The sequence below is a fragment of the Rhea pennata genome, chromosome 3, assembly GCF_028389875.1.
Source record: "Rhea pennata isolate bPtePen1 chromosome 3, bPtePen1.pri, whole genome shotgun sequence".
In the NCBI taxonomy this organism is placed as follows: Eukaryota; Metazoa; Chordata; class Aves; order Rheiformes; family Rheidae; genus Rhea; species Rhea pennata.
This window is the reverse complement of record NC_084665.1, coordinates 17,867,706-17,989,601: the sequence shown is the minus strand read 5'-3', so window position 1 is coordinate 17,989,601 and position 121,896 is coordinate 17,867,706. Positions and strand designations below refer to the sequence as shown.

Here is a 121,896-nt window from a genome sequence, read left to right as displayed (position 1 = left end):
GGCGGCGCCGCGGCCCGCAGTGGCGCCGGGGCTTGGGGCGCGGAGGGGACGCGGGTGCCAGAGCGGGCGCGGGCGGCGGGGCGCAGCGCAGCGCAGAGCGAGCCGCCGCTCTGCGACCAGCGAGCGCACACGGCGCCGCCCGCCGCCCGCGGCCGCTGAGGGGGCGCGCGCGCGGGAGGCGGGTCGGGGGGAGGGTAACGGTGCCGGGGCGGCACCTGCGCCGCGCAGGCGCGGGGCGGTGAGGGGGGCGGCGCGGCGGGGCGCGGCGCGGCGGGAGGGCGGGGCGCGCGCGCACGCGCGGGGGCGGTGTGTTTGGCGCGCGCTGGCGGCGTTTCCCGCCTTGGCCATGTCGCGGCAGAGCACCTTGCTCCGCTTCTTCCCCAAGGCCCCCGCGGCCTCCGCCGCCGCCCCGGCCCCGGCCCCGGCGCCGTCCGTGGCCGACACACGCCGCCGGGCCTCGGGCGAGCAGAACGGGCGCGATGCGGCCGCGAGCTGCGCTGGCGCGGCAGGCAGACCCGCGACGCGGCGCAAGGAGGCGGCGGAGAAAGGCGGAGGGGACGGAGCGGCCGCCCAGGCCCCCGGGTAACCGGCGGGGCCGGGAGCGCGGGCGGCGGCGGCGGCAGGGGCCGGGACGGGAGCGGGCGGGGGGGCGCGGGGAGGCCACTGCCGGCGGTGGCAGCTGACGGGATGTGGCGGTGCCGGTGTCCCGCCTTGCTGCCGCGGCGGCGGTGACCGCGCGAGGAGCCCGTTTTCGGGAGTTGTGTTTTGATTTTTTTTTTTTTTGGTTGTTTGGTTTTTTTTTTTTTTGGGGGGGGGGATGCTCTAGTTTGTAGCCGTGTCGCTGTTGCTGCTGTCCGGATTTTTTTACGGTTCAGGGCAAGGTGCTCGTTAGCTAAATCCGCGGGAAATGCGCGTGTCCTCCCTTTTCTCCTTGCTGGAGCTCCAGTGCGTAACTCGGTAACGCAGCGGGCTTGGGATAACGGCAGTCCGGAGCGGAGGTCTGGGGGGATAGGTAGTGCTGCGGTGGGAAAGCGGCCCTCCTCAGAGAGAGGGAATAACTGTTTGTTTTAGTTTTTATCGTTTCGAAGTACGTTTTCTGTGTTGCATGTGATTTTTCTTCTCTGGCTTGTAGAATCAGTAGCAAAATCCAGATTCTCCACTAACTGAATGTTGCTGTTTGCTTGGGTACAAGCTGTAAGAAAATCTCCATTTATCGGCACTAGATTATGGCTGTGTTGGTATCTTGCAGAAGATGAGAGAGCTGCCAAAAGCTCAGCCATGTGCTTTGCAATAACGATAGTTTATGTTGGCAGGTTTGTTTTGTTTTGAGGGGGAGGAGATGGTAGGTTAAGGGGGTTTTTTTGAAAGCCACACAGTTTCCTTTAGATTCCACTGCCTGTGGGAAAGTTTGTCTTAGTTATGAGGGCTGATCACTCATAATATATGGTCTACTATCTTTCTCTTTTAGCTAAAATATCTAGTTGGGCTCAGTTACTCTCTCCCCTTCCTGAGAAATCCAGTAAGAGTTTGATTACACGTGGAATATAAACCTCTGTCGTTACAAGGGTTCACCAGAACTTGGGGGAGCAAACCAGAAAAGTAGTTTTAAAAGAAGACTTAATGATTCTAGGAAAAGACCATATAATTCAGGTCATACCACTTAAGAGCATTCAAGACCTTTGGTGGGCAAGCTGCTCAGAAGCAGCATGCAGTTGAATTTGTGAGGAGATTAGTAGACTGAGGCTATTTAAAATGTTGAATGTTACTTAAATAATACATGTGTTGCTTTTGCAGTGTGTCCTGTGATTTTTCACCTGGTGACTTAGTTTGGGCCAAGATGGAAGGTTACCCTTGGTGGCCATGTCTCGTATACAACCACCCAACTGAAGGAACAATAGTCAGAGGAAAAGGGAAATCTGCTCGTATCCATGTACAGTTTTTTGATGACAGTCCCACAAGGGGCTGGGTCAGTATTAAATACATGAAGCCATATAAAGGTAAGAAATCTGAATGAAATATTTAGAAAGGAAAGTATGCCACTTGTTTTGGAAGCATGAGTAAGGAATGTAGGATATAATATTCTCCATAGCAAATAAGCAGCAAAACCAAGGTTAGTCCTGAGCTAGAAGGCACGTTTCCTACTTTGTAAGTTGGAGAAAACAAGTTACAGGTGTACAGGTTACAGGTATGTTCATGTTATTCAGTTCTTTGAACACAAAACACCAAGTGCTCTGTTTGTTAGATTAAAATGCAAAATTAGAAATTGCTTATTTTTAAGTTTTTTTTTCCTTTTTTCCTCCCATATATATACAGACAATCTAAAACAATAATCCAGTATCTCAGATATTATCCCTGAAAATACTGAGAATGTCAAGCTCAGTTTTTAAGCAGGTATTTGAGAATTGCAATTTATTCAGAATCAAAAGATTAGACACAGGATGTTGTTTAGTAACTGAAAATAGTTGGACTGTGGTGTTACTTTTTTTGAATAGCTGAAGTACGGTTTTGTTAGTAAAAATGTATAATTTGAGTGTTGGGATAGGAGTAGTAGGTGCAAACCAGAGTTGGTGTTTGCCTTATTGGAGAGATCACTTGTCTAATGTAAAATTAAAGAAAAGAAATAAAACAGCATTTTGCATAATAATCTTATTTTAGTAACAATTATAATGTTTTTCCTTTGTTTTATTTTTCTACTATTGCTGAAATCTTTAAATCATTGATGTGTATGTCTTTGTTTGCCAAACATATACTTCAGGTATAATACAGTGGTTTTGGTAGACTGTAGGATTTGCATGTCAGCTTAGTGAGACAATTTTGGATTTCAACACCTTCTTGCCTTTTAAGAGTAAGGATTCCTTCTAATATGATTTCAGAGTTATCCTTTGTGGGGAGAGGGAGGAAGGGAAGGTGTTTTTGTTTATTAAACATAAGTGTATTGTGCTTTAAAGCCGCAGTTAAATTAAAATGACAATATTAGTGCCATAGTATTAGCATAATTTAATATGAATTTGTCCATAGATTCTATATATCCTTCCTGAAGGTTTTTTATAAGAATGAAATATATTTTTAGCAGTTTATAGTTTATACCCAAAAGCAAATATAGGTAAGGAGACAAGAACTGTTTACCAAAAGAAAATCACAGAAAAATAAGAAATGTTTGAGATATTTAAGAAACATTGGTCTGTCTACAAGATGTGTGATTAATGCAAAACAGAGTAAAAATATTTAAAATACATTCTTTGCTTTTAAATAAATATTTAAAAATACATTTACATAAAATAAAAATGTTGGAGTCTCTTTGGATAAAAGTGGATAAGTGGAAAAGTTTCATGTATTCTTTTATTGTTTGTTACTGTGAATAAATACAGCACAGGGCTATACAGTCAGACCTGCAAGATACACAGTGTTATGTATAGGTTAGCTGTCAATATGCAGCTGTTGCATACCAGTGTGTGCAGTTCAACTATGTGGTGAGATTCCTTCCTGTCGCTATTAAACTGTCAATATTAAATGCAAAATATTTTTAGATTATTGTCTCACTGTATTTGCAAAACATTAAAATGGAGATTTGATTTGTTACTGTCTTGCATTTGTGTTGTAGAAGCAACTACTTTTAATTCTATAGTTTGCTACTGCAACCTCAAAGAAAGTAAGACCAGAAAGAATTTTGTTTGGCCTATTTCTGAAATATTTGGCCCTACTACAAATTAACAACTTGTTGTCTACTGTTAACTTAGAGTTGAAGCTTAAGCCTATGAAATGATTCACAAGAACAGGCCTAAGGGCCTATTCAAGAAGATCGTATTTTCATTTGCAGACTGCTAAACCTGTAAGAGCAATAGGAATCATTCTGCCACATCTGTGTTAGTATCTCTCCCTTCTTTTTCTCCCTGCAGCCGAGTATATAATATGTTATACCATTTATTTGTCAAGCATAGCATTAAGATGAATCTCAGCCTCTTTGATGATTCTTTCTAGAAATCAATCTGTAGGTTGGTTGTCCGTGTTTTTGTCTCTATTAACAGGCAGCAGGAGGAAGAACTATGGTGGAGAAGGGATATTAGAGAGGAAGAGGAAATGGTGGGGCTGTCAGTTGTAGGCTTTGCTTGATACCCTGCCAGATCAGGGTAAATTGACAGCATGACTGATGAGCAACTGATGTTTGAAGGTGAAGGCTAGTAGGTCAGTATTGGTCTTGGAAGCTGTGCTGCACTTACAGGAGCAGGTTAAAATGGCCAAGAGAGCTTCAGCCTAGAGGTATATGTTACCACAGAATGGTTGAGGTTGGAAGGGACCTCTGGAGATCACCTAGTCCAAGTCCTCTGCTCAAGCAGGGTCATCTAGAGCATGTTGCACAGGATTGTGTTTGGACAGGTTTAAGTACCTCTGGAGAAGGAGACTGCACCAGCTCTCTGGGCAACCTCTTCCAGTGCTCTGTCACCCTCACAGGAAAGAAGTTCTTCTTTATGTTCAGGTGGAAGTTCCTGTGGTTCAGTTTGTGCCCATTGCCTCTTGTCCTGTTGCTTGGCACAACTGAAAAAAGTCCAGCCCCATTCTCTCAATACCCTCCCTTAAGGTATTTGTGCACATTGATAAGATATCCCTCTCAGTCTTTTCTCCAGGCGAAACAGGCCCAGCTCTTGCAGCCTTCCCTCATAGGGCAGATGCTCCATCCCTCTGATCATCTTCGTAGCCCTACACTGGACTCTATCCAGCAGCTCCATGTCTCTCTTGTACTGGGGAGCCCAGAACTGGATGTAGTACTCAAGATGAGGTCTGAGTAGAGCGGCAGGATCACCTCCCTTGACCTACTGGCAACGCTCTTCCTAATGCACCCCAGGAGACTGTTGGCCTTCCTGGCCACAAGGATGCGTTGCTGGCTCATGGCTAACTTGTCCACCAGGACTATCAGGTCCTTCTCTGCAGAGCTGCTTTCCAGCAAGTCAACCCCCAGCTTGTACTGGTGGATGAGGTTATTCCTCCCTAGATGTAGGACCCTGCACTTGTCCTTGTTGAACCTCATGAGGTTCCTCTCTGCCCAACTCTCCAGCCTGTCCAGGTCTCTCTGAATGGCAGCACAGCCCTCTGGTGTATCAGGCTCTCCTCCCAGCTTGAGATCATCAGGAAACTTGCTGAGGAGACACTCTGTCCCTTTGTCCAGGTCATTGATGAATAAGCTGAATGAGACTGGACCCAGTACTGAGCCCTGGGAGACTCCACTAGCTACAGACCTCCAGCTAGACTCTGCACCACTGATAACGACCCTCTGAGCTCTGCCTTTTGGCCAGTTCTCAATCCACTTCACTGGCCGCTCGTCTAACCCCCGCTTCCTGAGCTTATCTAGGAGGATGTTATGGGAGACAGTGTCAGAAGCCTTGCTGAAGTCAAGGTACACAACGTCCACTGCTCTCCCCTGGTCTTCCCACCCAGTGACTCCATCACAGATGGCTATCAGATTGGTTAAGCATGATTTCCCCCTGGTGAATCCATGCTGACTACTCCTGATCACCTTCTTTTCGTCCATATGCTTGGAGATGACATCCAGAATGAGCTGTTCCATCACCTTTCCAGGGATGGAGGTGAGGCTGGCTGGTCTGTAATTTCCTGGGTCCGCCTTCTTGCCCTTTTCGAAGACTGGAGTGACATTGGCTTTTTTCCAGTCCTCAGGCACCTCTCGTGTTCTCTGTGACCTTTGAAAGATGATGGAGAGCAGCCTGGCAACAACATCCACCAGCTCCCTCGGCACTTGTGGGTGCATTCCATCGGGGCCCGTGCATTTGTGGACCTCAAGTTTGCCTAAAAGGTCTCTAACCTGATCCTCCCCAACCAAAGGAGAGTCTTCCTTTCTCCAGGTTTTCTCTCTTGTCTCCAGGCTCTGGGATTCTGGAGGGCTGCCCTTAGCAGCAAAGACTGACGCAAAGAAGGTATCCAGTAATGCTGGCTTCTCTGTATCCCTCATCACCAGGGCCCCTACCCCATTCAGCCACGGGCCCACATTTTCCCTAGTCTTCCTCTTGCTACTGATGTGTTTGAAGAAGCCCTTCTTATTGACCTTTACATCTCTTGCCAGATTTAATTCCAAACAGGCCTCAGCCTTCCTCATCACATCCCTGCATACTCTGACCACGTTTTTATAATCCTCCCAAGTGGCCTGTCCCCTCTTCCACATTCTCTGTACTTTCTTTCTTCTGCTGCACTTCTGCCAGGAGCACCTTGCTCATCTGTGCAGGTCGCCTGCCCCCCTTGCTGGACTTTTTCCTCCTTGGGATGTACCAATCTTGAGCTTAGCAGAAGGGATGCTTGAATATTAACCAGCATTCCTGGATCCCCCTTCTGTCTAGGGCCTTAACCCATGGGATTGCTCCAAGGAGTTCCCCAAAGAGGCCAAAGTCCGCTCTCCTGAAGTCCAGGGTTGCGATCCTTCTTATTGCTTTATTTCTTTCATGCAGGTACTGAACTCCTCCATCTCGTGATCACTGCAGCTAAGGCTGCTCCCAGCCTTCATGTCTCCAACCGGTCTGTCTTTGATGGTTAGTACAGTGTCCAGCAGGACCCCCCTCCTCATTGCCTCCTCCACCACCTGTGTCACAAAGTTATCGTTGATGCTCTGCAGGAGCTGCCTGGACTGTTTGTGCCTTGCTGTGTTGTCCTTCCAGCAGATATCAGGGTGGTTGAAGTCACCCATAAGAACCAGGGCCTGTGATTGTGAGGCTGCTTCCAGCTGTCTGTAGAAGGCCTCATCGACTTCCTCTTCCTGGTCAGGTGGCCTGTAGCAGACACTCACAACAGTGCCCCCCATATTAGTCTACCTTTTAATAAGCTCTCGGCTAACTCTTCATCCACCCCTAGGCAGAGCTCAGTATATTCTAGTTGCTTTCTTCCATAAAGAGCAACTCTACCACCTTGCCTGCCTGGACTGTCTTTCCTAAAAAAAGAAATGAAGAAAAAGAGAAAGCACGTAACAGTCCATGACAGCATTCCAGTCGGGTGGGCTATCCCCACCATGTCTCTGTAACTGCAATGAGATCCAACCCTGCAACAGCACACAGATTCCAGTTCCTCCTGTTCGTTCCCCATGCTATGTGCATAGTTGTAGAGGCATTTCGCGAGGTAGTTGTGCATGCAGGTTTCCCAGTAGGGGTGCAAGAGGATCCCCCACAGCTATGTCTCATATGCACTTCCCTGGTTGCATGCGCCTGCTAGAGGCATCCCAACTTGAGCCTTGTCTGTTGACTCCCCTGTTTTTATAACTCTCCCTTTCCCCCATCCATCCTAGTTTAAAGCCCTCTTTACCACGCTGGCCAACCTGTCAGTAAAGACACGTGTGCTCTGCTTAGTGAGGTGGATCTCATCTCTCCCCGTCAGTTGTTGACCTTCAGACAGGGTCCTGGCATCATAGAAGCCAAAACCCTGCTGCCAACGCCAGCGGCACAGCCAGTTGTTAACTTGGAAAATCCATCTACTAATATGGATGATGGATGCCCATGAGCTTGAGGATAACTTTGTGCTGAAACTTGATTGTCATTGTTAAAACAGCCATGTGATCTCAGTCAGGTCTTTTGCACTTCCAGTATAAAATACCACTTTTCAATAATAATTATAGTAAGAGAGAATGTTTAGAGCTTAGCTTAGAAGTATTTAGATGCTCTAATGAGTTGTCGTAATAGAAGCAATTCAAGTGTTTATATACTAGGTAGACATTTCATTTGTGGGTGTTTAGACTTTCTCTAGTGATAGTTTTTCAGGCTTGATGAGTCAGTATATTAAATTGATGTGATTGGACTGACTGGTCGTTTGGAAAGTTAGATAATTATAGTCTGAATACACTTATTTAAGAATAAAGGATGAATGCGAACTAAAGGACTGGCTAAACTCTAGGCTAACTTCAGTTTCTGATGAACTATTTGTGATTTTACAGGTTCATCAGGTAGGGAGGCACTGAAGGGAGGTATGTTTTATAGTACAAAGCCTGAAATTAGAAGAGCAATGATGCTAGCGGATGATGCAATGAGTAAAGGTAAAACTAAGCGGCTTGAGCTGGCAGTTTGCAATGAACCTTCAGACACTGAGGAGGAGGAGGAGGAGGAGGAAGAAATGGAGGTAAATTGTTTTTCTTTCTTACTATCATTTTCAGAAATAGTGAAAGAGTGTAAAAGTGTAAAAGCTATCTCTTGAAGCTAAGCAAGGAATATTCTCTGGCATAGTAAACACTGCCCATCTGCTCTTTATTAAGCTCATGCATGCATATATCCTCTGGTCTTTTCTGTGCTACCTCTGTGTTGTCAGGTAATATGCTGGTATCCCATCTTTTCTAGTAGGAAAGGTGAAGTCCAGTACCTCTTCATACCTCTGGTACCTGTTTAAAAGACTGGCTTCAGAGAAGTTACTTAACTTCTCTAAAGGTATTATCCCTCTTAATTGATCACTCACCAGCAGGCCTGTTGACCCATTTTTTTGCTCATGAAGTGCTTTTTTTCTGGTACATCTCTTTATCTTCTCTATCTACTGTTCATATTCCAAGTTCCCCTAGCTTGGCTCTGAAGTTTTCATTTGTAATAATGTAGAAATTCCTTTTTGAGGGCTCATTTTAAGGCATTAGATTGGATTTTGGAGGCAGGTCTCCCCTCGTGAAGTAGCACTGAATACAAATTCTTGTACTGTTTGTTCCTTTTGTTGGGTAATTAAAAGGAGGGGTTTTTTTATTATTATTATCAGTATTGTGAATGATTCAATTAGTATCTCGGTACCAGTACATGTATTGGAATAAACTTCTTAAGAAGGGAGTGGTATGTGGAAACTGCTGATGGGATAGTGATTTGCACTACCTCCTCTGTCAGCCTAACTCACCTGTTTTCTCCAGCCATGACATTGCCACCAGGGCCAGCTGTCACTCTAAGCATCATAAATTGGCAGCAACAGTGTGGTGGACATAAGCACTTCTTACTCCCTTCACTCCTTCACTCTTCCAGCACAGGCATGGGAATTCTTAAAATCACAGGTTGAAAATGCTAAGAGTGCAGTTTTCTTTCTTTCTACTAGACAAGCATGATCTTCTTGAGGGTAACTGTAAGTTTGTAGTCTTTATTGTCCTGTTTGTAGATGGACCTCAGAATAAGGAACACTGCCAAAGCCCTCTCATGCTAGCACTGAAAGTTTGCCGTGACTGGTCATGTTTCTGACAAAGGGCAGTAGGAAAAGGTTTAAAATACAGAGTTGGCTTACAGAAACATTTCTCCTTTGTGCTGAATTTCATATAGCGTATACCTGCTTGAATGTTTTCTTCATCAGCATCACTTAGGCAAGTTATGAATGATGCAGTGAAGAATACAAAGAACGGTAATTACACCACTGGCAGGCAGCAATTAACTGTTCAGAAAAAGACTAAATTTTGTAAAGATAAATTGAGTTGGTTGTGATTCTCCTGTCTTCTGCTTTAAGCATCATAGTTACTGCACTATACTGAATTTTCAGGCTTCTTTTTGCAATTATGATATTTTGCTTTTATCTTGTAGCCAGAATTTTTAATATGTTAAATAATTTATTTTCCAGGAGATGAGTGAAAGTGCATCAGGCAACAGTGATGATTGCAATAGCGAGGAGGATGTGAAGACCAATAAACGAGTAGTGAATACTGGGAGAAGCGCTGTAAAAGCCAAAAGAAGAAGAGTTTTGGATTCTGACAGTGATCAGGATGGTTCTGATGTAGAGTTCAAGCCTGATGTGAAAGAAACAACAAGCAGTGAGGAAGCTAGTAGTGGGGTGGATGAAAATGAATCTACTGACACAGAGATGGACACAGAGAGCATTGCAGAAAGTCCCATTAAAGTCCCTTCTAAGCGAAAGAGAAAAGATGCAAGCAAGCCTGCTAAAAGGAATAGCTTAGGAAACGGATGTTCTGAAACACCCAAAAGAGCAGCAGTAGTTTCTTTAGAAGCTAAATCTAAGCTAACATCTTTCGCAGCACCTGAAAGTTTTGAATCAAATGCTTGCAGTGGAGGAACTGGTGGCTTTGCAGTATGGGAACATGAAAAGCTTGACTGGCTGCAGGAAGGGAAAAGGAAAGATGCACGCAGGAGAAGACAAGGTGATCCTGATTACGATCCGTGTACTCTTTATGTACCTGAGGACTATCTTAACAAGTGTACACCAGGAATGCGGAGGTGGTGGCAGCTGAAAAGTCAAAACTTTGATGCTGTGATTTTTTACAAAGTTGGAAAATTCTATGAGTTGTATCATATGGATGCAGTCACTGCTGTGAATGAATTGGGCCTGATATTCATGAAAGGCACTTGGGCCCATTCAGGTTTTCCAGAAACTGCGTTTGGCAGATTTTCAGATGTTCTAGTACAGAAGGGCTACAAGGTAGCCCGCGTTGAGCAAACAGAAACCCCTGAAATGATGGAAGCACGCTGTAAATCAATGGCTCACCCAACAAAATTTGACAAGGTTGTACGCCGAGAAATATGTAGAATTATTACTAAAGGGACTCAGACTTACAGTGTTCTGGATTGTGATCCATCTGAGAACCATAACAAATACCTTCTGTGCATTAAAGAAAAAGAAGACTCCTCTGGACATCGTGTATATGGGGTTTGTTTTGTTGACACGTCAGTAGGGAAGTTTTACATAGGCCAGTTCTCAGATGACCGGCACTGTTCGAGGTTTAGAACTTTAGTAGCACATTACACTCCTGTGCAGGTACTGTTTGAGAAAGGCAACCTTTCTGTGGACACACAGAAGATACTGAAAGGCTCGCTTGTTTCTTGCATTCAGGAAGGGTTGATCTCTGGTTCACAGTTCTGGAATGCATCTAAAACACTAAAAGTTCTTCTTGAGGAAGAATATTTCAAGGAGAAACAGAACTCTGATAATGGATGTTCTCTGCCCTCTGTAATCAAATTTATGACTTCAGAGAGTGATTCACTGGGATTAACTCCTGGTGAGAATAGTGAATTAGCTCTGTCAGCTCTTGGGGGATGTATCTTCTATCTCAAAAGATGTTTGATTGATCAGGAGCTGTTATCATTGGGAAACTTTGAGGAGTATGTGCCTGTGGATATTGATATTGCAAAAACTACAAGTTGGAGTAGTTTCTTTGCCAAAACTGACCAACGGATGGTGCTGGATGGAGTCACCCTAATGAACTTGGAAGTCCTGCAGAATGGAACTAATGGAACCACAGAAGGTACTTTGTTGGAAAGGATTGACTCATGTTGCACACCATTTGGAAAGCGGCTCCTGAAACAGTGGCTCTGTGCTCCTCTCTGTAATCCTAAATCCATCAATGATCGTTTAGATGCTGTTGAAGACCTTTTGGCAGTGCCTGATAAAGTGTCTGAAGTCAGTGAGCACCTGAAGAAACTTCCTGACCTCGAAAGACTACTCAGCAAAATTCACGGTATTGGATCACCACTTAAAAGTCAGAACCATCCTGACAGCAGGGCCATCTTTTATGAAGAAGTCAAGTACAGCAAAAAAAAGATTGCTGATTTTTTGTCTACGTTGGAGGGGTTTAAAGTAATGAATGAAATTGTAGATACCATGGAAGAAGTTGCCAGTGACTTCAAATCTAGAGTACTCAAGCAGCTAGTCACCCACAAAGCCAGAAATCCGGAGGGCCGTTTTCCAGACTTAAATGCAGAACTTAAGAGGTGGGATACTGCTTTTGATCATAACCAGGCTCGAAAGACAGGAGTGATTACTCCAAAGACAGGCTTTGACCCCGAATATGATAAAGCACTACAGGATATTAAAGCTGTAGAGGAAGATCTTCATGAGTATCTAGATAAACAACGCAAACTGCTTGGATTCAAATCCATGATGTACTGGGGGGCAGGCAAAAATCGATACCAAATAGAAATACCAGAAAGTGCGATATCACGTAATTTGCCTGAGGAATATGAGTTGAAGTCAACCAGGAAGGGATATAAACGTTACTGGACGAAGGAGATTGAGAAGATGCTGGCTGCCATGGTTAATGCTGAAGAAAGGAGAGATGCAGCACTAAAAGACTGTATGAGGCGTTTGTTTTACAACTTTGATAAAAATAACAAAGACTGGCAGACAGCAGTAGAATGCATTGCTGTGTTAGGTAAGGGGTTTTCCTTTAGTTTTGACCACTAGTAAAAATACTTTTACACAGTAAATGGTGAAATCTGCTCAGTACAAGCAGAAGAGGCTCATGTCAAGCTTTTAATTTGTAGTTTAAAGCCTCTGGGTGTAATAGTAATAGTGTTACTGTTAAAATTTAACAGTTCTGCCATTTACTATCAGAATGGAAACAGGCTGTAACAGATGGAGTACTGCAGTGTGACATTTGCAAGCTCTTTCTTCATTCCTGTTGTGATATTGTGGCTGTGCATGTGATCAGTTAAACGTTTCTCACAGTTTAATGTAGAGTGGTTGGTCTCTCACTGCATTTAGGATTTTATTTGTAGCTCAGTAGCTTCTCATTAAATGAAAACTGATGCAGATGAGGGTAGAAAAATCTAACCAGCTAGTCGTTCTGCTTTCCCTTTGAGCACACTGTTTTTTTTCAGTGGCCCTTAAAAGTAAAAATAGTAGTCATTTTCATTACCCTAAAGAAAACAGTGTAATAGATTTACTTACCCAAATCTTTCTTAAGGTTCTGGGAAAGAACAGTCTGCTGTATACCTTTAAGTATTTTCTGAACTGATGTACTCTTTCTATTGTACTGTGAATTTGCTGTTAGCATGAGGCATTGTGGGATGCCTTTGCTCTAGGGGAAGGTGAAAGAACTCTTTAAATCCCACTGTGGCAGAAAAAGGAGGACAGACAGGCAGTGAGCATACTCTGGGAGCCAGTTCTTTGGATTGGGAGGGATAGGAAGAAATCAGAGTAGCCCTCAGTGTCAGGGTAAATAGTTAAAGTCAAGAGAGAGTGAGATTTCAGGCCTGTTTCACAACTGTAGTAACTGCAATGCTTAAAGTCATTAAAATGGCCTAAATGGTCTTATTTTATAGGTACATGCTACTCAAAAACAGGTTTTAGAGCCTCAAGAGCTGTGCTGAGTGGGATTTTGTTTCTGCCTTCTGCTAAGACAACTTTCTTCTTCTTTTTTTTTTTTTTTTTTAACTATTATTCTGGCAACTTTCTGCCAGTATTATGGTTCTTAACAAAGTAATTCACTGTCTTGGAAGCAGATTTCATCATCACTTAGTCACCAAATCAAAAACCAACAAAGGAAAATTAGCCTTTTTACAAGTCAAGTATATAAAAATGAGTATTGGCTTTCTAACTAAAATGATGCAGATGTTGAAGACTTCTAAGCTGAGAACTAGAGGGAATAATTTTGTAATTTGTTGTCGATATAAATCTTGAAGAAATGAGGAAAGGAGTTATGAATGTCTTCAGCTCTTACTTGTACTGCCTGGTGTACTTCTAGGGTATTGTACTTCACAGGAAAATGAAGAATTGTGTTCCCCAAAATTCTGTCAATGAGTAAATGCAAATGAATGAACAAAGAAAAATAAAGCATGACTTAAGTGGATTTTCCTTATTTTATAGATGTCCTGATGTCCCTTGCTAGCTACAGTCAAGATGGTGATGGACCACTGTGCCGACCTATAATTTTGCTGCCCATGGATAGTACTCCTCCATTCCTGGAACTTAAAAATTCACGCCATCCATGTATTACAAGAACTTTTTTTGGAGATGATTTTATTCCTAATGACATCATGATAGGCTGCAAAGATGAAGATAGTAGTCGTGAAGCTTCCTGTGTGTTAGTAACTGGCCCAAATATGGGTGGCAAATCTACACTTATGCGACAGGTGATTGTCGTCTTATGTAGATAGTCACGCTCTAGAGTACCTGTGTATGTTACGTAAGGGAATTAAATGACTAAACCTTCTTAACTTCGAAGGAGAACCCAACAGTGGCTTTCAGGATATGCAGCAACAGTGTGGCTAAAGAAAAAATATAATCTGGTAGAAAATGTCCTATAGGTTTAAATAGTAGATGTCTATTTGCACTTAATTTGGTGAGGAGTAAATTTTATTACTGTTTTATAAGAGGTGATTGGAAAAAGTGATAGAGTAGCTTTTATCTTTCTTGAGTAGTCTTATCTGTGATTTTGGCTCACTTTGCAAAAGATGCTTCTGCATGTTGAACAAGATGAAAAGGTTAGGGGGCTACATGGAAAACATTGCTTTATAAACAATACTTGGTTGTAATAACTTGTGTTTCAAAGGTTTTCAGAATAGTTTAATTCTACTTGAGATTATGATACTGTAGCTTGGAGCTATTAAAATGTAGGAAGTTCTGCGTATTCCAGCTTTTGTTTAGGGGAGATATAGTTTAATTCCTATGTTCTCTGTCTGGAACTGAAACTCCATGCACATAATCATTAATGTTCGATTTTCAGGCTGGTCTCTTGGCTATAATGGCTCAGTTGGGATGTTATGTACCTGCTGAAGTCTGCAGGCTTACACCTATTGACAGAGTATTTACAAGACTGGGTGCCTCAGACAGAATTATGTCAGGTAAGTCCAACCGTTTGAAGTGCTTTTAACAACCAAGGAGTGAGTTCCTTCTCTCTGTGCACTTTGGATGCTTCCTTTGTGCTTTGAGTGGCAAACTGCGAAGGGGTAGTCTTGTATTTTTTATTATGAGTTAGGCAACTAATTCTTCTGTCTCCTATTGGAGAATTGAGGGTTGTGAGCTGCAGAGCAGAAGTAGGGCTGTAGTTAGGCTTATCTGTTTAATATGCTTGTCTTCCATCATTTTTAATGGACACTGAGGATCAGTTTTTAGTGACCTTAATGTTAAGGCCTGCCTTACAACTGGATACAAAACTGAGCAGTATCTTCTTGGATTTTGTACAGTTGATTATTGTTCTACTTACATGGGCATCTCTTTTTTTAAAAATGTTCTTGAATAGAAAAGTGATATTCAGGTATCTGTTTCAGAGGAGATGTTTTTCTGCCTTCTGTCAAGGACAGAATGTCCTTTGTTTCAATCAGAATGCCTTTCTTGTATCTGAAGTCTAGTTTCTTCAGATGAAGAGAAAGGCAAGCCTGTCTTGGAAGAAGTAGCTGTCACTGCTGGGAACATTTCGTTTCTTCCACAGAGAGGATGATAAAAGTTGAGGGTGATACAACAGCTAGAATGGGAAAGGCTGCTTCTAGTGGTATGCAGTATGTCATGGGGCTAGAGGAAATGAGTATTTTTGTGGTAATAGAAGTAATATAACTCATTTAAGGAGGGCACAAATTTTCTGTGATCTTCATATGAAATAATATGGGTCAGTGAATATGAAAAGAGTAAGTGTATTGAAGTTGTTACACATAAGGAATTTGGAAAGAAATGTTTTCAGTAGAAAATAGTAGTGGCTGCATATCCCAATAGGAGTTTGCTTTTCTTCCTCTATATTTTCATCTTTAAATGACTATCATTGAGATACTGCTTAAAATCTCCATGCCAGTAGGCTGCAAGGAAGTAATGGAAAAAAAGCTGTAGCCTTCCGTCAGAGCTGATGCAGATGCTTCTCAAAACCTGCTCCACTGAACTTTCTACAGTACCTACTTGTTAGGTGGAGATGCATTTGTCTTTCTTGAACTGACTTTACGTTCTGCATTAGTATGGAGTTATTTGAGGTGATGGACTTGTTTCAGTATGAATCTTAAGCATGTTTTCTTTCGCTCTCACAAAGATGCTGGATGGATGATGCCTTTCACAGAGAAGAAAGGCAGAACATGGCGTATTTCTTCTGTGACAAAAGATCTTGTGCTTCTTGACACTTTACAGATTGTTACTGTAGTTCCTGCAGATAGACTTTTAATCTGTATTCCGGATCTAGTAGGAATCAGTCAAATGGGAGTTCTGTAAAGGGTTGCTCATGCAGGATACAGAATCCACTGAGGTTACCTGTGGCAGCAAAGGTTTTGAGAACCACATTGATTCCAGTGGATTCTAAGGTCTGCTGCTAAGAGGAATTTTGTTTATTTTTCCAAGAGAAAATGTTAATCAGAATTTTCTTGGGATTAGAGGAAGTAAATAAAAATAAAGAGCTAGATTAAACAAGGTCAGACCCTTTTTGAGAAGTGAGGTGGACCTCTTCAACTTAAAATTCAAACCATTTTAGGAAGAACGCTTTCCTATGTGTTGTGACAGTATGGAGTTCTAGCTATGCTGGATCTTGCTGGGCTCCACTGATCTATTTTCTGCATGTTTATATTGTGGTAAGCTTTGTATCCTTTTTGATCCCAAAGTCTTTCTGGGGATAAGTCTAAAGAATTTCTAGTACTTTCAGTAATACAACCTTGTCTGCTATTCCTTTAGAATGAAAAGGCAGTCTAAGAAACTGAGTGGAACTTAGCACACTAGCAGTGAAACCATACAAAATAAAACTAGCTAGGAAAGTGAGTTCGATCCACCTAAGACCTTTTTCATTTGAACAGATATATTGCCTCTTTCTAAGTCTTGTCTACAGAAAGCATGCAGTTAATACTGTAGATTACTGAATTTCTTTCTATAACTTGCTATTCAGAAATGGGGAGGGAGGAAAGCTGAAAAGCCTCAACATTTCAAGATTAAATGCTGCAAGTCTGTAACTGTGTACAGTTTTTTATGGTTCTTGAGGATTAAACAAATAATGTTCCTCAGTCATATTCTGTTGCAGATCTTAATTAAAAGAAACGAAGCAAAATTTGTGCTCCTCCCAAAGTAAGTGTTTTTTTTTTTCATTTTTTTCCTTTGCAGGTAGAGAATTTATTAAGGCTTTTTGGCCCAGCTATTTTTCATTTTTGTTTAATTTCAGTAGGACAAGAAATCTTGAAAATAGAAGTGTGCTTATGGCAGGAAAGAAAAATGCATTTTTAGCAATAGTGATCTAGAAAACTTGTAGTGTTTTACGTTTTTTTCTATGAGCTATCCTTTTGTCTTTCATAGATGGTAGAAGCATCTTAATATTTCCCTGTGAAGTTAAATAAGCACTGCACAAAAAAGCTAGCTTTGAAGTCTTAGTTTTGTCACAGTAGTTTCTACAGTGTGAGTAGAAATGAAAGCACAATGAAAGTTGTTTTGTGACAGTCATTTAATAATGGATGTCAATAGGACTTATATGAAGTAACTTTTAAGTAATAGAATTTTAAAATTGCATGTGTAATTCTAGGATTTTTATTTCTAAAGTGAATAAATGAAGGATTATTTTCCCCTCCCCCCAAAAAAAATGCATGGTTAAAAAACATGAAAACCCTGAAGTTTTGTTAAATAAATCAGCAAATTTTGCTCTCTGCTGATACAGAAAATCAAGATTGCTAGACACCATTTAATAATCCATGTGAGAAATTTATATTGGAGCACAGCAGGGTGGGTTGTAATTAGAATTTTAACCAAATGAGTACCGTCAGTAAACACTTGTCATCTTCGACTTGCCGTTGAATGTGATTATTTCAATTAAACCCTACAGAGGTAAATCTGGATCTCATATCCTTGGATTTATCGTATGCTAGGGTCTAAATAGTTCTGCGTGTACTTCTGCTTCCAATCTGCTGAAAAGAATTTTAAGCCTAGCATTGTGTGTTGTCTGGGTTGCTGGAACTTCTGTCAGTTGTTCAGTTTTTAGCAGAGGTATCGTTTTTGTAGACTTCACTCCACAAAGGTATGTTTGAGTATAGGTGTTTACCTATTTGAACAAGTCATTTAATTGGTGACATCAAAAACCAAACCAGCAAGCCTAGTTTCTTAAGTCATTTTTAAGGGTTTCTGCTTGCCTTTTCACGTAGAAAAGTCACATGCACCTTCAGCCTGCGTGTAAGACTGTGAAGAGTCAAAAGGTTCTCCTACATCTTGTTTTCTTTGTGCCCCTTCTCTTTTGTCCAGCTAGTACCTCTAACCAGGGCCATTAGCTTTTAGGCTGCTGTATTTCTCCACTTTTATTTACTCAACTGAACTTGTCTGTATTCCTTAGGAACCGGAATATGCTTTTTCTGGCTGATAGAGCCCCACCTTTTTCATGTCATCTCCAGTGCAGATTAAGTAGGATTTTAGTTGTGTTTTCCAAGAATTTTGACTATTTCATGTTGTTTTGTCTTTAAGGTGAAAGTACCTTCTTTGTTGAGTTGAGCGAGACTTCCAGCATACTCCAGCATGCAACAGAACATTCCCTTGTTCTTGTGGATGAACTAGGTAATTAGTCTGTTCTGTAATGGACTGAAAGTAAATCTAAGATGAGTAAAGACTAGCTGCAAGGCTGTTACGACTGTCTAACCTATGACTGAATACACAGAGGTGGTTTTAGCATAGTGGTGCTAACTAACTAGTTAATACCAATGTAATTATCTTCCTAAAAGATGTGTTTTTAGGTGTCCCAGGAGCTAATACAGCACACCTCCAGCAATCATTATTAACCTATTTCTAGCTCTGTTTTCCCACAATGTCCTTTGCATGATCACTTGCAGCAGACCTTGACCAAGCCAGTAGCAAGCCTCAAGAGAGCAGAAATGGTTCTTCTATGCAGTGTGGAAGAGAACGTGATTGTTGTGGGACAAAATACCCAGCCACTTTACACAAATCCTGGTGGCTCTTACCCATCATTACTGTTTTTCCATTGCCTTGCTCTGTGGAAGACTGACTAACAAAATGAATTGATACATGGGAAGCAATGAATTGTATTTGGCAGGTGTTTTCAGAAAAGCATCTTTGCTTGTATGTGTTAATCTTTGCACATGGGGAGGGTCTCTTTTTAGTAGTAAGTAAAATATGGATTTAATTGATTTTACTACCACTTACATTCTTTTCAAATTTCTCCTCCAGGTAGAGGCACAGCTACTTTTGATGGAACAGCTATCGCGAGTGCAGTTGTTAAAGAACTTGCAGAGAAAATCAAGTGTCGAACTTTGTTTTCCACACATTACCATTCACTAGTAGAGGATTATTCACACAGTGCTGCTGTGCGCCTTGGTCACATGGTACGTATAAGCTGCAATACATGCATTGAGAGCACCATGGTAATGTTTTCCCCCCCCCTCAGAGCTAGCAGATCTCATGACGTGCGTGTTTTCTCCAGTCTTCTGCCTATAGTTACAAAGATGTCCTAAGAAAAGGTGTGTTTCATGTATTCTGTAGTCTAGCATATACTAACTTGTGGTAACTTGTTTTTTCTAGGCATGTATGGTTGAAAATGAGAGTGAAGATCCAAGCCAGGAAACTATTACATTCCTGTACAAATTCGTCGAAGGAGTATGTCCAAAAAGCTATGGCTTCAATGCAGCAAAACTTGCTAATATTCCAGATGAGGTTGTTCAGAAGGGGCACAGAAAAGCAAAAGAGTTTGAAAAAATGACAATTTCACTGAGAATATTTAGGTAAGGCTTTGATATTTGTTTTTCATTTAATTACGAGCAATTTAGTATGCAGCCATTTTAAAATATGGGCAGGGGCTTTCACTTTGGAGCTAAGTCTCAAGGGGGAAGGGAGGATAGAAGCTACTGTTGTGAGTATCAGGTGCCCTTCACAGGCCTTGAGGGAGGCAAGTAGTGAAGTCAGACTGACAGGGAGGTGGGAACCGAGATGAGTAATGTATTTTAAGTCTGGGTCCTTGTGCTAGTCTCCAGGACTAAGGAGAGTGTGTGACTTGCATAGGTGTTGGACAGGGTTTGAGCTGAGCTAAATTGAAGGGATGCATGATGAAGCCCTTGCTGCCTGCTGCTGCTGTATACTGCTGGAGGGGTCACAGTACTGGAGCATGATTTAGCTGCCTTTGCATGAGGCACTAAGGGCTGACAGCAGCCTTCTTTAAGACGGCACACAAAATGACATGTGTACTTCCTCATACTTGTGTAACTTTAGAAGTTTACTCTAGGCTCCTTTGTGTCCATGTTTGGTAAAATGAATTCATTATTCTCCATAGGTATCTCTGCTTGGTGGTAGATGATGCAACGAGTGATGATAATGCTGTTCAGAAACTTACCACTATGATCAGTCATCTTTAAAAACAATGCTGTTATTTGTAGTGGCGGTTTCTCAAAAAGGTGGTATGAGACAACATTATGATCTAATAAACTTTATTTTTTAAAAATGACCATTTTTCCATTGTCTTTCCTAGGAAATTAAACCCTTTTAATTCTTACCTACCCTCTACATAATGGTTATTGAGTACTCCACAATATATTAAGTCTAGATGTTATGGTACATGCATACACTTTCAGGCTGTTGATTACCCACTGTCACCAATACACATAAATGGAAAAAAAGCTATGAAACTGTATAGGGCTGTATATATACTTGTCTCAGTTTCATTAGAGCAGGAAATTACTTACATAACCTGCTGGAAATCACAGCAATGTCCAGACTGTTCAAAAAAAACTATGAACAGAGTAAAATACAAGACTGTTTTGAGGAGACTTTCTACTGTGTACTTTAAAACATAGTAAAATTTCATTCACAAAACTTAGTTACATGGGTACTTTGTTTTATAGTGCATTATAGTCTAGGAAGTCTCATTAAAACACTCGCTTTTTTTGTTAGGGTGGTTTGAGTACAGACTATTGCTGGGGCAGGGAAGGAGATTATTCTAACTTCAGAAGACACCAGAAAAATTGCTGGATATAATTTAAGATTAGTGTTTTCTCTTTCATAGAAAGAACGTACATACTGGGACATGAGTACAGTTACAGCAAGTCTAGGTGTGCTAACAAAACAGGACACATTCAAGTACAATAAGATTTTTTTTTTGCTTGAAATTAGAAACAAACTACATGAGATTAAAGCATTAAAATCATATTTCTCAATCTGAATAAATGTTAAAAAATCAAAAGAAATGCAGAAGTGCTAGCTCACTTTTTTTTTTTTTTAACCATGTTACAAAAGCAATTGGTACCCATGTCCATAAAGGCAGCAACAAAGAATGCTGCTTGTCTACGGAATAGTACTACTGCAAATTGGACTGCGTTTCAATGCTACTTGTAAAAACACCAGCTTTCAGAAGTTGGTATCTGTACAAAATTGCAGCTTATTTTTCTTCACTTCTGTCCCTTCAAAGTCTTTGTTTACACAGTAATGCTAAAACGCCCAGTTCTGTTATCCTGAGTCAACATATTGCCACTTTCTTTTTTGGTAGGTTGAGCTCCATAGTGTCAACACCTCACATATCCACTTTAATACAGTCTCTTTCTGCAGAAATGGGCAAGTATAACAACTTCCTCCCAAAAAAAAAGTTTTAACAGTTATGATATTAGAATGGCAGGACTTTCTTTCTGAAAGGAATTCAGTTGTGCTGCAATGTATTAGATTCTATAGGTGGAGCAGAGTCATATAGTGTATCTGTATCATGTGTAGGTTCTCCAGCAAGCGTACAGGGATTAGACAGTGTTCCAGCACCACAGTCACAGAAAAACCTACAAAAAAAGAGACCACTTTAAGCAGGAGAACTAAATCACTTTGTTGAAATTGCGTGACATTCATTTGAAACATACCTATCATGTCTAATGAATTCTACATCATGTCCTTGATGGCACTTCTTAATGCAGTTCACACATATGGCATTGCGGTCTGTGGTGTTACAGGTGTGACATCTGAAGTAAAATGCATCACATTAGGCACGAATCAAACACTGATAAGCTGAGAAAAGTGCTTGGGATGAGGGGAGAATGGCATTAAAGATTTGCATAAGATTGTAAAACTTAAGGATTTTACATGAATAACAGACTTGAATTTTCATAGCATACTTTCGTTTTTGTCTTTTGAAAGGGCAGTTCTCATGTAATCCTATAGACCTCAGGTTCATGATAACCATGACTTTCTCCAGCCCACAGTAAAGTCAAGGCAATGGAACTTGTTTAACCTTACTCTTTGGTTGCCAGTGAGGAACAGCATTCATTTGTGCTTTAACTGAGACATGGCAATTGTTGTAGGGGATTTACTATAACAAATACTGTAGGTGTTTTATTTAAAAAATCCTTGTGGTAGGTGACTCTTCCCCACCACCCCAAAATCTTGTTAACTTGCAAAAGAACTTGTTACCTGTAGAAGTCATGCATCGGATAGCTGGTGTAGCTTGATATCTTATACAAACACTGGCCTCTACTGACAGCTTTTTCTATGGCATCTTGATTGTTCATTATTTTGTTATCTGTTGGGGGAACAAAAACCCATAGAACTTTATCATACTTGGGTCAATAGTCTTGTTTGCTTGTTTATTAGAATAAGAACCATTACAAACATTTAGTTACATGCCAGAATTTTAGTTTTGGCATTTATCAAATCCTAGATGCTAGATTACAAGGCAGATGCCCAGACAGCATAGTACATTCCTCAGACCAAAAAGACTGTGAGGTTGAGTTTTAAACTGATCTAATGAATTACACACGAAAGGATATAACCAGTACATCCAAGCAGGTAAAAGCTTCTTGCAAAGTTAACTTTTTTCTTTTAGAATAACCTCCTGTAGCAGTCTGCCATTCAAACCATCACTCCAAGCTCCAAGAAGATTTTGTTTCATGTACCTTGTTCCTTAACTATACATTAAAGTCTATGTGAACTGCTCTTACTATTTTCTAAAAAAGTGATTTGGGATTGTGAATAGTCATGCTTTTAGATCCTAAAGCCAAGTAAAACACACTTCTTTACTGGACACTTATTTTCAGACACGTGAGAAAAGACTTTCCATTACACTAACTTACAATGTTAATTTGAGATGGGCCAACTGAAGAGGTAACCTGTTCACAAACAACTTTGAGACAGAAGAGCTAACAAAGGAGCTTTAATGTGACCAGAAAAATTTAAGTTACCTTTAAAAGCTTCTGGCCATTAGTCTAAACTGTAGTATCTTAGCTTGTCTTACTCCCTTCAATCAAAACCCTGAATTTTCATGCAGCTCAAAACATTAGGGGGAGAGAGGAGAGGAGGAGGTGAGGAGGGTAGAGACAGTATGATAAAACTCTAGGCCACCAAATCCAAAAATGCAAAGTGAACAAATACACGCAGCAGAACTCAGACTCACCTTTCATTGTTACATTGACACCAGATGCTAGAAATAAACCTCCAAATCGGTTGTTGAAAATCTGATTGCCTTCTAACGTTGCAGTTGCATGATTTGTTATTTCAATACCTTTTGTGTGTCAGGGAAATAGGAAAGAGAAAGAAGAGTGCGAAAAATTAGATCTTTAGTCCTCGTGCATTTATACCTCTCATTAGTTCTAAGATTTTTTTTTTTTTAACTACTTAGGGAAAAAAGTAAAATGACATAGCTAGAAATTGCTTTGTAATCTGCTACAAAACTGAAGTTCAAGTACTTATACTGAATCCTTTCAAAAACCTGCAACTGGCATGCATGTTTTCTGATAGAAAGAAACAATTTATCTGACAATATAATTCTTTGCTAAAATAGTACTTCTATTTTCAAGAGGGACATGATTTTTGAGTGCTTCACCTGTCATCTTCATGTATATTTAAAGTTCTTGTGCACACACCTTACCCTCTTTAAAAGATCTTTAAAAAAGTTTGAGATGGGAACCTAAAAATCTTTCCTTTTTATATCTTAGCTTTTATCATTAACCAGTGTCTTCCAAGTCATATCTCCAGGACTGTTCTTGACAGCAACCTATCCTTCCCCCCACTACACACAGAAACTACACCTTTAAGGGATCTTCTCAGAAAACTTGCTTCTTCTGAAAGAAAGATGGGAGACAACTCAAGAATGCAATTTTAGTTGCAATGGAATGGAATGCAAGACTTACAGAAGTGTCACCATTAAACAATAAACTGCACAAAAATCACTACTAATTCATTTTTTCATCTCTTTTGGAGTCAACAAAAATGCTCATTTCAATAATTTTTCACATTTGGGAGATGGTTAAATTTGTCTCAAATACATATAGCATATATTGTGCTATGTTGCCTTGATTTTAAAACAAGATCTAGCAGATCAACTAGACAGCTTTTTCAATTACTTCTAAAATAAAATTATGAAAAAGTACTTCACAGAAAACAAGGGAAGGCAGAATATGTGTTGTTTCTCAACAGACTAGTAATTCCAAAGACTACTATAAATATATTTTGTCTACAGTTCTGAATTCTCAAATGAGATGTTAAAGAGCATCCCGGTCTCTGTTAAGAACTCCTAAATACTGTGGAGTAAAGAAAATCAGAGTTAACTGATGTGAAGGGCTTTCTCTAAGCTCTAACACTTTAGAATTTTATTTAAACAATACAAACCTGCAGCAAATCCATCAAATATTCGATTTTTCCTTAACACAGGGTGACTGTTGGTGCTGATAAGAACCCCAGCTTGAGCATTCCTGAAGATATCATTCTCTTCCAAAAGACCTATGATAGAATCAACACATGTAATATTTCTGCTTGTTAATATCTCCCTATTCATTCTGTGAAATGTCCAAAAGATCGCTTGCATCATCCTGTTAATTCCTTTCAGTTGGAGAATACTCAAAGCACTGAAGTTACCAGCAATACAAGCCCAAAGTCGATCTCAGTGTAAAAATCATCTAAGAGTATTTTTTTTTTCAATACATGGAATACAATTTGGGAACATGCTCCATTAAGCAAACCCACAAGCGATCCTTCTAAGTCCTCCTTTATTTTTGAGGAAACACTAAGTTTTTGACCTTCCTATTTTATGTATTTATTTTTTAAAAAAATAGCAAGTGATTAACTACTAAGTATCAGAAGCTGATATCAGGATATACAATGTTCAAAGAATTTCAGAGAAGAACTATTTTGAAATTTGTGCGAAAGAACCCTTAAAAACCTGGGTTGTTTCTTAAATCTCTTGACATCAGCAAACCTGAAATATTCAGGTGCAAGATTTGACTTAGATGACTAAATAAATGTTTGTCCTTCAGTCAAATGGCAAAGCCTACAAAAAAGGACTATCCTAAGCAGCAATCCAATAGTTTTCTTGTATGAGATTAATTACCTCTGTCTCCCATAGAGTTCAGTATTACTGACGTAATTGAGGCTAAAAAGCATCAGTGTATAACAACTACTTTATTACTTCAGAAGAAAAGAGTTAGATTTCTAAAGAGCACTTTAAAAAAGACACAGCTTAATCTGAAATTAAACCCTTATCCAGAGTATTTAGTATATACCGGTAAGGGAAAGAAATACCTCTTCCGCCATTAAATATACAGATGCCACCATCTCTTCCATCATGGATTTTGTTTCTTCTTAGCGTGGGATTACTGTCTGTTTTAATCCACACACCAGCCATTGCATTATCAAAAATCTCATTGTCTTCTATAAATCCAAGCCCTAAAATTGAGGAGGGGGAAGGAGAGGGGAAAAAAAATCAAAAGGGTAATAAACAGAAACAATAATATTGCAAGACAAACAATTCTTGATAAATGAGGAAGACAGACCTACCAGAATTATAAACAAGAATACCACCATTCTGACCTCCCCAGATCTTGTTGCGTCTAATTTTGGGGTTGCTTCCAGTTCTAGAGAGAAACATAAGCAAAGAAGAATGTTAAAGCAGTTTACTATTTCCCAAGGCCGAACATGTAACACACACCAGTGGTAAGTGGCCAACAGATCTCACTGCTTGCAAACCTTAATAAAATACTCCACATCTAAACATGCAATCATATTTTAGCATTATGTGCTTCTCAATGGCCACACATTCTAGTCCAGACAGGTTGAACTAGAAACGACTCCGAAGTTGAAGCTATGGCTATTCAGACATAGAGATTTCAAAGAAGTTTTAGAAACAATGTGACAGGAACAGTTGAAAAAAAATTAAAAGAAAAAAAGAGACACACAAAAAAGAGCAAAACACAAGCTCTGTCTGTTTAGACATAAAATCAAAATACACTTTACCTGATCTGAACCCCTGAGTACATATGATTATAGATGTCATTGTCTTCTAATACGCCATGTCCATTGTCATAAAAATAAACTCCAACCTAGCACATAAAAAATAAATTATTAGTTTCAGAGTAATAACAGTAATAACAATAATAAGAACATGGAACAGCTTTCTTGGTTTTTGTCTTCTTTTCAACATGCAAAGCAAAACTCACCTGTTTCCCACTATGTATTCTATTTCTCCTCAATACTGGAGTGCTTCCTGTTGTCACCCAGACTCCAGCCAAAGTATTGCTGTAAACTTCATTTTCCTCAATCACACCTTGTCCTTTTTCATGCTAAATACAAGACAATTCAAGAGTTGAGTAAAACCATTAACTGCAAATATTGTTTTTCTGGCTCCAACACGGTATTTCTACTGTAGGAAAGAAATTTCTATCTATTAAAGTATTAATAGATAATAGATATCTATTAAGATAGTAGATATTAATAATATTAAGATACAATATTCTTATCTATTAAATATAATACTTACTTCCACTATTTTATTAATAATACTGCATCATGATTTCGAATGTTTGTTGTAAAATTAAGAATACTCTGCATGTAAATCATTATATTTCCAAGCTCTACAGTAGTATTTGCAAATCTCTGCTAGTAGTTGCTAGAAGAGCTACTCCCCAAGCCACATGTACTCAGACAAGAGCTATGGCATCTGGCACTTCAAACCACACCCACTTCTGCCCACCTGACTGACAGCAATTGGCATGTTACTTAAGGTAACCAACATGTTTGTGCATAAAACTAAAAGTACAAAAGTATTCTCAGATAGGGGAGACTTACGCTCATAGCTCAAGCAAACAGAGGTGTACATCTGTGGCATGACCTTAACCTTAGGTAAGTTTTAGTAGAAATATATGCACATCTTCCTCTATACAAAATCTGACATGGTATACAGCAACCTGACTGCTCCTTCAGTTCAATTAGCAGAGCCCTTGGTTGCACACACTGAAATCTACACTTTATTCCTCAGTTTTACAATACACAACTGTACAGCGAGCTACACGTGTACCATCCTGGAGGGAAAAAAATAATTATTGACGTTAACGGTAAATGCATTATACTCTCAAAAGCTCAACAGATTTCTAAGCTTATTTTTTTAAAAATAACAATGAACTGTTATCAAAGCTAAGCCCTTTAAATGCTTTTTTTCAGAAAAAGTGGCGAAATTCTGCCAGCTATCCTATTTTACTTCGTAAAAGAAATTCAGCTAGGTCTGTAAGACTCTATCTTTTAAATTTCAGTTTCAACATACTACAATTAACCTATTTTATAACATAAGTAATTCAGTCTCATCAGCCATTATAATGGAACACTATATACAGTACTCTTTTCCAACGTTTAGATGACTATAAAATAGATCTGCATGCCTATTTGTAGGTAATACTTACCACATAAATTCCACCATGTTGACCATCATGAATCTTGTTGTGTCGAACTATGGGACAGCTATTTGTTCGAATCTGTATTCCTGCTAATGCATTACCTGTTAGCAAGAATCATATACGTTATATGATGTTAAATGAACTTATATATGTTCATTTTTCAATTGTTATGTATGTAAAATGTTCAAATTTTCAACTGTTTTGATTTCAAGGTGAAGTAAGTGAATTCGTTTACCATAAATGTCATTTCCTTCAATAAGGCCTCTTCCGTCACCAAAGATATAAACACCACCTTGATTCCCGTTAAAAATTGCATTGCCCCTAAGGAATAGAAGTATGCATGTTACAAAATGATTATAATACACTGTACGATACTGTAATATATATGCAGTGCTTGGGATTATGCAGGACTTATATTTGAAACAGACTTTAACAACAGTTTTGTGTTTTTTGAGAAACAGATCAAGAATATATGCAGACAAAGCAGTTCCAAGAATATATGCAAACTGAAAACATAGCTCAACTGAACATAGACAGCAATTTCCTATTTATATAAACAGGAATGTTTACACTTCATTATAAACATATGAATTCAGTTTGCATTTTTCCCCTCCTCATCAAATCTTCTTCTAAATGGTAAAATACCAGTGAAAAAACTGATACCTTATTGTTGGGTCACTGTTTGAGGTAATCCAAACACCTGCAAAATTGTTTGCATAGATTTTGTTCTCTATGAATTGTCCTCTTCCTTTTTCATGAACATAGATTCCTCCAGTCTGGCCATGATGGATTTCACACCGAACTACTGTAGGATTGGCATATGCTTTCACTTCAAAGCCTGCTATCCTGTTTCTATGTATGTTGCAGCTTTCAAAATAACCCTTAAGACACAAAATATGCAAAGTTTCCTGTAAAAGGCCTTTTTTATGTTAAGACAGAACATTCTAAGATACTATTCCTTACCCTCCCTTCCCTCCCAACAATGCAGTCTTTTAAAGAGAAAATAGTATAAAAGCTGACAAAATACTAGTACTTTACACATTGTACCATCCATAACTGAAAGAGCCACTGTATCAAGTTTTTCCTGAAAGTAAAATACTGTATCAAGAAACTGTATTGCTTTGGATATATATTTCAAAGAGGACTGAATTCCAGGTTTGCTCAGCAGCCTTCCAAGGACAAAACTCCTTTTGAAGGCCCTAAAGCCCACAGATCTGCTATCAAAAGTGCAGTACCTGCCCATTTTCAGACCCAGAACAACATATATTAAGAACACAAGTTATTTAAGAAGTCTCCCAAATTTCTTTGAAATGACTGGTCAGAATAAATGCATGTGCATGTAGGAAAGTAGTAATTTTTCCAGGGCTGAATAGCATCCTCCTTTCCCTTTCTTCTGGTCTGAGATGTCAGCGAGCCTTTTTTTTTTTTTTTAATGGTGTACAATTCCAACTGAACACTGCAGTAACAGTAGGCCTATAACCAAACTGTAAATACAACAAATGCTTTAGAAACACTGCATGAAAAAAAGCTATCCAACAACACCCAAACATGCTTATTCCTGCACCTTCTGCTATGCCCATGTGGCAGCACAATGAACGGATCCACTTGAAAACTAACCCAGCAAAAAGGTTGTTCTCTGCCCAGTCATTTCTCCAATTCAGTTCATTCCAGGGTCACACAAAGTAACTGTCAATCCTTCCAGAGCATTTCTTCCGACACAATCTCAGAGTATTTAGATAGTGAACTCAACCTGTTATTTCAGGTGAATTTTAATAATATTATATGCATGTTATGCTGAACTAAAAGAACTAAAATTATACAAAAGAGGAAGGATCACTTATTGTAAATGGGAGACAATCATAAGGTGATGATGTTTTACTTTGTAGATGGGTCTTGCAAGCTCTAACCCAGGCTATCTCCAGCAGAGAGCTGCAGAAGGCAATACTAAAACAGTGCATTTGACATTCAGAGCAGTGCTATTGCTATTACTATTGACCAAAACTGCACCATCCCTTACACCCAAGAATGCATAGTTGAAATGTAATGCGAATGCATCTCGGCTCTTGCTTTTCCCTTGGCTACCTCTCTATATGCTCTCCAAAGCCATCTGTAGTACAAACAATACATGAAATGCCAGCTGTATTTCTAGCAGTATCAGTCCCTCCATGCAAATAATTACTTATTTAAGGAGCTCATACATCTACATATAGCTAAAACATTCAGTCCAAACGGAAAGGGGCTAGACATACTTTAATTGATCTTTGTTCTTAAACATCAGTTATCCTCATAGGGACCTGACACATTTTTTCCTATAGCTATCTAGAGTTAGTTATATAATTAGGAACACTTGTTTTACTAGAAAACTACAAACAGGCACAACAATTTCTCTTATTGCTCTGTGTAACTAATTCCACAATGTTTTTATCCACATGACCTCAGACCTGAGTACCTCTGTTCAGGTATTCCTATCTACCATATGAAATTACTGAAGAAGTTATCGCTAAGCCTACCCCATACAGGAAGTGCTATGTTTTACTTTTTTCTTACTTACGTACTACAAATTGCTGACAGATTTCATCTAACATGGTTTAGTGACAAAAAACCAGGGACATGCATAGTTCAAGGATGAAATCAAGAAAACATACGCTTCTTCCTAGTTCAAGGCTTGCAGCCAGGAAGGGCACTGCACTAATTAAACATGCTCCAAAATCATCAATATATGCAAGTTGGTTCCCCAGTCTTATGGATAAATAAAAAAGTCAAAAAAATTGAAAGAAACTACTTCTCTGAAGTATTCAGAATATATTTGAAGGACTTAGGATTAAAGTTCTTTGTAGTGAGTCAAGAAGCTACTCAAAAACTGATAAGGGAATCTAAAAGAGAGCTCCTTAGAAATGTACCTTCACACCAACATGTGGTCTTTTGAACTTATCCCAAAAGAGAACACTGCTTTCTCATTTTACTTAAAACAAAGCCACAAGCAAAACCTCAGCTGACAATTTGGAATAAAACAAGGCTTAAGCCTCTTAATAAAATATATCATTTTAATTAAGATATTACTTTATGGTCTGGTGTCTTTTTAACTATTTCAATGACTATCTTCTGTTTGAGCACCAAATATGTTGTGACTACAGCAACTGCCTGGATGAAGAAAAAAGGTATTTTAGATGCGCTTACTCACCATCAGTTCAAGTGTCACGTAGAAGCTGCTAAGAAGCTTCATGTCATGCAGTCAGCAGTATCTTTGTGAATCTCAGTATTATTTTTTCAACAGTATGAAAATTCTGATACAAAGATTTTTAGTTCTTGAAAACAGTGTCAGATACAATGCTTTTTTTTTTTTTTTTTTTTTTTTTTTTGGAAAACCAGTGAAAGAGCAGGCTCCTATCACTTGTACATGTGTCTCAATGTATCTACATAACAAGCAATTTCACAGGCAGTGTCAGAAGAGGGCCTACATATTAATGGTACTTTGCTCACTATGTCCTAAAACACCTTTACATCACTCAACAGAGTAGAATAAAAGCATCATTGCTCTCGTACAGGCTCCAGAGGCAGGATCACTGACTCAGAAGTAGATGAGAAACCGTTGTAAAAGCCTCTGTGATTAGTAGAAGAGAGCTCCTTGTAAAGGAGAAAGAATCTAGATCTCAGAGTCCTTAACACACTGCTGGGGCAGAAAATCAGGGCTTTCTATTAAACAAGATCCTACAACATTCAAAAAATATGAACTGCATTAAACCCTATTAAACATCCATTGGAGAGAGCCTGTTCCTTTCTTCAAATTCCATTTACAGTATATGGCTAGCCAACTTGTAGTCCTTAAACTACATGCAGCTGACAACCAGCTCAAGCACAGATCCTTTACAAAGATTTAGAGAGCAGCTATTTAGGTCACGAAGGCCATTGCTCCTCCTGAGCACTGATGAATCCTAAATTTTATACTGCCTCCATCTCCTTTCAAGTATGATTTTTGAGTGCACTGGGTATTTTGGTACTTTTTTTTTTTTTTTTTTTTTTTGACTTGATTACAGTGTATCAACTAACAGTGTAAGAACCTGCAGAATTCAGCATCCTGAAGGGTCAAGCTTCCTTAATAAAGAAGAGCCACTATGACTGTTATGGAGGAAGAAATACAGGATGCACGTGAAAAAGGATTACAATCTTGCACAAAAATACAAAGTGTAAGGAGATTTAAAATATCTAAGATTTTTGAAGTAGAAGCTACTGCTAAGGTATTACAAAGCGGCTCTCTACTCCAAATTTACTTAAAACACTAAGAAAAGCATTAGCTATGGACACAAAATGACAGTTACAACCACCAAAAAGCTGCTGTGTGGGCAGGAAAATACTGCTGTAACCTGTTACACTGTCCAAATAAAATAATTACAAATGAACAAATATTGTACTAATTCTAATGCTGATGATCGCATCCTGTTCAACTTTTTCATCAATGACCTGGACAAAGGAACAGAGTGCCTCCTCAGCAAGTTTCCTGATGATCTCAAGCTGGGTGGAGCGGCTGATACACCAGAGGGCTGTGCTGTCTTTCAGAAAGACCTGGACAGGCAGGAGAGTTGGGTGGGGAGGAACCTTGTGAAGTTCAACAAGGACAGGTGCAGGGTCCTGCACCTAGGGAGAAATAACCCCGTGCACCAGGACAGGCTGGGGGCTCACCTGCTGCAAAGCAGCTCTGCAGAGAAGGACCTGGGAGTCCTGGTGGATGACAAGTTGACCAGGAGCCCGCAATGCGCTCCTGTGGCCAAGAAGGCCAATGGTCTCCTGGGGTGCATTAGGAAGAGCGTTGCCAGCAGGTCGAGGGAGGTGATCCTGCCGCTCTCCTCAGCCCTGGAGAGGCCTCATCTCGAGTACCGTGTCCAGTTCTGGGCTCCCCAGTACAAGAGAGACATGGAGCTATTGGAGAGAGTCCAGCGTAGGGCTACAAAGAGGATCAGAGGGCTGGAGCATCTACCCTATGAGGAACGGCTGCAAGAGCTGGGCCTCTTCAGCCTGGGGAAGAGAAGACTGAAGGGGAATCTGATCAATGTGCACAAGTACCTGAAGGGAGGGTGTCAAGGGGGACAGAGACAAACCCTTTTCAGTTGTCCCGTGTGACAGGACAAGAGGCAATGGGCAGAAATTGAACCACAGGAAGTTCCACCTGACTGTGTCGGGGAATTTCTTCCCTGTGAGAGTGACGGAGCACTGGAAGAGGTTGCCCAGAGAGCTGGTGGAGTCTCCTTCTCTGGAGATCTTCAAGGCCCACCTGGATGCAACCCTGTCTAACATGCTCTAGGTGACCCTGCTGAGCAGGGAGGTTGGACTAGATGATCTCCAGAGGTCCCTTCCAACCTTACTGATTCTATGATTTCACACATCACTTTGCATACCAAAAGTTTAGGTGATAATGAAGAAACAGGTCCTGCACAACTGGGCAGGTTCAGGGGAGAACTTTACACCAAAACCAATTCAGTAACTAAACCTGTTGCACATTTATAAAAAGGTAACAATGTTATAAAGATACAGAGGTTATTTTTTCTCATATTATTTGAGGAATAAACATATTAAAGAAATTATGAGTGTTGCAAGTTTAAATACTCTGGAACTATTTACTGAAGCTAGTATTCCCAAAAGGACCTGCAGATCAAGACAGAAAAACATAAACTGCTAAAGAGTATCTGAATCTGTATCAATTTAGCATGACTGATAACAAAAAGAGGTATTTATAAAAAAAAACTGCCTCCAAAAGCCAGGAATGGTTCCTATTTGAGGGTTGGTGTTGATGCAAAAATCCAAATGCAGCACAAAGACAACTACGTTCAAGATGCGAAAGAAACCCTTTATTTTTAGCACACACAAAAAAAATGCTATTGTAGCAAAACGTCATTTTATATTATACTTTTATTTCAGTGAGCAGAAAAAACAAGCAGTAGTGCTACATTTCTCATTTGGGAGCAAGGAAAATAGAGATTATGTGCTCAAAGCTCAAATTTAAATAAAATTATGGTAGCTTATTCTTACAGTAAATCAACATTTCTTTTTTGCTTGCATACAGTGGCTAACTATGACTTATGGCAAATGTCTGGCAACTTGTCTCATGCACCTGGCAAGAGGGGCCAATGCAGGACATTGCAATGTACAGCGCTGCCAATGCCATGCTGCATTTTTAATGCCTGCTTGTTAAATGGTTGGCACAAGCACTAAGGCAAACGTCAGAATATTGCCACTTTAGTAATAAGAGGTTAAATTTCCACAAGTATCAAAACACAAAGAATAGTCTGAGAACATGAAACTGAAAAACAAAGCACTCTTGAACCTTTCACAACCAGCACTCCAGCACAGCAAACCCACGGGAAAAGAATGTGTAGGGTAGGAATTCAGTACTGGAATGTACTTTCCTCACTTCAGCATGCTACAGCAACGAAAAAATACATATCTGTCCAAAAATAATAGAACAGAAGCAAGAAAAAAGTACAGGAAATATTCATTAATTTGTTTAAGTACACATAAGGATTTGTAGCTGAAAGATATAGTGTCACTTAAAGGATATTTATACTTTCCCGATGATATCATCTCATCAACTCTATCACTAGTGTGATATAGAACAAAGAGTACTTTTTGCCAAAAGCAGACTTTGAGATGAGGGGGAGGGAAAAAAAAAAAAAAGAAAAAGAAAAAAAGAGAGAAAGAAAAGAAGAAATCCTTTCAAAAAGTTTGTAACTAAGGAACATCTCAATACTGGAACTGGGACATTCTTAAAGACATCTATAATTTGCCCTGTTTTTCCTCCTACTTATCAAAATTTCTCCCAAACACATACAACAGTGTTACTGGATTCAAGGAAGATTGAGGAGAAAGTTGTTTTGTAATTGTTGTTGTTGTTTGGTTGATTTTAACCCAAGGTATCACAAAAACCGCATCAATTCTGCATGTAACATTTCCAAATCTGGAACAACAACTATAAGACAGGAGAATCAACTCTAATGTCTGTAGCTAAGATACACATTATTCGCATTTTCTTTAATGTGCTATTGTTCTTTTCAATAAGAAAGAAAATTTCTTTGTACTGTGTTTACTTGTGTTATCATACTGGTTACAGCACCAGAATACAAAAATAATTGAAATACACATTTGGAATAGGTTTTCTACCTGTAAGAAAATAAATCAGTTTTGATTTCAAATGAGCCAAGCAAATAGAGTCTAGTTCACTATTCTTTAATATTTTAACACTCATGTATGCAATATTTCAATACTTAAAACCAGAGGTGGCTCAGAGCCAGGCTTTCCAATTAACCCTGAAGCCTACGTATATACACCTCCGTGTGTGTGTGTATGTGTGTATCCACTGAAGCAGATTAGGAGTGCTTATACAACATATTAATACAGGCAGTGGCAACCTCCAACACCAAGGTAGCATAAAATAAAGGCATAACTTCTTAGCTACTGCTCTCTGAAATGCTCTCTGCCTTTCACTTACATATGAAATGACAAAAATCTGCCAGACCACTGCTGCAAGGCATTCTTCTGCACAGGTGTAACCCTGCCCAAAAGAGAGCAAATATTCTCGTTCAGACGCAAGAGCAAAGAAGATGAACCTATTGGAGCAGAATCCCACTGCAGAATCCCACCACATTTAACCTTCCATTGGCAAGAAGACTTTAAGCCAACAGCAAAGTAACAGCAGAGCATATCCTATCTAGTTTACACAGAGACCAGGAAATTACAAATCAATCAGCTGCAACTAGTAAGGCATTGCTCCTTTACCTCCCACCCCCAGTTCCCCAGAAATTTCAATGGCATAAAGAAAACCCTTGCTACCTTTTATCCACAGCAGATCTTCTATTAATACTATTTTCTGACTGACAGTGCTAATCGAAAACAAACAATTTTGGGTTAGAATTAAAGCAACAGAACAGCCACTTACAAGGGAACAAAGCATTTCTCCCTAACAAGAGGGAGTACAGAACAGTATAGAAAAACCTCATGTAGAAGTTCAGCAGGAAAAATAATGCAATTTAGTGCCCGAGCTGATAAACATTTAGATTTCAAATACAGGAGTAAGATTACTTTAAAAAGTCTGACTATTGGTTGAATGCAGCAACCACTGAGTGAATGTGATAACTTAATAAAAATGAATATCTTCTGCAGTTAGATATCTAAAAATGCTGAATGGGCTGGAGGGAAGAAGAGAACATCAAGAGGTAATACGTAGAAGGAATATGGAAACAACAGTGGATCAAAATGTTGGAAGATAAAAATGAGAAAATAAAATGAGAAAACATAGCTTGGATGTAACTGGATCTATGTTTCAAAAGGGTGACTTTGGACATACTCCACTCTACTAGTCAAAGCCATTAGTTTCAATGCTTGCATTTTTACAAGTTTTGCTTTGCCCTCTCAGGGGAGTAAGGTCTACCAGCAAACCTACTCTCTGATGATAGAAGACACTTACAGAAAACGTGCTGATATAATATATGAGATCTAATTAGTCTTCTAAACAAAGAACAGGCCTAACATATATTTAACCATAGCTAGTCAAGAACCATGTCAGGTAGCAAGGCTAGGAACAAGACATACAGAAGGAGATATGCACTAGTATTCCACCGTGCATCAAGCAAACATTGGGTTTGACTGACCTCGTTCTTGAGCGGCTTTCTGAAATCACATTTGTTACAGTGAGGCTTTTATTAAAATAGCTGTACAACAACAAAGAATAGGTTCCTATTCATCTTAGGGCTCTTATTTTAGGGCTATAAAGATGATTAGAGGACTGGAACATCTGACCTTTGAGGAACGGCTGCAAGAACTGGGCCTCTTCAGCCTGGGGAAGAGAAGACTGAGGGGGGAATCTTATCAGTGTGTAAAAATATCTGAAGGGAGGGTGTCAAGGGGATGGGGCTAAACTCTTTTCAGTGGTGCCAAGCAACAGGACAAGAGGCAATGGGTACAAGCTGAAACACAGGAAGTTCCGTCTGAATATGAGGAGAAACTTCTTCACTGTGAGAGAGACAGAGCACTGGAAGAGGTTGCCCAGAGAGCTGGTGGAGTCTGCCCCTCTCTGGAGATATTCAAAACCTGCCTGGAGGCAACCCTGTCTCACATGCTCTAGGCGACTCTGCTTGAGCAAGGGAGTTGGACTAGATGATCTCCAGAGCTTCCTTCTGACCTCAACCATTCTGTGATTCCGTGATCTATAACACCTTTAAAAATGAAAACCCAAAGCAACTGGCTTTATAGCTTAACCCGAGTTACACACAATTCTTTCAGTTCTTTTCCAACTCCTATAGCAGTATCATCAGATTCTGTGGTACCCTTGTGAAGGCAAGAAGGAAACTGAAATCTTACTGGTTTTGAATGCTGATTTTTACTATACTAAATCTAAAATTGAGTAGTATTAACTTCAATAGCCTTTAGTTAATTTGAGCTTTAGTTCACCATACTTTGATCATATTTTGCATTTTTGAGGTGCTATGCACATTTGTGTTCTTAACTACAGCAAAGGAGTAAATGAAAGAAAACTTTTGGTTTTGCCAGCTGGATGGGAAGAATTGGGACTTTGGCATTCAAGTAGGCAAAAACAATGGTTTGGCATTGTTTGGAAGTCATGCAGAATGTTCTGCTAAAATAAATCAGCAAATAATCTTTTATTTCAGTGGCAAAAATCTATTCTGTTTTTTGGTTCCAGGGCTATGCGCACTCATTACAGCATTACTTTACATGTACACTGTAAACACCACTTTCAACTCATAGAAATAAACATTATGATGAAAGAAGGCTTAAATTCCTAAGCAAAATTTTTTGCTAAGGTTCCACAACTAACTCCATGTTAAAGAAGTTTTCTTCCCAGGGAAGGTGGGCGTACTCTGTTTCAGAAATGTAACATTAAAAATAAGACTAAGTGTCCACACAACATTTTATTATGTTTTCAAATCTTCCAGGCACCTTGATAAAGGTACAGAATCCTACAGAAAACTTTTCTTTGTTCTGCTTCAAAGAAAAGAGTGAAGTTACAGTATAAACTATTCCAAGAATTATTTTATCACTGCAATTTAATTTAATAGAACAGGCTGTCAATCAACTGCAAAGCTTGCTTAAATCTTTTTCAGCTAAATTCATCCTTAAACTGAAGTGAAATTGCCCACAAAAGGGCAAGAGAAGAAACACTAAGTGTATTTTAAAATATCTGTTCACAAGTAAAAGCATGACTTTTAAACACATTCCAGTGATGGGCAGTAAACTTTGTTCAGCTATGCAATATCTACATTTCTTTCCTCAAAAGAAACATATACGTTACCATGCCATGGTCAAAAGTGAAAACGCCAACATCACGTCCATGATGAATATGATTCCGTCTGATAATGGGATTTCCATGGTTTTTAACCCAAATCCCTGCTAATGCATTATTGGAGATCTCATTGTCCTCATATATCCCCTAGGAAATGAAGTAGTAAGTCAAGATGGCAATCAATAACAGTAAATAAGTTTACCAAAATACAGAAATTGATATAAAAAATACCTGTGCATGGTCTGTTATATAAAGTCCAACATTTTCACAGTCGCTGATGTTACAGTGTTTAATAGTAGGACAAGCTCCCTGGCCACTAACACATACTGCAGAGCCAACTGGAAGAAAACAGTACAGTTACCATAGCTTCAAAGCTTAGTGTGTTTATAAATAGTCTGGCAGTGCTCTCGTAAGAAAAGTCAGTGTGAACTGGTATTTAAAAAAGATTTGGTATGCACAGTGCCAAAGCATTGCAAATCAAAGCCAGAAAAAACACTAATATCATTTTGAAGATGTGAAACACTGAGGTGGAAGGTGCTTTTCAGGGAAAAAAAAAAAAAAAAAAAAAAGGAAAAAGAAAAGAAACAAAAAACAAAAAGAACAACAAAAAAACCCCTCACTCCTCTTCCAGGCTTACACAGCTGCATGGCTGTCAAAACAGATGATAATTTATATAATAAACCATACTTATGAAAGCTTTTGCTCGTTTATTTCTTTACATTAGGCACACTGTATACTGACAATTCACAACAGACAAAGGATAACAAAAATATAATAAAACCCTATGCTAATTACCTAACTTTAATTCCTTTAAACTATTAATAATCCAACCCTTTAAAGAGTCCCAAAAAGCAATTTTGTAGCATTCCAGAAAAAAGATACACTATCTAATTAAAGATGATCTGAAGATTAACAGCATGATCTACAGCAAAGAACTTCACACTAGAAATCCATAGGTCTCTTTGCAGTCAAATTACAAAGCTCCTTGCTGTAGTTCCCATGGATGATTTCAACTATTACATTATTGCCCCCCCAAAACCCAAACTCTTCAGGCAGCTCAGACTTGAACCATTCAAGACTTTATCAGATGAGCTCAAGTCCCTGAATTGCAGGGCAGGATGAAAGCATGATATTCTGTGCCCACTAAAATCAATGGCAGATGCACACTGATTTCAGAATGGCAAGGTTTCATCTCAAGGGTATCTGGCCTGTATTACAAACACCTTCCTTTCAATTATGCATTACTAAATAAGCAAGCTCATACTACATGTCCATTAATAAGCTTTCAGATCACCTTCAAGCATAGTACCACACAGACTACATTTTAGTATTTCAGATTCATTCACAGAGGGTTTTTTCCTAATCCTAAAGGAAGCATTTCTATTGTCTAATCTGACCTTATGAATAACATAGGGCACAAGAATTCTCTGAATTAATTCTGCTTCATTTCTACTGGCAGGGACTTCAGTATCTTTTAGAAACAGATTTGATTTAAATATTTCCAGTAATTGAGGAACTACAATAAAGCTGGTAGTAGAGTTTTTACCCTGTTAATTGACATTTTAACTTCTGAGTTCCTCTATTTTCAGGATCCTGTTACTTGTTCTCCTTTTATCAGTGTATGCTATACCCAATGTATATACTTAGCTAAAAGCAAGTTACCACTTCAGACTTCTTGAAAACTTGATGAACTGTGGCTGGAACGCTTCTCATTATGAATCAAGTTTTCCACTTTGTCCTTTAGAAACAGTTCAGTGAAAAATCCTAAGTCTTCAATATACTGCATTAAACTATGGACACCAGGAAAAAACACTTTATTCTGAAGCAGGCTGAAGCAAGATCATGTTAGTTCTTTTGACCACTTTATCACAAAAGAGTTCCTATTTGGTTGTGTACCTACAATGACCCTTCACTTTTTCCAGCATTACAACTTCCCATCATAGAGGACTACCACGCACATACAACTGGCTTTTTATGCCTGGCTGTGCAACTTTGCATTTGTCCATACTGAAGTGAATACTGTTCACCAGAAGTCACCTTCCAAGAAGGATTTGGCAACCCATCCTCTTGAATGGTGGATTTACAACACCTTAGTCTTAATCATCTACAAATTTCATCAGTATGCATTTTATTTCTTCTCTGCAAGTCACAGAATGTTGAAGTGGCTTAGAGTCAAGAAGTGATCTCTTGATCCACAAAAAAAATTTAATTAAACTGCAAGTTATTTTTAATTTATTTAATACATCCTGTGTTAATTCTGTAACATTCTCATGTCTTAATCAAGGCTCTGTATGGTCAAGTCAAATGTCTTTCAAGGACCTACTTTATACTAGGAATGCTGCCTTTTTTGGTCAAAGATGATCAAAAATACTAACTGCAATGCAAGCATTACAACTTTCTGTAAATACACATTAATTTGTTTCAGTTATAAATTCTAATTCTTGATTGACCAAATCCCTGCATTTACTACCGCATTATTCTACCCAGGATCAATGGGCAATACTAGCTGCCATACATCATCTTGTTTAGTCATCCCCTGTCCCAGGTTTCACCCAGGTTTCAAGTTACTGCTAATATATAATAATAGAATCCAGAAGATTTCTTGGCCAGTTCTTTTTAAACTCTTGCATGATTTTAGAATGTCTATTTTTACAGCTGTTTAACCTCATCCACAGTTACTGTCAGAGTGGAACGCATTTCATTATCCCTCTAGGGTACAAGCGCATTTATCATTCCTGCCTATTCTCATTAAATATGGAGCAAAAATTACACAACACTTTGCCATTCAAATTCTTCCATATCTATGATGGATAAGTATCACTGTTGAAACTCCCTCTGTTCCCTAAGTTAAAACTTCAACATTATCTCTTCTAGCCAGAAGTTAGATCTTGTCTTCATTTTTCAAGGTCCTTTTTTCTGTGTGCGAGGAGAGGAGAGTTTGAGCAGGGAGAGAGAAGCATCCAGTTCCCACAGTTTCCTGCAGTTCCTAGCTTCTGATTCACATTAAACACGTTCTCATTTCCTACATTCCATAATTGCTTTTATTCCCCTTTCTTCCTCCTCCTGGTCACATCCAGGAACTGCAAACTTTTGGGAACCCAGTAGGATGTTCCAAGAACATACCTCTATCATGATTTGTGTTTTTGTTTTGAGCTTTTATTCCAACTCAATTGACTTCATTTTTATTGTGTGAAATTGGTCCTTCTAAGGTATCAAGTACATATTACTGACATGGGCTTTAGTTTGTTTACTTTTGACTGCACACACTTAAGCAATACAGGGAGGAAAACACACCCACACACATTGCCATCAACTTCTTGATTTATCTATCCAGATGAGGACTAATACAGATTTCCTATACAATGGATGCAATAGAACATCTAGAGTCAGGATCTTGCCATTTAAATTTTATTATTTCAAAAATGCTTTGCACTGGTAGCAGGAAGCCTCCAGCCTAAATCACTCACACAGCTCCCACCTCTGCATACAATAAGAACTTTACATGACATATATTAAAAAAAAAAATGCTTTAATGTAATGAGGATCCATCTACGAGGATGTCTACAAATATGGTATCAAGTATGTGCTTAAAAAAAAAGTGATTTTTGAATGCTCATGGATCAGTACTTCAGAGATGTCAATGACTTGGAAACAGGAATAGTCTCTTCTAGCGGACTGTCATACTTCCTCCCTTTTTACACACACTCAATACCTCCTGAAGAGGTTATAATAAAACTTGATAGGATTAAAAAAAGTCAATAAAAAAAATCAATAATTGATACATGTTGGTAGTACGGCCTACACATAGCCTCTAAAATTGACCAGAAATTTTGATTTGAAGACAGAAGCAAAAAATATCGTGTAGAAAAAAAAAAAAGAATCAGCTATCCAGAGGATTAAAGAGGGCAAGAGTCTACAATTCATCAGAAATTATATTTCATAATAAACATTAACCATGGAAATCAAAACTTAGTTTTAATAAATCATTTTCACAGAAAAAGCAAGCACTACTACTAGCTTATATAGAAGCACATGTTTTAACATAAAGCCACGTAGATCTTCAAACTACTTTTGTAATCAAGTTGAATGTGGTCCAAGAAATTAATCCAATTCTTCTCATTCAATATTGGGGTTCCCAACATTGTGTAGGAACTTAAAAGAGCAAATTTTCTTCATATACTTTGCTTTCCCGGTACTTAGCACAAAGAGGAAAAAGATACTGAGAGCAGCTAGCTGTCTTTTGTTCTTTTTAAACACCTCTGCATGTTAGCTGATCTGTTCCAACAAAACTGGGAAAAAGGTGATGAGAAGAGTCTGGCTGCCTTGATCAGCAGTGAAATAGTGTTTCACAGCCTGAAAGCTCTAAGAAACAGGATGTCTCTCTCTGTAAGACACAGAGGAGGAATACTTACACTCTCCTTGTTACAGAGTTCCCTGAAGAATTCCCTCCTATATAATTCCTAGCAGAAAAGTACAGTTTCTGAGCTGAGCAACCATTATACACAGCCTGCTGGATTCCATTTCACTAGGCAAATTCAGATATGTGAAGTTTGTGTTATGATTTCCACGCAAAGACTGAGCATTTTAATTCTCCTTGACCTTCCCTTTCTGATGCTCTATTTCATCTGTTCGTTTTCAAACATTTTAAACTTGTCATATCTCTAGTGCCTGTGAACTGCCATATATTCTCTGGTTTCCACTTTTTCCTGAATCCAGAAATCAGGTAGTATAAATATTCCTTATGATCTCTGGTAGTGAAATGAGTATTCTGTCTTCCACACTATGCATCTCTTCTGCCACTATAGCTAATGATTCCTCTTATGTGTACAGGAAATCCCTTCCGCTCTTGATAGAAAATGAACATAGCATACTAGTTACAGCTCAACTGTTTTAACACTGTCAATCCCAATACTGCATGTAGCACTGAACCTAGTGTAAAAGTCTCACGCCCTCATCATATACCCTATCTCCTGCTACTACAACCATATATATACACACACACACACACACACACACACCAAGAAACAGATACTTTAAACCTGATAAGTGACAGGAATGCGATTATATAAAATGCGTAACTGCCCAGAGAGTTCTGACTGGTTCAGATAGAAGACTAAGACATAATCACATTGGTCTTAGACACAAAGAGATCACTGTAATAATGCTATTTCAAGGTAGTAAGGCTTACAAACCTGTATTAAACACTTGCATCAAAAAAGAAATGTAGGAACAATGATCAAAATCAATTTTTGTACTGCTTCGATGTTTCAGCTTAAATTAGCCTGCTTTAAATACAGTGTTAATTTCAAACAATAAAAAAACCCACTAACCCGTACAAGTACTTCGAATAATACAGTGATCTATAATTGGACTGCAGTTCACGGTAATCTCTAAGCAGTGGTGTGCATTATGGTGCTGAGCAGATTTGTCATCAGGATTGAACTGAAAAAGGAACACAAAAATATAAATGTAATATTTATATTTCATTTGAGTGGCATTAAATGAAAAACATTAAAAGCTCTGCTCAAGACTCAGACTCTTACCCTGATTGTCATATACCCAACATAAGCATCTTCAGAACCCTCCATAAAAACGAAGGTAGAATCTCTAGTGTTTTCTATTATGACTTTATCTGCTACTTTTCCAGGTGCTGTAAAGAAAACAAACAAAAAAATTAATCTCAGTTTATGCCAATGAAAACTCCTCAGACTTGCACAATTTTTTCAAATCAACAACAAAAGAAAACAAAGACTATTTTCATATAAAATTCAATAATATTGAATAATTGAATAATTCAATAAGCATATAAAAAAGTCTTACTGATGAAAGAATCTTAAAACAGAATTTCAGAGACAATCATGAAACTAATCTTTAGCTAATACAAATGAACTAGCTTAGTATCTAGTACCATGAGCAAGTCTCTTGTGCAGAGCTCATTTTTTCTGACTTCTAGTTTCTTACTCCAACTTTTAAGTTGGAATGGTTCCTCCATTAAACTACTAACTGAAAATCTGTGCAATAAAACAGCAGCTACAAAACAGTATCAACTGCATCTTCTGAACACAAATTAAAGAAAGTTTTAAAAGTTTGGTTTCTAGTCTAGCAGCACTTGTAATTCCATTGTGAAGTATAGTTTATTTTGATATTCAAAACCCTTTTAAAGCTAACTACATACATTCCATCACCTATTTGAACCAATTTAAATATCTACTTAGTAATCCGCCCATGACCCAAGAGTGACCTCCCCACTTTCCAATGAAAGAATTGAGAGTTTTGCAGCAATATCCTCTTTATTATTTACAAGACTCGTATAATTAAATTGAACTATACCTTTGAACATATGTAGTGAAGGCTTCAAAACAGTTAATTTAGAAACTCCTATAATCTGCAATTTGATTTCCAGTATTAATAGTCTTTATGCTTTAAGGGGAAAAAATGATTACTATTGCAAGAGCCAGCAGAGGGAGCACAAGTTAACAACCATCTTAACATTGGTGTAAATTCAGTGATCCTCACCCACAAGCAAGACTGCCTATCTGATTCCAAATACAGTATTAAATATGCAAGCCAAAAGCAGCCTTCCTCAATATATGAAACAAAGATCCAAGTTTCATATATTATAGCAGATCAGATTATCCAACTGCAGCTCTAAACCATTTTGAGCTATGTAACAAGAGACATACAAATGTGGCCAGGTATTTCCCCTCAACTCCGTATTTTATTGCAGAGCCAATGCACAGGGTTTCTCATCAGCAAATCTCTTCCTCTTGTCTGCTGACACCGGTACAGACAAGTGGTATGTCCTGTTCTTTATCATTCAGGCAGAAAGGTGCCAGTCAGAATGAAGCAACATTTACATCATTCAGCTTGTTCTCACTATCTAAAAGACAGATCTTTGCTTTCATTACTGCAAAGCTGCAAATATTTCAAGGTAGTCTAGCTCTTCTTTATACCACTATTCCCTTAGTATCGGACAGTAACTGAAAAAGCCTTTGATGAGGACTTGCATCATTATCGTAAGAAACATGTTTCTACTGCCTGGTAACATTTCTATCTAATTTACTGTTTTTCCTCCATGGCACAAAAGCTACTGGCATCCACACATCAGTACACCTCACCGCCCTAGCAACAGTTCTACAGTTGAACTAGAACCAGGAAACAAATGGAGTCCCTGGCAGGAAAAAAAGGAGCCATAAACTAATACCAGAATACATGTTCCCTCCTAGGAGGCAGTGAAGATTTGTACTTCACACCGGATACTCTGAAAGACTAAGTGAAGCAGATTGATCTGTGGAACTGTGCTTGGAGGCATCTGCCATGCATTTGTACAATATTCTCTACGGGTCTCTCTTTCCTCTCAGCATAGAAGTTGTATTATGGGCCTCCAGATTTGGGAAGTCCTAGAATACTCATTATGGTAAATACCAATTAGTAAGATCAATGCATTTGGGGAAAAATCACCAGAAAACGCTGAAAGGGGAACAGGACTTGCTCAAGCACTGGTTGCTTTCTAAAGGCATCGAAGGGCCTCTCTGTGACAGCCTGCTGAATCTTTGTGGAAGAATTACTTACAGAAATAGCTTGATTCCAGCTTTTTGCTCAAACCACTCTAAACAGATAAATCAATACAAGAGGGAAGAAAAAAAAGACACACCAAAAAACCCCACCTGCTTATCTATTCACCTGGTACTTATCTAGCCTTCAACACAGGACATCTGTTATTAGTAAACTCAAAGGGAAAGAAAGGGACCACTGATTTTGTAATTAAGCAAAAATACACAGTTAATGCTCCTAGAAAGTCCATCTTCCAAAGTCTAAAGGAGTCACGTTGTATGGGATCAGAGGGTGCAGTGAGCATACGAACCAAAAAGTGACCATATAGAAGTATTTTAACAGGAAGCCTAAGTCAAGTGGCTGACTAAAGGAATTAAAAACAATTTGGATGCTGACTCAAAATTGTTTTATCCCTCAAGAGAATTAAAAAGTTTAGTTTTCAGTAAAAAAAAAAAAAAAAAGCTAGACTGTAGGAAATAATCATTGCAAATTTGTTCAACAGTGTCAGGCAAAAATGCAAGGATCCTTTTAGATCTTACAATCAGTAACACCTATGGTTAAAGAACACAGCTCAAAACTTATTTTAATATTGTTTTCAATCAAAAGATGTAGAACTGGCACATGAAAGGTTTTTCTTTTTCTTTCACAAAGTGAAGTGCCTTATTCTGACAAAGTCTTTATTATTTTAGGTTTTGCTACCCTTAAAATTATTCTTCTGTTACTACTTACTTCCCTCCTACTTCCCTTTTTATCACTTTTTTTGGTTCCTGTATTGGAAAATCCTTTAGCAATCCCTTTTTGCACTTACTTGCACATTATTTAAGTGAAATAGAAAAGTAAAAGGAAAGAAATGAAAGCTATCTCTCTCAAAAAACAGAAAAACTACATATTCAGTGAAAATTCTCACATTTGATACGTCAGTAAAACTGCTGAAACTCAGCTAGTAAGATATCTTTGTTGTATTGAGTAACAGGACTCCATGAAAGGTCCATACTCCTGCATAAACCTCCCTCATACTTTTTTTTTTTTGCATCCAATATCCTATAAAAAGTTTTGTTGTTAATATAAAAAGCCCACACATATTTCAGCTCACTGAACCAGACATACCAGCTCCAAGATCTTGTCTCTTGCCTCCAACTTGAGAGCTTGGATAAGCCATACTAAAAGTAGTATCTCTAATGGCTTCTTTATAAACCTAACTCTTTTTCCCTTGATCTAAGAAAATAACCTTAAAATTAACATAAGGGGGGGGGGGGGGAAGAGAGCCAGGTGCTTTCCTGTAAGAAGATTTTTCTTATATTAGAAAGCAGAAACTTCTTGAAAGCTACAGGGATGTAAAGCTGACTTTTTCATTACCCTATGCTTCTTCAGAAGTCAGCAGAAGGAACCATTGCAGAAATTCTAGCAGAACTGCAAAGGGATTTGGTGCTGAAACCATTCTGAAAAGGGTGCCAGACAGAACAGTAAAGAGTTCTCCAAGGCTTAGTGGTTCACTTTAATTCCTGTTTTTTCCAGACAAATGAAAATTGACTCCCTTTAAAACAGTACTAACTGCTCAGTGGAGAAAGTGGAGAAAGTCTAAGGAAGTGAAGATTGCAGTGCCAAAAACTCAAATACAAACACATCTAGCCTCTCTGGATTACTCCTGGAGATCTTGTTCCCAGAGACAGCTATTCCATTACAGAAGTACACAATGCAGATCTCTTGCTTAAAGAATTGTACTTAAAATGACTGCTTTCCTGAATAACATGAGCAACTTCAGTGGAAGGGAACGACTGAAGCAGAGGGTCTTTAAAAACTTAAAGGGAGCCAGATACATAAAGAAATCCAATCAGGTATCACAGATTTCATGAAGTAATGGAGACATTTCATATCTTAGAACAGTTCTGATACAGTTTCTTCTAGATTTTAAACACTGAATGTTTTTTGCCCTACTTGTACTAGGATCTAATATTGTCATCCTCTACCTGAAACAGAAGCCAATGAGTATTCTGTGATTTGTCTAAGGCAATGTCTGTATTAGCAGGTACTGTAGCACCACTTCCATTACACTACAGAAACAAACAGTCCTGAGAATCAAAACCACACATGCTGAAGGGTAGCAGAGGAAAGGGATCATGACTTGGGACTAATTCTAGTGTGTTCCTCTTGACTGAATGCATACTAGCTATTAGAGTACGCTAAATGTACTCCAAGAACTTTTCTTAGTTTAGTCTCATCTAAAAGGAATCCAGTGTGTGCTCCAAGACACAAACTAAAGCTCATAAAACGGGATTTATCAGGACAGTAGCTTTAGAAGTGCAATCGTGATCTAAGTTGAATACTAACACAGCAGCACCTTTAAAACTTGTTCCTGCAGATTAAGACTAATACTGGAACCACCTCACTTAATGGTTCAAAATTGTTCTCAATGCCAAGACCATAAAATCCAGGCAAGAAATGCCAGAACTGGTTTACTCAGTAACAAAACAGCTGAAATACTTCTGGTATCCAGAACAAACAGGTATCTGAAAACTTTAAAACCAAACACATTATTGCTTTTACCTCAAAAAAAGCAGAGAGCTACCATTTCACCGCCAGGTTCCCAATGAAGCAAGAGCTCTGAGACCTCTTAACCATGATCTTTACCACTCTGCACTAAATTCTTGCTATTTTACTGTGCTGCTGAGGATTGCCATGCCCACAGCAGGGGACAAGAGAAGCAAACAGCTCTCCTTAGGCACCACAATCTGCAGGCAAGTATATTACCTTAGATCAACTTCTTAAAACTTTCAGAACAGGAAAGGTTTACACTTCTCTGCATAGAGGAATCTCCATTAGTGGAACAGTTGGGAGATGAACAGAGAAAGAATATCCAGTGTCAGAACCTTCCTGCTGGGTGCTCTCATTTCCTTCCTGAAGGCAGAATTATGATGTTAAAAGAAAATGGGACAGATGCTAATTTGGGCTTGCTCCCACTGCTGGATGCTACTCCAGAGATAGGTTATACATTAAACAAATTTCATAATGACCACCTGAAAAAAAAATCTTAACTGCAGTCATGTAACTGAATACACTGACAAATTTAATTTTTTCTCCCAGTGAAATAAAAAAGTTAGTTATTTCAAGAACTAACAAGTAGACAACAGTACTTCAGTCTGAAGCAGTCAGTTTTTGGTTAGTGACACTTGCATAAAAACAGTTATTGACAAGGCTCATGAACAAAAAGGATGTTTATACAGGAAATTTAATATACTAAGAGTATTTTTGTAATGAAGGAGGTAATGAACACAAATTACACTTTGAGACAAAGATGTTTTTCAGTTTAAATACCTGCACCAATCATGGTGATTGGAGATTCTATATATATCCATTCATCAGTATATATTCCAGAGTGAACAAAGATAAGTCCATCAAAATGAGCTTCTTGAACTCCACCAAGAGCATCCTCAATGGTATCATAATACTAGAAGTAAAGAGACAAGTTTAGACAGATGCAGAAGATGCACATGTATAAGTAGTATTAAGAACTGCTTTAGAAACATACCAACATATTTTCTCTTCCTTTATATCTTGCAGGATTACTGTAGAAGTGTTCAGCAAAACCTGGCTTTACATGTGCTCCTTTGTACTGAAACAGAAAAAAGTTTTATCATAAACTTGCAAGCAAATAGATCTCAATACATAAAGATATCTGAATTCTTAGACAAGAGATCTACCAATCCCCTACTTAACAAGTCATTTACTTGTATCAGCTAGCTCCAAGAATAAAGGATTATATTCTGACCTCCAATATGAGCCACCCAATTTGGAACGATGACATCAAAAATACAACAGTCTCGTAAGAGTAATCAACTACACCAAGAGCCTAATTTACACAGCTAGAAGCCCCTGAAGCAACCGACAAGATGACAACAAGCTCTTTGTGTGTCTTATTCACTCCACAAAAGATATTTCCATCTTTTGATTTTGCTGCTTGCTAAAAGGAATGGCATTTTATTTGGGGAGGAGAAGAAAAAAAAAAGGAAACTTATACCTTTGCAACTTGGTACCTGGTTTTCAGTACAGAACTAAGCAGCTAAATCAAGTATTTCTATTTTCAGAGCTTTTTTAGCTAAAATATACAGCATTATATAATTAATTATAACACATATGCCTAGTTATTTTGTTTAATTCCACACTTACAGTTTCCAAACATCATGCCCAGCCTCTCACAGTAACTTTGATACTTTGGATTAGAGGTCCAGTCATGAACATGCCTTAAAACACAACCTGTTCTTGCTCCCATCATGTTAGCTATAAATCACTACTTAAGCCCAAGTGATATTATCAACATACTGCTTAGTTTACTGAAGGAGAAAGCATATGAATTTGATGACCAGTGTACATATCGGTTTATTAATACGTGCGATGACAAAAATCTATCTGAAAGTGATTTGCAAGCCACAGACCTCAAGAACCTTCCACAGAGCTTTAGTGATGCAAAACCTGAGGGAAACTCAGGATAGAAGAGTAGACACTGACAATACACTTTGGCATGTTGCATCTCTCTAAAGAATACCTCAAAATATAAAATAATTTAAGACAGTCCACTATCATGTAATTGCTATTGTTAAATTGGAATATAAACGAATACTATTACCAGTTGCTGAAAGCTCTCTTTCCAGGGATTTGGATGTTCATATTCTTCTGGATTAATCTGATAAAATTTACCAGGTTCAGGATGCATCATTGGACGTGTGTACTCAAATACTTCCATATACAATCTTTTCCTGAGAAGTGCCATTCAGGGGAGAAAAACAAAAAAACAAAAAAACAAACAAACAAACAAAAAAAACCCAAGAACACACACTGATTACTCTTCCATTTTAATATACCTCAAACATTACAGATGGGACTTTTCAACAGCATTTGCCATACTCAGTAACAGTGAATTTGACCAAGACTGGTATCAAACACTAAAATGCTTCAATAAGATTTCTCTTTTGAAAACCTGATCATCCTCAACATTAGTAATTCTTCTTTTCAGATCATCTTATCTGCTAGAAGTTGGTTGGACAGACCTCTGTGGTAATAAAGATTTTGGCATATGTTCAAGAGTCCAAGTAACCATGTCCTTAATGCGTATCCTTCTTCTGATGGTGTAAAAATTAAGCAATTTATTATGTAGTTTGTGGAGTCAGAGTTCAATTGTATATCAGTATAGCTTAAGCAGTGTTTTAATACTTAGGAAAAAGTTAACAATATAATAAGATTTAACTGAAACAAAAATGTGTCTCACCTTGTCAAAAAGAAGGCTGAAAAATGCATTCATAGAGGAACAAATGATGCACCGCATTTCAAAAGATGTATAATGTGCATCATTGGATACATTACAATGGCTTAAGGCGGGGGAGGAGGGAGACAGAGAAACACCATAAGCACAGAGCAATTGGATTTTTTTGATCAGTGCTAGAATACAAATAATTTCAGACTCTACCCTGCTGACACCAAATTGAGCTATGCAGGATGACATGAACTATCAAAAGTAGTAGTTCAGCTGACAAGACATCCCCAAGATTGTCTTTTAGGACAGAAAAAACAATGTTTTGCGATGTTATGCTCAATTTCATTCTTGTTCTTAAATTCTGGTCTTAATCTTTATTTTTTTAAAAAAAACAGCATAAAAATTTGCATGCCATTTTTGCCTATAAAATTTATTTAGATCACATTTATCCTAGGCTGTCCATAACCCAGGGGTGGGGAGGGAGGTAGATACATAAGGGGGAACCCAAGGTATACAGTCGCCATTAAAAAGTTTTTCAATCCAGTACAAAATTTTAAGTATGAGTTTAAAAAAAAACAACTTGCACTTCACATTATGAAATATGTTTACTGTTCTGTGTAAAGGAGTACAATTCTCACACACCTGAAAAAGGATAAAGAGAGGAAGGAGGAACGGAATGGCCACTGAATTTTAGACAGCCATTATTTAAGTAGGATATACTACAGAATCAGCAGCTTTACTCAGATATTCATAAATAACCAGTAATACGTATGCAAATCAGTCACGTAAGAAACAAATGGTTTTAATTCAACTAATTGTAATTCCTAACCAACATTTCATTTTTTCCTATTGTACTTGGCATCTTGTACAGCACATCTAACATTTCTCAAGATAATCAGGAATAGCTTTTCACTTACCACAAAATTGGATCATTAGCCAGCTCACTGAAGCGTTTACACACACAAGCTGCTCTACAGAGATCCTGCTCCAGCAGGTAGGAAAAGATCTTTAGAACCACTTCATCTGGCAATTTTTCCTGAAGATACTGTTCTGCAGGCGCTGCTATTAAATAGTAATCTGTGTAAGATTATTGATGGATTTAACCAACCCAAATCCTGATTAAAACAAACCACTAACTTGCCATATTAATGATTACCACTTAATTCCAATTATATCAAATCTACCATAAAAAAAAAAAAAAAAGTAAAAAATAAGAAGTTGACTGTGGTGTTAAGAATCAAAGTTCTCTTTTAGAACCTCTATTGCACCTTTTCTTTTAAGGTAATCAACCTGCATACAATTGCAAACATAATGTTCCAAATATACTGACTCTTCATTGTCATTAGGTTTACTGTGGCTCAATTAGCCCACATTATCTATACAAAAATAGTCCAATTTCAAAGTCAAAAGGTTTTAAAATATTTTCAAACATAAAAAATAATTTACACTGAAATAGTAACTGTCTAAAAACAGCTACTTTCTTCCCCCATTTCCCCATAAAGACATTAAGAAAAGGGATATTTAAGATGTGGAAAACCTGCAGCCAACAATAATTCCAGCATTTCCTCCTTCCTTTTACTCCCACTTATGCTCTTTCTCTGAATTTGGTTCGACAATGAAAAAGAGAAGTAAAATAAATAAATAAATAAAAATAGTAAAGTGCTGTATTTCTTAAAAATGACAGAGGTTTGAGAAGTGACTTTCCTATATCCCTGGGGGAAGAACTGAGTATTTATTACATTTCCACTCTTGTACACATGTGCACTCTAAATATGAGCGTTTCTACTGGAAATACCATTTGTCGTCTGTTTTCTTACAAGAACTTTGTGTCAGGTATCCTCAGAGTAGGATGGTTCTCTGTTTGCAAAAGTCATTTTTTTAAGTCATTTTCTTTAGGATCATTTCTTAGGAAGAAATGATACAGGACAGTTTCCAAAGTTCAGAGGATTTGTATACAAGGTTTTAAAAGCTCCTACTACTTTCATAAAAATCCATGTAACTCTCCTTGCATTAACTTTCCTAAAACATCTGAACCTAGGTAGCAACCAGATCATGATTTTTTGACTTTAAAAGAACAGTAAAATGATCCTCAGAACGAAGGCCCACTGAACTTGTGGGATTAAAAGCAGGAAAAAATTTTCCACGAGATTTCAGAAAAAATAAGCCAAGCTCCAAGTCTTCCCTAGTCAAAGGGGCACAAGTTGCTAAGTTATTTCCAGTAAGAAGAGGTAAAAGCCATAAATTGCCAGGATCAGAACTGTGTCTTTATGAAGACATTAAACTGTCTGTAATACTGTAGAATTGATTAAAACTTTGGTACACTTGTTTTTCCAGGGAGTTATGCTTACATCCATGGCCAGACCAGTTAGCAAAAATTCTGAAACAGCACTGACGTTTCAGCGACTTTCCCTAAACCTGTTCTTTGCATGCCATTGCCTGAACCTCACTCAAGTGATTCACAAACATTGATTTTCCTCCGAGACGCTAAGAGGGCATTTATCCAACTGAGTAATTGCTGTTCGTAACACTAATACAGCTTACATTCATAAACCATGGGTACATGCCTCTTTAATCCAACAAAACTCTATACTGTAGAAAACTGACACCATTCTCCATGTCCACAGCTACCTGTCCCCAAGACATCTTTTGGGTTGGTAGCATTGATTGTGGACAGAATAAACCAAAACTCCTCCCCTGCACTTCTTCCATTAATTTTTTGCTGGATCTTCCCTGACATAGCTCATTGTAAGCCACAGATAAGCTACCATGGGCACAAGAAAGGAGGCAGGAATGAGTGCCCAGGAGCAAGGCAAGGTAGATTCTTTCAGCAACAGTACTATTTGTGCCAGATTAAGAAATTATTTTTAGTCAAAAACCTATGGGACAGCCTGAAGTCAATAAACTACAGAAGCTAGTATAAAGCAGGCAACAGCCTTAAATGGTTTTGTCCTAGAGAGGTATTTATGGAGCCCAAAGTCTGGAAAATACATACTGACAATCCACAAGGTCAGCGGAGTTAGGAAACACCAAAGGTTACCTGCATTCATGCTAGTTTTTAAGAAAGTATTTTTTCCAAAGGACAAATATTTTTTCCTGCTTCAAGCAGGCAGAAGCAATTCATTCTAAAGTCCTAATTACCTTTGGAATCCATCACAGGACAACTGGATATTGCTTTTGAATTCATCTTTTTCTAGCAGCCTTCCAGTTAGGTGTGAGATAAAGCTTTCTTACTGGCTTACAAGCTGAAATGCGGTGTTGTGAAGGCAAGGCAGTAAGTCCCTGCCCAGCCTTCCACAACCTGTCTTTGGCTTCAACAAGCTAAGCCTTGAGGCACCTTCTTCCTAAGACAATCTATTACTTCCTAACCAACCTGAAGCTGTCTTTCAATTTCTGTATGTCAGGACCTTGATTAGTTTTCTACTGAAGGAGGAAGTTCACTAACCTAGGAGCTCCTGTTACACGACAGCTCGTACTCCTTTTTCCTTCCTAGGTCATGTCTCATAATGACATCACCTCACTGCAAGAGGTAGAAACCAACTTTGGAAATGTCAAAAAAATTTTGCGAAAAACAATTTCAATTTTTCAGTTTACTTACGAGCTTTGGCACTACTTGCAAAATGGAGGAAGAGCTGATTTTACAGGTACTTGCTGTCCTATTCCATCATTACCCAAAATCCTTTAGAAGCAAAAGATTTAAATTAGGTCGCCCTTCTGCGCAATTAAGACTGACTTAAGATTTCTCCGCTCAAATCACCGAGCTAATGATTACTAGCTGAAATTCTCCAGTGTAATTTTTAAAGAGTGGACTACTTTTTATTGTAAATACTTAAATATCCTCTGTGTCCAAGAGAAAGAACTCCAAAGTTTTATTTTGTGAATTCATACTTTGTTTAGTAATCTGTCGAAGCATGAATGCATTCGATTTGAAATGTTCTTCTCAATTCACAAAAAAAGCAACCAAAATTTTAAAAGTTTCTTTGGTAGTCAAATCAAAATCATTTGTGCTTCACTACTCCTAACAGTTTTACTCCTATTGACAAAATGAAGGTTAAGAAAGAAATGCATACTTTTACGTACATAATATATATACACACACATATATACACTACATATATACATGTACATGTGGGTGTATACACATGTATATATGTATGTGTATATGTATGTGTGTACATATATACATAGATACATATACACACATTCTGTGCAGACACTTTTCCAACTAAATGTTACAAAAAAGAGTAAAAGGGCAAGAGTAATGCAAAGGGCAAACCAGTTGCAGGTAGTTAGCAACTGAAAATTCTGAATAAAGTGTTCACTAGACTAACAAAGATTAGAAACACAGCTAGATAAGTTGCTCTGCTTCCATAGCAAACGCATGAAGCTAATCCAGTTTGTTTTGATCACTGGTAACATCATCAAGAAGCACAGGGACAACTGTTTGAAAATGAGTTAAGTCTTTGAAAAAAGATGAAGAATGCCATTCTGTGAATCCCAAGTTGTAATATTAATGTCTTGCATGGATACTGTCTGTCCACTTCAGTGGAGAAGATGGAGACAAAAAGCTTTTACTCAGTAAGGCAGCATTTAGTAAAACTATTTTCTTCCTAAGAAGCAGAAATGAGACAGGAAACTCGGCAAATAGTGATCTTAAAGAAAAAAAAAAGAAAAAAGAAAAAGACTAAAACAAACAGAAGTGCAGCAAGTTACATGATCTAATAGCTTATAGTTCACATAATAATCAACACAAGCTTCACAACTGCAATCTAATATAACAACATAAGCATAACAAATAATATAACGCATGGAACAATTTCAGTATCTACTGCAACTCCAGAGTTCAGCAAGGAAAAAGAGTTAAAGAAATTAGTTGTCTCTGAACTCAAGTCTTTCAATGATGGTTAAAAGTCAGTAAGAACTGCCCAGTATAAATTGAATATGCAAATTCAGAAACATTAAAAAGGAAAAAACCTGCAGAGTAAGCAAAAAGGAAGAATGTTAAATGACTGAAACAGTGGATTAAACTGATACTGTGATCTTTTACCTTCTTCAGTATCACTTTTCTCATTGTAAGAGATGTGTAATTACAGTTCAATCAATATATGGAACTGTCAAAATATAGTGAATTTAAGTCTTCCTGTGAATCAGATGTACTACAAATATCACCATTTGATACAAGTATTTGCCCCTGTAAGCTCTGAAAGAGGTAAACATTTTATAAAGATGTTCTACAAATGCTGAATTGCTAGGTTCACCAGTAATTTGAAGTGTAAGCAACATAGCTCAATCATGCCTTTTTTTTAATCTAAACTTTTGTTTTCTTCAATTTTTAGTATTCTACTTAAGAGGCTGTTGTATTAAAATAAAATAAAAAAAAACAGTACTTTAGTGTGTTGATTTCTCATTAAGATTCTTGTACATTTCGTTAATCTTTGTCTCAGGATTGAAAGTGACATTGTCCATTACACAGACTATCAGAGGATAGGGTTGCAGGTAAGAAAAAAGTCAGTATTTTGCTGACTTTTTTGAAACACAGTCTGATTCACTGTCAAGAGGAACATATAAGTTTTGAATGGCAACTCTTTCATAGCAGCACTACAGCACTAATTCTGAAGTAAGTACTAGAATAACAAACAGTTTTCTGTCCCTGTTTTCCCCTTCCCCCCCCCCCCCACCCCACACACATACTGCCTCCACTCCAGCTGTGGACACCAACTGGCATTTCTCCTTTCATCTTCCTCAAATTTTCCTCTATTCAGAGTCCTTACAACAAGGAATGGTCTCCACTCAGACATATTGTAATGTTACTAGCCCCAAGCCTCCATTTCATCTCCGGTTCTAAAATAAACAGCTGTACGTTCCAAATGACAACATACCAGCTCCACGTGCCACGTTCCAGAAAATCTCATGCCTACTGCCAGGCACAACAGCTACCATTAACTACCCCTTAAATAAATAAATGCTGAGCAATAGATAAAGCTACAAAAAAAAAAAAAAACAAAAAACAAAAAAAAAAACAAAACACAGTTCAAACTGAAAACCTATGTGGGAGGAAAGGAAGAACAGAAGAAAAAAGACAGAAAGAGAGAGAAAGAGAAAACACACAAGCTCACAAGGACATTCCTTTTCAGTAGATCGAAAGGTCAGATTGTAACTGGTTTGAATACAAGCGTAAGGGTACCATTATAAAAGTCATTGTTTACATTTCCTCTCATGATAATTCTGTACTGGAGTGGCCTCTACAATCCTCATACCTTCCAAAATAAGCTCATTAATGTGACAACAGGCACGTGCAGCAAAAGTATGAGAATTTATTTGGAAGTCTGTGCCAGTCATGGTGTAATTTAATTTGCACCAGAGGATTTGAGACTAAGACTATACCTTACTTAAAACAAGAATGTGAGTAATAGCCTAATGAAGAACATATCAAAAGTGAATGACCTCAAATAAAAACAAGAACAGCAAGAGAAACCAATCAAGTTTATAAAAAAAGCTAATTGAAGGCCTTTGTGCAAAGCTCTAGGTATCAATCAAATCAGGGTATGAACCTGGAGAGTAAAATGAAACAAGCTGACACTCAGTTGGTCCTCACCACTTCAAGGACAGAAACCTGAGGTTAAATGATCTGTAAGCAGCTACTGAATTAAAAAAGATAATCAAAATCAGCAGGGGCAATAAAACAGAGGAAGACAGAGGACTCAAAGGATAAAAATCCACACTAAGAAAAAGTTCAGAAGCCAAAAGGAACAGACTTCAACAGAAGGAAAGACAAGTGGCCAAAGGCTTGTGCCAGCTCTTCATTTTTAATTCAGAAGCATAAGATAGACACAGAACACAAGAGCCCAAGAAAAGCAACAGAAACCAAATCACTGAGAATAAACTAGATCTAGTAAAATATTAAAAAATCCAAAAAACAAAAAAAAACAAAAAAAAAAAAATAACCACACACACACAAAAACACACCATACTACCAGATCAATATGTGTTTCTTATGGACAGAAAAGACATCCCGCTGCCTGGGGAATGGGCAAAAGGGAATGGGAGATGGCAAATTTTAGTGCTGATTTCCCAGAAAAAAAAAGTGACAGAAAGTCTCATGCAACTGTATTTTGTCAGGAGACAAGAAAGAGACTGACAAGGGACATAGAAGGGAGAAAAGTTTGGATGCATGCAAACACACACACACAAAATCCACAATGAAGTGCCATAATGCTATACCAGAAATCTCTACACATACTACAATAGTACAGCAATATCAATATGAGAAATGGTAGATAAGTCTGACCAGAGTGTTGCACTACTGCTGTATTACAGCTTCTACCATTAGCTTGTATACAAACAGTCAGGACTTCCACAAAAAAAATTAAGTCTACAGCAGAGCCAGTAGCAAGTAAACTAAAGCACCAGCTTCTGAAGGTCAGACTAACACCAAGCTTCTACATTTGAAGTTCAGAACAAGTTAGTAGCTGCTTTCTCATTTCAGATTCTTGGTTGGAAAACAGATGGGAAAAAACTTGGAAACTGTCATGTCCTCCTCCCATCTTTTCTTGTTCTTTTAAATAAAATAAAATAAGATAAATTACCTGATAAATCTTGGGATTTTCCAGATACTCTAGCACGTTTAGCTCGATGACCAAAGTTTTCAGTAGCTGAAGTGGAGGCACCCTTTAGCAAAATAAGCATGAATTAGTTCAGTCATCAGACAACTTAAGAAAAGCACCAATTAACTGCAGACTCCTGAGGTAGGAAGATCTATTATAGTAAATAAATACATACTACCTCCATACTGCTCTTTGTAGGGCAAGCTGTTCTTTTAGGTAGAAGAGTTTTTCTGCGAAGTTGGTATGGACCATTTTGTGCACCAGGACCCGATTCTTCTGCAACCATATCTGCAGGTACATCATCATCTGTTATCAGCAAAAGAAAAAAAAAAAAAAAAAAGGAAGATTGCACATTGCAATTGGTTTACACCAGAAAATACTATAGAAATATTTATTACCATAACCTAGCTATTACCTAAATAGATCCAATCAGCAAAAAGAAAAAGTGTTAGAGAACGTTTCATGAAAATGAGAATATGCTCAGCATACATAAAATTAAATGAAAAAGTACATATGAATGTATTAACCTACATTACTCTATTTACACAGCAGTTATACTGAGCAGTCATGTTAAAAATGTGTACCTTTTTTAAAAAAAAGATTTCAATTTCTTTGCAAATATGTTTTTCACTGCACTATTTCAATTTTAAAAATTACCTCAACTTTCCCATCTCTCCCTAACACTATCTTTATAATGAGGAACACTGGAGTTTTAATTATTAACTAGATGTTATCAAGAAACCCTTCAGTTAATACAGCATTTAGTAGAAAACAAGACAAGATTTCCTCAAAATGTCTCAAAGATAGCCCAGGCCACCATACAAACCCTTCAGTAAAAATGGAGGAGAAAACTATAAGCTTCTTTAATTCCATACATTGTGTTTGCCTAGAGACACTTAAGTATATTCCCTTCAAGCCCTTAAAAATCTTTCAAAATAATGCTGATCACATGTTCTGCTTTGTTTTGTTTTTGAATGCTACTTTGATTTTTCCATATAACTATGGAATACATGGCAAAGCAAGCAAGGATTACATCCTACAACTAGCACCCCACACAAAAATAACAAGAATTTAAAATGGTCAGAATATAAACCATCTAGAAAATAAAAGCCCTGTTTCACTTAAGTAAAAGATGTACTTTCAGCAGATACTTAACTGTGAGAAAAATTCTGGACTTACTTTTAGATTTTAACCACTTTGTCATTTTAAACTGGATAAAATATGACATAAAAGTGATAGCCAAAAAGCAATACTGTAGAATAAGCAGCTTTCCTGAATAAGTTAGGGTGAAGAGACACTGATGTTGTAAAGGAAGGCTAACAAAAAATAGACAGAAAGAAAAAATAAAGTCAGCTCAACACACAAATCAGAGAAAAACAATTAAAGTTGTTCTAAAACAAGATTCCTTCTCTACAATTCAAGATCTTAATGTTTTTTGTTAAAAAAAAAAAATCTTGTCAGTGTTTTCTTGCTCTCTTCTGATCCTACTCTTGCCGCTATCTGATATTTATAAGTTTCACACCTTGCCATACATCCTAAATAGATCACAAGAACGCTAGGACATCTTTTTCCAGCTTCTGTCCACTACTCCTCTGAAATCAGCTGGTAAATGCACAACTCGGCAGCCAGCTCAAACCAATTGACAAGAGTGCCATCAGCTCATTAATCCAGCTGAAAACTAGCCCTGCCAAAAGTGCCTCCACAGTCAGTCACCAGCCAGCCAAGCAGCTGATCCACCCCAGCATAGCCATGAGCAGACAACCAGGAAAAGAACCATCTCTCTCACAGTAGCAGTATGCTTTTTTTTTTTTTTTTTTTTTATTAAAAGTAAAACTTCACAGAAGAAGTTTTTTTTTTTTTTTTTTTTTTTTTTAAATGAACATCTGTAACTTCAGCTGGAACCTAGCTCCCTCTCTCCCCAGCCGTTCCTTACATGGCACACTTCTCTAGCACCTCAGTATCTCTCTTTCTATGAAAGAAGGATTTATCCATTACAGAGAAACTAAAGAACATGAATAGATTAGCTACAGCGCATTTTACTGTGAATAAATCTGCACCCAACTTTGGCATCATGTACCTGCAGCAGTTTACTGACCCCAAATCAGATTGCTTGCTTACTCGTGATTCAGATTCAGCCACCTAATTTTACATGTTTATCATTCCTGAGGGAGACCACCACTCACGTAAATAAGGTATCGACAGCTGGAAGAGAGAAGACCTGCTGCAGGAGAGCGACAAGCTCCCAGCCTGCCTGGGACAGGAGCAGTTCGGCACCTCACATGCCTTAGGAGGGAGTTAGGCAACTAAAGCCATGAGCACGACTCTTATAGAGCTGAACTCCTGCTCCTGAAAGTACCCCAACGCGTCAGCACGTAACAACTTAGCACCCTTATCTTACTTCTCTAAGAATTTGAAATCCAATCCAGAAATCAGGAATTCTGTTGCTACCATCCCCTGAGCAATTATGTGCATCTTCTAAACCCATTTCTATATTTTCCATTGAGCAGGCAAAAAAATGACTGTTAGAACTGCAGGATTTCCTTTTTTCCCTTCTTTTCCCCCTCCCCGCTTCTTGATGATCAATATAATAGTTCAAAATTGCCATGTGGAACACAGCAAAATGAGTAAAGAAAATAGGAGGGGGGGGGGAAATAGCACAGAATTTGATCTTTCCATTGGTGGTTAGGTACTTAGAAATAAGCCAGCAGAGGCCAATAAGGACAAAAGCTGGAAAGAAAAGAAGCAAGCAAATGAGGAGAATAGAAATGAAGGCCAGTTTGGCTGAAACACCACGAGACTGACTAAGCAGAAGGGAAATACACTCTTTTTCTTGCAGTGGATTTAGTGGATTTTTCCCGCGCTCCAAAATTACCTTTCTAGCGCAGATGTGCATATTTACTAATATTCCTAAATGTCATCTCATTTATTAAAAGAATGAAAATCCTCCCATTCCATCAGATGGGCAAGGAAAGCACTGAGGAAGATGAAAGGGGCATGAGTGGAAGGTGCAGGCCCACAGAGCACAGACAGCTGAGCGGCAGGAAGGTGGCTGCTACTTGAGGAAGGGATTGCCGGGGCCTCACGCGTGGTTTTTCTGCTGACCCTTAATGGCACCTCTCCTTTGCGGCCTTCCCCATGATTTCAAGCAGCAACGCGAAGTTAGCCTTAAGCACTGTGAGAAGAGTTTTAAGGGAAGAGCGGCACTTCCAGAACTGAGCAAGAGCCTCTGACTTAGGTCCCACGTCTTCCTGCTGCAATTCTGCTCCTCATGCTCAAGTAACACACTGGCTGCATGATAGAGAGAATTAGACGAATTAGATGAGTTGATCCTGACCAGTTTTTGTGACACTTCCAAAGGGCTGACCAACTTCTGTAAAGATTTTTACTATTTAGAAACAATAGCTCATAACATACTGTTTCACTTCCCAGCAAATATAAGGAAACCTGAAAATCTTTGGTGGTCTGTTACCGAATGCTTGAAGTCTTAATGTTTGTTTTTAACTTTTTACATGCTCCAGTTAAATTTCTCAACAAACTAAGCCAGCTACAGTGTGAGTTTTCAGAGAAATAATTCTCAAAAAGCACTGCTGTTTTCTGAAGACTGCACATTACTCTTCCGTACAGAAGGAACACTAACATACTTGTAACTTAGCCTGGGAACTCTGTGCTAGGTGCTATGCAAAGCCATTTTGAAAATCCTCCCCTAAAATATTTGCACAACACACTCCTGTGAAGGAAGTTTCATTTTAAAATAAAGTACGTTCCCAAAATACTTTGAGAACCCCAAATTTAAGGTGCAACAGTATCAGTTACTGCATCTAATGGTATAAATAAAAGGCATTATAATTTCATTCGTTGCTTATAGAAATGTTTATCCTGTATGAGTCATTAAATGAATTTGGGGGAGTGCGTGTGTAGTGTTAATGTCCTCTTACAGACACCTGCTTGAAATGAATGCCAGATGCTGTCACTAATTTTTACAAAGTCAATGCCTTTGCACTTCTCAGATTAAACTGAATCTGCTCTCAAATGGTCCTTTACCTTTATCTTATACTATGAAAGCTTGTACTTAAAGTACAAGATTAGCAGTGACTGCATGAAGAAAAAGTTACAAAAAAATGACTAAGGACTGTGGAAATAGTTTACAAAAATACGCAGATCACTTCCAGAAAAAAAAAAGTTTAGCACAAGCATGCTATTATTTTCTTAACAAGAGGACATGAATATGGTTTCACATTTGCCTTATACATTTTCAGATAATAATGCCAACAGTCATCCTAAATACTGAACACAACCTTCAGGAAGAGCAAGCCCAATAAAAGTTTTTATAAATATTCAAAAAAAACAAATAAGAACAACAAAAGGTCTTAGCAGAAAAAAGGGAGGATGCTAAGGAAGGAAGTTTATGCCTCAATCTGTACCATTTCTCATTTAGTTGAGCACATAGAGCATTGTAAACTTCACTTTTTTTGTGACGCTGTTCCATATCCTTAAGTGTGTGGGGGGGGGGGGGTAGGGGAAGAAAGGAAAAAAAAAAAGTTAAAAAAAAGTCTGTGGTCAAAGGCAAAATGTTGGTGTGGGGAGGAAGAGTTGTTCCAAACAGACACAGCACTGAAATTGTTCCTAGAGATTGTTAAATAGAGAAAATATTAGTAGTTTTAAAATAGAGAAATCTGCATTAACCTGTGTCATTTTGGAATGAAATGACAAGCCATCAATAATGACAAAAAAAGAAAAAGAAGAAAAAAAAAAAGCTTTTCTTTATAATTAGAAGCAAGCCTGAGAAATACAACTAAAATGTAAACTGATATAGTTCAGTGCTTTGGGTAGAGTGCATCTTCCCATGCACTTGACACAAAACGTCATGGGTAAGACCTCCAGGCAGCCTGCTAGATGACAGCTTCAACTATCTTAGTGATGCATTAAAGTTTAGTATTGCAAATCAGAAGAAAGCAGGACTGAAGTTTAAGGAGTAGGAAAAAAAAAAGATGCAAACAAAAAGGGATGTCAGTAAAGACAAAATAACTTACAGAGAAAGATACAGTACCAAAAACTGAGAGAAGACTGAATATAGAAATAGCACATTCCACTCCACATCTTAAATCAAAAATTCTTAACCAGTGGAAGCTTTCCCATTCATTTAGGATAACATTTAAGGGTAAGTCTAAATTATGAACTGTAGATTGTTTTAAAAATGGGAGACAGCTGTCTTTAGAGAGCTATCCAAATACTCAATTTGTCTCCAAAGAGCAAGCCACTAGCTGGGTACATCACCACAAAAATCTCAAAAACTAAAAGGGAAATGAAGTGCAAAGTCAACTGAGACCACATGCACAGTATTTTAAAGACCCAATATCAATATTCTGTAGTGTTCCACTTCTCCACAGTGCACTTAAAAAAATGTGCAATGTTAAAATGTTAATATTAAAATAAGAAATAGCTGCAAGTTTATTTGCTGCTAACAAAAAATTAAGGTCTTAAGTAAATACTGTAATACATTTTAATTTCATTATATAAACCCTGCAGTAATATCCAAGCAATTCCAAAGCAACCTGGCTTACATAAACTTTAAGACATCTTACTTTTGTGGCTCCTGATGACACAAGTCAACTACAAGGATTCATCTCTGACAGAAGTCAGTATTATTTTGAGCTGGAAGAGACCCAGCAAGAAAGAGATTTGGGGAAAAATCTCAGCTCAGAGTAGCAGGTTTTCAGTTTGGAAATGGAACAGATCTAACATTAAAAATGTACTCTTTCAGAAAGACTATAGAAAAATCATACTTACTGAACACCATATGGAATAAGGAGATTTTTGCCTTCTAGAAAGCAACAATTTGACAAAATAACTATTACTGATTGCTAGGATATTTTAAAAATACTATATATACACACACACACACAATTTCTTACAGAATATTAAACCTAAGATATTTCATTACATGACAACATCTAAGCTTATTTTAATTGGTAACAGTTTATTTGATTAACCCTGCCCCTCTCCCCCCAAAGTTTTAATGCATGTGGAATATCTAGATATTTTCCTGCATAGAAATTAGTACACTTAAACTGAAGGGGAAGGGGAGTCAAGGGAGGAACTAAAAATCTTGGTACTTGCATAGAGCAAAACAGAACCCCTCAATACCCCCTAGCATAAGGGTCAAATAGCAACTTTTTGACATTTACATTTTAAGCCTTTAAACATCACTCCCCAAATGACACAGCTTATTATTCTTCGGAAATAGGTCATGCAATAGATAACATGATGGCCTAAAAAGAATAAGAATAGATCAGATACTCAAATCTATTTTTATTTTCTCAAAAGCTCATGTTAGTTTTACATTATATCTATCTAAATATACTTTTTACGAGGAGGGAAATAGTTATTTTTAATATTTATATAACTTCCTAACTCTCAGAATGTATTTTCTGTTGCTCTTAGGATATAAAGAAAATTAACTTCTAAGTATTTTATTTTTTCTCCTCCTCAGTATATTGTGAAGTCCTACTTCAGCAATCCTTATACAGGCCATCCAAACCAGATGTGAAAGGACAGACCTCATCACAAGGGTCCATTAGATCAACTAATGCCCTCAAAAAGCTACCAAAATGCTACAAGTAACACTGTTATGCCTATGCATGACAGAAGTTAAGTTCTTAGAGATGGCACAAAGCAGACAGAACACGAAAGCAGGCAGCAAACCTTGTCCCTAGCTGTATTGCTTTAAACGTTATCAATAGTCACTAGCAACTACTCACATCTTTGAGCCTTGCTCACTCGGAGTTCATGATCTAAAATATCTACCTAGCACAAGAATACACATAAATACCTGTAAAAACCCTCCAAATGCTATGAAGAATATTTTCCTTTTCAGGAGCCAGGAGCAGAAAGAAGACAACTACAATTTGATGACAAATCTTAGTTTCTCTCCAAAAGAAACCCCCCCCAAAAAATACTAATACCAGGTTATCAAGACAGAATTTCTAAAGAAATACATTAATACGCACATTTATTAGACACAGAATAAATGCAAGTACCTACATATTTGAGCTACTTGTCAAATAATCCACTTTAGAGGGAGGAAGAAAACTACTTTCTTCAGAACAAGCAATTCTAGTTACTAGGGCCAGTTAGTTTCAAACAATTGTACCAACAAGCCAGAATAAAAATACCAAAGGAAAAACATACCCCTTTAAGTTATATTATTTTCCCAAATGGTAACTGCACTACAGCACAGCCTGTAATATTTAGCAAAGTAATAAACACATCTCCAGGTGGCCACTTTGCAAGTATTTTATTAAGAGAGTTTCCCTTCCTGCTTAATAGGCAGCCTGACTCCTGCTCTGACAATCTTTCTTTGAGAAGGGACAAGGATCCCTTTTTGGATGCATTTCTCATTAATAAAGCAACACTTTCAAAGCTGCAGCCTTGCTGCTTGGTTCCTTGATGCTACAGTTAAAGCTGACCAAGTGATTTTAAAGGTCGAGAAATATATAGAGTTTAAAAACCTTTTCTCATTACATTTCTGAGTCATACTAAAGAAAGAGACTTGTCTGATTACTCTAAGCCAGTTTAACTACTACATTGAGTTTCCAACTTGGAACAGTCTAACAAAATCTATCTGGTTATTTGGCTGCAGGCATTAGAGCAGTGAAGTTACTAGTCCTGGAGGTCATCCCCTCTTCAGCTGAAATACATGACTTCAAACTCACTAGAAAAGCACATCCAGTAAAAACAATTGAAAAGAGTATCATCACACACACACACACCCCCCAAAAAACCCACACTGAAAGAGGTTCAAGTAATCCCATTTTATTCCACATTACAATCGACCAGAACAGCAGTTCTGACCAACCACTACATTTCAATTGCAGGAAGCACTCCTCAGCATGCCCAAGCACAGGCAAGAATGCAGCCTGTAAACACACCCTCAGAGCAGCTGTGAAGCAAAAAAAACCTACCTTCTCCTCCTCCTCCTCCCCCCCACAAAGATCCCACCTTCCCAGGAGATGCTATCTCAAAATGGGAGAAAAAAAAGTAGTTTCCTAGTAAAACTGCTGGAGATTGATGGGACAAAGATCAGTCTCTGCAACAAACCCATTAGGAAGAGGGCAAACTCTCACTGGGGGCAGCAGGCACAATGTCTACCATGTCTAACCACTTGACTCAGGCTAGACAAGATTTTTGTAACCAAAATCCCATAGCAGACTTATCTAAAATAAAGATGAGATCTTTGTGGGGATAGTTTACTTTAATAACCAGAGAGTAGCTGAGCTACGAAGCATGAAAGCTACATGCTTTAATTAGGATAAATCTGGATATTCTTGATACTCCTGAACTTAAAAAAAAAAAAAAAAAAAAAAAAGAGAGAGCGAGCAGCAATTTGTAAACTGCTGGTTTTTATTAACTTCCAGTTGCAATTATTTCCAGCCTAACCTCACACTGTATGAGTAACTGGTTTTAACACTGTTGAAATTTAAGAATGAGCATGACACTATTAATTCCTTGTACTTTCATGTTTCTGATATCTTTAAAAGATTGGGGTGATGGGGGAAATTTCAATTGACACATCTACATTTTAAATTTCAGTTTTTCTATAGCCCATGATTGATCCATTTGCAGAGCTTTTCCACATGCATGGGAAACTAGAGAAACCTGGCTCAGAGAAACAGAGCTCCCATTGGAGTGTCAGGAAAGTCTGTGTGTAATGAAACAATCCACATAGCTATAAATCTCATCATGATTGAACACTATTGCAACTTTTCAAGCATAACTCCTGTAAACTATCATCAAGTCACAATCATTTCACCAAATTTTCACGAAATGAAAGACTCCCACAGATTTCTTTGCCATAAGCCACATCTGCAGAGCACTTCGGGGGGGGGGGGGGGGAGGGGGGGGGAATCCCCTGCTATTAGCAGTAGTAGCAGATTTAGAGACATTTGCCATGCAAAACCATCTGCCTTACATGGACTCCACATCAGAAGTGAGTGGCATCTATTAGTACATTGGCTTAGCTGGTGTGACGTCAGGGAGCAGTTTTGATGCACCAAGCTAGGAATTTCCTAAGGTTCTTCAGAAGGAAGGTGTTTTTGAAATGTCTATCACGACAAGGAAATGCAGTCACAGATCTGCCTTGCAGTGAGAAACAAGCTAAGGAAAAAGGTCAAGCAGTACAGCAGCAAAAATATTTCAGAATCTGACAAGTCTGACAAGTAGCTAGAACTAAGAAAAGATTACAAATAAATGAAGCAGCTTTCTGGGACCCATCCACAGTCCTTGGAGAAATTCTACTTTTTACTGAATAAAGCTACTGAAGAAGTTTCCTTTTTCTCCTTTTCTCTAGAAAAATTTAGGAAGATACATAAATATCTTTGTCAATCTTTTTAGCATTCATGGGCTACCAGCCCACAACTGAGAAGGCTTCTTAGTACAAGAAACTACTTTTTGAGCAACAACATATCTTTTTAAAATTACAAAAAGATTAGAAAGCGTCCAGTGACAATGTAGGTTTGGGTTTTTCTAAAGAACTTAGAGGTACGCTCTCATCCATTCCACGTCCAGAAACACAAAAAAGTAAACAAACAGGAAATGACATGAATATGCCAGCGGTGCAGGCAAAAGGCAACCAAGAAGAACGAATAGACATTTTTGGCCGTGTGCTGGGGGAAGGGTGCCGGGGTGGGGATACACTCAGCATTACTTTTTCCTCCTTGAGGAAGAGGGACACTCATACTACCAGTAACTTAAACTTACTCATTTTGGTTGCCACTCTTCTGTCACTGTATCCCAGTATTATATCAGGTTGAAGAAAATTAAGAAATAGAAATCATCATCTTAAGTACTTTGTATGCTTTAACGCTATTGTAGAATCACCAAGAAAAACGCATGGCTTGATACTTGACTTTTTGTAGATCTCAAATAACATTCTGTCATAGTCTTCAAAAACAGAACACAAGCCACTAGACTATGAAGTATAGTTTTCTAGAGAAATGCCTACTGGTATAGATGGGCAAATACTATATCAGGCAAATTTTCCAAGTCATCTTCAGAGGTAACTGCAATTTACACAAATCATTAGTCTAGAAAGAAGCAAAGAGACCGCAAATGGTGCCAGAGACAAAAGGCTAGACCCTGTAACTTTAACCAACAGCATGGCAGGGGGTGGGGAAGGGGAGAACACACACACACACACACACACCCACCCACCATAAACCAAAATTCCTAATTTCAGGTATCCAGCAGCACAGAAGATAGAAGCATGAACCGTAAAAGTTAGAAGATGCTCTCTCAAAGACAACAAATGTGAATTCTGCTACCTCTTCTGGCTCTTTTCCCTAACTTACTATTGCAATGATAATAAAAATATATAGGTACATACCACTTTCCTTCCCCACTCCACAGGGAAGTACTACAATCAACATTTACTTAAGTGTTCAAAATGTTCCAGTTTAAATAAAAAAGAAATATCACTATTCTAACAATATGACTAGCAATAGTACACTAAAAACCTAAAAACAATTCAGACCAGAAAACATAGTATTAGCCTCAGAATTATTTTTTTTATTCAGCAAAAGACAGAAACACCATTATAGTATATATTTATTTTCAAATTGACACTCAGAAAGGCCATTCAATGGCAACTAGGCCAGAACACATACCAAAAAAAAAAAAAAAAAAAAAAAAAAAAAAAAAAAAGTATTCATTCTCAGACCAGTCAAACATTTGTTATATCTAATACACTTTATAATAAGCCTCAGTCTTACAAGACTTATTCCTAACTGTAGCAAGGTTTGCATGCTCCAAGTCAGACTTATCTGGTCGTCGCTTACTCTGAAAACTTCAATATCACTGTCCCTACCACTTTATTACTTGAATTAAACACACCAAAGTGCCTGACAAGAGCAGGAAAGCACAGTTCTGGTTAGCCTCAGGAAATGACTGTATGAAAACAGTGTGTGGAACTGCAGTAAAACAAAGCATGCTGTCAGATGCTGGCTACTGGTCATGTACTTTCACTACTAAAAGTAACAGTACGCATGAAATGCAGGCTAGACAAACTTGTAAAAACATTTTGTAAGTAGTAATTTTAATTTCCATTAATATTTTCTATTAATGTTATCAGAAATTGTGATCAACTTCTACATAGGGGTCTGCATAGGTGCTTCAAGTGTATTCAAACTTCAGAAAAGTTGTATCTTTAATACATAGGAGAGCAGATAGCATTTAATTCAACTAATTTTGACAGAGGAACTCAGGTTTTCAGTAAAGCTTCAGAGACTAATTCAAAAGCAGCTCTCAGACGTGTTGGAAAGGAACAGAAATCCAGCAGTGGCTGGATGATTACAGCTTTTGGCAACTAATTACAGATATATTTTTCTGTTAAATGCTGAAGATGTTATTGCAGCTTCATTTTCTTAGTTTCTAAATTGAGACACATGCAATGAATTCTCAAGATTAAACTTTACAGATGAAGTTACCTATTCTCAGCAACTGACAGTTTCATTAAAAAAAAATACACACAGCCTACTCTCATTTTCTCAGTATTTCTATTGCTTTTCTAATAGAATCAATTTGGTCAAAGCTCTATTATACTAAGCACTACATAAACACTATCTGAAGTAAAACCAAAAGCGTCAATCTAGATTTTTATTTTTCAAATAAAGAAATGCTTGTTACTTCCACTTCAGATTTATCAACACGAAGTGACAAGTGGGTTCAAATAGCCACTGCAAACTTGGTTATCTGACAGCAAGTATAAGTCACAGAACAACTAACTTTTCAGTATAAAATGTCCAGAAGTAACTGTTCAGAGTTTTCAACAGGCTGCTGCACACAGAAGTTCATTTCTTCTCCCTCCACTGACTTTTATTTCCAGCCTTTTACATGCCTACGTCCCATTTTTTTCTCTCTCCCTTTTTTTTTTTTTTTTTGGGGGGGGGGGGGAACAAGGAGGGTGTTTTGTTTTTAAACAGTTCCTCACTCTCCTGCATCCCACCTCCCATGTTGTTTCATTTCTATAGTTTTAGAAAACCTCCCCCTCCATACAACTGATGAAATCCTCCCATTTTAAGGCCAGATAGAACAGCTCTTTGTCATTTATTCCATGTATGTTCTGGAGGCCTGACCTACCACGCTTCCTACAAACTCCCTATAATTTGTCATACATTAGTAGCTGGTAGATTTCTATTTAAAAACCACCTAAAAATAATGTGTATAAACTGTAAAAGCTGTTTGAACACATGCAACAAAAACGATCTTTCCAGACTCAAAGGCTTTCACTATAAAGCAAGCCTGTAGTTGTGAGCTGTTAAAATAGAGATTGAAATAGCCTTTCATTTCATCTAATAAGAACGCATAAACAGTGTCAGAAATAACTAATATGTATACTATAAGACCACAGAAGACCGGAAACAAGCTTTAAGGGGAAGAAGTATTCTTTGTCTCTGGGCCAAAAAACTAAAGACCTAGAAAACTCATCACCTTAAACAGGCTACTCCCTCTTTCATGTCCTGGTAGCACCATCCCTATCTGTCTACCTCACAAGCTTTCTCAGGCACAGACACAAAGTGTGGTACTTGCAGACCAAAATATTTGGGAGATTCAGTGGACAAAACATGAGCAGGGAAAAAAAAAAAAATCATTAAACTCCCTTTCTGATTTTACCTGCGTTTCCCAAAGATTTTTCAGAAATACTGGTTTCCTGGAAGAAGCCTGAGGAGTGTCTAGTAAGAGCTGCCAGGATGCCTGGTGGCAATTACTTGGCAGCTGAGGCTCCCTCCCTCCCAGAGGACTGACTTCCTCCCTCCACTTGCCGCCCCCTTAGTCCCAGCTGTTCTAACTCCATAAACCTACGCAATCTTACCCTGTCCCTTTTGTACATTTGGTAAACACCAAACAAATAATCCATTTATACTACAAATACAGCTGTTTGCATACATATAGCTGTTCGCATACATATAGCTGTTCAGGTATTTCTCCATATACTGTTCTGATATATACTCAAAAATGCATCAGAGGGAAAAAACATAAGCATAACCCCAGAACAGTTGCAAATACACCAGTCCACCAGGAAAGATAAATACTTCTGATTTGGTCAAACTAAATTTTACCCAGTATACCAGTCTGCCAGGTCAGTTGCAGTATTACAGTTGCAGAGGGCAGCAACTTCAAGGTATTAACTTATTGTGGTTTTTAGGTCATCTAACTATATCCCTAAAAGGCTGCAAGAAGAAAAAAAAAGAGCATTAACCTTAAGAAGGCACACTGTATCATGGACTAGGTGGATGGCTAAAAACCCTCCAGACAGATATCTATAGGAAGATTTGTAATACAGAACTCCTCTTTCAGAAGAGAAACTGTTCAAAAGCTATCTAAAAATAAAAACAAAGATTCCTTTGGTCCAAAGCACTGCAAAGCTTTACTTACAGCTCTACACAAATAAGGAAAGCAGAGTGCTTAAGTAATAGAAGGACATTATTAAAAAAAAAAAAAAAAGTTTTCAGCACTTCAGTGTTCCCTTGTCCCCTCTCTAAAAGGGTATATAAAACCTCAGCTGAAACTAGTTCACTTTAATTTTGAGATTTTTTTTAGTATCTTGCACCACCAAATCAAAGTACTTAAAAAGACAACTCGTATCTGTATTGTGGCAATTACCTCTCCTATTTTTTCTCCCCTCTAGAAAGACATCAGCAGGTTCAAATCTCCACAGGACAGGCTAACAGATGTACTGCCTTAGATAATAATTCAGAGAGACCTTGCCTTACAGTCTCGTAACATCTAAACCTTCCATCGCCAATCTGCCTGAAAAGTACCAACACTGAGGCTCTGCAGAAATCCACACCTCAAGCGCTTTCTAAGCAAGCCAGTAACTGCATGTCTTTGTTAACTTGGCTCATTTGAGCTGAGGGAATAACGATGTGAACAGCTCAAAAGGCATTTTTTGAGGGAAGACCTGAGTTAGGAGGCCAGATTCCCCTTGTAGTCAGCAAAGGGAGGAAGCACCATCAGAGAACAATTCATTACCTATGTAGCAATGCTCGACTTCAATATTCTGAAGCGCAGGGCAACAATTCCCCCACTCCTGTTGGATTTATAAAACCTTTACACACCTACTTCTGAAGAACCTCTAGATTTCATGGTCTAATGGCCTTGCTAGAACACTGAAGCTTTAATCCAGTTCTTATCCAAGAAATATTTTGCTTAGAAATACATAATTTATTGAGGTTTGAGATGCCAATATACTATCATTTTCACTGTATTGAGTACTATAAGCAGATCCCAAAATCCCAGACCTTGTGACATGGAGAGAAGAGATTGTATTTTTTCAGCCTTACACAGTTGCAATGCAGCTACATATACATTTTCCACACTAGCAAATAATATGTTGAGCAGTCAGAGAATCTCTATAAATCAGAATGTATTTTGTCAGCAATAAGTCCCTTATGAAGGAATACATACAATGTTTTAGGTTAGATCAAAACATCCTCAGTAGTGTAATTTAAAGTTTTGATGTACAGTACAAAAATATAGATTTTTTAAAACAAGTTCTGCAGTTGTAGGAATTTCCTTCTTAGAAGCGTCCAGAATCTACATATTACCTTGTTCCTTCCTCATTGCTAGAGGCAGTTTCACAGCAGCTTCCTGGCCCGGAACTTTGGGAAAAACCTCCAAGCACTTTGTGAGGAAGTTAGGTTGTAAGTCAGCACAGAATTTCTCTGCACAGTTGAGAAGGTGAGCGGAACAACATGAAGCCTGTAAAAAGGTGCTAGATGGCATTAACAGCAGAAGACTACAGGGCAAGCAGTTGAGGAGGCTTTTGCAACAAAAATCTGTTTTGTAGTAGAAGTGATATAAGACCTTTGATAAAATTGTATGATGGTAAGTTAATAACTGATCAAAACACCTTTCAATTTAACTCCATTTAGAGAAAAATACAGAAAAGGCCTGTATCAGGTACAAAATGTTTGTGTTTACATTAATTGAATATTTATCCCCCATTACTCGAGTTGAAAGATAGTAATACAAAGTTTGAGTTCTCCAACAGATCTTTCTTTATAAGAACTACAATTTCAAAATTAGAGATCAGGATGGAAACAAACACAATAATCTTCCACTGCTGTTCAGAAGTCAAGCCTCTTCATGCACAAGCTCAAAATTGAGTCATACACATACCACTGGGCTGCATTTGCTGAGCTCTCCCTCGAGAAGGGAGAGGTGCCCATCAGACACAGTAAGCTGCAGTCTCCTGGCTCTGCTCCTATTCCCATCTCATACTCTTTAGGTCATATTTGTTGGCACTAGGACAGGAGACTCACAAGTACTACCTATTTAAGTGTTCTTTTTATAGTAAAATCATTCTTTTCCTGCCTTCTTTCTTTCCTGATGAAAAAAATGCTTACACTACTAACTTCTTCGTACACCTCAAATATCCTCCAGTACAGGAGAAAGTTTTCCACATTATTGTTTTAATTTCAGTGTCTAAACTCAAAAAATGCTACTGTGCCAATTCATGGTTTTTTTGGATCTTTGCAACATTCAATGCAAGTGTCCTAGAACACAATAGCTGAACACACTAAAAAACTTACGTGCTAGACAGAATCATACAAACTAGATCAAATGAAGTAATAATATATTGAGCCTCCAAAACCTCCTCTCTAAATTAGTCAATTTGCTAGAAGTAAAACCACACACAACCTCTCTCCCTTATAAAGCACATTCTCCAAATTAATGAATCTAGAGGCTTCGCTAAGATAGTTATGTAACATCAGCAAATTCAATTTATTTTCCCAGCCCTGTCTATTTTCTGCTAGTTTTCATAATCATCCTCTTCATGCAGTTTCCTTCATCAAGTGATCCTGTCACAATTTTACCTTTTCTTAACTTTCCAGTCTAACATACCTGTTATCTACACAACTGTCACACCCTTATTTTACAGTAGCAGCTAGAGACCCAGTCAAGCTAGTCACTTCAAGCACTTATAAGAAAAAAATATATCTATATATACACACACACACACACTTACTCTAAAGCACTTGTGGACATGGATAAAAGCAAGTTAAAACTGAAGACCTGAACAAGAGAATGCAAGACACAAAGTAATCATGTTGAGTTTGTTTTTGACAAGTATATACCTTCTCAATGAAGGCACAGTGTTTCGTGGTTATGCAAACAGCATTCACATTCCTCTGTTCCTGCCAGTCTGCTTGTGGCCATCTCTTTTCTCCTATCTGAGTATTTGGGTCGATTGCTGCACTGTTTAAACCCTGTACCATCAGAACTGCACCCTATTTGAGGCCAAGGGAGACAATTTAAGAACCAACTGCTGACATCAAGATGCTTTATCTGATTCATGATTACACAAATGATTAACACCTTCCCAAAGTACGATGGGGGAGTCTGAAAGACATTGCTGCTAGTATTCTTTCAACCATTCCTCCTTTCAAAAGTCACTGCTATACAACAGGTGGAAAACTACTATTTCCTCAGAATTTAAGCACCACTGTGAAAAACAATGGCAACAATGAAGAAAGATCTAGTGGATTATGATTTCCAGTGTTTGTTCTGAATTAGCTTACCTTGTGCTAATGCCTGGGAGAGCCATTCAGTACCGAAGTTCTTCATTTCATTAACCACATTTAACCCATGTTTTTCTTCACTAAACTTCCAAACTGCATAAAACCAATCATGCTTATTAATGTCTAACTGAAATTTTGACAGAATGGCCACTTCTTAAAGGATCTGTTCTTTTCCTCAAGGTAACAATTAATACCACCTTGATGCCATATAAGCCTACAGGTCTTGCAGAAATACCCTGTCCCCAAACAAATCTTTGTACAGCAGTTTTACTTTTCAAGCATGTGCACAGTCCAAGTTCCCTCTGTGCTCTGAAATAAGGGCTGGAGAAGTACACATTATTCAAAACTAACAACATCTAAGGCTTCCAAAAGGCAAGAATGGATGTCAGGCTACTCTGAAAAACTGATTTCAACTTGAAGAACCATGTCATTGTATAGTCGTAGCTGGCTGACAATACTGTCCCCCACCCCACTCCCTGGAGATGTCAGGGCACATTCCACCAGCAATGACTAACAAGCACAAAGAATTTGGAGTCCATCAGTCAAGCTGTGACTGAAAAACTAGTACCTGACATAATTCACGCTGCTATTTTTGAAGCATCATACTTACGTCAGTGAATTACTTCAGGTCAGTATTGTGTGGATTTTTTGATACTGGCACAAGATAAGAAACATGCAAGTGCCTAAACTATGAGGGAATTAATCTTTACTTACTGTTGATAGGCACAACGGACCCTGGAAACAGACAGATGATAAAATGATACTTGGGGGAAGGTTATAGCAATGGGAAGCAGTCAGTTAAAACCAGAAATGAACATACACACACAATAGTGAGAAATTTCCATAGAGATTTGTTTCCACTAACAGACACCTTTCCAAAGCATTAAAAAAAAAAAAAAAATCCAGAAGTCATAAGGATTCTCCTTCTATATCGCTGCTTCTCACAAAGGTCTTACAGGAGTCTGTCTTTGTGTTGATATTAATGTGTTAATATTCACACAGAATATTAACCATCTTTGTTATGGTCATGCTTAACATAGCCACAAAAAAAAGCCTAAAATGCACTCTAGAACAACTGTCAGCTTGGATTCTTAAAACATTCATTCTCAATCTATGCTTCATTTAAAAAACCCTAAAAATAAAATGAATAAACATTTCATATTAAAATGCAGGCTTAATTATTGAAGTAATATTTGTTCACAAGTAATTTTTAATGACTTTCACACAGAAAAACAGATTTTAAGCTCCTTTAAAATACTAACTTTGATCACGCATCTGACCTCAAAGCCCAGAAATTAACCCAGAAGCAATCTTTATCTTCTTCCCCACATATAATCAACAACTGCCATATCTTCCACATGTTTAATTTTGCCACTTGGGTTATTCTCATGTTTGGTAGATCTTTTGTTCCTAACTTCAAAAACTAGTATCTTGGTAAAGAAAACATTTCTTCTAAGAGCCTCCCATGTCAGTCAAGGACAGATAACTAAATTTACTAAGGAAGACTTCTCATTATTTGCATGAACAAAATATAAATAAATAAAATAAAAAAAACACCCTTTCCACCATCACAAATTCTACTCCATTTTTTTTAAACTTACTTTCTCCTACAATAACAGGAAACAGTGAAAGAATCCCATCATTTGTTTCACAAATTTGAACGAATTTGAAATATATCTTACAGATTTTTAAAAAAATAATGGACTAGTACAGATTTATTAATACAAGAAAAGATTTTTATCCGACACAAACTTTCTGTAAAATTTGAGTTCAGTTTCAATATCCTGGACTACAAATTTTGCCTGCAGAAACAACAAAGGTCACAAAAGAGGAATCCAAAACGTATTAATCTGTACATACAACAGTGACAGACCACAGTGGCTTCTTCCTAAATATTTAAGAAGTTTCTAAAGTATAAAATAACATGCAAGAGTAATTCTCCTCAGGACACTCTCTTCTTAAATATGATTTTCTTTTTTAACCATTCCAGTCAAAGAAATAACCTTCAAGAGAATATCCTCCAATTTCTAAAATTCTGCATCTCCCATTCCTTCTTATAAAACTTGATACACTTAGCCTTCACACACCCCCAGCAGCAATATAAAACACTGCAGAGATCTTCACTGCCATCTTCTCTTCATCACAAGTTTCTTTTGAATGTCTGTACTCCACTGGGAGACAAAACTCAAGAGTTACCTCCATTTTTTGACCACAAAGCAAGCCTGTGAGATTGAAGTATCAGATGTAAGAATTTCATTTTAAATGCTAAAAGAGGTTCCAAGACACCTACCTTGAGCCAAGATATTTGCATTCTCTCAATTCTCCTCTACTCCTGCCATCCTTAGTTGCAAAACTGTAAGCATTTCCTTCCTTCCAGTACCAGACTTGTCTCTCTACATATGGCATGGAATAGATACTATACATCTTTTTTTCCAAGCAGTAAGATTACCTGTCTCAAGTATTTAGAGCTTAGAGCAGCAAAATTTCCACCTACTTTTTATTATCCAACTGACCGCATACGGTATATGAAATAGACAGCTATAACTATAGAGACAAGAGATACAACTACAGAGAGACGCTAACGCAAGTGTGGAGAAGGAGATGAAACAGGAGGGAGACCAGTCAAGTAACCAACCCAACACACTCTTGCGGATCCACCATCAATGCAAGTGCTGTAACACTTCCTTTCCTACTGAGACACCTGGAAATTAAAAAAGAATAGCCATTCACAGAGTTTAAGTTGCAATAAAAATACGATTTTGGACCTCTTTATCTATTATAGTTAAAAATAAAATTTTGAAAGAGAGGAAGAAAAAAGAGGGGAAGAGAAAAAGCACCCCAAACACTACACTTAGTCCTGGGCATGCTCCGAGATTCTCCTGAGTGGAGAGCTGGCAGAGGGCAGGGCAAAGGGAGGAATTGTCCAATATGAGCTTAGAAATTACTATCTTCTCTTAGTTTCTTCAGCTGAAGAAACTGCTATTTGTATCTTCTCCCCGACATGCCATCCCCCCATGTCACCCCCCCCCAAAAAAAAAAAGAAAAGTTGGTAATGCTAGGTAACACCTGTATTGCATATTAAGACGGTCTTAACTGAGTTGTAGGCAACACAGCAGTCCTTATCACTCAACAGGAGGTGTACATACACAGGCAACATGTATACAAAGCATCTCACAATAGTATTATTAAAAGTTCACAAAGCTTTGGTGCAATCACTAGTTTCTTCAGCAGCAATTCTATCTCCTGCCCATATGCAAAGCCTAGACAGTTCCCTAAGCCATATACACCCATTACTTTAATTAAAATGTGCAGGCAAGCAGTTAACTTATATCGGGGTTCCCAGCTGGTACTAAGTAAAACATGGAGTAGCAACATACACCAGTTAACAAATGGGATTTTTTTCTTTTTCTTTCTGGTAACTGCATTTATATGCTAGACTTGGAGAAAAAAAGTCATATTTTTAGAGCTCAGAGGAGATTTACTGCAGGGCAGACTATTAAACACATATAATTAAGCATACACAAAACAACATTATGCTAACAAAACTTTAAAGAGCAACAGTTGGGTAAAAGACCAAAAGCATCCTTTATTTCAGCAAATTTTTCTATACTGCAAGTGTGAGAACCATTTCCTCTATACTGAGGCCATCTACTAGTCAGAAAATGTCAGCATTCCTGCAGTTAACAAAAAGGGAAGAGCAGTAACAAAACACAACAGTTAAAAAAAAAAAAAAATCTGCTAATTACCTTTCATATCCAAGACATAGTGTCCTCAAGCCCCCTCCCTTTAAAAAAAAAAAAGAAATCCATGCATTTTGAAAACAGAGCCAAATTTGAAAAAAGAGAAGCTTTGTAAGGATATCTTTTGTATTCTGCATAACACAAACTGGAAAGGAGAGAAGCTTTCCTTTAACTAAAAGGAAGCAAAAGACAAGGTTAAAGATCTGCAAACACTCAGATGTCAAAGTGTTGGGAAGAGAAGAGAATGACACAAATAGAAGAGAATCATACAGACTGAAAACTTCTACAAAATTGCCAATGATTTGATTGTTGAGAGAAATGGGGGGGGGGGGGAAGAGGGGAAAGTAAGCATGTTTTGGTGCCCTCAGTGGACAAATAAAGAGCTGCAGACACTTCATGTAAAGAAGAGGTCATGGTTAATTTTCATCTGCTGTAAAGCAAAGTCATACTGTGAATTACTTGCTCACTGTAAACACAGAAGAGTTTTAAATTGCCAAGACAGCCTGAGATGAGAAGAGGGGAAGGAAAAAAAAAGAAAAGAAAAGAAAAGAAAAGCTATCACGAGCTTCTCTCCCCCACTCATCATGAATGACATTAGAGACAAGAGACCAATATTGTAATAAAACCCAAAATTAAATACCATTTTAAGAAAAATCAGCATTCCACAATTTTTTTTTTTTTAATGGGACAGCCACAGACAAACCAGGATGGCTGCCAACATAAAGTTGTCACTAACTTATCTATAAGCAGCATGGTATCTGTAGAGAGATCAAAATCACAACAACTAATTCATGGCCTTGAACATCCTTAACTCCACACAGCATCAGGCAAATCGTTTGACAGAATTAATTACATGGGAAGTAATTTTGAAAGTGGCACTGAACTTCATTTTCCCAATACAAAAGGAATACAACAGTTTGTCAGTGCCCTTTCTGGTATCTGCAATTTTAACAAATACTTTTTTCCCAAGACATTGTAGTGATTAAAAAAAAGATACATTTTTCAGATTGATTCAAGAATTCCCAGGAAATTATATTTTATTCTTTGTATTTTTCAATTAAAGACAAATGCTTGCACTATCTGAAAGGAGGTTGACAGGAAGCTTCCTGTCAAAAACTTATTTTCATCTGACAAGTGACATGATTTAGTAGAACAACTCTACAAGTTTTAATTCCAGACCATTTTCTAAGCTGCATGTAGTAAGTAGAAGATGCTTCAGTCATGTTATACTGCATATACAAAACACCCCAAACTTAACAATTTGCAGGCCCTACCGTTTATTTCTGAACATTGTAAAGACACAATCAACACAGACAATTCAGAGATCAACCTAAATGTTCCTTCCCAGTACAAGGACAATTAATATACCTTTAATAGTCTCCAATATGTTGGAAGAGTGGGAGGAGACATGGATGGAATATGTGTATTCCATGCATACAGCTTTACAAAGGTTCTTCTGAAAGCAAACAGCTGCTTATTTAAGTTAGAGCAGTATATCATCTATACCAGCCCAGGGTATGACTGAGGACTAGAAATTCATTCTTAAAGTTACTCACTTACATACCCTTTCCCTCCAGTGTCAGCCAGTTGTAGGGGAACAACAAACAGCAGCCATTAAAGTTCCTGCAAGAGCCAATGTAAAACACTGCCTCAAACTCCCTCTAGATTTCCCAAACTCAATGAGCTATCAACTCACTCCTGGACTTGCACAAAGAAAGGAGGAAGAGGTAGTACCTCCTCTCTTGATAAAAGTGTTCAAAGTATTTCAAATGAAAAGCCATATGTTGTCTGACTTAACTGCAATGTGCTCCACAAGTACATATTTTCCTAAAAGTCACCTTCCATAAACCCACACACTCTTCCTCATATAAAATTAGGATATTAGTGCATTTATAGTTCTCTACTGAAAACAATTTGTCCAGATGATTAAGAACATTGAAATTTTCCAAGTCTTTCCTCAGAAGCACATAGATAACTACTTACAATAGCTTCCTGAAGAACTAGTGCAAAATCTAAAGTGTTTGAACTTTCCACAAGATCCTTTCTCTAGGTTGTCTCAACTTATTTCCTTCAGTATTTGTGTATTCACAACATAGTACTGTATTTAAGTAAGAATATACAATTTTTTTGTACCATATATATGGCTCATTGTACCCGCAAACACACCGATGGCTTCACAACTGTCATATTATTGTTAGATCTTGAAAATGCAAAAAATGAGTCTATAAGAACACAGAATGCAAGTTACATGAACATAGTTTATTCTTACAGAAATGCCCACTGTTCCTCTCAAAAAAAAAAAAAAAACTTAATTGCACAAACAATTAAGGCAACCCCTACTCTCCCTTACTCAAATAACAGCTCTGACTAACACCCAGTAGCAAATTAGAGAAGTCTGCCAGCTGAAGCAATTCTCAATCCTGCCAGCTGCCCTTTAGAAGTTGTTGCTCCAATGACAGATGGCTCTACAGTTCACGTGGCAATTCAAGAGCAGCTCCAGTTTTCATCCTAGCATAATTAAGTAAACCAACTGCAATTTCCCTTTACCTTAATATGTTGTCCTGGAAAAAATCTAAGCACCACAGGAACCATGTTTTCAGCTGCTCAGTGATCCCTGCCTTGAACAGGGATCAGCTGGGAACACAGGACAAATGACAACTGAGAGCAACAACTCCCTCTTCAACCATTCACTTTTCATCCTGTATCACTTGGAATAAGCTGAGCACTAAAATAACTCCAGAAAGAAGATGGGTACTATACCAAGAGAGACAGTACAGTTCAAAAAAACCAGATCATCAATATAGGCACTTGGGAGCATCAAGTCTGATTTTCTGCTTCACCACAGATGCAGTTCCATCATTAGGTTAAAGTAATTTAAGACTATAATGCTGACAGAAAGGCCAGTACAGCCCTTATCCACACCTGTCTCCATCAGCTCTTTTGCATAATGGCTAGGGATTGTACAGACACATTGTCACTAGTATTAATGAGGAAAGGAGGAGGCAAAGCACCAAGAAAATCCCTTTTCACAGCCATCTGCAATTTGACTGCCCAAACCAATGGTGGGACTGTATCTAAAGGCTTCCCTAGTGTCTTTGGGCAAGTCATGTCATGTCATTTCTTTATGTTTTCAATTCTTAATGTTGGACTCTGAACAACAGTACTTCCCTGTATTCCAGGTGTGTTACAAGGACAGCTACAGAAAAGACTGGAGAGTCTGCAAGACACAGAGCAGTGCAAGACACTTAAATATCCAAAATAATTATACAAGAGATTCTTTACCAATAGCTAAAATTACTCTAGGCAATTACTAGAATCACCGTAAGAAATTGTGGGTAAGAGACATTTTCCCACATTCACTGCAACTCCAAGGACCTTAAGGAAGCAGAGGAGTAAGAGTTGAGTGCACTGTTAGTATCCTTTTTACATCACTGAAGGCTTGACAGTTCTTTCCTAAACAAGCTCTTAGAATATATAAAAATAAGAATTTCTGTGAAAAGATCAGTAAATCAGAAACCTTCTGGACTAGAAACTGCTACTTAGCCTAACTCCATCTAATGCAACATTGCTATTACTATAAATACTACAAGACTAAACAACCACAGAGTTACTCCTCTAGGTTTAAACAAAAAGTTAAATGTGCACACATGCATAAACTTTGCAGGGAGTCTCTACTCTTAAGATCATTTTTTTTTTTAAGAGAAAGCAAATTTTATAAGTTGAACCCCTAAAATCACTAAGTCTTATACACAGACCAACTAACATTCACCACTTCTACAATACTACAGAATCTAGCAAACACACCTTCTCTGTAGTCCCCAAAATTCTATGCAGTAATATTTCAGGGACTCAAACAGCTCCCATAGCCACTATTAACTGATCACCATAATGCCTATGTAGTATTTACATTACTGTAAATGTAACCTTTTGCCAATGTGACTGAACATACAAACATTAAGGAAAAAAATCACAATAAACATTTAATATAGAATGCACACACACCCCTTTAGTGACTACTGCATCTGTATCAGAATATCACATCAAAAATACTAAACCAGAGACATTTTCTTCTATTTTTCTTACTACCAGTTTCACAATAAGCAAGTTCTTAGTAATTATCTCCATCATTCAAGTGACAAGAATAGTTAATTTCTATTTTTCTCTGGCCATTACAGTACTTCTTCAGTGGATTACATATCCATTTGCTAAATAGCAGTACTACAGAGGAATACTAGAGATCCAACTCCGCCTCTGGGAGGAAACTATTGAGTTGATAAAGATTGCATCCAAAGCATAATCAATCTTAAAAAAAAAAAAAAGAAAAAAAAAAGCAGCTCATAGTGCTCTTTGTGATCTTAGTCATTAAGAAAACTGCAAAAAAAATGATAATAGAACAAATAATGTAGTCAATCTTTTGGCATTTACCCAAGAAAACAGTAATCAATCTACTCTTATAGCATCAGTGGATGGCAGGTATTGCTTGGTACATTTCTTTCAAGTAGAGAAATTAAAATAATGATCTTTATAAAACTATTTTTAACTTCCATTGTATTAATCAGTATAAAAAGCAACCAACAGCACAGAACACACAATTCCTTGAAAAAAGTTATCCTGAAAAAGTGTAAGAAGAAAAATTCAGGGATGATATTTGAAAACTGATTTTAAACTGGACTACTACTATACGTAAGAGAATTTAATCTCAAAGAATACTGAAATTTCGAGAAAAAATTTGATAAAATGGGAAAAATAATAATGGAATATTTTAAATGATCAATTTTTTTTTCAAACAAATTTTAAGACTTTTTAACTATGAAATTACAACTAATAGCTATGCTAAACCAAGAAGTCCAAAAACATAAAGCACTTATTTCAACATTAGCATGGACAGTATTTTTTCATTACATATTAATGTTGTTATTTCATCTGTAACTGAACATTAGAACAATTTCACCTCTTCCTCTTCTGTAGCATTAAAAAAGCAAAAAAAAAGGAAATAGGTTCAGATGAGATAGAGCTGTCAGAAAACATTGTTTCTTGTTAACATTAAAAGCAAGTTTCATTCAAGTTCAGATGTTCAAACTTCACTTAGACAAAATAGGAAAAGCAGCAGCCAACTGACATATAGCATGACAACTTTATCTTCAGAACACAGCTTCATTAGGTACCTACCGAACCTCCTCAGGTATGCCTCTCTCAATTGCCTATAAATCTTCTAATCTGAGGTAAATTTTGACAATGGCAAACATCCATATTAACACTGTTAGGTCTGTCAGTGGCTAATCGATCATGAGCAGCTGCTGATGCTAAGAAATTTCGCAAGATCTGAAGAGGTCTAAACTCATTATTAAAGGCCACCTGAAGTCATTCACAGATAACCCAACCATTATCACAATCATGCCAATTCTTCTTCTAATCATCCAACAGTAGCCAAAAACGTTTATCTCCTGCCTTCTCACTAATGTTTAGCTAGCCAAACATCTGTACAATTTGTGTTGAAGGAGGTTCTCACTACAGTGATCTTAAGCACATGCCTTAGAGGGTCAATTAATGTATAGCCTTGTAGAGACTCAAAAATAGAGCCAGAAAGGAAGCTCTAAGTGGATCAGAACAAAATGGTTCCTCTGTGATGAAAAACCTGTTACTTATTTTCACACATAATAGTCACTTTGGACATTCAGTCTATTTTCCCAGGTAATAAGGGATGAAGCTTGACTATCTCCTCTCCCTATCCACGATCTCGAGCAGTACAGTTGCAGTCAATACAGATCAAATAACAGAACAAGTAAAATTTTTAAGTAAACTCTGGTTTATTTTGAAGTTGAGCCCTGAACAACTTTAAGAAGGTTAAGGTGCAGAACCTTTCTGCTAGAAAGACATGACAATAGATCCTACCACCTTCAGAGTAGGATGCCAAAGGCTTTATGTAACAACTGTCCTAAAGAAAGTCACTGGCTTCCCTCTTCCAGACTGCAAGAAATTAAGGAAATGACAAATATATTCATTTGGACAGTTATTGCACATAGTTTAACTGATGCTCCAAAAGCTATTTTTCTGGTCTCCTGTTTTCCTGGTAGTCAGGAAATTTAGCCAAATAGCATCCATTTTGTTCTCAGCTCTTGGAAAAACAATTAAAATTGGAAGTTGTGTTGTGCTTCTGCAGCACAAAGCTTCTTTCAGCCAACTGCAGCATTGTCTGAAGGTACGCTGATAGACTATCTTCACAACTATTTTGTTTCTCAGAGGACTACATAAGCAAGGCTTATGTCTTAGGAAATCTGAATTCCAAGTAAGAAAAAAGTCACACTTCCCCCCCACCACCACCTTCCCAAGTGCAAAATAGTGGAAATTCTGTATTTTACCCAATTTTGAAAAAGGTTTTGAAAAAAAGGGGGATGAGGATTAGTTTGCTGGCCACATACAGTCAGGATCAGTAGTGCAGTAATTAGTTAATCAGGTTTGTCTTGTGGAAAAGGAGGAATGATGCAAGTTCAAGAGGCAGCTCAGAGTTTCCTTGCAAGTCCTAGAAATTCAGTGAGGCAGCAAAACAAGGTTACTGGCATCCAACTACAAAAGAATACATTGGAAAATATTTTTCAGGTAGTATTATTCTATATTTTTAATAATTATTGAGGAAACAGACTATAGTTGTGCTTTACTGTTGCAAATCCAAATTTCAAGTAGGAGCTAAGCTCAAGAAAAAGGGGGAGAGGTGTTGACTTACTTCTGGGGTCATTTCAGGTCCCACTTGTGATCAGTAGGAATCTTTCAGTTAGTCAAATTTCAAGTGGGCAACATTGAACATCTAAAAAAGCCAAAGAGTACTGCAGTGTTAGAATAATTTCAATCATCAACTATCTTCTGAAAAAATAAAAGGAAAAACTATTTCTTAAAAATGTGAAAGGAGAATTCCAAGATACTGCAAAACACCCAGCTTGCTTACAGTATTTCAAAACGTGCTAATAAACCTTTCACAAATTTTAGTACAGAAAAACACACCTCATAACTATAGCATCTGACCAATTCAGGGTAGCATCTTTGTAGCACTCACTCCTTCAGCAAGGTGTGATCACAAAACAGCAGCAACATAGGAATACAGGAAACTGTGGTGAGGTCCACATCCTATTGTTGTGCAGATACACCCAAACTAGCTTGGAGACAGAAACTGCTATTGTTTTAGCACAGAGCTCCAGCAGGTCTAACAATCCACACGGAGAGGGGAGTGCCTTGAAAGAGCGTCATGAAAGGGGGTCAAGCTAACTCCGATTACCTTGCATTTGCCATAGGCTAAGAGCATACACATGAACAATTACTGTGAATCAGATACCGAAGATCAGCTGACATATGGCAGGTAACCTGTCATCCTGCAATAACACGTCCAAATACAAAGATAACTTGGAATTCATACTAGAAGTACAAACTCAACCCTATTCAGAAAGCAATAGAAACTAAACCCTCAAACCTCTGCTTCTAGATACATTCACAAACAAGCAACAGAACAGAATCCTCAAGTCAGAGCCCTTAAGGCTAACAAGCTGTTTCCAACACTACAAACTGGACTACCAAGAGGCAACAGTCACTGTAACATGACCTATTCACACTAACCAGCCCCTTGTTACAAGCATGCATACGACGTGCTGACCATGAGACTGCAAATTCAGCTCTTCTGTTAGCTTGGATACTAGTTAATCAAAACAAGTCTACTAATTCAAACTACAGTTGTTTATTTTGCCTTGTAATGGCAATTCATGGCAGGAGTAAAAGACAATCTTTTGCTTCCCAGCCTAATTCCCAGGAGTGCTCATTTCCCTATGCTGTGTTCAGGAACTAGAAACGAAGATCTCCATAACATTAAAAAGCACTAGCCATCCAATGGCCTAGAATGCTACAGCCACAATACTGCAAATGGAAACCCTTCTGCCTACTTCGCCAGTATTTTCCAAGACTTTTCCCATGTCTGTCTCAGCCTCCAGAGAAGTAGCCAATGAAAGGTTTAGGTCATTTTAAAATCAGTCTGCCCTAATAACTGGAAAAACAATCATCAATTAACAGCCCCAATTCAAACATCTAGCAGGCTCAATGAAGTCAAACTGGACAGAAAATCTGAGGAAAAACTTTATGCCCTCTAATGACATTAGACTGACACTCACATGGTAGAGATTTACAATTGAATCAGTTTTGGAACACAGATCCCACTGCATAGAAAAAATAATAGTACTGTTTTGATATTGGAGTAATATCAGTAATAGCTAGTATATATTAGAATAATATCAATATACACTTTTGCTGAATTAACCAAGTAGAACCAACAAAATAGAGCTGCAGCAATGACACTTTTAGATAGAAAGCAGCTACATGCCACTTAAAACTGCTCACATAAACCAGTGCCCACCTCTCACATTTAAGACACCAGTAAGACCTGAGGAACCCAGTAATAGGATGAAAAATGCAGTTTTTGTTACATAAACAATGACTTCTACTTTGGTTTCACTGTGTATATCATAGCACATATAGAATAAAGCCACAACAGCATTTCTACAGCTCCTGCCAGTGGACTATTGCCATTCACTGTGGAAGCTGTGACAAAAGGGGGCAGTCCTGCTTCCTTCCTCCCTCCCATTCCCAGCCGCACACCCGTTACCACTTCTGATACACACTCACCTAACTCTGCAGTTAATTAGCTCAGAGAATTGAACTGATCAGGTCTTTCTGGAGGGTTAGCTTCTATGGTGAGCGGGTTCAGAGAGCTAAATGGGCAGAAATCAGACAAAGGCCAACACAAGGCAGAGAAGAAAAACATGCAGCTAGAAGCAGGAAGAGCAGAATGACAAGTGAGTGCTAAAATAACTTAGCTATCTTGCCAAAATACTACTGAAGGAAGTACCTGATAGGAGAGTGTAAGAATTAATTTCCAAAACCTTACCAAAACAACTGCATGTATAGAAGGTGTTCATTTGTTGCTTCTCCATGTCCTATCAGCTCGTATGTATGGAAAAACAACATAATTTAAGAAAACAAGCACCACTCCAACTAAGAAAATTGTTTATTGAGAAGAACCCCATTTGGCTTTACAACAGCTACCTTTTTAGAAGTATTCCAGATTCAGAGATTTTGTTTCCTATATATATATATATGTGTGTATATATATATAAAAAAGTAAGTACAATTTAATGACAGGGGATTTCTACACCAGGGTCTTTATGTACCTCAGAATCTACATCTAAATCTTGCCTTATTTTGCTCCTTTGCAACAATTTAAGTCTTCTTCAAAAATAGCAGGGTTTTGATAGATCATCTATAGTTTCACTAAATATTTTAGTTTGCTTTCTCCCCCCCCCCTTTCCTCTAGGAGCTCATTTCATGAAGAAATGAAGCACTCAAAATTCTAGACTACATTCACCAAATACTGTTTATGGCACTTAACTACCGTAATAAAAACCACCAAGTGTATTTCCCCTCCTATTCAAATGCTAAGTAGAGGAACAGCACATGAACAAGGAATAAACAGAAGTACCAAACAAACAGAAGATATCAGAGAATTAAGTAATGACCAAATCAACTGAACAACAAACCTTGCTTTTTCTTAATTGCTATTAGTTCAGTCATGTCTTCTTGTCTTCTTTCCTTTTACTATCTAGTCACTATGCAGTCCTGGCTTACTTTTTCTGCATTATCCATTATAACACTTAACGCTGAAGATATTTAATCAGCACCACTGAGAAAATTTAGAGAAACACACTACCTCCTCTTTGAAGCAGATGCAACAGCTCAGAGCCACAATCTGTGAAAGGAAGTTTAAGCTGTGCCACAGGTGATATGCATTACAGCACACTTGGCACGTATTAATTCCCAACAACTTTCTTTACAGAAGTAACCCAAAATTAACTGGGGGTCCAATGAGTTGTCCTCATAGCTGTGGCAGCCCCCTTCTGGCTGCTACTTGATCTCCTTAATTATGCCACCAGGCATGTGCAGAATAAATGCACTTCACGTGCAGAATAAACATATATGCACAGCAGTTGTTCTGTACATACCCTGCAAATTCAGCACTTCACAGGGCACACCAGATTTACCATGCTGGTAAGGAAAGACTAAACTGCCTATGGAAAGCAGGCCATAACTATTCCAAACAGCTGCTAGGCTGACAGTGCATTTACAGTACCCCAGTTACAAATACATACGTTAAATCCCCCATACCAGAGCACATGTTTATTGTGCTTAATGCCCTGCACACCTGCAATAAAAGCTGACATGCCTTGGATAGTTTTGGTCTACTCCACAAATACGATGCTCTCAGGAAGTAACCAAAACACACGGAGCAGGCCACAGAGTATAACCGTCCCCCAAAATGGAAAGACATCAAACAGACTAACTGATAAAGCAGACTGTTTACTTCTCTACTTGAACCATTCAGCTCAAAGTTTTTGTAACACAGAACCAAAATTGAGAGAGAGAGAGAGAGAGAGATTACTGTAAAATCGCAACAGATATTCCTGTTCCCATGAATGACCAAAATATACTAAAACCATGAACAATGAACATTACTGTGTATTTGAACAACAAAAATTCCTCAGTTTAGGTGCTTGTCCTACATTAAGAACAACAGAGACTCTCCTATGTACCTGTGACACAGAATTAGGATTAGAGAAACAGAAGTTGTAGTACTAAGTTTATAAATTCTAAATTTTTATCTGTAAGGTCAACTTTGGAAAATTTTCATTGCAGAAACAAAGAACACAGATCCATATCTATATATCTTTTCATGGCCTAAGAGTCACATAACGCTCTCTTTTAAGGAAAATGGAAAGTCTGTATTAGATTTCTTTCTACCTTGAGCAAGCGGTGCCTGACTTTTTTGCCATAAGGGATGATCCTAAACTGAAACCAATTTAGTTATTTTGATTCAAGTCTTGCTTCAGAATAAAAGTCTCTTAATTTAGCTATTGTACAGCAGAGTGCAAACCAATGTAACAGTTTCAGTGCATATTTCCCCTCCCGAAAAAATACACGCACGCAATTGAAATAGAGCTAAATAAAGACTCAACTTTCCTGACATATTTAAAGTCACCAAAAAATCAGGCTCTGTGAAAAAGAAATTTAATGGAGCTTAGTTTCTACATGCTTCTATAGCCTAACCTGCTCTTTCTCCCAGTACTTCAAGCACTCATGTCCCCTACACAGACAAACAACTAATTCAATTACCCTGTATGCTGACAGGCCAGCTGGTTGTTGCTTCTTGGCAAGGGTAGAGAGGGCTAAGTCATAACTGCCTTTTCCTCAGTGTCTTCTTCAACAATCAACAGCTCCCCCAAAAAATTAGAACCTCACCCCTCTTTATTAATGTGGTTGAAATGAGCTAACAGGTTCAGAAGTTGCAGGGTGACAGAGAGACCGTATGGACGTATGAGCCTTGTTTTCTTTGGAAAATCAATTAAAAAAAAAAAAGACTCACAAGCTAGGTTCACAGGTAGTACTACACATGCCCCAACTCTACATGTTTTCAGGGTGCAGCTCTCTTCCAGTTTAACCAAATCTAAATCAGAGCTGCCATAGTCCCACCACACCCACAGGCACATAGTGTTATCCCTTCCCTTTTACTGACACTGGTGCCAAAAATCAACCTGGGGGGGGGGGGGAATGTTATTAGTTTTTAGGCCAGCCAGCTTACTGCATGTCACATAGACACCTCTACCATATTAAGAGGGAAGAGCAGGACTGTGGAAGCTCCAGCTGCCATGGAGCTACAAGTTTGGTACATAACAGCATACAGGATCCAATCCTGAAAGCACTTAATACTGGACATAAACCTCAGAACCTCGTAAGTGCCATATCCAGTAATTTGTTGATATTATAAAGAAGCACATATGCACTAATGTATTTATTATTTTGAGAAAACAAAAACAAGAAAAAACCTCTCATATGTGACAGCTCTTAGATTAACTGTCTTAGCTGCATTCGGGCCAAGATTTTTCAGATACTTGTTTCACCTCGTTTTTTTTCCTAAATCTGTAGCCAAACTTATACCCTCAAGGAAAAAAAAACAGATTAAAAAACAGTGCTATAAACAAACACAGACATATTTCAACACAGACATCACTTTCCCTTCCTTTTGGACAGACCACTGTCCTGAAGAAAATGCAGGGGCCTATTATTCTATAACTTTAATGCAGAATTCCAAAAGCACAGGGTAAACCACTGGCAATCCCAAAGGTGACCGGGGAGAGATCAAGAGGAAGAACGCAAAATAGAAGTAGCATAGTGCAGCCAGAGTGACTAATTTAGATGGAGGGAGGCGTGAACAGCAGAACATAAGGCAAACTTCTTCGGAAGTATATCCTGATGAAATCTTGTGTTGGCCATAAAACACAGTAAGTTTGGGAAAGAAAAATATAATCTGAAAGCAGTTACGACATTTCTTTCCCACTGTGATCAGAATCCAGGTACACACAACCATTGTTTATCAATATGTAGTATAGATAACCTGATTCCACATTCATTAGATCTATTCATACTGTACATATACAATACATTAAAATAAGAATAACTGAATGTTATGAAACATCTTTATATGATTTTTAAATCCTTACAGGGAACATCTGATGTAAGATTTTTTAAAACTACTTTTTCTAGTGATCCATTTATTAACAGCAGCAGACATAACTCTTTATTTTTACCCAATAATGAAAATATAAACAGCTGCTACACAGCTGCAAAACACTATGTATTATGTAGCATTAAACAAATAAAGTTCAAGATCTAGCACATTCCACTAAGTAATCTACTTTAATTATATGAAACAACAAGAAGTTCCGAAGATTAACTATGTGCTGTATTAAAAACTGTTCCATGTTATTTCTGCTTAAAGATCCTCCTAACTGGAGTATAAAGGGAGAAATTAACTGTAAGGAAGAATGATTTTCATTTAATCACAGCCACACTCTCATTACCTAGTATTTTTTTTTTTTAATAAATAGAAGTTTGAATTTAATAGAAACTCTTGACTAATAATTTATACAGCCTCTTTTGTATAGCCTTTCTTAAGGTGACCTACACTGAATAGGAATAAAGATAAAAAAAAAAGTCACCATTGACTAGTCTAACCCTAGAATATCACCTGATAATTTAGTAACATTATGCATTGCCTTTAACAGTAGCAGCCCCGCACAAAGCCCGTGAAAGTCACAAGTAAAACTGGCATTAGCTTCCAGAGATACTGGATCAGAGCTTAGAAGTTCTGGGAAAGGAAAAGGAATCGCAGTAGAGATACCCTAAACACAGAACTAATACAAATGACCTTAATACAATTAATAAGTTTTGGGGCAAGCCAATCCTCAACACTGGCCTTCAAAAACAGAAGGAAAAAACTAGCAATAATCCATACGCAACAGTAATTTCAGAAAACTGTGGAACTTGATTTTATTACAATTCTATCACCACTAAGTGGTAGACAGCAATGAACAATTAAAAAAAATAGGTTAATGAAGAGCTCCCCAAAAGAGCAGAGTAATGCAATAAATCATAGCTTTGTATTTAACAGAAAAAGTTTCTATATCTTTAGCAAATTGGTAAAACGTGAACAGTTTGAGGCAGCCACTCCAACACAAAACCGAACAATCACAGCATTAATCTGTAAGTGTGCCTGATATTACATTTTCATCTGTTAAAAAAATAGAGTTGAAAAAGAAATGTATTATGCATATGGAACATAGATGATGAAAATCTTCAGTGCGTGTCACTGAAAGAAGGAAGTGTTTTTTGAGTTTTTTTTTTTTTTTTTTTTAATGTCAGTTTACCAAAGAAGTCATTTTAATTATATAATTACTGAAGATTTTGGAAGGTTTACACAAGACCCATAATTGGGCATAAGACATCACATCCTCTGGTTATATACACAGCAATCTGGTCTGGGTAACATTCTTTGCTCTGACCAATGTGTGTGGGGGGGAAGGGGGGAAGGAGGCGGGGGAAGGAATGGGAGGAAGGGGGGAGAATGAAGAATTAAAAATACTTCCTCAGATTAAATTTTCTTGACTTCATTTGTTTAAAATGTTTTGACTGAATAAAATGCACCGAAATATTTATCGTGAAGCATCTCCGCAGTTAAAATACCTTGTTCTTAATGCAATATCCTAGACACAAACAAAAGACATTCGGCTGACAATGAGGGTTTTTTCTTTTTATTATTATTATTTTAAAAAGACATTCGTACATCTGAAACTGCACCACAGAGCAGCCTCCTTTACCATGCAAGAGTTGTGACAGCCAACGCATGAAAAATTAAAATCGAATCCACCAGATAAGACATGCAAAATGTCTCCTTCAATCCCACCCTCAGCTCGCCTTAAAAAAAAAGAGAGAGAGAGGGGAGGAGGAGAAGGGGAGCCAGCCCTGCACGCACAGTGCACACACGCCCGCACCCCCAGCCATGACTGCGGCCGCAGTTTCGGGGGCCGGGGAGCCCCCCCCGCCCCCAACCTCCCCGCCCCCTCCCCGGGCGCTGGCGGCTCTGCCGCGGGCTCCATCCGAGCAGGGATCCCACCTCGGCGATTTCTCATCCCCTCAGACAATGGTGCTGCCCCGCTCGGGTCCCAGTTGCCAACGTTTCTAACGCCAGGCCGCGGGGGCGCAGGCCGCTGCCGCCGCCGCCGGGCAGGGCCACGGCGCCCCCGCTCGGCGGCCAGCGCGGCGCCGTGGGGGGGGGGACGCGGCCGAGGTAAATAAATGGCCGCCGAGCGCCCCACGCGCCCCCCCCCCCCCCCCCGGCCGGCCGCGTAACTGAAGCGCGGCGCCCAACTGCGCAGCAAACGCGGCGCGACGCCGCGGCCGCCCCACCGCCCCGGGCCGCCACCATTTCGCCCGCGGCGGCGGGGAAGGTGTCGGCGCCAGGGGCTTGGCCCGGCTCCCCCCTTTCCCCCCCTCCTCCCCGGGGCGAGCCGGCCCCGCTGCGTCCCCGCGATCTGGTCGCGATCCGCCTCCCGCGGGCCTCTCGGCGGCGGGCGTGGGAGCGCGGCCGGGCCGGGCCGGCGCCTCCCGGCCCCAGCCGCAGCAGAGCCCACGGCAAACAAAGCGCGGCCTGAGCGGGAGCCAAGGGTGAAGCAGCCTCGGCTTTTCCTGCCGGTGCCCGGGCGGGCGCGGCGCGGCCCAGCGCCCCGCGCAGGCCCCGGGCGGCGGCGGCGCCTCGCTTACCCCGTTCCCCAGCGGCGGCGGCGTTGTTCCTCTCCTGCTGCTGCTGCACCGGGCGCGGCCTGGACACTCGCCTGGGTCTCCTGTTGGCGGCTCGGACCGAGTTCATTTGCCGGCTCGTGTGGGTGGCGGGAGGGGAGGGGGGGGTCAATCCTCCGGCAACCGGCGCCTCTCGGCGGGGGAGGGCGGGCGGGAGCCCCGGGGCGGCCGCCGCGCAGCCGCGGGCAGGGAGGGAGCGAGGGGGGTCTCCAGGTGCGGGTCCCGCCGCCGCCGCCGCCTCCCCGGCTCGGTCGCGAGGCAGAGGAGCCACCGGCCGCCTGGGTCTCCCGAGCTGGCTGCGGGGGATGCTCGCGCCGCGGCCCCCCTCCCCAGCCCCCCCCCAAGATCCCTCTCTTAAAGGAGCCCCGCGATCCTGCCCGTCTCAAGCCCGTCGCTGCTCCGTGGCAGGAGGAGCCATTGACACTGCCAGAGACACACACTCGCCGGGAGGCAGCCGCTGGCGGCCGCGCTCCGCCAATCGCCGCCTCCCACACAGCGGGCCGGCGGCGGCGCGGCCAATGGAGGCGCCGCTTCTATCGGGAGGCGCGGCGGGGAGGGGAGGGAGCGCGGCGGGGTGGGGTGGCTGGAGCAGGATATAAGGCGCGGGGACGCGCGTGCCGCGCTTGCGCGGCGGGGGAGGCGGAGGGGGAGGAGTTAGTGCGCGCGCGCGCGCGCAGAGCTTGCGCGCAGGCCGCGGGAGCCGTGAGGGGGGAGGGCCGGGCTGGGCCGGCCGAGCGATGGCTGCCGCGGGGCCGCGGCCGCCGCGCCGCCTGGCAGGCGGGTGGCGGAGCGGCGTGAGGGCGCGCAGGCCGCAGCCGGAGCCGTGCGTGAGGGAAGCGGGGAGGCGGCGAGCGCCCGGAGTGCCGCGCTGTGCGCGGTGACCAGCCGGCGTGCGCTTAGCCCTGCGCTCATCTACTCTTTTTTATATAATTTTATATATTTTCATACACAAGAAGTGATCCGAGTTGGTTATGCTTTTTTTATTTTTTTTCCGGAAGATAATGTAATAAAGTAGAAGCCAGAATCCTGGCAGTAAGGAATGTATGCTCTTTCTAGAGGGTTATTCAGGAATCTGTGAAGCAGGATGGTTTGTAGTGCTGTTTCAGCTAAGCACTTCAAGACTCTGCGAAATTAGGGCCTGTGTCTGAGATTGAATAATGAAAGTGTGTTAGCTGCCATAAAGTGTAAATAAAGTTGCAGTTAAAAGCACAATTGGCAGAACCTTGTTCAAAGCCAGCAAAGCAAGGTATAATAAACCTTTAGAGAAAAGATACTCTATAACAATGAAAAAGCTTTAAAAATGTTTATCTGGTGTTCTTCTAAGTTAAATGACAGTGAAATTTGACTTTTAAGATCATATCTGACCAGAAATCAAATGTATTTAAAAAAAATCTTGCAGAGCTTTTGCTATTGAGGAGCATTCCTTGTACTTAGAATTTTGTTGCATTGAGGAATGACTGAAGAAGCAGTGGAGGATTGTTTCCCATGCCTGAAAAAGGTAATTCTTGCTACCTTCTCTAATAATTTGGGAAGAAATAAAGTTTAGCTTTTGTGAAAAGAACTTCATAGGAAGAGAGAATAGTGGTCATTCCTTGTCTGGGGTTACTTTCTGTCATAATGATTATTAGACTGTTAAAGTCAAGCATTTATTAGACCAATCACATGCTCATATTGTGATTTTTCTTCTTCTGAAAACAGCACTGTGAAACTGCTGTAACGAAATTTCAATTGTAAGAATGATCCATACTGAAGAGCTATATCTAACTTACTGTGACATAAGGATTTTGACATCATTTAAAACCTGTACTGTTTAGCACTTCAGCTCAACTGTATTTCAGTTAAACTGTTCTAATTATGCTCTCTGTACTCCTAGATCTAGCATATGGATTTTTAGTGTCTCAAGATTTACCTGAAATTGTTCAGCATCAGTGCTTACTCCAAATATTTAGTATGCTGTCCGTCTTCGAAAACCTTCCATTGAAGGGTCAAGACAGATGGCAAGCTAGTCTTCACCTAAAGCATAGAAGAATCTAAATCTAAAACACTATATTAGGCAGCCAATTACAACAAAATAACTTGTGCTAAAGATACGATGGTAGGATTCTGGTAAAACTTACTGTATATGGTAAAGCTTTTGTGACTCTGTATGAGCATTTCTTCTATGTGGTCTTACTATTTTAACCTTCTGTAGGTTGCCCTTTGGCAATATATTTTGGCTATACAGAAGTTTGAAAACTGCGTATGAGATATTGAGAACCCCACATGCAAGTAAACAAATTATTCAAAAAAAGATGATATCTGTAACTGTTCTTTGGTAACTTAAAAGGTATGGAGTAGAGAAATAGTTATAAAAATCAGTTGATCAATGCTTTTCTAGTGTATCGTTGAACATGCTTTAGAAGAGCAAACATTAGAAAGCCTGAAAGTCCATCAGAACAGTTTTAACTAGAACTATGCATCTCTGAATTTAAACAAGTCTGTCCTGTCTGGTTCTTAGTGACTGGAACTTGATCATCACAATTTCACTTATCTAAGTCTTCAAGATTTTTCTAGTTATCCTCCCCTTGCCTCAGTTGCTGTTTAGTCTGAGAGAAGAACAGTTCTGTGATGCAAAAGACACTGCAAGTCCAAACTAATACTAAGGCTTCATTGTACTGACCACTGCGCAGATGCTTTAAAATATCCTGTGTGCTTTGCTTATAACCCATTCTTGAACATGGATGCAATTTATACTGGCAAGATAATTGGGACTTCGGCAAGATAGCTTTTTCCTTGGTTCCACTTCCCATTCCCTCTCTTCTCAATTTAAATAAACTATACTATGAGTTTTTTTTGCCTAATTGTCTACAACATGAATGCGTGTTAGACTGGTTAGGTTAGCCACCAGTCACCTTTTAGAGACCTGTGAATGACTTTATGAAAGCTGGACAGAAGACTCAGGTGAAGAGTTTACTTGGACTATTTACAGTATAGGCAATTTGGACAGAATCATCACGTGCTAGCTAATGTCCTCCATGTTGCACTGGGTATTAAATGTGTATGTATTTAATGTTTATATTATTTGGTTCTCCGTATGTGAGAAGAAGAGTTAACTGCTGCTTTGCAGAGATCTGATTGCTTTCTGAATGAAGATGCCACATAAAGTATGGTGCTTAGTGTGATAATAACAGTAACTTGTTAATTATGTGCTAACATAGAATAGTTAGAGATGTGTGGCTAATGAGGCAGCTTTCATAAAAAAGTAGTGCAAGTAGTGAAGGAAATAGTGATATAGGACTTCAGTTGTGCAGGTTAAATGCAGAGACAGGAATAACTTTGGTTCAGCTTACTCTAAAATGAAAGAAGATTCAAACAACTCAAAGATCAGCTCAAGATAATTGAACACTTATGTATTCATTTTCTAATATCTCAGTTGAGAATAGAAGAGAGACTGAAAATGGTCGACCACAGATTACACTGAATTCAAAATGGGTGAAGCAGTGGAAGCTTAAGTTGGCAAGGTTGATTCAGGCTGGGGTGATCTGCAGGAATCCCCACTATTTTATTCCCTTTAATGCATCTATTCACTAGCAGCCTGAAAAACCTTGCTTCAGAAGCTACTGGAAATCCTTTGAATGTGGGACAGATTCATGTAAGATGTTACAATCCTTACTTGCCCTGAGGATGTGAGTATTGCTTTAACAGTTGATCAAAACAAGTCTATGATAATAGAGTTCAGTGCATGGCAGTCTGTGGGCTACTTACAAGAGGCTCACAAAAGGTAAGGAAGAACAGACTTAAACTTCTATCTACGGGCCTAAATCTTTATTCAAAAACTACTAGGAATCTTCAAATTGAAGGGAAAAAATCACTAAATTATTGATTTGTGATTCATTTTTGTTCCTCGGAAAAATATAGAGTAGCTATGGAGAGTTATAGTATAGAGAGTATTTGCACTAGATTTTGCTTCCTAATATTTGTGACAGAACAACAAATGTTTTGACAGCACTGTTGTGGCTTGTTACACAAGCCCACCATAAAGCCTTTTGCTACAGCTCCTGGATTTGGACAGGAAATACAAGTAGTCGATTTTTATCATGCTTTTTAATCACTTCAGATGGCTTTGCAAAGGAGCCATGTATCTATCCCTCCTCTTGCAGATGAAAGTGAGGCACAAAAAGCTAGAATGAGTTGTCCAAGAGCATTTACAGGCCATTAACAGGGTCAGCAATAGAACCCAGAGTACTGGAGTCTTTATCTAAGGCTCTCTCTGCAGTGTCACATTACTGCTTTCAGAAGCCTAAGATTTGCCTGTTATTTCTAACTGTTTCATAAGCCATTAATTTATCCCTGACTAAAAATACTGTATTGAAGACTTTGGGCAGACCCAGTGTGGGCTACTGACTTGATCTTCTTTAAACCTAAAGGGTTGTTTCTTATAAGCTTGGAAGAAGTGAGCCTTTCAGAAGTAGTGATATCTAGAACTGATTTAACCTGCTTGCTCTACAGCTGAAAATATTGATGTAGTTTGCGATTTGCAATTCTTCCCTCCCCACCTCATCCAAATTCATCTTATCTGCATTTTGCATTCCGTGTAATGCAGCTAAATCTTACCACTCTTGTAGCAAAAGATTCTTAAAAATCTCAATTTATCTGGGATCCGTGTCTCTTCTGAAATCGTATGGTTTGATTTTTAGCTGACCTTAGTGGGTCACCTTCTGAGTGAACGCCTGTGGCTGGGATTATCTTTAAGTCTCTTTTTAAGACCTCAGGAAAAGAAAAACATGTACCACATGTGACTGTGGCACCATGTTCATCTAACCTCCCAATTTTGATTCTGCCTTAGCAAATGCTTTCTTGAAGCCTGAACGCTACCGAATCTCGTTACATTTTTAATAAAAGCAATTGCTAGGAAGTCTGGAGGGATGGTGCCTCAACTCTATCATCAGAACTGCCCTTGTAGGTGTTGTGTGATCCTCACACATCACCTGTTTTCAGAATTTTCTTGGGACTACTTCCAGAGGAGGGAGGGGAGTGTGGTACTCTTCCCTGTGAATGATGTCCATGGACATAAGAGCACCTGCTTTTCTATCAAGTGGTGCCAGGCCAGTAGCAAAGAGGGAAATCAAGGTGTTTCTGTGGGCTGTTCCTATGTTCCCAGCCAGTGACTGTTGCAACAGCTGCAGAGCTCTGGGAATCAGCCTGAGTCTGAGCCTCAGCAGTGCCTGCAGGCAGGGCTGACAAAGGTGGGTGAAGCCAAAGGCCCTGTTGAGAGGTGAGCAGGCTCATAGCAGAGCTCGATATTGCAATCACTTGCTTAGTTTTACATTCTGTACCTGGGAATGCTTGCAAAATTGCTTCAATAACCACTTCTATTTCAACAAAATTTTGTGGAATTGGTATGTTTGATCCCATCTGTTGATCAGGAGCATGAGCAATCTGGAGCTCAGAGTGAAAGGAGCAAAGACTTGTAGTAGAAATGCATTCAGAGAAGCCTAAATGACAATTTTGAAGTAATATTAGGAGTGTCATGTCGCTGTGCAGACCAGCCTTTTGTCAGTGATAGGAGTATGCCTTAAGCAGGTAGTTATAATGGGTGATCCTGGTTAAAGACAAAATGTGTTGGCTGTGGTGGACAGGACCTATTTTTACATAATCATGAATAAGGATGCAGTTAAAATCCCCCAGAAGCAGCAACACTGCTTCTTATCAGTTGCAAGGAATCACACAGTGAAAATTATAGCCATGCTTCAATGTAATGTTTAACATTTGTATGTGAAGATCAAACTGCTTCAAGCACCTAATCTACATTTTCAGCCTTGTTTTCCAAGTGACACCCACTGACCTCCATTGACTGAAGTGCCTGAGCATCATCTTTTGGATTGCACTGTTTTTACGTGTTTCAGATAGTCTGAATCAATATGCAGCTTCTGTTTTAAAGTATGTTGGATGTAAACAACATAATTTTAAAGATGACCCATCAAAATAGCACCATTCTCCAAAATTATCTATTAATATCAATACCTATGCCTAGGTATTTAATGTAATACTGAGACGAAGTGATGTTTTGACTTGGCAGTATCATTCAAGATCTGCTTCTCACTGTCCCCACTCAAACATGAATGCACAGTGATAAAAAGATGTGGGCTACATATTACATCCATAGATCTTCTAAAATCTGTGGCTCAAATCAGAAAAGCTTTTGTTAGATCTTTCTGCAAATTCCTAATTTCAGGTTTTTCTTGGACTCTGTCTCCATTTCTTGGAATCTACTTTTGTTTCACTCATTGCATCAGTGTTGCATCCAAATGACGAGATCCGTCTTTACGACTGGGTTTTCCTTTCATCTGAAAGATATATATCGGTTGTGTATATTACCTTGAAGAGAGTATACCCTGAACAAGTCTTTCATTATGAGAGTCAGGCCCTGAGTAAAGAAGAATTATAGGAAGCACCTTCAATAGTATCAACTGGACGAATCATTTGATATAAGAAGGCTGAAGGTATGTGAGAGCCTGTCTCCAGAACTGCCAAAGGGGAAAAAATGGCTTCTATAGGAAAGTTCTTACTAGTTTGGGAGATAATTCTCCCCCCAGGTCTAGCAGGATAAGCGTGAGCTCCCCATTTTTACAAAGCACTCACTCCTGATGCTCATCCAAGAGACTGCCAGGAGCAGTGGAAGACACATTGTGAGCAGCTAAATCTGAAATAAGCACTAGAAATCTTGTGCTTCATTTTCAACTTATTCAGCTGTTGGCAATGATGTGGACTATCCAGAAGGTGCTTCCTAAATGGCTTTCAGGATTTCTGTACACCTCAGTAGTGAGGGATGGTACCCATTTCGGTCCTGGAGACAAGAAACTGGAGGTGTCCATAGTCTCATCATCAACACGTCGTGCATCAAATCTTGAGAGCAGGTAGCTGTGGAGTGTGGTACGATTTTACCTCATCAACAACGGGTTGTGTTTACCAGTGGGGACATGTTTTTTTTCATACTAAGAAGGGGGACTATGGGGAATGTTGAGTTCAGCAATGATTGACTAGAAAAAAAAATGCGGTTGCAGGTCCTTGCTGTTTGTCTTACCTATTTGTCCCTTCTCTGAAGCGGGCTTTGAGTTGGGCGGCTAGAAGGGAGGAGTCCAGGTGCTTATGCTCCCTCTTTGCAGCCTGCATTGCATCTGTTAGGTATGGCTTATCTAGTGAGTGGGGTGAAATGTATAGTTATCAGTCCTTATGACTGCTTCGTGAAAGATATTTCCTCAGAAATGTCCTGAAGAGTATTCTGGAATTAGGCTCTGAGCTGTCATTGATGTTGAAAAGCAGTGCTGCTCTCCATGGACATCTTTTTATTGTTCCTTCCCTGTCCCCTCTTCTGTCAGCACTAGTGTTTATGCAGCAGCACGATGAAGCAGATCAGAGAGGTAATCCGTCTGGAAACTAATCCAGCTGAAGGAGCAGCTAGTTTTCAGGCTCCATGCACGGAAAAGTGGTGGGAAAGCTTGGCCCCAGTGTGGTGAAGGAAGCTTGCACACAGATTGACTTTCTGCAATTCTAGAATCACACCATTAACAAATTCCCTAGATCTTTGGGTGAATATTCAAAAGTTACTTTTAATTAGGTATGTTACGCAGGAATGCTGGAAATCCTCTCAACCATAGCCGCCTGCTGTAGGATCTGTCTGTGCTGCTGCTGCAGCAACAAATTATATTTCTTGACTGGTCTGTCCGTTTAAGGATGCAGCAGCATGTGCTTAAAAGGTGACAAAACTGAGATCACGCATTGTATATAGCTTTGAGTTTAAGGAGTTCATTTCTCTTGATTGCCACTTGGTGGAGATGTTGGTTGTTGTCTTCAAGAAGCATTGGACTTCCACTATTGAGGGCAAGTAGCATTCAAGGGGTATTTTACAGGTCAGTAATGAGGGATGACTTTTTCCAGTGCTGCATGTTTTTTCCAGTAATCCTTGCATTCAGGACACATGGCTTCCTATTTGTACTCCATTTTACATGTAAACATTTCTACGCTTGCAGGGTGAACTGATCAACTGCAGGAAGTACTTTGCTAGGGACAACTGATCAAATATCACAGATTTTCAGTCTAAGATGCTGTAAGCGTTTTCTTTTGAATCCTCTGTTATTTGTCATCCTAGGTTATTCTAGAGCTGGAAGGTTTTCCTATCCCATTTTTATCACATCAGTCAAACACTGACTGTAGTCTTTTTGTCTCCCCAATGGCACAGTTTCTTGAGTTGAGATCAGAACTCTGTCCTCAGTGGATAAGCTCTCACTTTCTCCAGATATACCATTATCAGTGTCTTTCACTCTCATGTCCCTACTTGAACTGAAGTCCTTTGATCTCTGTCCATCTGTGTCACTTATAGGGTGACGGTTCTTTTTAAGGAATCTGGAAGGATATTGAATGTTTACTTGTCACTAGCTAACTCTTCTGGAGAAGATGGATGTTTAATGTATGCTTGCTGAGGTGAATGGTGGATTGCATCCCTGCAAGATTTTCGGAGATTTTGCAGTTGAAGAGAACTGAGTGCTTGCATTGCCTCCTCACTTCAGTATGTGCTATGCCGTATAGGTGCTGTATTCTCTGGTCTTTGGTGTTTGTCATGCCCGACATGTGAATGTAAATACCAAGAGATATGTAACCTTTCATTATGCACAGGGCATAAAAAGAGGAATTTACCCAAACTGACTGATAAAGAAGTGCGGTGTGTATGGAAAATGGTCTACTCTCTACATTTGCTTATGACTAATGTCTCAGGTTCTCATCAGTTTGATGCAGAGATGGAGAAGAGGCCATCCGTTCAGAAAGCTCTGTGTGTAAATGAGATCAATAGCACTGTAAAATCTTCTCTACTGACTATTGATGATGAGCATCAGAATAACCTAGTCCTTGAGGAAATTTACACAGTAGGGGTAAACGTATATTCGCTGTAAGGATAACAATTGGTTTAAATATGTTGTATAAACTCTGTTTTCCTCAGTTGGTTTTGTATCTAGTACTACAAACTGGTTTTCTGAGACACTGAAGATCTTACACCCCCTGGTTCCTCGGCTTAAGTTACGTTTGTCTTCGCTGCAAAGCAGAAGAAGAAAATGGAAAACTGGGATTCTCATGTATTTTTAAGTCTCAGTTAGCCAAGATGATAAGGAAAACTTGAATAAGACAACATCAGCCTCATATTTTAGAGAATTTTCCTATTTGGAATAGGATAAAAAGAAGTAATATTTTTCTGCTGTTTTGTGCAGACAGGTTATTGACAGTTAGTGCAAGTGCATGTTGAGGTGGATAGACTAGCTATCATTCTAGGAATTTATGAATATTTGACCTTTATTGTTTCTTTTGTAATTTCCATTCTTAAAATCTGATCTTTCTCTTGCTTGCCTTTTTGTTTTACTGGTGAATTATTATGTGATTGATTGGATGACTTTGTCTTGTAATGTAGCTTAGCAAAAGCTAGGCACATTTTGATGCAAATGTGGCTTTCTCAGCTTTACATTTATGTAGGTAGTATTACTCCTATGAACCACTTTCAGCGAGAACTGGTGTTATATTCGTTCACAACAGAAAACGGAGTGTTTTATTTTACTTTTGCGGTGATCTGATCTGATACACAGAACAAATGAGAAGAAGAAAACATAAAGGATTCTTTAAATAAACTCTTTTCTAATGTAACATTACCTGTAATAGTCAGTGTTGGGCAGTGCTGTACAGTGGAATATGCAGAGCTATCCTGCATTGCCCTGAATGTGCTTGGGTAGATAGTGGAGGTCCAGCTAGCGTAATCAGTTTCCACAGCCTGCACAAGCATCTTGATAGTTATATTCTTTTGCAAGACACTACAGTGGATAATATACATCATACCTTCAGCGTTTCCGTACCCATGAAGTGTGAGAGAAAGAAGCTACCAGTCTGCTTTACAAGTCAAATTTTGGAAGGCAGAAAAGTAGTCAGTGAGGGAACACAAAAAGATGGTAAGGGAATGGAATATTTTGGCTTACTTTTAATTAGAACCATTCTGTTTATCACCCATATTATGAAATAAAAAGGAAAAATATCCATTACTATAGCATATGTACCAAGAGAAAATATTTGTGTTATAGTTACTGAGTAATTTTAATTGACCTGCCAAATATAATTGATTAGCAATACAAGTCTTCGCTTTAAGAGTATTTCCCTTGTCATAGTATATGAGATACAACTGGCGTTATATTTATTTCTAGTCTATCTAATGACCTTTGTCTGAAATTCATAATACTGCCAATTCAAAATCAAAACTATCGTTTATTTCTGTCACCCCAAAACCAAATCAAGCCCAATCGGTAAAGTTCAAACTTTTCTCTAATGAACATAAGCCTTCTTGTACCTTTCCCCTTAGAGAAACCCAAAGTACAAAGATAGGACTTACATGTTTTGGCTTGTAAGAGAGAATGTAGTAAACTACTGAAGGAGATTGACAACTTGGAGAGCTCTGGGCTGAAGGTTCTTCTGTTTTGGGGAAGGGGGTTTTTTGTGTGTGTGTATTGGGAGGGGATGTTTTTCTTTTTTTCCTTGTCTTGCCAAGGAGTAACCATACCCTGAACTTTACTGCTCATCTGCTCATAGGTGTAGTGCTCTGACATGACCAGAGAGGTATGTGCCACCTCGACTGATGTTAGTCATGTGAAGTGACCTGTGCTCTGTTCTCATTTCCAGCATTGCAAACCAGCAGAAGTGACCAATGCTGTTATTCAACATGTTACTGTAAATTAGATTAGAATCTGTTGCTCTTGGATTTGCTTAGTTAGTCAATGGTATCTATAAATTGAACACCTTCTAGAGCATTTTCACTGTAACGTGAAGCGTGCATTATTTTTAAGGGTTAAACTTTACTGAGTGAAGTAAAACAATCTGAGCCCTTTCCTCATACAAAGGGGAAAATTTTAAGAAATTTAAGATCATTCTACATGTAAAAAGCTCATTAAATATCAGGAAAGTGTGTGAGTAACCCTTCCACCCTCAGCTGATAAAAAAGACTTTTCACTTCACGTGAATATGTAGACTATAGCTCCCTCAACCCTCACTTTTTTTTTTTTTTTTTTTTTTTTGGCTTCTGACTCAAACCGTGCAAAGGGGTGTTCCAGGGTAAATACTTTGAGTAACTGTTAAACTGGCAGATGTCTTATCTAAAAATAATGGTAGAGGAAGGAAAACTCTCAATTAATTGTTTTTTTTTTCTAAAATATAGCATAAAGTAGTTATGACATCATTCCTTTCATGTCATTAAATTCATATAAGCTGTTGTACTACAGTGTAAGACACATTTTAGATGAATGAAAAATGCAGGAAGTTTGAATGATGAGCGTACATAAATTTACTCATCTTTTATATAAGCCTTCTTGAGGTGCTGAAGTTTTCAGTACATTAGTTGTTCACAAAGAGCACTCTTGTATAAAACATTTCAAAGGTAATTTTCTAAGGCCAAAGAATGACTAAAAACTTATTAAAGGGCAGTCAATAATTTGAGTCTGAAAGGAGACCAATGAGAAATGAACTATACTGATGTAAAAGGCAATGGGGTTTGCTTATATAAAAGAATCATCTGCCCCTTTTATGGATTCAGTGTCCTAAAACAGAAGCTATAGAAGTGGTGTTGGCTGATGCAGAGGCAAAATCATTATGTTCAAATCATGTGCCATTGAAGGAAAGGTGAGTGGGGAAAATCTTGGCAAAACATTCATACCTGTTGTAGCAAAAGACCAAGAGAGGTGGTTGCCCCTTCTGCTGCAGGGTAAATACAATTGCTCTTATGCTCTGTATTTCAGGATGGATAAAATTAATCAATGAAGAAATAGTATGTTTAAGGAATATGTTAAAAATAAGAAAATTAATTAGTTGATCTATCTGATTCCAGGCAGTTTTTAAATAACTTGTCATATATTTATTGGCTATTACAACCTTGCATAAGAGCTTCTCCAGCTTCATAAAGAGAATTAATGTGAAATCAATAATGGCATTTGACAATTCACCAAACGTTTCCCATCCAGAGAAAGTCTTCACTTTGAGTGCTGCTAATGCTACACCGAGAAACCACACGTAGAGACTGTGATGGCAGATGAAAGAGAATGCAAAATAGATGGAAAGCATGGGGAAGACAGATGCTTTCAGAAGCAACCAGAAGGAATGAGGAAGACCTACCTGTTTCCCAGACAAGTGCAAACCTTAAAACAGCCACTGTGGGCATCAGCTTGCAAAAAGCCTTTTGCTTGATGATGTAGCCTAGGTGCTAACACTGATGTCTGCCTGCAGGATCCAGACTGGTGTGAACAGCAACCCAAAGTTCACTTGATGTTGAGAACAGCAACAGAAGTAAAGGAACATGAGTTCCCATGGCATATTAGAAGCATGGTCCCTGCTGGATTCTAGGCAGTGAAGAGGATACTTGTGCAGTATCACATTGATTTGTTCTGCTATCTCAGAAAGCCTGGAATTATTGTGGAAATGGGCATAAACAAAACCATAAATAGGTTTGTTATTTTATATTTTTAATACAAACACAGTGAGGAGCAGTACAACACGTGAGATGATAGATAAGTGGTAATCTTGTGGCTGAATGTATTTAGGCTACTTCACTGGTGGAAAAGATGCACCGTAGTTGTAAGTCACACAAGTTAATACAACTAATTACCTACAGTTGCCACCTTTGATCTGGGAAAATAAATAAGATTTGTCAGTGTCCCCTCTCCTCCTCCTCCCTCCCCTAAGCAATGCAGAATTGTCTTCCAGTCTCCGTAGCATCACTCAGAAATAGCAACAGCAGAACAAGCCTGTAGAAGCAGGGAGGCAGTGGTCTTTCCAGAAAGGCTCAGCGGAGCTGTCGTACCCAAGAGCAAGGTTCACAGTTTGGTCGTTGTTGCCTGCGTCACACATTAACCGTGTCTGTGCCAGACACCCGTGCCCACACCTTCTTAGTGGCTTTCAAATGAGATCTTAAAATACACTACTTCATTGCTCATTTTGATTTCCTGTTTTGGGGACTTGTGTGTCTCGTTTCCCCGAGCTTTTCTGTGAACTTAAGGGTTAGAAATGTGTTTCTCTTTTTAGGTAAAAACTCAGATTTTCATGAAGGCACGTGACTCCAGAAGCTTAGGCTTAAACCAGCAGATAAGAGATTCCTGATAAAATTGGCAGAATTGCACCACTGTAAGCACTTCCAGAGACATATGCTGCTTTTCCTACTCCTGGAAGTAGTCCCACAGATGTCTCATGTCTTATTCACTTGAGTCATGGTTGCAGAATTGATTTTTTTGACGTTTTGGATTCCCAGATTGTTACATTGAATGTGGTGTTTAAAGTGCAAATTCTAATGGAAAAGCTACTTAATTTAAAACATAGAAGAGATGCTTTACCAAAAAACAATATTTTGAATTTAAACTGTGTCCTGATTTACAGTTGTATTTGGTCAAATTCAGACATCTCCAAGGACAAAGAATCAAAAATATATAAGTAAACTTGTCATGGCACACTCCTGTTAAAAGTTTTGTGTTTTTTTAATTGTAGTTTTCACCAGTCATATTATTTTGGTATTAGTCACTAGGTGGTGCTGTCATACATAGTCTGCTACATTCCTTTTTTTTCAGTCTGTGAGTGGCCTAAACTGTAAATTTTAAGCTGAAGTTTATTTTGGAAGGAAACTATGGGAGTTTTGAAGCTAGAGAGAAAAATCTCTTGCTCATTTGGACTAGAGTGAACTTTTAGAGTAAAATTGCTCTAGGGAGCCTGGATATTATTTTTTGGCTGGGATTCCTGAGAGATTGGTTTGATAGATTCCTGATTGCCTGAAAAATTCCTGAGGGTTGTCTTTGTGCCATTTGTGATCACCTTGGCTCTCAGGTTCGTGTGCTCTGTAAGAAACTTTGGTAGTGCTAAGTCTGTACTTACAAGCTCTCTAATTCTGTGTTGCAGGGCTTTACTATCTATTGTTGTTGAGATAATAATGACTTATTTTCCATATCTGTTTTTCCTGTTAAACAGCTGAATTTGTTGCATATAATTGTTTACACTATACCGTTAACTGGTATTGGATGATATTAGAAAACTTGCACATTACAGATATAATTAAAGAACTTCAGCTTTTTTTCATTTGCATTGTCATTTTAAAATTGCTTTTCAATTTCATTCTATCAGTTTTTCTTATAAAAACAAATTGTCTGCAACAAACCTTTACAGAGTTCAAAATCCTAGATATGTCCTGATAAGAGATTCATTGAGTACTAGAGATGGTCTGAAAATGGCAAACATTTCTCAATGCTTCCTCTACATTTTCAAAAAGCTTCTGGAACATTTGAATTAGATAAATGAACTCCAAATGATTTCAGTTTTCAGGCTAGGAAAGTTGTTTTCTTCTTCCTCACTTCTAGTATTTTTTATGAGAAGTGAGGACAGGATCAGACAGATGGAAGGAGAAAAAGTGCGAAGGAACTGCAGTATCAAAATCTTCCAAACTACAGTATTGATTTGAAAAATGAAAACATTAATTGTGTAGCTTCCCCATCTAAATTCCAGGAAGTTTTTTAAAATACCATTGTAATTTTAGAAAATGCTGCCTTTATTCAGAGATGACTGAGAATGAAAAATATTGCTGAGCTCTATTAAGCATTTTCATATGGAATCTATTTTCAGCCACATACCAGCAAATGTAAATGCTTTTTTTTTTTGAATGAGACCCTGATCTTGCAGTACCTTTTCATATGTGAGTCCCTTGTAAGTCTCCCATTGTGTTTTGAGTCAGATCCTTTCCACAGACTTTTTTTTTTTTCCTGTATCAGCCTCTTGCAAACTTAGCGTAGAGCAAGGTTCACAGTTATTTTCCACAGGCACAGGAAGGATTTCCCCTCTCAGGGGTGCACTTGGCTTTCCACAGTGGAATCCAAGCACAAATTAATGCCAGTTCTAATCATTTGCAATAAAGTTTCTCGTGGCATACAATACTTAATACTAAAAACTACAATTTGTGATTTAACTTGTTAACCATTAAGAGGCTTTTTACAGTCCTAATCAGATTAAATGGCTTAGTGGTTTTTGTATTACTGCTACAGTACTAGCACTGATATCTGTCTCAATGTTGGTGTTTCTCTTAATCTCCTATTTTGACAATAATTTAGTAATGTTCAAATATTGGCTTTCTAGAAAAAAATAAGGTCTACTATGTGCAATTAATTGAGAATCTGGAAATCACGAGTGCAATGCAAGAGCCAAAAATACCCCCAAAAAACTCTGACTCTTCTTTAAAATTCATTGTATTTTAGTTTTGGAGGATTAGCAATATTGTAGCGTTTAGAATCTGCAATATATTTATTTTTCCTTGTCCTTCTTGGTTAAGTTTATTTCTTGTATCTTGGAGGTAAGAAGCAGCTGAAATTTTCTTAAGGAAGGAAAAAAAAAAAAAAAAAAAAGCAAAACCTGTTTGTTCTCCTCTGATTGGTTATTACAGATTTTATGACCCTTAGTAGCAACCAGGATCTGTGCTCACATCCTTGATCGAAATTTCCACCTCCTCCTCCTCCTTCTGCAATGACTCTGTGCTGTCAGCCTAGCTGCCATCTTCCAGCCTAGTGCAGCTCAGTGAACATTTTCATTCTAGCTTGGAAAGTGCTTTGTGATCCTTTCGCGTGAAAGGTTAATGTTCAGACTATGGTCACTCCTGGCAAACAAGATTTTGTATTTCTCACAGGACATTCATTGCTGTCAGATGGAGCAGATGAGACCAACTGTTGTTGGACTGTGTCAAGTAACTAAGCGTAACAGGCAAGAACCAAGCGTGCGTGAGGCAAAAGGTCAAACCGTTTAAGTTGACAATACCAAGGGCCCAGTTTTCTCAGTTATGTTTTACCAGGTGCAGATTAAAAAAAAAAATAATCAGGTTGTTTAGATAACCTGCCCTACATATTAGAGGCCCATAAACAACAGTATCACAAAAGGAAAACATCGATGGAGAAATCCGACTGGGGATTCTGTGCGGGTTTTGTGTTGGAAGAGCCAGCCTCATCAGATTCAGGTTTGTGGAAAAGTATCCCCCAGTTATCGGTGCAAATCCATCAGGCCTTGAGAGATTGCTGCCAGCACAAGTTGGCACTGTGAACTGGGTGCTAGGCTGGCAGCCGTCCTGCCCAGCGCCTCGCTGTACCTTCCCTTCTGACTTCGAGATGTGCCCTTTGGATGATCCCCTTCCCACCTCTTGCTCCCTTCCTACCATGCAGTTGCTTTGTCCTGTTAGACTTAGGCTCCTGGAGAGGGCAGGTCTGCAAGCTCCCTCTTGCTAGGTGTTTGCAAAGTTTGCCAGCACAACAGAAGTGAAATCAGTTAAGATCTCTGGGTACCTCTGCACTTCCAATAATAGTTATTATTAATAGCAAAAATAACTAGTTATAATACAGCGCGGAAAGGGGAATAGCTTGCGTCATTAATGTCGAGTTTAAAGAGCAGAAGTATCTGACAAGCTCTATTTCTGTTTTCATTACCTGTCCTCCTCTGGAGGACCATACGCATATCCCTGAATACAGATCCAGTTTCTGCCCTTACTTATACACAATGTAACCTCATCTCTTTCAAAACAAGATATAATGCCATTAGAGCAGATTGGCATGAAATCAAGGGCAGGATTTTGTCCAAGGAATTCAGGATGTCTTATTTTTTATAAGCACCTGGCATCAGAAGGGTCATTGAGAAATTTACCCAGACTGGACTTTCTTCCTAGCTATCTCAGTTCTCAATTATATCTCTGGTCCTTTTTCCTGTGCTGTTTTCCATTATACTAAGTGGCTACTTTTAACATCCTTCAGAATATTTTATACTGCTATTGCTGTATCTCATCCAGATACAGGGGACAATTGCATGGTCGGTGGTCATTACCCAGGAACTTGGTCAGCCCTCCTCATGTTCTCAAAATTACTAATAGATTAATACTCATCTCCACATTGCTGTGGGCTAATTATTGGTAAATCATATAGACTCAACAGATTAATGTATATGACTAATGTTTAGCTTTATGTATTTCTTTTCGTTTTTGCAACATTTTTCTTCTCTTTCCTGCTGTTTTGCATGAGAATACCAACAATTCAGTATTCTGAATTATTGATTTAGGCTATCTTATAATTTTTTTTCACTTGCACTTAAAAATCACTTTCTGCTTTGAAATTTCAGCATTTCAAAAAGAGGAAGAAAATTCTCTCTTCCAACATGAAACTGCTTGGACTAATGTAGTATTTTTTTGGTATAGCAGTCAATGCTTTGTTTTCTGGTAGGTACAACTTCTCTATAGATGTCTCTTTATAGTCCTTCATGGCCCTTCCATAAGGAATGTGAAGTCAGTATGGCTTGCAGATTGTTGAAAAATTGTTCTGTGGACAGCAGGTGCATAATTCATTGTCCTTTAGAAAATGTGATCAGTTGCTTTGAATTCATGCTCATAAACTACAATTAAAATTTCTTTTACTGTATCCAGAGAAGGATCTGAACTGCTTCCACTATCACTTTGAAGTTTTTCCCGATAGTCATACAATACATTAACAGCAAGGATGAAGCCTGATGTATCGAAACATCCTGAGAGGGATGTGACTCCAAAGTGAGCAGCTGTTAGGATACTCAGCAGCGAGCAGGGGATTCGGCTCAATCCCACTCACTTAGGTCAGAAAGAGGAATCAGAATGGGCTACACGTAAAAGGTATTTCCAGTTAGGAAAGTGGGGTGACCAATGAATTAGAAATGCAAAATAGAAATCTGTAGGAAGTTCCATTGCTCATGGAATAATTTTTAGGCCTTGTATGTTATTTCTGTGGAAGTACCACAGTGAAGATATCCTGCCTTCTTTATAGGCTGCACATCTGTGAAAGCAGCAACCCTCTTCAGTCATTTACTTAATATTGCATGTGAAGTAAAATTGCACCTGAAATACAGCTGAGGTTTGACTTTATAATGCTGTGCTAACTTCTGATTGGTAGACCTGGGCTCAAAACTGCTACAGTATTCTCTCATTCCTCTTTCCTTCAGGTGTGTAATATGGTGCTTCCCAAATTAACTTTCTCATTTATTTCTGTGCAGTACAGCAGAGGCTACCGTACCTCTTTGTCGTAATATTTCCAGTTTATAAGACAGCAGAGGGAGCAGATAGTTCTGAGTCTTTAATCTTCATTTCTAAATCCTGTGATTTCTTTAAAGTACATATTCTCTTTCCTTCTTGCCTCTAGATAGAAGAATTTGTTTGAATGACAAACAGGACCTTAATGAGTCCCACAATATAATCAGAGCAGCAGCAGTCCAAGTTAGTTTCTATAAATAATTCTATATGATCTTCACTTAAGTTTTTAAGTACCAACTCCAGAGTCTGCCTCTTCTTCTTAGATCCATTTGAAAACAGAAATATTAATTTGCTAGATAAGGTCTTACAAGTGCTTCATCTAAGGGTGAAAGATGATTTTGATAGTGACCATGGGTTCCTTAGATGCTCCAGCTGAGATGAAGTGCATAATTTTGAGGGGCAAGGCACTCCTCAGCAGTGGATATTGTGATCGTAAAATTATTGATATATCCAAAAATGGATATATCCAGAAATGTCTTAAATGTCTTAAAATAACATTAGTCACCATTCAGCAAAAGTTGACACCTATGGAATGGTGATTACTAAATAGTCTTATACTTCACTACATAAAAGAAAGCATGTCTTAAGGCTTTATTACTTTGCTCTACAGAGCGTTGAGTACACACAGCATTTTCCTTGTACTCCACCCTTTCAAAGTCTCTCGTAAATGACTGTAAATTAAAGTTTTGTTGCCTTGTCTTCTAATGTCTGTGCTTTACCCATCACCAACAGATGCTTATGGCTTCCTTTTGGACATAAAAAGAAGTTTGAGGGTATTCTAAATTTGAATCACTTTATTTGCACGTATATACCAGTCCCAAAATGAGGATGTGCAGCCAACATGCAAGGCAGTTCCTTCATTTAGGAATCCTAGCCCAACATCTCTGTCTGGTTCCCAAGAGACAACTCTTACACCAGAATTGATTTTAACAAGAGTCAAGGCAGACAGCCAATTTTCAGGCTGTTCGCATTGCCTCTTCTTCTTCTGAGTCTGCCAAAGCACAAAGTCCTTGCATAACCCAAAGCCCTAATAGCAAGATAGAGGGTTTCCCTAAGAGATGAAAACCTGCTTGCACACTACAAAGACACCATTAGAAGATTTTGTAGTGGTGCTGCCTGGTGATGCTTCCTGTAACAAGATACCCGCTTAGCTGTTGACAGAAATGTTAACAGTGAAGGTCTAGAGCTTTACTTTTGACTAGCATTTCTGCAGCTTACTGCAACTAATCTTACCCAGATTAGTTCTGTCTGCAAAACCAGGAGAGGAATCAGCTTTCTCATAGTACAGTGACACTGTTTCCATTTATCTTTTAAAAAGTTTGCAGTATGTTTACTAATAGGCCTGTTCTCAAGAATTTGCATTTCCAGCCCGATGAGTCACACAAACTGGGACATTTTTACTTCATGAACCTCATCTTTCCTGTGTCAATTACTGTAGCTTCATGCTGATGTTTTGTAGGCATTCTCTCAAGAGTATTGTATTTCACACACAATTACTCAGAAGAAAAGAAGATTTTTTTCCCTGTAGCTCAGAACCAGCTCTCCCTAGTTCCACTGCACCTTTTCCCTTCAGTTGTTTCAGATTTGCAAGTAAGATGCACCTAGTAACATAGGAAAGCTGCCGTAACTTCCAGCCTGTTCTCAATACTACCTACAAGCTGATGTGAAGTGGCATATTTAAAGCCCAGGCAGACAGCAGGTGTGTAATCCAGTGGCATTTCCTTCTAAAATTTTCTGCACAGAATAGGTGCTTGAAAGGAATGCAAAATAAAGTAACAGTACAGGGAGAAATCCAATTCCAAACCCAGAGGCAATACTACACTGAGCAATAAATCTTCTCCTCCGTCTCTACAGAAAGAATAAGACACTCGCTTGACTTGCTAGCTTGCTCTCTGCTGCCAGGCAGATGCTCTGCAGACTTGATTCCCCAGTCATCGGGGACCTATACGAGCACACTGTAATTCTCTTTCAGTCTATACTCCTGGTTTTCTTTTCCATAGAGACCAGGACACTGTAGAAGAAGGAAGTTAGGAGGGATCCTGACATGACTTTGGGACATGAGCAGAAAGTAGCAGCAGCCAGACACAGCCCTTTTTTTCTTGCTGGTTTCAAATAGTTTCAGGCAGTCAGAGAGTGTCTGATTAGACAAACAAGCTCAAACAATCTCAAAGCACCCAGTTCATACAGAAAAGTACCTACTAACCTGGGGAGAAGTAGAGACTTAAAGCTAGTAGGTTTTGCAAAGTTGCAGACAGTTATATAGCTTGAAGGTAGTGATGCCTCCTCTCTAATTCCAGGACAAATCTACCACTCAGTTGTAGAAAAGGCAGAGTGAACAGTAGTTATTCAGTAAAATAAAACACAGGTGCTTCTTGTGCGTACACGTTAACACTGGAAGGACAATTCCTGCATGAGTTCATTACTGAGATCCCAGTGAGTTTTTCTGGGCTATTCCTTTTCATTAGGAAGAGGTCTGTTTCCAAATTTTCCATTAAAATACAAGTTTTTGGTCCAAAATGCAGTTTCTGGCAGGCTAGACATTTTCAGTATAAAATCAAGCAGTTCTTCCGTTAGGAGAAGTAAAAGGAATCACTTCTCTGCCCTATCAATTCCCCATCCCCATGAACATTCCCAGAGTGAAATGTGCCTTTCTCCTTGGCTGGGCTGAGGCAAGACATGCACTGTAAGAGGCACTAGGCAATGGCATTTTAGGAGAAGTCCAACTGGGGAGGCCAGACCTCAGCAGAGATACAGACTCCCGAGTTGCAGCTCTTGGGAGACAGTGTTCACCTGCCTTGTTAACAAGAAACAAAAGGCTGATGGATTTTTCCTTCCCACCTTCTTTTTATTTCACACTGATATTCTTCTCTTTACCAACATCTTTAGGCTTTCAATTCCTCTACGGAACTACAGTCTGTTCTGTTTCTTGAAAAACTTGGGGAAAGGAACTGCAAGTGGAAAATAAGACCCTTGTTTTTAGCCACATCTTCCCCTCCACACTTTGGTAGAAAGAAAATTCAGTGATCTTCTACCTTCTTTTCTTTAAGCCCAGATTGCTTTTCTCAATGCTTTCTCCAGTGATTTTAGTAACACTTTTTGTTCAAAAAGAAATAAACCACTTCACACTTAAAAGCCACAAATTGTTGCCTCCATTTTGTCAAAAAGGCTGGGCTCCTTCCAGGCTTAGAAACACAATCAAATCTTCCAAGTTTTGTCAAACATTACCTTCATTTTACAAGATATAGTCATACTTTTTGGATTAAAAAAAAAAACATTTGAATGATTTCTGTAAGAGATAAGTTTCTGTATTTTCTTGGGTGCAAACATAGGGGAGGAGGAATATGGAAAGACAGGATAAAGAAGAAAAGGAGATAAAAATACCCAACTCAAGGCCAGTCTCAGTTTGTAACTGGTATAGGATTCTGCCAATCTAACTCATGTGGCGCAATCCCTATCGAATTCTGAAGGTTCCTCACAGGGTCAGCTCATGTTTAACATAAATAAGGGCTACCGAATCCTGTCTTTGAGAACTGAGGGTCAGGAAGCTTTTAGTAATCCAATTGCAGTATTCCTGACTGGCAAGTCTGCTCGATTCGGGGTTAATTAACTGATTCCTTAGAGCAGAAGGTCTTGTGGAAGAAAATGATCGTTACCATTTATATTCATTCTAATATGATATATGCCAGCTCCCCCTCCATCATGTCTTACAGAGAGCTATCTGGCAAAGGAGAATGGCAAGTCTTTGTGAAACGATCTTGAATTCTGCCAGATTTCAGCGCTCATATATATGCATACCCATAGTTTACATTGTGTCGCAGTGCAAGATCAAGCACAGTGTGAAAGGAAATAATGTATATGGTTTTTATTTAGAACTATCTTTTAAGCTTACATGATATAAAAACCCATTGCCGCTGGGTAGCTAGCTCACTTTCCATGTCAGTCTTCGCTGCTGGGCTCGCCCCAATGTGCAGGAAAGAAACATTGATTTGACTTTTGCCCTAGTGCCATGCATGCCAGCAATGCACTGGAGCGGCTGGCGCTGGGGCTGGTCGTGGGGCTGGATCCAAGCCAGCTGCCAGGAGACAATACTGGAGAGAGGGGCTGCAGCTGTGGGCTCTGAAGACAACTGGGTCCTATGTGTGTGTGTCTCTTATGGGTTCACATTTTCCTCAGTTCAATAGTACATTGTGTCCTTAGGAACTGTGCTCTTTAAAATAGAGATGTGTATTGTCTCTGACAGATTAATCACAAGGAGGTGATTTAGATGTGAAGGCCTTTCCAGAGAGGTTCTGCATGTTGTCGGTTAGTAATTTTGAACTGCAGTTTTCAGTAAGCTCCCTTGGCTTTTGGAAGTGACATCTAGTTCGACATGTGCCAGCTACCCAATCTAGCTTGCTCCGCAAACTGCAAATATTAACATGAATTCACATTTAATATACTCTGTGTTAGCTCCCTAAGGGAGATAAAGGCCAGGTGTTCCAATGGAGGCAAGCAAATAATGCTGATTTACACGGGTGTGAGAATTTGGCCCATTGTCACTTGTTTACTTGCTTTTTAGAGGAGCTGCAAACTACATGGGGTTGAGTTACCACATTTTCCTGGAATATGGCAAGAGGTTGTACAGGCTGGCTAGTAATAACACTGGGGGATCTCTTCCAGAAGCTGTCCTTCTGGATAGCTGATCCCTCTCCTGGGGCTAGCTATTCAGATCATCCACCCACCCTCAGCCTGCTTCTCAGGTTTGCCCTCTCTCGTCTCCCCGAGATCTCGTCATAGCAGATTTTGTGGAACAGCCCAGATGAGCTGGGATTTCTGTGTGTGTGACAAAGGTGTCTTTGGCAGGAGATAAAAATAGTGGTGGTGTTCATCTCCCCCTGCACTGCTACCTCCAGCACGTGCTCACGTGCCTGCAGGCCCACGTACAAACACAACGCATGTGCAGAACACAGATCCTGCTGCTTAAGTATTTTTAGCCCAGTTACCCGAGTTGTTCTGCTTCTTGCTGATGAATGGAAAACTATAGTATTGTTGTTTCATCTCATCAGCCTCTCAAACATAGAAATTATGGTAAATTTGAGAGCACATGAGATAGTAATTGATAGTTATACCTCCTTCTTTAATTAGCCAACCACAGTATCTGCAGAGACAAGGAGGGAATAAGATTTACCACAGCAAGAGAGCTGCAAATTCTTTCTTGACTGTCTGTTCCCACTGAGAATAAACCCTTTCATGATGTGTGTTTTATTTCCAATTGCCCTGACTAGACTGCTTCAATGGTTTCCCTGACCTTGGCTCAATGATTATGCAACAGAGCATTGTAAATTATCTTGTCACCAGAATTTCTATTTAGGCAAGTATAATCACTTCCTTGTAAGAACCCAGGCCTGGTGTACAAAAACAAAAAATCTGCTGCATAATAATGAGGGCAACGTGCTATTAGAGATGAAAAACCCTGTGCCATATGGAAAACTACCATACAAGAGTGCTTGGAACCTGAACATCATTAATCTGTGTGAAGTGCTTAGCAATGCTTGGCAAAAAGGTGATAAAGTGTGGCAAAAAGGTGATAAAGTGTAAAGTATTATTTTTAGCTGGATTATGAAATGCAGCATAGCCCATCCTGTGTTTAAGACAGTATTGAGTCTCTGTGTGCCTCACTGCAGCGACACTTGGCAGTGCTGTAATCAGTACTTGGCGATGCTTCTGCAGGCTCCATATTGCAGGGAGCGTTCTCTGCTTTATTGGCTCTCTGATCAATGTGACTCGCAGTCTAGCTTTTCTACACCCATGGTAATAAAACGTGTAATGCTGGTTCCTTGCAATGCATCAGAGAAGTGAAGTGGAGCAATCACATTCTGCTTGCTACAAGAAAATCATATTATGTAGATTAGGAATCAAATCGCTGTGCATCTGCAGGTGTGTGTGTGCACACGTGTGCACACTGATTCCTTCAAGGATACATTGCTTGGTTTTGCTAGCTGGGCTGCTGGAGATGTGGGAAGGATTGGCTTTGATAGGGATGATTGTGAACAGTGGGTTAGAATCAATTTAAGATGTAGCGTATTTGCTAATGCCAAAGCTGCTCTCATGTCCCTTTCACTTCAGCTAGGAACTACACTTCCCTTCTCCTTGTATCTCCTAGTGTGATGGAATATGTCTCTCCCATAAAACAACCCTTCAATATTTCTCTAGGCCAACTCTTCAGCAACTTTCCATTTATCTCTCCAAAACCTTGAATATAAAACGTTCAGCTGCTAAATTATTATTTCAGTATATGAGGGAGTTGTTGTTCCTATGTTGTTCTTACTCCAAAGATTTCACAATTACCCCTCAAGCTCAGTACTGTCTCCTCTCCCTCTCCATAGTAAGAGGACTGTATTTTGGCATATTTTTTAGGAACGTAGTTAGTATTCAGTGAATAAACTTAGAAAGCAGTATTTCTCATAGAATAAGTATGAATATGTATTTACTTGAATAAGCTGTTGATTTTGCATGAATTCTGCACACTGTTTTTTAGGCAAATATGCTAATGATTGATGAGTGAAAATGTATTTTACTTTGGGCTTGTCAGACTAACTAACATAGTGATCCAAATCCAGAAAATTATTTCTGTATGTCTAAAAACCCCTAAGTATTACAGGAATATTCCAGGGAAGTTGATTACTAACACATCAAAACCTTCTTTATGAATATTATGGCTACACAGCAATATTTTCAAACAAAATTTGTTTTGCAATTATCTCTTGGCATAGGTATTCAATCAAGTCTTCATACATGTATTAGCTATATCCAGAAACCAATTTAATTAGCATCCTTTCATTTGGCCTCTGTGATGAACACTGTGGACAACACTACAGGCAATGCTGAGATGACTGGCTCAGTGGACAAGAGAGGAGCAGTGAATGGCATTTACCTGAATTTTAGCAAGGTTGTTGACACCAGTCTCCCACAGCATCCCTGGAGCCAAACTGGAGAGATAAAGAGTGAATGGTAGGAAGACAAAGCAGATGGAAAACTAACTGGACCATGAGGCTCAAAGAACAGTGGACAGCAGGTCAAATGTCCGTAGTTGGTGACTGGCTACCAGCCTTGTTCCTCAGGGGTCACTACTGCATCTGTCTTCATTAATAACCAGGGCAATGAATGGGATAGACCTTCAGCAAGTTCCCTGATGACACAAAATTGGGGAAACAGTCAGTATATCAAAGGGCAGAGCTGCCGTTCAGAGGGATCTCAGCAGACTGGAGAAATGGGTCGACAGAAACATCATGAAATTCAACAAAGGCAACTGCAAAGTCCTGCACCTTGGTACAGGACAGTGCCCTGCAACAGCACAGGCTGGGGGGCTAGAAAACAGTTTTGAAGGAAAGAAGCCAACTATCCAGGTGGACAACAAGTTGAACAGGAATCAACAGTGTGCCCATGGGGCGCACATATTGGCTCTTTTAGCAAGAACATAGGCAGCGGGTCGAGGGAAGTGAGTATTACTCTCTATTCAGAACTTGGGAAATCACATCTGGAGTACTATGTCCAGTTTTGGGCTCCTCAGTACAAGGAAGACATAGACATACTGGAGCAAGTTCAGTGGCGGCCAGCAGGATGGTCAGGAGGCTGGAGCATATGTTGTACAAGGAGAGGCTGAGGGAGATGGTTTGTTCAGCCTAGAGAAGAGATTACTTGGGGGGGGGGGTGGAATCTTATAGCTGTCTCTAACTACCTAATGGGTAGTTATAAAGAAGATGGAGCCAGACTCTTCTTGGAGGTGCACAGGAAAAGAGCAAGGCGCAATGGACATGAGTTGTAGCAAGGTAAATCATAATTAGATATAAGGAAAAAATTCTCCACAGTGAGGATAATGAAGCACTAGAGCAGGTGCTTGGAGGTCTTGTAGACTCTCCATGCTTGGATGTACTCAAAACCCATCTGGATGAGGCCCTGAGCAACCTCATCTAACTTCACAGCTGACCTCAAAGGTCCAGAGGCCCCTTCTAACCTGCTTTCAGATGATTCCACGGCAAATGCTTGCAGTAAATTTTATTCATTTGGAAAATTTTATTCTCTATTTTGAATATCTGACCTCTCGTAGTACGTTCTACTAGAAAGGAAACCAAAGAGTGTCACCTTTGCCAAAGAAATGAGTGCTGAGACTAATTTGCGCCATGACAGTATGGCTCTGAATTTATAATTTTATCACTCCAAAACTGACCAGTTCCATACCTACAGAATTGAGTACCTGAATGGTAGCCACTCACTCCCAGGGATGAAAGTTTGTACTGCTTTAATTTACAAGATGCAGTGGATGTAACTTCTGCCCTCTGCAGGTGGACCATACAGGCTGACTTTGTTTCCAGCCTGCCTGACTGCGCTGAGCAGGCTCTGCAACCCCACATAAATAAGAAGGCATATGACTGCTCTTCAGCACAGCTATCAAAGAGCCAAACATATATATAAACCAAATGTGTCCCACATCAGCTCGATATGGAGGCATGTGCAGAGAAGTTCCAAACTGACCCAAGCGAAAATCTTTCCACATTAGAGTCAGTGGAAAATGTGCCATTGATATCAGTGACATCAAGACTTCACAGCTCCCTTCTCTAACACACATGCATACAAAATTCTGGACGTAATTCACAAGTTCAAAAGCAGTGTTTCATGCAAGAATAAGCTCATTTAGTAGATTCATACAATAACGCTGATTGTTCATAAGTTTTGCCTTTTTCTTTTTGAAATATGCAAATGTGGAAGTTGTTTGCAAACTGAATTTAATGGTTCATATCTGATGATGAACTAGAAACTAACATTTGGATATGAGTTTGTATATGGAAAGTATACTTTGCGCATTGCTTGGACGTTTCAGTGATAGGGAATCTATCTCTGTCTAATTCTCTGTCTGATCTACTCTATAAAGGATGCATAGAAAATTTTTCCAAACTGTTTAAGAAGCCCAAGAAAAAGCATTTTAATGCTTGAGTGTATGGAAAATAAATATATAAGAAGAATTAAACTTGGTGGATAGCTATGTGGTATAATTTTTTCAGCATCACTCTGCTAACGTAACTGAATACAAGATGTGTTGCTTGCCATTTCCCAGAATAAAAAAATGAGCTGTTATGTCTTTATGTGATATTCCAATTATGGTTATAAAATACTGAATCAAGTCTTTATTAAAAAAAAAAAAAAAACACTTAGAATTAAACAGTTCAACAGAATTAATAGTGATTCCAGATGGACCTGTATTTGGCACTAAGAAGTGTGTGAAAGGAAACATTTTAGGGAACTCATTTTAAACCAGAAGAGTTTAAATGATTTATAAAAGTCCTTGAAAGATTTTTCACTAGTAAAGATGCCCTTTCAACCTCTGCACATTAGTTACTAACAAAGGAAGTGATGCTCAGGGAGTGAAAATCTTGGCATTGTGAAAAACACACATATGCTCACGAAAAGAAGTGTCTGCAATAGTACAATTAAGAGCCCTAGCAAAGCCAGATTCTCCAAACATTCTCCATGCTTTATTTCGCTATCAGTAAAACAGAAAGAATAGCAGCTCCCCATCTTGAAAGGGTGCTGGGAATAGGAAATCTTTTGTGGTACTGATACCTGTTGCAATATGTCAAGAATAATAGTTCTTGTAATTTAAACTTTCTTTAGGTCTGGGACAGACAAGCCACTGGGGCAAAAGGAGAGAGCGTGACAGAGGTTATTTTAGTATCTAATGTTGGGCAGACTTGGGAATACTGGAAATAGCAGAAAGCAGAGCTATAACCTTTTATCCAAGAGTGAACTCTGTCTTACTCCACTAATTGCCTCCTTTATCCACAGCATCCCTGTTATAATCACCAAATATTTAGGAGATCTATCTCTCCTTAATGCAAATCAGCAGCTGGAGTTAGGAGAAGGCTTATCATCATGTGGTCTATCAACCTCTTACTGGTCATCAGTGATTCATGGATTATATTAAACTGAGGAACAAGGAAACAAATTACACACACTTCATGTGTTACATTAAATCAATTATTAATAGGCAGCTGGACTTGTACTCCGTTAAGAACTTGCGAGAATGATGAACAGCAAAGCAGAAGCTGATAGACTGCCCCAAACCATTTTTCTACCAGTTTTAGTGTAGTATCAGCTAATAAAAATTAGTGAATTTTGCATCCTGCCTCTCTTGTGATTTACAGCCCCTGCCTTGATCAAGACTTAAGGGAGGATGGTTTTTGCCAAGGGAGTAGAAACAACCACATATGGCTTCTGTCTCAAATTACACGAAGTTGTAACCTACAGCTTTAGCTTTCTTTTTCCTACAAAGCAAAAGCCTGAGAGATCCTCCCGTGTAGCTAAC

At 38.8% G+C, this 121,896-nt stretch overlaps 2 protein-coding genes across 4 annotated transcripts; one reads left to right on the top strand and one right to left on the bottom strand.

Moving 5' to 3' along the window:
* The first annotated feature begins 359 nt into the window (after positions 1 to 359).
* On the top strand, positions 360 to 20,044 carry MSH6 (mutS homolog 6). 2 transcript variants are annotated; one of them, XM_062571715.1, is made up of 10 exons: positions 360 to 582; positions 1,795 to 1,997; positions 7,919 to 8,100; positions 9,550 to 12,091; positions 13,528 to 13,793; positions 14,387 to 14,504; positions 18,061 to 18,150; positions 18,778 to 18,932; positions 19,129 to 19,328; positions 19,874 to 20,044. In XM_062571715.1, exons 2-10 carry the CDS (start codon positions 1,838 to 1,840, stop codon positions 19,953 to 19,955), a joined length of 3,795 nt encoding a protein of 1,264 aa, XP_062427699.1. In that variant the 5' UTR covers positions 360 to 582; positions 1,795 to 1,837; the 3' UTR covers positions 19,956 to 20,044. The 2 variants fall into 2 exon arrangements, with proteins under 2 accessions (XP_062427699.1, XP_062427700.1); XM_062571716.1 differs by lacking the exon at positions 360 to 582 and adding an exon at positions 903 to 945.
* On the bottom strand, positions 20,011 to 93,848 carry FBXO11 (F-box protein 11). 2 transcript variants are annotated; one of them, XM_062571717.1, is made up of 23 exons: positions 93,416 to 93,848; positions 58,094 to 58,221; positions 57,898 to 57,979; positions 51,232 to 51,376; positions 49,691 to 49,820; positions 48,596 to 48,679; positions 48,382 to 48,514; positions 43,059 to 43,165; positions 42,846 to 42,957; positions 37,747 to 37,853; positions 37,525 to 37,662; positions 27,894 to 28,111; positions 27,466 to 27,551; positions 27,237 to 27,331; positions 26,001 to 26,123; positions 25,798 to 25,883; positions 25,342 to 25,418; positions 25,087 to 25,230; positions 24,178 to 24,288; positions 22,964 to 23,071; positions 21,985 to 22,093; positions 21,438 to 21,536; positions 20,011 to 21,359 (listed from the first exon to the last, which is right to left on the bottom strand). In XM_062571717.1, the coding sequence occupies exons 1-23, from the start codon at positions 93,519 to 93,521 to the stop codon at positions 21,230 to 21,232; spliced, it is 2,658 nt and encodes an 885-aa protein (XP_062427701.1). In that variant the 5' UTR covers positions 93,522 to 93,848; the 3' UTR covers positions 20,011 to 21,229. The 2 variants fall into 2 exon arrangements, with proteins under 2 accessions (XP_062427701.1, XP_062427702.1); XM_062571718.1 differs by having other exon boundaries at positions 51,232 to 51,373.
* Positions 93,849 to 121,896: the final 28,048 nt, after the last annotated feature.

What these genes read in the sequence shown, in the direction of transcription:
- MSH6 (XM_062571716.1), top strand. Translation starts at nt 908, where the DNA reads ATGCGCGTGTCCTCCCTTTTCTCCTTGCTGGAGCTCCA. An exon ending in AGGAGGAGGAAGAAATGGAG is followed by an intron (nt 8,101 to 9,549) that starts GTAAATTGTTTT and finishes TTTATTTTCCAG; the next exon opens with GAGATGAGTGAAAGTGCATC. An exon ending in CTCAGACAGAATTATGTCAG is followed by an intron (nt 14,505 to 18,060) that starts GTAAGTCCAACC and finishes TTTGTCTTTAAG; the next exon opens with GTGAAAGTACCTTCTTTGTT.
- FBXO11 (XM_062571717.1), bottom strand. Translation starts at nt 93,521, where the DNA reads ATGAACTCGGTCCGAGCCGCCAACAGGAGACCCAGGCGAGTGTCCAGG. An exon ending in AAGGAAGAGAAAATATGTTG is followed by an intron (nt 48,515 to 48,595) that starts GTATGTTTCTAA and finishes CTTTACTTCTAG; the next exon opens with TATTATGATACCATTGAGGA. An exon ending in TGTCAATGTAACAATGAAAG is followed by an intron (nt 22,094 to 22,963) that starts GTGAGTCTGAGT and finishes TTCCCCCAACAG; the next exon opens with ATAACAAAATAATGAACAAT.